General features: G+C 43.9%; 3 protein-coding genes, 1 long non-coding RNA gene, 1 other non-coding gene and 1 pseudogene across 13 annotated transcripts in view; 2 read left to right on the top strand and 4 right to left on the bottom strand.

The window, feature by feature from the left end:
- Positions 1-25,553, bottom strand: part of PLEKHA7 (pleckstrin homology domain containing A7) — a 262,522-nt gene extending 236,969 nt beyond the window's left edge. For 6 of the 7 annotated variants that reach the window (XM_060177086.1, XM_060177089.1, XM_060177091.1 and 3 more), the window contains exons 1-3: positions 21,323-21,672; positions 21,130-21,206; positions 20,979-21,036 (exon numbers count right to left, since the gene is read on the bottom strand). In XM_060177086.1, coding sequence (XP_060033069.1) covers positions 20,979-21,036; positions 21,130-21,206; positions 21,323-21,531 — 344 coding nt within the window. In that variant the 5' untranslated portion in view covers positions 21,532-21,672. Of the gene's footprint in view, positions 1-20,978; positions 21,037-21,129; positions 21,673-25,412 lie in introns of those variants that run through there. The other variant, XM_060177093.1, reaches the window with a different exon arrangement.
- Positions 21,665-24,546, top strand: LOC132533906 (uncharacterized). Of its 2 annotated transcripts, none has more exons than XR_009545668.1 (3): positions 21,665-21,802; positions 22,369-22,469; positions 24,440-24,546. It is a non-coding gene; the product is annotated as an uncharacterized LOC132533906 (long non-coding RNA). The 2 variants fall into 2 exon arrangements; XR_009545667.1 differs by having other exon boundaries at positions 21,677-21,802; positions 22,366-22,469.
- Positions 25,554-37,069: 11,516 nt separating the features above from the next.
- LOC103107113 (small ribosomal subunit protein uS15-like) lies at positions 37,070-37,941 on the bottom strand (annotated as a pseudogene).
- A 4,531-nt stretch (positions 37,942-42,472) lies between these two features.
- On the bottom strand, positions 42,473-45,123 carry RPS13 (ribosomal protein S13). The gene is made up of 6 exons (XM_007515845.3): positions 45,014-45,123; positions 44,816-44,864; positions 44,622-44,700; positions 43,629-43,798; positions 43,002-43,102; positions 42,473-42,541 (listed from the first exon to the last, which is right to left on the bottom strand). Exons 1-6 carry the CDS (start codon positions 45,034-45,036, stop codon positions 42,508-42,510), a joined length of 456 nt encoding a protein of 151 aa, XP_007515907.1. The 5' UTR covers positions 45,037-45,123; the 3' UTR covers positions 42,473-42,507.
- Positions 45,124-48,776: 3,653 nt separating this feature from the next.
- On the bottom strand, positions 48,777-136,762 carry PIK3C2A (phosphatidylinositol-4-phosphate 3-kinase catalytic subunit type 2 alpha). Of its 2 annotated transcripts, XM_007515846.3 has the most exons (33): positions 136,617-136,762; positions 113,057-114,191; positions 107,123-107,226; positions 104,047-104,204; positions 99,818-99,938; positions 98,736-98,847; positions 96,947-97,026; positions 96,752-96,815; positions 94,286-94,426; positions 92,754-92,799; positions 92,450-92,660; positions 89,663-89,785; positions 86,354-86,521; positions 85,552-85,651; positions 84,074-84,219; positions 81,740-81,928; positions 80,332-80,425; positions 77,563-77,657; positions 77,068-77,248; positions 76,657-76,761; positions 74,835-74,927; positions 70,722-70,851; positions 66,806-66,942; positions 65,417-65,586; positions 64,467-64,623; positions 63,510-63,619; positions 62,677-62,884; positions 56,808-56,932; positions 54,297-54,414; positions 54,128-54,200; positions 53,689-53,798; positions 53,481-53,606; positions 48,777-51,725 (listed from the first exon to the last, which is right to left on the bottom strand). In XM_007515846.3, exons 2-33 carry the CDS (start codon positions 114,125-114,127, stop codon positions 51,543-51,545), a joined length of 5,049 nt encoding a protein of 1,682 aa, XP_007515908.2. In that variant the 5' UTR covers positions 114,128-114,191; positions 136,617-136,762; the 3' UTR covers positions 48,777-51,542. The 2 variants fall into 2 exon arrangements, 1 of the variants encoding a protein (XP_007515908.2); XR_009545666.1 differs by lacking the exons at positions 48,777-51,725; positions 53,481-53,606; positions 56,808-56,932 and having other exon boundaries at positions 53,747-53,798.
- Positions 97,682-97,788, top strand: LOC132534139 (U6 spliceosomal RNA). The gene has a single exon (XR_009545815.1). It is a non-coding gene; the product is annotated as a U6 spliceosomal RNA (small nuclear RNA).
- Positions 136,763-143,878: the final 7,116 nt, after the last annotated feature.

Raw genomic sequence — 143,878 nt, 5'->3', positions numbered from 1 at the left:
TGGTGCTAATGCTCAGATGTAGTCAACAGAGCTGTCTTCTGGGAACTGAGCAGTACACAGAGTTTCCCCCTCAGCCACTGCACAAGCACCTTAGGGCAGACACCAACATTTGTGCCACCTTACAGTTGAGCTGCTAGGCCTGTGTGCTCACACATGACCCTAGCCTGCTTGTCTGAAAGATGGAGTGGGAACAGGCATTAGCCCACGCAGCAGGCAGGACTTCCCAACGGGAAGGAGCCACAGAGCATCCCAACTGCCTTGAGCAACAGGTGGGGGACTAGGACTGGGGTCACATCCAGCTCAGGAAAGGCTTTAGATGAGCAGGGAGGGTTGGGAAGGCAGGGAGGGCCAGGAAACTTATCAACCCTGGGTCTCCCATTCTCTCTCTCTCTCTCTCTCTCTTTCACTGCCTGGAACAGTGAAAACACACATATATGAGGCCCCTGTCCCACTCATAAATAATTAAAACCCACCAGTGATAATAATAAAAGGAGTCAAGTCCAAAGCAGAGACTTAGGCTAGAAGAGCTTGTTTAAAGCAAAAGACAATACAAGGGGAATCTTCAATGACTGCTATAGATCTGGGATTCAGAATGGGGAAGGGAGAAGCAGTAAAGGGGGGGGGCTAAGTTCCTGTGGTGGAAAAGGATAATGAAGGCCCAGTGGCAGTGCACTTGGTTGAGTTTGCATGCTAAAATGTGCAAGGACCCGGGTTCAAGCCCCCACCTACAAGGGAAAAGCTTCACAAGTTGTGAAGCAGGTCCGAAGATGTCTCTCCGCCTCCCTCTCTATTTCCCCCTTCTCTTTCAACTTCTGGCTGTCTCTATCTAATAAATAAAGACAAAATGAATAGGATAGGATAGAGTAGGATAGGGATTTGGTGGAGGGTAAAATGTACTGACACCCATCTTGGGGACATGTGGAAATGCACTCTGGTGATGACACAATCTTGTAAACCAACATCCCTTCAATAAAGTGACACAGAAGTTGAAAAAGGAGGAGAAGGAGGAAGACCTTGTTTCTTCTCCCAGACCCCAAGTTCTTCACAGGAACCTCTGGCGTCCAGACAGGGGTGGGGAGCAGTTCAGAGAGCAGGCGACGTGTCCATTCACCTGGCACTCTGGGCAAAGGGACGATGGCAGAGACTCTGGGTTTCTCAGCCAGAGTCTGAGCTCAGGGACAACCCTCCACACTGAGTCCAGACAGCGGTAACTGAGCAGTCCACACACCCTCCAAGGGGCTCGCTGCGAAGCCCCAGAAGGCAGGAGCTGACAATTCCCAGCCAACTGCCCCAGCTCCCTGCAGGAACTGACCCAGCAGAAGGCTCACAGGGCTCACTCTCAGGGAGTCATAAGTCAACAGCTCCACCAGGTCTCACCCTGCTCTCCAAGGGCCACAGCCCCTCGGTGCCTGGGGCAGCTTGAGTTTTGTCCCTGAACAGAAGGGACTCATCCCCCTGCATAGCACCACCGCCTCAAAGCAGGTGAAGACAGGCCAAACAGAGCACAGAGGGACCATGAGGACCTCTCAGCCCCAGCAACAGACATCTGTGCTTCATCCTCATCGCTGAACCCGGGTCATGAAAGGACCCACCTCAGAGAAAAAAGTTTGAAGATCAATGAGTCCGTGTGTACTAAGCCCTCAGAATGGTGCACATGGTGACCACTAAGCAAACATGTAAAATAAACAAACAAAAAAAGAAGCAACCGAATTTTCAGGGTGACAGTCCTTCTGTCCCAGAGCTCAGCTGACTGCACCACAAACTCTAAAACAGACCTTCGACAAAACATCCTCAAACGTCTCCACTGAAAGGCCAAGCAAGAGCATGGCACGGCACTGCACGGCACGGCACAGCTGCTGCATGCAGGTTGTCTGAATGGAGAAGAGTGCCCTTTGTGTTCTAACTTAAATATCTGTCTCTTCACAGAATGGGAAGCAGTCACACTCCTCTCCCCCAAAGAAACGACATCCCCTCTGAGTTGAGAAGCCAGCTGGTGCCTAACACAGAAATGCAGCTTTGTGTTCTCAGGTGAGACGGGCTGGGGTGGCTGAGCCCTCTCGGCTCCACCCACACTCTGGCGCTGAAAAGTAATCATCAAGGCCCGGAGACATGGATGTCATTTCAGGTGGCACCGAGGCCATTTAGAAATGCCTTACTGGGCACAGCGCTTGCAGGCAGCTTCACAGCACACGTCTCTCTAGCTCTTCTAAATCTCCAGGTCAAAATGTGTCAATAGAAAGCTTCTCAGGGACTTGGACTGGGTTTGGTGTAGTACTGCACCCAAGTAAAGGCTATGAGGCGGGAGGATGGTTCAGGTCCTGGAACATGATGGAGAGGAGGACCTAGGTGGGGGTTAGAGCGCTATGTGGAAAACTGAGAAATGTGTCACATGTCACTGTAAACCATTAATCCCCCAATAAAGGAAATTTCCTGCAAGGGGCATTGAAATAGCCCAGTTGGATAGTGTATTGCTTTGTCATGTGCACAACGCAGGTTCGAGCCCAGCCCCCACCACAGTGAAGGAAGTTTCAGTGTTATCCCCGTCCCTGTCTCTCCGTCTCTCTCTCTCTGCTTCTGTCTAGAAATAGTGGGCCAGAGAAATGGCTCACTTGTATAGTGTGCTTTTTGTTCCTATCTAAAAATACAAAGAAATTAACAAATAACAGAGGGTAGGGAGAAAGGGGAAGGGAAGGGAAGGGAAGGGAAGGGAAGGGAAGGGAAGGGAAGGGAAAGAGAAGGGAAGGGAAAGAGAAGGGAAGGGAAAGAGAAGGGAAGGGAAAGAGAAGGGAAGGGAAAGAGAAGGGAAGGGAAAGAGAAGAGTGGAGGAGAGGAGGAGAAAAGGAAGGGGGAGGGAGAGAGGTGGAACAGAAAGGAGGGAAGGGGAGAGGAGGAGAGGGAAAGAGAAAGGAGAGGAGAGGAGAGGAGAGGAGAGGAGAGGAGAGGAGAGGAGAGGAGAGGAGAGGAGAGGAGAGGAGGAAAGGGAAAAGGAGAAGAGAGAAGGAGGAAGAAGAGGAAGAAGATAACCACTTTCCATTCCTCCCCTGGGCCCTGCCACTGACTCTGTGCACTCTGTGTCCCTCCTCACCTCAAGTTAACCACCCCCCCACCAGCCCTCTCTCCTTGCAGGCCTGGCAGTGCCAAGGGGGCACACGCAGTGTCAGCTCCACCAGCCCACACCAACTGGCTCAGCAGCAGCTCTGGCCTGACAGGCCCAGGGAGCTGGGGAGCCACTGTTCAGAGCTGCAATCCTGTCCCCCTCCACACTGCAAGGCCAGTCACCTCCACAATGATCTCTTCGTCACCACCGTTCACGGGCCACGTTTCTTCTCCCCGACAGAGAGAGCACTGACACTCCTCAGTCCATCTGTGAGGCGTCTGGCTGCTAGGGTGTCAGTGGCGGTCACTCACAACAACCCGGCTGTGCCCTCAGGAGGGAAGACGCAGAGGCGTGAGCCGGCCAGCCTCCTCCCCACCCCCAGGCGGGCGCGGTCCCCACTCACAGGTCACCCACAAGATCGGCCCCACCACAAGCAGTAGGACTGACAGCACCCTCTGAGCAGACGGGAGGCGAGGCACACCCAGCATCCCCGGAGGGTGCTCAGAACCAGAAGCTCCCCAGGCAGGAGGTCCTCTGGGTAAACATGGCAGCCATGATGGCTGGCAGGACCACACTGACACCAGGCCACTCACAACTCCAGCCAACCCGCTCAGACCTGTGTCCCACTGGAGGTGAGGGGCTCACCATGCCTGAGCTCTGCGACGAGAGGAAGGGCAGCTAGGAGACTCATACAGGCACCACCCTTTATTCTTAATTATCACCAGGGAGAAAAGTAGCATTTTGGGCTGTGCACAGGAGAGGAAACTAAAGCCCTGAGACACTCTGCACTTTCAGTGTTGACAGAATCACCCTGGAACTTGCAATCATGCTGAGCCCCTAGCCAACAGGGCTAGGTGGTTCAGTGGCTAGAGCACTGAACTTAAAAGCACAAAGTCCTGAGATTAATCTCTGGTATTGCATGTGCCTCTTACAACTACAACTTCTTTTTTAAATTAATTAACTACTTTATTTACTTATTTATTATTGGCTAGAGACAGAGAGAAATTGAAAGGGGACGGGGAGATAGAGAGAGAGACAGAGAGACACCTGCAGGGACTGGATGCTGGCACACCTGGTTGAGCACACATCTTACAAAGGGGGATCAAACCATGTGCAAAGATATGGGTTTCAGCCCCCAGTCCCCCACACGCAGAGGGAAAGTTCTGCTAGTGGTGAAGCAGTGTTGCGGGTATCTCTCTCTCTCCCTATCACCCCTTTCCCTCTCGATTTCTGGCTGTCTCTATCCAATAAATAAACAAATAATTAAAGAGAGAGATATCTGCATCTCTTCTTCACCACATGTGAAGCTTCCCCCCTGCAGGTGGGAGCCAAGGGCTTGAACCCAGGATCTTGTGCACTGTAATGCGTGTGCCTAACCAGGTGCGCCACCGCCTGGCCCCTAAATACAATTTCTTAAACATAAAATATAAACACGTGAAAACAGTAAGGCCGAGGCCCTAGAGGTCCTGAACTGCCTCTACCTCCTTCCCCCTCACTGCTCTCTCAGCTAGTACACAAAAGCTAGGGCTCTTGTTTCCCTGGTGAAAGAGGTAGTGACCCTGCCAGGCAGAGCAAACGCTAACATCTGGCGACCCTCCCACTTGGGGGTGAGGGTGGCTGGTAAAAACATCAAAACCAACCAGAGGGGAAAAGCGCCCACTACCAGGAGAGAAGAAAATTTTTTTTCACTTTTTTTTTAATTGGGGAATTAATGTTTTACATTCAACAGTAAATACAATAGTTTCTACATGCATAACATTCCCCAGTTTCCCATATAACAATACAACCCCCACTAGGTCCTCTGAATCCTTCCTGGACCTGTATTTTCCCCACCCACCCACCCCTGAGTCTTTTAGTTTGGTGTGATACACCAATTCCATTTCAGGTCCTACTTCTGTTTTCTTTTCTGATCTTGTTTTTCAACTTCTGCCTGAAAGTGAGATCATCCCATATTCATCCTTCTGTTTCTGACTTATTTCACTCAACATGATTTTTTTCAAGGTCCATCCAAGATCGACTGAAAACGGTGAAGTCACCTTTTTTTTACAGCTGAGTAGTATTCCATTGTGTATATAGACCACAACTTGCTCAGCCACTCATCTGTTGTTGGACACCTGGGTTGTTTCCAGATTTTGGCTATAACAAATTGTGCTGCCAAGAACATATGTGTACACAGATCTTTTTGGATGGATGTGTTGGGTTCCTTAGGATATATCCCCAGGAGAGAAATTGCAGGATCATAGGGTAGGTCCATTTCTAGCCTTCTGAGAATTCTCCAGACTGTTCTCCACAGAGGTTGGACCAATTGACATTCCCACCAGCAGTGTAGGAGGGTTCCTTTGACCCCACACCCTCACCAGCATTTGCTGCTGTTACCTTTTCTGATGTATGACATTCTCACAGGAGTGAAGTGGTATCTCATTGTTGTCTTGATTTGCATTTCTCTGATAATCAGAGACTTGGAGCATTTTTCATGTGTTTCTCGGCCTTTTGGATCTCTTCTGTGGTGAATATTCTGTCCATGTCCTCCCCCCATTTTTGGATGGGGTTATTTGTTATCTTGTTGTTGAGTTTGGCAAGCTTTTTATATATGTTGGTTATTAAACTCTTGTCTGATGTATGGCATGTAAAGATCTTTTCCCATTCTGTGAGGGGTCTCTTGGTTTAGGTAGTGGATTCTTTTGCTGTAAAGAAGTTTTTTAATTTGATGTAGTCCTATAGGTTTATACTTGCCTTAGTCTTCTTTGTAATTGTATTCATTTCATTGAAGATGTCTTTAAAATGTATGCAGAAAAGAGTTCTGCCAATATTTTCTTCTAAGTATCTGATAGTTTGTGGTCTAACATCCAAGTTCTTGATCCACTTGGAATTTACTTTTGTATTTGGTGAAATGCAGTGGTTCAGTTTCATTCTTCATGTTTCAACCCATTGTTTCCAACACCATTTGTTGAAGAGACTCTGCTTTCCCCATTTAATAGTCTGAGCCCCTTTGTCAAAGATTAGATGTCCATAGGTGTGGGGGGGCTCACTAGAAGAAACTTTAACACAGCCAGTCATAACAGAACTTCAAAGAGGAGGGAGTTTATATATATATATATATATATATAATTAGTACAAACCGTCTAGAATCGCACTGCCTTTCAAAGGCAAGTCTGAGCCAGAAAGCTTGCTTCCCCCGCCTGCTAACCTGATCCCAGACAACCCCCGCCCTTAAAGAACCAACCACACTCCTCTCGTGGGCTGAGCATAGCTGGGAAGCAGAGCTGGTGGACTCTGTCTTAACAGCACAAGGTGCTTTACAAGACCCACATGGATGCTAAGCAGCTGGTGACTGAACGGACGGGTCCTGGAGCAAGAGCTGCCCAGGCTCTGATTGAAGGGCTCCTGTAATCTGAGCAAGGTGCTCAGCATGCTGCAGGGCGACCACTGCCCCCACCTGTGGACATGCACAGGCAAGCCCCTCTGCACATGGATTGGAAGTGATGGGTGCACAGGACACGGAGGAAGCTGAACACATCACTGTGGCTTCACTCCCCCAGCAGTGAAAGAGCACGGGAGGGAGGCTGTGCAGCCAGGGGCCTGGGCACCAAGCCCCTCCACACCCCATGCACTGCAGGCCTCCAGGAAAGTGCAGAGGGCGGCTGAGAGAGAGTGTGTGCTAACTGCCAGCTGCCAGGTCTGGAGAGGGTCAAGGCTCTGCCTTGGCAGGAAAAGCCCCTGGAAGCCCTGAGCACACCGGCTGTGACGCTGGGAACACTCTCCTGGCAGGACCTGAAAGACACAGCCTGGCCTTAAGCAGGCTTAAGTGCCTAAGCTGTGGTCAGCTGACTTCTGGAAAAACAGGGTGGGCAGGACAATGCCCCAGAGCACCAGGGCCACGCACTGCGCTGCCTGGGGAGCACCCACCCTGCCCCCCTCATCTGCCCTGTGAGGGGCTGTCTGAAAGGTGCAGAGGGCCAGTTTGGAGGTAACCCCACAGGAGTCGGAGGGGGTGACTCTCACCGTGTACTGTGATGGCTCAGCGCTCACACTGGGGGTTCAGAAGCCTCAGGCTCAAGTTCCAGCCTTTCTGATGCCTGGCCGGGGTGGGGGGGCGTCTTAGCACCCCCACCTTCCCACCAGGGCCAAAGTGCTCTGTGTATAAGACACAATCCAAGTATCTGCCTCTGTGGCCCTGCGGGCAGCACAGCGGTTAGAAGCTCTTGACTTGGGAGTCGGGCGGTAGTTGGACAGTGTCCTATCCAACAACAACGACATCAATAACACCAATAATGATAACCACAACCATGATAAAAAGTAACACAGCATGTGGCTTTTAGAAAGCCCCCTTGAGCCCACATTTCTGTACAAAAAAAAAAAAAAAAAACGATAATTTTGTGAGTTTACAATCAGATATTGTTCATGATATACTCCATAAATAATAAAACAGGAATTCCTAGACACATTTCATCTCAGAAAATTGGAAAGTAAATATTTTGACAGCCATTGGAAAACAACAGGCAAACAAAACCATATTCTTCTGTTTTTCTCTCTGCCAATATTTACTCAAGACACCATGCCAGTTTACCAAGATGTTTGCTGCCTTAGACTGAGCAGAAGAAAGATTCAAGTGTGTGCTCTTTGCTGAAGAGACAGGAAACTGGAACAGACACCTCATAAAATCACCGAACAGCACACATAACAAAGTGCTTTCTGAAATCATCTTCTTTGCCCAAGTCAACACACACACACACACACACACACACACACACACACACACACACACACACACACACGTGGGAATCACTTCTCCCAGACTGTCCAGTCCTTCCTCTGAATCACACACCTCTTCTGGGAGGCCAGAGCCTGGAGAGAAGAGGCTTGTGGCTGGTTTGAAAGAAGTCTCCCCAACCTATCCTAGGGTGGTTTTATACTGTGGTACAAGCCTGGCTCATAATCCTTCCTGCACACCACCACCAGTTGCTTTTGCGCACAACCTAATATTTCAATCTGTGAACCTGTCTCAGTCTTTTTTTTTTTAATTCGTTTCAGTCTTGATAAAACAGCCAGGAAGTGAAATGTAAAAATGGGAGATTATGTCAAAACTTGCCAAACTGGGAGGACTTTTCCTCCCCCTCCCCCCAGATTTATTTTATTTATTATATGAATGTTTCCCATGAGACAGAGAGAGAGGCACCTATCCTCAACTCTAGAGCACACGGTGCCAGGGGCTGAGCTGAGAACCTCAGGCAATGAAGTTTAAAGCTACCAGCAGGGCCATCTCTCTTGCCACTGGAAGTCTTAATCTTCAACAAACCGTCTCAGAATCTTCATTTTAATGTAAGCTGCCAGTTTCCCCAGGAATTCCTTACGGAATTGTTGCCTTCTGATTGGAAATAAAGTTTCTGTAACTGCTTTTCCTAGCAGCACTTCAATTAAAAAGGAAAAGACCATAAAGGGAACACCTCTACAGGCTGACGCCTACACATTTCACTAGCACGAAGTTCCTGAGAAGGGCTGGGGAGACGGGAAAATGTGATGCAAATGCCTTTCCTGAGCGAGGTTCCCAACTCCCAGGTTCAGTAGCTAAGACATCACAAGCCAGAGGTGAGTAGGTGCTCTCGTGTTAAAGAGAAAGACACGGGAGGTGGTGCAACAGAGTGTGAGGTGTTGGATTCTCAAGTATAAGGTCCCAAACTTGGTCCCAGCATCACATATGCAGGAGTAATACTCTGGTCCTCTTCCACAGCCTGTCTCTTTCTTTCTCATCAAAAAATCTAAAAAGAGAAGTCAGGTGGTGGTGCACCTGATAAAGCACAGTAACCAGGCACAAGGGCCTTGGTTCGAGCCCCTGCTCTCCACCTGCAGGGGGGAAGCTTCATGAGCAGTGAAGCAAGTACTGCAGGTCTCCCTCTGTCTCTTTTTCTCTCTCCTCCTCCTCTCTCAATTTCTTTTTTTTCTTCAAGATTTTTTATTTTATTTATTATTGGATAGAGACAGAGAAATTAAGAGGAGAGGGGGACATACAGAGGGAAAGGGAGACATAAAGACACCTGCAGCCATGCTTCACCACTTGTGAAACTTTCTCCCTGCAGGTGGGGACCAGGGGCTTGAACCTAGATCTTTATGCACTGTAGCGTGTGTGCTTAACCAGGTGTGCCATCACCTGGCTCCATTTTATTTATGTATTTAGTTATTTGTATTATCTTTATTTTATTTATTGGATAAAGACAGCCAGAAATTGAGGGAAGGGGGAGATAGAGAGGGAGATATACAGAGAGACACCTGCAGCCCTGTTTCACCACTTGCAAAGCTTCCCTTGCAGGTGGGGACCGGGCGCTTGAAGCCGAGTCCTTGCACATTGTAATATGTGCACTCAACCAGGTGCGCCATTACCTGTCCCCCTCAATTTCTCTCTTTACTCTATCAAATAAAGGGGGGGAACCTATGAAAAAAAAAGAAGGATTGCTGGGAGGAAAATATGACAGACAAAACAGGCTAGTTTGTCCTAAAACAGACCTGGAGGACTATCCCTTGTTTGACGGGTGAACTAAGCCTCAGGAGGGCAGTTTCCTGGGCTGCCCAGTGTCAACAGGCTTTGTGAAAGGGCCTCCTGCAAAGAGTCCAGCTGGGTTCCCATCTGGCCATCCTGTCCCACCTACTTCACCCTTCAGCCTCGACTGAAAGATGTGCTCACTGAATACAAAAACACCCTGGACGTTTCACATCACTTTCTGAAGGGCAGGCAGAAAGGCTTGAAGCTGGCACAGGTTAGTAAGTGCCCAGTGCTGGTCTCCAGGGCCTCTGGCTGCACTCAGCCTTTCCCCTGCACATGCTGTCCAAGGGCTGAATACACAGGCTCTTGCTCTGTACTGTCTCAGAGCTGGGCACAGTGGTGGTGACTCAGGTGATGAGGACAATGCCCTGGTGCTTACATTAAAGTTTTTTATAATCGGGGGACAGGCGGTGGCTCAGCAGGTTAAGCACACATGGCACAAAGCATAAGGACCGAGTAAAGATCCCGGTTTGAGCCCCTGGCTCCCCACCTGCAGGGGGGGTCGCTTCACAAGAGGTGAAGGAGGTCTGCAGATGTCTATCCTTCTCTCCCCCTCTGTCTTCCCCTCCTCTCTCCATTTCTCAACAACAGTAATAACAACAACAATGGCAGCAAAACGAGAAAAATGGCCTCCAGGAGCAGTGGATTCATAGTGCAGGCACCAAGCCCCAGCAATAACCCTGAAGGAAAAAAAAAAAAAAAAAGATTGATGTTAGCAGCCCAACAGGTGGTGCAAGATGAAGCATCGGATTTGCAAGGATGACAGCCTTACCTCGATCTCGGCATCGCATGTGCCAAAGTGATGCTCTGATTCTCTCTCTCATAAATAAATAAATGTAAATGTTTCTTTACTTAGAATGACCTGCAAGTAACAAACAGAAAAGCACCATGGGGGGCCAGGCAGTGGCTCACATTACAACTCACAAGGAACCAGGTTCAAGCCCCTGGTCCCCACCTGCAGGGGGAAAGCTTCATAAGTCATGAAGCAGGGCTTCAGGTGTCTCTCTATATCCTCCTCCCCTCTCAATTTTTCTCTGTCTCTAAGCAATAATAAAATAAAATAAAGAAAAACACCACGACAAAGTGGCCCCAGCAGTGGCCCAGTGGATGACACATCAGACCTTGAAGCCTGAGGTGCTGTGCTTGATCCCTGGCATTGCCGTACACCAGAGTGATGTTCTGGATCTCTCTGCTGGGGATTGAACCTGGGACTTTGGAGCCTCAGGTGTAAGAGTCTCTTTGCATAACCCCTATGCTATCTCCCTTGCCTGCCACGCCTCACTCAACTCCAGAACGATGTGTCTGACAGGGTCAGCACCCAGGAAAACTCTCTTCAAGGAAGAAGAATTCTGGGAGTGGGTCTTGGCATCCTGAGCAGATCTAAATTGGAAACTCTGATTATTGTTTTCATTATGTACATGGTAATGATGCCGTGTAATCGGGACAAACAGCCCCTGTTCCCAGATTAGATTCAGATGAACAGGAAATGAGGTGGACAAAGTTATGGGTCATCAAATACATAAAGTTTTAGGAAAAATTCTTAATAATACTTACTCACCTCCTCTTATGAAATATGTTAAAACTCTACGCAAAATACTATCTGCTAAGCCTGTTACTCAGAAATACATCACCCCATGAAGTACAACATTACTGTGTAAAACTGCAAGGCCATCTAATCAAGAAATGAGCTTTGTTCCAGATATTGTTTATGTAAGACTGAAGGCTATATAAACTCTCACTTGCTACATAAAAACAGAGTTCAGATTCCCCCTCCAACAGAGTGTGGTATATTCTGTTCTCCTCCTGACCCACCCTGGTGGTCACCTTCAGAGTTCCCTGATCCTTCCTGCTGCATCTCCGCCTGAGCGGTCCATCGCACTTGCCCAAGTAAATGAATTTAAAAAACCCTATGACAAGGGGCTGGGAGATCACTCAGTGAATAGCATGCACGCCTTACCAGGGTTCAATGCTTCAAAGCACCTTGGACAGCACCAAGGGAACTCCCTGGATGTCAGATGGACACTTTGGTCTCCCTCTCTCCCCACCCCCAAATATTAATAAAAATTGGGCCAGGAAGCAGCTCAGAGACAGTGTGCGTGTGTGCGGCCCACCCACGTTCCTCAGCATCACATTTTTTAAATGACAAGATGAGAGACTACAGAAGGAATGGGAAAGTACATACTTTAATGGCCTTTTTTTCCACTTATTTTTTTTTCCATTTTGTTGCCCTTATTGTTACCCTAGTTGTTGTCATTATTATTATTGCCATTGCTGTTGTTGTTGGGTAGGACAGAGAGAAATGGAGAGAGGAGGGGAAGACGGAGAGGGGGAGCGAAAGACACACACCTGCAGATCTGCTTTACCTTGTGAAGCGACTCCCCTGCAGGTGGGGAGCCAGGGGCTCAAGCCGGGATCCTTACGCCAGATCCTTACGCTTCTTGCCACGTGCACTTAACCCTCTGCGCTACCACCTGACCCCTTTTCACTGATTTTTCTTTTTAAAGGAGTTTCTCAAACAACACTTTTTTAAAAAAGTATTTATTTATTTATGTATTTATCTATTTATTTATTCTCTTTCGTTGCCCTTGTTTTATCGTTGTAGTTATTATTGTTGTTGTTATTGATGTCGTTGTTAGATAGGACAGAGAGAAATGGAGAGAGGAGGGGAAGACAGAGAAGGGGAGAGAAAGATAGACACCTGCAGACCTGTTTCACCACCTGTGAAATGACTCCCCTGCAGGTGGGGAGCCAGGGGCTCAAACCGGATCCTTATGCCGGTCCTTGTGGTTTTGCGCCATAGGCGCTCAACCCGCTGCACTACCGACCAACTCCCTTTCCACTGATTTTTAAACAAGTAATTCATCACTTGCAATGCACCTGCTCCTGCCACCTGCTGTGGTACAAAGGGCTGAGGAGAAAGGGGTAAGGCAGTCCAATCCAGCTTCACGAATGCCTCTGCCAAGAGACTCAGTGCCCTCATATAGGACTAGGAACCCAGGAAGTCGGCTGGCCCTGCAAGCCCCCAAGCTAGAGCTAAGGAGCCCAAGGACCATGTGTGATCAGCTGTTTCCCACCAGACACCTGAAGCCAAGTCACAGCACACGCCAGTGCCCCACAGACACCACCTCCTCAGATGCAGAGCTTCAGGCTGTGAGGTCAAGATGCCAGAGGCCTGAACACCTGCTTTGAGCAATATTCCTGGCAGCAAACAAGTATATATAGAGAAGTCTGGGATTTGGGCACCAGACCAGACAGGCCAGGTTCCTACTTGCTTAGCCTCCTTTCCCTCTCACCTTTCCCTAACTGCCTCCCCACCCTACCCTCCAATCTCCGCCCAACAAGAAGTGTTCTAACCTGGAACATCTGGTGAACTCACTGGATCTCTTCAAACTCCACTGCTTCAATAAATACCAAGATCCATTCTACTATAACATGCAAGAAAAGAGCTACTTGTGCTTTGGGGTTTTGTTTTTTTTCCTCCAGGGTTATCGCTAAGGCTTGGTGCGGCACTATGAATCCACTGCCCCTGGATGCCACTTTTTCCATTTTTTTGTATAGGTCAGAGAGAAACTGAGAGGGGGAGATAAAAAAAAAAAGAGAGAGAGACACTGCCAGCTGAGCAGTGGTGCACCTAGTTAAGTGCACACACCATAGTGTGCAAGGACCTGGGTTCAAGCCCCCAGTCCCCACCTGCAGGGGCAAAGCTTCACAAGTGGTGAAGCAGGGCTGCAGGTGTCTCTCTATCTCCCTCTCCATCTCCCTTTCCTCTAAATTTCTCTGTATCAAATGAAAGTTAAAAAAAAAAAAAAAAACTGGAGGCCAGGCAGTAGTGCAGCGGGCTAAGTGCATATGGCACGAAGCGCAAGGATCTCGGTTCGAACCCCCAGGCTCCCCACCTGCAGGGGAGTCACTTCACAGGTAGTGAAGCAGGACTGCAGGTGTCTGTCTTTCTCTCTCCCTCTCCGTCTTCCCCTCCTCTCTCCATTTCTCTCTGTCCTATCCAACAACAATAACAGCTATAACAACAATAACAACTACAACAAGGGCAACAAAATGGGGAAAATGGCTTCCAAGAGCAGTGGGTTCATGGCGCAGGCACCGAGCCCCAACAATAACCCTGGAAGCAAAAGAAAACAATAACAATTTTTAAAAACCTGAAATTTACTACAATAGCACAAAATTTTCTAATTCAAAAAATGGATTCTGGGAAGAAGGGGCTGCTGAAGTGCTTTCCTGATCCTTGGTGACAGGGGCCAAGGAGCTGACTTTGAATCTGACTCTGCTTTGAACATGTGAAGCCCTTGGGCACTTCCCCAGCACCAAATGGAAGAAGCAACAAGGACAAAGGAGTAGAATGACAAGATGGCAGAGCAGTACTTTGCTCTCCCTCTCCCCTCTCTCTCTCTCTCACACACACACACTCTCTCTCTCTCTCTCTCTCTCTCTCTCTCTCTCTCTCTCTCTCATAAAACCAAGTGAACTCTGGAAGAGTTTTCAAGCAAATGCTTGAAACTGTTTCATCAAGAATAACTGAAAACTCACATGACCTTCCAGTCCATAGTCACTGGGGAAAATGAAATCAGCTACACTGAGGCTCTGTCCTTCAGTCTGAATCACATTAAAGAAAGACATCCCCCCACCACCAAGAAATCACAAGAAATCTAAAATTAAGAAAGCAGACTGAAGGACTGGGTGGTGGCGCACCTGGTTAAGCACACGTTACAATATGCAAGGACCCGGTAAAGCTTCACAAGTGGTGAAGTAGGGCTGCAGGTGTCTCTCTGTCTCTTTCCCTCTCTATCACCCCCTTCCCCTCTAGATTTCTGGCTGTCTCTGTCCAACAAATAAAGATAATAAAAATTAAATAAATTAAATGACAAACAGACTTAAGAAAGGAAGAATGGAAGGAAGCTGACACTAAAGAAAGATAGAAACTGGCTGGGGGTGTGGATTGAACTGCCAATGCCGTCCCACAGAGAAGCAATTATAGAAGCCAGACCTTCTATCTTCTGCACCCCAAAAACTATTTTGGTTCATATTCCCAGCGGGGGAGAAGTAACAGGAGGAAGAGGACCAGAGGGTTCTGAACTCCAACTCCATCAGGACCTAGAGAGAGAAAAGGAAAAAAGGAAAGATATCCGGAAGTAGTAATAAGTGTAGCTGTGACTTAAAATGGATGAGAAAGCAGGACCATAGAAAAAAATGGTGAAAAAATTATAGAGAAATATAGGCAGTTATAGAAATAATAGTCAGCCATATCTGTGCTCTTGGGAGAACCACTGCAGTTTCCAATGGAGGGAATAGGGACACAGAACTCTGGTGGTGGGAACGGTGTGCAATTGTACCCGTTATTTTGTAAATCACTAATAAAAATAAAATTTAAAAAAAGAAAGCAAACTGAAGCAAACAGTTTCCTTAGTGTTTGGGGGGAGGGGGCAGAAGGAGAAGAATTACTCCCAAACATCAATGACCTCAAGAACTTTCACAGGACCCAAAAAATAGAATCAAGGTCCACACTTGGCTTATCCTTCAGGATCAGGGGCATCATCACACACTGTTTTCCCACAGGTCTGGGAGGAATCAGCCAAAAGTCTGGGGCAGGGGAGGGACAGGAGCACCATCCACGCAGACTCAGGCCCCAAGGGGTCCTGACTGACATTTCTCTTTTCTCTCTGACTGCATCCCAGTCAAGTCTGAACTAACCACTTCTCTTCTCTTCCTCTCTAACGTTACGGCTCGTACTCAAGCCATGCGCAGCTCTGCTGTGGACTATAGCAACAGCTTCTGCCTGGAGCCTTCTTGCTTTCTTTTTAATATTTATTTATGTATGAAAGAAATGGGAACAGCAGAGTGTCACTTTGGCACTTGTGATGCCAGAAATTGAACTCGGGACCCCATACTTGAGACCCACTGTGCCACCTTCAGGGCCTCGAGAGTGAACTTTCTAAAAAAAAATGGAAACCAAGTCCCACTGTTTCTCTGCTTAAAAACCCTCCACAATCCCAGTTTTGGGAGCTACTCTCTTCTCTGATCCAGCTTTCCAGTCTCATTCCCATCTCTGACACCATCTCCCCAGACAATACCTTTAGCCCACCTGCATGTTAGCTGTTGGGTTCAAACAAGAATTAATAGACATGGGCCTCTTGTCTTATACCTAAAATAGACTACTTAGCTTTTCCCAAAATGGAGACTCCAAATCTCATCTGCTCTATTCTCACCTTTAGGTTCCTGATTACTAAACAATCTTTCTGCTTTATATCGTAATGTTTTTCAGCCACCAAGCTGAGCATGTTACCGTGATGCCAACATGACTTCCCTGGGCAGACAGCATCACCAAAGTGTCCTGGAACCCCACCTCTCCAGATCCCTGCCCCACTAGGGAAAGATTGAAACAGAAACTGGCTGGGGGGATGAATCCACCTGCCAACACCAATGTCCAGCGGAGACGCAATTATATAAGACAGACCTTCTGCCTTCTGCAACCCATAAAGAATTTTGGTCCTGGGGGCCAGACGGTAGCGCACCTGGTTGAACACACATGTTACAGTGTGCAAGGGTTCGAGCCCCCAGTCCCCACCTGCAGGGGGAAAGCTTCATAAGCGGTAAAGCAGGGCTGCAGGTGTCTCTCTGTCTCTCTCACTCTCTATCTCCCCCTTCCTTCTTGATTTCTGGGTGTCTCTATCCAGTAAATAAATAAATAAATATATAAATAAAAATTTAAAAATCTTTAAAAAAAAAAAAAAAAGAAGAAGAATTTGGGTCCATACTCCCAGGGGGATAAAGAATAGGAAAGTTTCCAATGAAGGGGGTGGAATGGAAACTCTGTGGTGGTGGGAATTGTGTGGAATTGTACCCCTCTTATCCACCAGACTTGTCATTCATTATTAAATAAAATAAAACCCTCCACAGGCTTCTTGCTGAGCTTAAGGGGCAGTTTAAAAATACCTTACCATGGCCTGGGAGGTGTGCAGTAGATAAAGCATTGGGCTCTCACGCATGAGGTCCTGAGTTTAATCCCTGGTAGCACATACACCAGAGTGATGTCTGATTCTTTCTCTCCTCCTATCTACTTCATGAATAAATACATAAAATCTTTTAAAAAAAAATAAATAACATCTTACAAAAATAAATAAAATAGGGGCTGGGTGGTGGCACACCCGGTTGAGTGCACGTTACAGTGAGCAAGGACCCAGGTTCAAGCCCTTGGTTCCCTATCTGCAGGGGAAAGCTTCACAAGTGGTGAAGCAGGGCTGCAGGTCTCTCTCTGTCTCCTTCTCTATCTGTCTCCTTCTCTATCTGTCTCCCCCTTCTTCTCAATTTATGGATGTCTCTATCAAATAAATAAAGATTTTTTTTAAAAGTGAAAAATAAATAAATAAAATAAAAATACCTTATCTTAGGGGGCAGGTGGTGCACCTGGTTGAGCGCATGTGTTATGGTGCACAAGGACCCAGGTACGAGCCCCGGTCCCCACCTGTAAGGGGGAAAGCTTTGCAAACAGTGAAGTAGTGCTGCAGGTATCTCTCTCTCTCACACCCCCTTTCCTCTGGATTTCTGGCTCTCCCTATCCAATAATTACAGACTTTAAATTTTTTAAATACGCCAATTCCATTTCAGGTTCTACTTGTGTTTTCTTTTCTGATCTTGTTTTTCAACATCTGCCTGAGAGTGAGATCATCCCATATTCATCCTTCTGTTTCTGACTTATTTCACTCAACATGATTTTTTTCAAGGTCCATCCAAGATCGGCTGAAAACGGTGAAGTCACCATTTTTTACAGCTGAGTAGTATTCCATTGTGTATATATACCACAACTTGCTCAGCCACTGAAATGGAATTGGCGTATTGCACCAAAGTAAAAGACTCTGGGGTGGGTGGGAGGGGAGAATACAGGTCCGTGAAGGATGATAAATGACATAGTGAGGGTTGTATTGTTAAATGGGAAACTGGGGAATGTTATGCATGTACAAACTTGTATTTACTGCTGAATGTAAAACATTAATTCCCCAATAAAGAAATACATTTAAAAAAAAGAAAAAAATTTAAATAAACTAACAAAAATAAATAAATACCTTAAAATCAAAAAATAAACTAACAAAAAATAAATGAAATAAAAATACCTTATGTTGGTGCATGAAGCTCCGGATTACCTAGCTCTCTCACATGTGTAATCTCCCCTTACTTCCTCCTTTGTTCACAACATCTCACACACTCTGGGCTTCCTGCTCCTCAAGTCTGAACCTCATTCATTCCCTAAAGTCCTTCATAGTGGCCGTTCCTTCATCCTGAAATCCCCACATTGTGGCCATCATCATGTACATGGACAGAAACACCACCACTGGGCTCCCAGCCCAACAAAGCCTTTCTGTTTCTTATATTACATCACACACATTCACTGTCACCTTACTTTACTTGCCACATAGTAATTACTACTATCTGACATTATTACTAGTTGTTTATTTATTTTACCAGAACACTGCTCTGCTCTGGCTTATGGTGGTGCAGGGAATTGAACCTAGAACTTTGAAGCCTCAGGTATGAGTCTCTTTGCATAACCATTATGCTGTCTACCTCCACCCTTACTCTTCCTTTAATATTTATTCATGTATTAAGTCGGGAGGGGGGGAGGGAGGGAAAGAAAGAGGAACAGTGTATCTACTATTCTTGCACATGTGATGCCAAGGACTGAACTCTGGAACTAGAGTTGGAGAATCTAATGTTTTTACCCACTAAGCCACCTCCTGGGCTGCTGACAGGACTTGTATGTGCTTGGTTCCTTGTTTGCTACTTCCTCTCCTCCTCCACCAGGTAATAAACTCCTTAAGCAACAGAATCTGCCTCACTGGCTCCTGTAGTCTCAATGTCTAGAATCGCCAATAAATACCAATAGAGGCAACTACGAGGAAAGGCACACTGGCCAAGAGGTGCTAATGTCTCACACCAGCTCCCCAAGTTCTCTCCCCCCCACACACACTCAAGATAAGTTGGTGGGACAGGATGGGGAGGGGGTAGCAGCAATGCCACACCTGGTAGAACACAGGCATTACAGTGTGCAAGCACCTGGGTTTAAGTCCCTGGTCCCCACCTGCAGAGGCAGGGAAGCTTCACAAGCTATGGGACAGTGTTACAGGTGTCTCTCTCTATCCCCTCTACTTCCCTTTCCCCACTCAGTTTCTGTCAATATTCAAATAAATTAATTAACATTTTAAAAGTATAAGAAACTCTGTTTCGTTTTTAACAAAAAGATAAGTCGGCAGAACTACAGTGAAAGTCCTGGGATTTCAGCCTTCCTGAAAGAGTACAAACCAGGGTACAGAGCTCCAGGACTTTCTGAAACCATCCAAGTTTCAAAGATGCGGCTCCTCTACTGACTGGCAGGGTTTCAGGCTAGTGAAGAAGAGATTCTGACTCACAGTCGCCATAGCACACCTAGCACTAGTCAGATCAAACATTTACCATGTGTCCGCTCCATGCCTGGCACTGGGGCCAACGACCAAAAGCGGCTTCTGGGCCACCTGGAACTCACAACAAAATGCCCGCCTGGGGTGGGAAAGTAAAGAGAATGATGTGGCAGGGTCTGACGGATGGATGCTCTGGCTTGCTGCTCCTCCACGGCCTGCCTGAAGGAAGGCCTGGGTCTAGTGGGACAACATCCTGGACTTTTCCGGGAAAAGTCCCTGTGGGCTTAGAGTGTGCAGGAGTGAATCTCGCAGATCAATATGAACTAAAGAAACTCTGGAGGAGGCCAGGAGGTGGTGCACCTAGTAGAGCACACCTGTTCCAATGTACAAGGACCGGAGTTCAAGACCCAGGGTGGACTGCAGGGTGGAAGCTTCAAGAGCACTGAAGCAATGCTGCAGGTTCTCTCTCGCTCTCCCCCACCGGTCTGAACTATATCTCTATATCTAAGAGAAATACTCCCCCCTACCTCTGCCCTGCAAGGATCCCTCTAGGAATGGACAAAGTGGGGGGAGGGGATGAGCTCCAGACCATCCCAGAGACCCAGATGGACAAAGAGAAAGTCCAGGTGGTGGCACACCTGGTTGAGCTCACAGGTTACAATGCGCAAGGATCCAGGTTCTAGGCCCTGCTCTTCACCTGGGGGTGGGGGGTGAAGCTCTGCTAGTAGTGAAGCAGTGTTGCAGCGCTCCCCATCTCTCTCTCTTTCTACCCTCTTGATTTCCGGCTGTCTCTATATCCAGTAAAGAAAAATCATAATAAAAAAACATTTTTTTTTGTCTCCAGGTTATTGCTGGGGCTTGGTGCCTGCACTACAAATCTACTTCTCCTGGAGGCCATTTTTCCCATTTTGTTGGCCTTGTTGTTGTTGTTATTGTTGCCATTGCTGTTGTTGGATAGGACAGAGAGAAATGGAGAGAGGGCGGGGGAGACTGAGAGGAGAAGATTAAGACACACACCTGCTTCACCGCTTGTGAAGCGACCCTCCTGCAGGTGGGGAGCCGGAGGCTGGAACCGGGATCCTTACTCGGGTCCTTGCACTTTGCTGCCATGTGCGCTTAACCCGCAGCGCTACCTCACAACCACCTCAAAAAAAAAATTTTTTTTTAATATTTATTTATTTACTTATTCCCTTTTGTTGCCCTTGTTGCTTTTTTATTGTTATTGTTACCGATGTCGTCATTGTTGGATAGGACAGAGAGAAATGGAGAGGGGAGGGGAAGACAGACAAGAGAGAAAGACAGACACCTGCAGACCTGCTTCACCGCCTGGGAAGCGACTCCCCTGCAGGTGGGGAGCCGGGGGCTGGAACCGGGATCCTTATGCCAGTCCTTGCACTTTGTGCCATGTGCGCTTAACCCGCTGCGCTACCTCCCAACAGATCCCCCCCAAAAAACTTTTAATGAAGGAGAGAGAGAGAGAGAAATGCCTCCCCAAGAGTCCTGTAGATTCTAGGCTCTCACTCTCTCAACTAGAGCACTGCTCAGCATTGTTTACGGTGGGGTGGGGGACTGAACCTGGGACTTCAAAGTCCCCGGCATGAGAGTCTCTTTGCATAACCTTTGTGCCATACCTCTCCCCCACTCCCCACCTCAGCACCCCGCCGACCCGGGCCCCCGCTTCCCCCCGGGCGGGGAGGCGTGTCCAGGGCCCCGGCGCGGTGTTGAGACCCCGGGGCGCGGAGTTGGGACCCCGGGGCGCGGAGTTGAGACCCCGGGGCGCGGAGTTGGGACCCCGGGGCGCGGAGTTGGGACCCCGGGGCGCGGAGTTGGGAACCCCGACCCCTCGGCGCACAGCCCGGCCCCGCGCCCCGCGTCCCGCCCGCCGCCCGCTCAGCGCGCAGAGCCCGGGGCCGCGGCGGGAGGACGGCGGGAAGCCCGCACTCACTCGATGAAGTAGCTGGCGCCCTCCTCGGTGAAGCCCTCCTCCCAGCCGCGGGGCAGGTCTGCGGAGAGGCCGGAAAAGTCGAGTCAAACTCGAGGGCGGCGGCGGGGGGCGCCCCCCGCCCGTCCGCCCGCCCTGCCCTCCCCGCGCCCACCTGAGCGGATCATGTGCCCGGAGTTGACGGGCTCGCCGGTGCGCGGGTGCAGCCAGGTCGTGCGGCGGAGCTGGTCGCTGCGGGCAGAGGTGCACCTGTTAGCCCGCACGCCCGCCGCGGGCGCCCCGCCCGGCCCCGACCCCGGCCCCGGCCCCGGCCCCGACCCCGACCCCGACCCCGACCCCGGCCTCACTCGATGAAGAAGACGCGGCCGTCGCGGCACACGCCGTAGGTCCAGTGCTCAGGTAGGGTGTCCCGCCCGCCCGCCGCCGCCATGTTCGCGGAGCCGGGCGCCGCCGCGGGGCTGGGGAGAGGGGGCGGGGGCAGGGGGGGAGGGGAGGGGGGAGGCGGAGCGGGCGGGGGGCCCGAGGGCTGGTCCCGAGCGCGCCCCGGGTGCTGCATGGCGGCGGCTGCACCGGCTGCGCGGGGCGCACGGGGCGCGCGGCCAGGTCCGGGGTCCCGGGTCCCCGAGCGCGCGGCGCACGGCCGGTCCCGCCCGCCTCCCGCGGCCTTTGTCCCCGCGCGTCCCCGCCCCCAGCCCGCCGGCGCCCCTTGGCCCCCGAGCCCCCGCAGACTCGGGTGGGGTGGGGGAGCGCCCGGAAAGCCCGCGCAGCCCGCGACCGGACCTCGCTCTCTGCAGACTGCGCCTTTCTGCACCGGGAACGCTCAACAGGTAGCCTCCATGTTTCCAGCCTGCGGTTCTTCCTCTCTGGGAAGAAAAGTTTTTTTGTTTTGTTTTGCCTCCAGGGTTATTGCTGGGCTCGGTGCCTGCACCATGAATCCACCGCTCCTGGAGGCCATTTTTCCCCCTTTTGTCGCCCTTGTTGTTGTAGCCTCGTTGTGGTTATTATTGTTGTTATTGATGTCGTTGTAGTTGGATAGGACAGGGAGAAATGGAGAGGGGATGGGAAGACAGAGAGGGGGAGAGAAAGACAGACACCTGCAGACCTGCCTCACCGCCTGTGAAGCGACGCCCCTGCAGGTGGGGAGCCGGGGCTCGAACCGGGATCCCTACGCCGGTCCCTGCGCTTTGCGACGTGTGCGCTTAACTTGCTGCGCTACCGCCTGACCCCCGGGAAGAAAAGTTTAAAAACAAATTAAAAGTTCCTCTTGGATGGTTATGTGGACTCGGGGAAGCGACAGTGGTGAGGAGAGCTTCACTGCACCTTGGCACGTAGTAGGTGTTGTGTTCGTTCGTGCCAAGACAAGCCCAGTTTCATTTGCCCAAATTTTCAGCAGAGAAGCAGCAGGAGGCTGCGGGGCTGAACACACACACACACACACACACACACACGCCTATGAAGTTGCAGGTGTCACAAGTTTCTGCCTCTCCAGTGGTAGTATGTCCATCTTTATTTATTTATGGAGGAGACCAGATGGTGGCGCACTTGGCTAAGCACACACATTACAGTGAGCAAGGACCCAGGTTCAAGCCCCTGGTCCCCACTTACAGGGAGAACGCTCCATGAGTGATGAAGTAGGGCTGCAGGTCTCTCTCTCTCTCTCTCTTCATTTTTATTGGATAGGGCAGACAAATTGAGACGGGAGGGCGAGGGAGAGAGATACCTGCAGACCTACTGCACCACCTGTGAAGCGTCCCCCCTGCGGGTGGGGATCCAGAGGCTGGAACTGGGATTCTTGAGTGGGTCCTTAACGCTTCCTACTATGTGCGCTTGACCCGGTGCACCACCGCCCAGCCCCCATCTCCCTCTTTGTTTCCCCCTCCCCTCTCAGTTTCTCTGTGCCTCTATCTAGTAATAAAAATTAAAAATTAGGATTTATTTGTGACCAAGGAGGTGGTGCAGTGGATAAACTGTTGGACTCGGAAGCGTAGACGTCTGAGTTTGGTCCCTATATCGAATGTGCTAGAGTGTTGCTCAGGTTTGTGCGTGCTTGTTCTCATCCATCTCTCTCCCCCCATATATATATGTGTGTGTGTGTGTGTGTGTGTGTGTGTGTGTGTGTGTGTGTGTGTGTATATGTATATGCGTGCACACATAGAGTGCACTATCCATCGCTGGCTTATGTTGGTGTGGGGTACTGAGTCTGTGACTTCACAGCCTCAAACATGAAAGTCCCTTGCATAACCATTATGCTATCTTCCCCACCCATGTAAGTATGTGTGTATATATATATATACACATACATATATATGTGTATATACATATATATAATATGTATATAATATATATTTATAAATATATATTTATAAAATATAATATAAATATAAAATAATGTAATTTTTTTTTTCTTCACACTCCAGGGTTATCTCTGGGGCTTGGTCCCTGCACTACAAATCTATGGCTCCTGGTGGCCATTTTTTCGATTTTTTTGGATAAGACAGAAATTGAGAGAGGAGAGGAGACATGGAGGAAGAGGAAGATAAAAACCTCCAGACCTGCGTCACCGTCTGTGAAGCATCCTCCCTACATGTGGGAGGCTGGAGGCTCAAACCCGCATCCTTCAACAGGTCTTTGTACTCAGTACTATGTGCACTTAGCCGGGTGCCCCACTGCCCAGCCCCCTTAATATTTTTTCTAAAAGATTTGCTTCTTGAAAATCAGATCAATGTTCTGGCATTTGCGATATTGGGAACCAGCTCAGGACCCCATGTTTGCAAGAACTGCCTCTTCCCAGCCACTGTGCCACCACCCAGGGGCACTTCAGTCTTTGAAAGAGCAGCCCTTCCAGGCTGGACCTGTAGTGAGGGCTCTGGAAGGTTCTTTATTGGACAGACAGGGCCTTCTCACACTAAGGCCTCTGCTCTCATCTCAGCTCTGGAGGAGCCCTCCCCTGACCTTTCTGTCCATACTTCATTCTTGTGTGCAGAGTTGACTTTTTTTTTCTTTCATTTAAATCAGAGCATTGCTCAGCTCTGGCTTACAGTGATGCCAGGGATTAAGCTTGGGATCTCTGTGGTCTCAGGCATAAAAGGGGGCAATGGATAAAATATTGGACTCTTTCAAGCATCAGGTCTGGACTCCAGCATCCCATCTGCCAGAGTGGTACAAATAAATAAATCACACTCTTTTTATTATATTTATTTATTGGATAGAGAGTCATAAACCAAGAAAGAAAGGGGTGATAGACATAACACTGCTTCACCGCTTGCAAAGCTTTAACCCCTGCAGGTGGGACTGGGGGCTCGAACCCATTGTAATGTGTGCTCAACCAGGCATGCCACACCTGGCCCCAATAAATCACAGTTTTCTTTCTTTCTCTCTTCTTTTTTTAAAAAAATATTTTTATTCCCTTTTGTTGCCCTTGTTGTTTTATTATTGTAATTATTATTGTTGTCATTGTTGGATAGGACAGAGAGAGATGCAGAGAAGAGGAGAAGACAGAGAGGGGGAGAGAAAGACAGACACCTGCAGACCTGCTTCACCGCCTGTGAAGTGACTCCCCTGCAGGTGGGGAGCCGGGGGCTTGAACCGGGATCCTTATGCCAGTCCTTGCGCTTTGCGCCACCTGCGCTTAACCTGCTGAGCTACTGCCCGACTCCCTTCTTTTTTTAAGTTTTCTTATTCTCTTATTTATTTTCCCTTTTGTTGCCCTTGTTGTTTTGTTGTTGATGATGATGATATTGAAGTTGTTGGATAGGACAGAGAGAAATGAAGAGAGGAGGTAAAGACAGAGATGGGGAAAGATAGACACCTGTACACCTGCTTCACTGCCTGGGAAGAGACACACACCTCCGCCGCCGCAGGTGGGAGCCGGGAGCTCAAACCAGGTTGCTTACACTGGTCCTTGGGCTGCACTGCCACCCAACCCCTTCTTCTTTCTTTTTAATAAAGAGAGAGAGAGAAAGAGATAGAAGGAGACGGGGGGGCAGAGAGATACCTGCATCTCTGCTCTGTCACTCGTGAAGCATCTCCTTTGCAGGTGGGAGCCACAGTCTTGAACCTGCGTCTTTGCTTACGGTGATGTATGCCCCCACCGGACCCCATAAGTAAATCTATATATATTTTAAAAGTCTGTTGTGTAAACCTCAGTGCTAGGTCCTCCAGCCCTTAAATTCACATTCTTTGATTGTTTGGAATTTTTTATTTTATTATCTTTATTTATTGGATAGAGACAGCCAGAAATTGAGAGGGAAGGTGGTAATAGAGAGGGAGAGATGCCTGCAGCCCTGCCTCACCACTCACAAAGCATTCCCCCTGCAGGTGCTTGAACCCAGGTCCTTGAGCTGTGTAACATGTGCACTCAACTGGGTACACCACCACCCAGCCCCTCCTTAAATTCACATTCTTATTTATGTTTCTTTATTGTCTTGGTTTTTATACATTAAGCCATCTCCACTGCCGTGTCTTCAGCACCTGGGACAGTGCCTGCTTCACTGGTGTGCGTTCAGTAAGTGCCAAATGATTGCATGGAAGACTCTCCACACTGCACCCCTGCAAGCTGAACGTGGGCAGAAGAAGCTGCACTCTGGGAGATGTGGACCAGCGTCAGTGGGACACGGGCTGTAAGTGGTGGAGTGAGACTCCCGAGAGAGTCACTGTAGGGCTAGTGAGAGAGCTTGACTGGATTGTGGGCAGAAGAAGCTGCACTCTGGGAGATGTGGACCAGCGTCAGTGGGACACGGGCTGTAAGTGGTGGAATGAGACTCCCGAGAGAGTCATTGTAGGGCTAGTGAGAGAGCTTGACTGGATTCTGTGCTGCTCTGCCGTGAGTGTGACCCTGGTTCGAGCCTGGCCCCAACCAAGCTGAAGGAACCTCCAGTGCTGTGGTCTCTTTCACTCTCTGAAAAAAGTCAACCCAGAGCAACGAAACACTGGTGATGACTGGGGGCCAGGTAGTAGTGCACCCGGTTAAGCGTGCATAGTACTAAGCACAAGGACCCACCCAAGGATCGGGGTTTGAGTGCCTGCTTCACGAGCAGTGAAACAGATCTGCAGGTGTCTATCTTTCTCTCTCTCCCTCTCTCTCTCTCTTTTTAATGTTTAATTACATTTATTTATTGGATAGCGACAGCCAGAAATCAAGGGGAAAGAAGGGAGAGAGACAGAGAGACACCTGCAGCCCTGCTTTACCACTCACAAAGCTTTCCCCCTGCAGGTGAGAACCAAGGACTTGAACTGGGTCCTTTTGCATTGTAATGTGCGCTCAACCAGGTGCGCCACCACTTGGCCCCTCACTCTCTCCCTCTCTGTCTCCCCCTCCTCTCTTAGTTTCTCACTGTCCTGTTCAATAAAATGGGCAAAATGGCCACCGGGAGCAGTGGATTCATAGTGCCGGCACTGAGCACCAGCAATGACTGGGGACAAAAGTAAAAAAGGTATGACTGTGTAATTTTGCTCCAGTTATGCAGGCAGGAGGGCTTCAACTGGGCCCTGACGGGGGTGGGGGGCACATGAAGCTAGAAGAAGCATCCACAGGTTGGGACTGAAGAGCAGCACCTGGCTGTGGGAGGGCAGTGGCGTGTGGAGGAGGCCTTAGGGATGCCCTTCCAGGGGGACAGGAAGGCCTTGGGAAAGGAGGCTGCCGTGAGCCAAAAAGGAGAAGCGTCTGTGTGACTGTCACCATCTCTCTGAGGGAGCGTCCTGCTCTGAGCAGGTTCTTGAAGAAAGGACAGTGGGATGTGCTGTTTTTATTGTCTAGTGTGAATTTAAAATGATGCATTCAGTGCACAAGGACATGAGCATAGTTCAGAGAAAAGCAGGACACGTAGCCTGGAAACAACAGGAATAAATACTCGGGGCTGTGGTGCACCTGGTTGAGCACACGTGTTACAGTGCAAAAGGACCCAGGTTCAAGTCACCCGACCCCACTTGCAGGGGAGAAAGTTCACAGTAGTGAAGCAGTACTGAGGTATTTATCTCTCCCTCCCTTCTCAATTTTTGTCTATCCAGAATAAATAAGGTCAAATATTTAAAATGAATAAGCAAACGTTACTCTCTAATTGGAGGAATGTAAATTAAAATTAAGAGAAAGTGCTTTTTTTTTTTTTAAAGATACCACATTGGCAAAAATGCACCTTGTAGGGGAGTCAGGTGGTAGCGCAGAGGGTTAAGCACATGTGGCACAAAGCCCAAGGACCGGCGTAAGGATCCTGGTTCAAGCCCCCGGCTCCCCACCTGCAGGGGAGTCACTTAACAAGCAGTGAAGCAGGTCTGCAGGTGTCTATCTTTCTCTCCCCCTCTCTGTCTTCCCCTTCTCTCCATTTCTTTCTGTCCTATCCAACCACAACAACATCAATAACAACAATAATAATTACAACAATAAAATAACAAGGGCAACAAAAGGGAAAATAAATATTTTTTTAAAAAAATTAAAAGGGAGCCGGGCGGTGGCACAGCAGGTTAAACACACGTGGTGCAAAGCGCAAGGACTGGCGTAAGGATCCCGGTTTGAGCCCCCAGCTCCCCACCTCCAGGGGAGTCATTTCACAAGTGGTGAAGCAGGTCTGCAGGTGTCTATCTTTCTCTCCCCTTCTCTGTCTCCCCTCCTCTCTCCATTTCTCTCTGTCCTATCCAACAACAATGACATCAATAACAACAACAATAATAACTACAACAATAAAACAAGGGCAACGAAAGAGAAAATAAATATTTTAAAAAAATAAGTAAAAAAAAATTTTTAAGTTAAAAAAAAAAAGAAAGAAAAAAATGCACCTTGCAGAAGCAGACACTATAAAATGGTTCTGCCTCTTTGAAGACAGTGAGACACAGCTCTTGCAGTCTGAATGAACAGACTTTTCAGCCTAGAAAGTCTACGGAAATTTATCCTACACTGTCCAAAATAAACAAAAGAAATTGAAGCAAGATGAGAGTACTTCCATGCCAGACTTGGAACACATGACCTGGGTCATGCAAGTCCATTACTCTGTCCTGAGCCACCTGCCCAGCAGCTATCCAGCACATCTGTACTATCTGTCCTAGGAGGACACCTGCCACCTGGAGAAAATCCACAGAGATAGGGAGTCGGGCGGTAGCACAGTGGATTAAGCGTAGATGGCGCAAAACGTAAGGATCAGGGTTCAAGCCCCCCGCCTCCCCCACCTGCAGGGGAGTCACTTTACAGGCCGTGAAGCAGCTTTCAGGTGTCTATCTTTCTCTCCCCCTCTCTATCCTTCCCTCCTCTCTCCATTTCTCTCTGTCCTACCAACAACGATGACATAAATAACAACAACAATAATAACTACTGTTATGCCCAGAAGTTCAAGTCCCGATCTCACGCAAAGAAGACCAGAATCACATGCAGTGGCAAGAGCCTTTATTAGCAAGCTTAAGCTTGGGCCACCGACACCCTTCTACACAAGGGGAGAGTCTGCGACCCCGATCATTTTTCATCCCACCTTTTTATAGTTATCACAGAGTGGGTACAGGTGGAAATATTTACACAATGAATAGTTGGTTTCGGGTTAATGGCTGTTCTCAATATTCGGAGTTTTTCTCGAAACCTCCACAACTACAACAATAAAACAACAAGGGCAACAAAAGGGAATAAATAAAAATATTAAAAAATTAATAATTATTATTTTTTTAAAAATCCACAGAGACATGGGGAGACCAAGCTAACTCCATAGCAACGGCCCCAGTTGAGAGAGAGAGGCAGTTCTTGCCCCTCTGTGTCTACACTCTGATGCTGACCAGACTGGCTTCTTAGAAGACGAGCTGCCGTTGAAAATGGCTGCGAGTAACGTTTTCAAGTTTTCTCACCCAACATACACACCAAACGCTACATACACCAAATTACGTGGGGTAAGACAACCGTGGTATATGTTTCATGATACGTATCAAAGATATATGTTCAACTTACACAGTGCTCTATACTGACTGATTTCAAGAGTTGAAGATATATGTAAATGTAGTCTGTAGATGGAGACAAGAGACAAATACAGATATTATTTTTCTAATTTTTTATATTTATTTATTTTCCCTTTTGTTGCCTTGTTTTATTGTTGTAGTTATTATTGTTGTTCTCGTTGTTGGATAGGACAGAGAGAAATGGAGAGAGAAGGGGAAGACAGAGAGGGGGAGAGAAAGACAGACACCTGCAGAGCTGCTTCACCGCAGAAGTGACCCCCTGCAGTTGGGGAGTCGGGGGCTTGAACCGGGATCCTTCCGCAGGTCCCTGCACTTTGCACCACGTGCGCTTAATCCTCTGCGCTACTGCCCGACTCCCCAAATACAGTTACTGTATCCGTAACAGTGAAAGAATTTTTTCCATCCTGTTTCTTTGAACTGTTTGATATTTTTGCCATTTAAAACATACATGTAAGGGGCCAGGTGGTGGCACACTTGGTTGAGCGCAGGTTACAATATGCAAGGGCCTGGGTTCAAGCCCCTGGTCCCCACCTGCAGGGGGAAAGCTTTCCGAGTGGTGAAGCCGTGTTGCAGGTGTCTCTCTGTCTCTCCCTCTCTATCATCCCCTTCTCTCTCAATTTCTGGCTGTTTCTAATTAATAAATAAATAAAGGTAAAAAAACATATTTAAAAAAATAAGCAGAGGGCAGAGGGTAGATAGCCTAATGGTTATGCAAAAGTAGACTTTCATGCCTGAGGCTCCAAAGTCTCAGATTCAAGCCCCTTCTTCTTCTAGCGTTTGCCCTTCTTCCGTAGCCAGTCAACAGCGTCAGGTTGAGCCTGATGTAAAGTTTCGAGACCTCCTTTGAATCTGGAGAGGTGGCAGTCGTTGACTATGTGGGTCATAGTCTGTCTGTAGCCGCAGGGGCAGTTCGGGTCGTCTCTGGCTCCCCAGCGATGGAACATAGCGGCGCACCGGCCATGGCCTGTTTGATAGCGATTACCGTAAGTCAGAACTGAACAATGCTCTGCTAAAAAAAAAAAAAAAAAGGTAAGCAGAAATATGAAAAAAGTAGTAAAAATCCACACACAAAAGAACAACAAAATTTAAAAAAATAAAGTTTATAAAGTCTTAAAAAAAAAAAAAAAAAAAAACCTTGGTGGGGGAGACAGCACAGTGGTTATGCAAACAGACTGTCATGCCTGAGGCTCCTAAGTCCCAGGTTCAATCCCCCGCACCACCACAAACCAGAGCTGAGCAGTGCTCTGGTGTTTCTCTCTCTGCGTCTCTCTCAAAAAAATTAGATTAAAAAAAAAAAAAAAACACCTTCTGTGTAGTGCTGGGGAGATAGCATACTGCTTCTGCTTGAGGTCCCGAGGTCCCAGAGTCAGTCCCCAGCACCACCGTAAGGCAGAGCTGAGCAGGGCTCTGACAGACCAGCAGACAGGGCAGCAGCCTGCAAGGTGGCGGAGTACATAAAGCTCTGGGTTCTCAAGCACGAGGTCCGGAGTTCAGTCCCCATCATCACATGTGCCAGAGTGATGCTCTAGTTTGTCCCCCCCCCCCCCCCCCGTCTCTCTCCCTTTTCCTCTTTCATTAGTAAATAATTTATTTTTTATCAGAGCACTGCTCAGCTCAGGCTTATGATGGTGCTAGGGATTGAATATGGAAACTCAGAGCCTCAGGCATTTTTTACATAGCCATTGTGTTATCTCCCCAGCCCGTAAATAAATCTTTCAAAAAGAAAAATTGACACACATTACAGTGCACAAGGACCCAGGTTCAAGCCCCTGATCCCCACCTGTAGGGGGAAAGCTTCATGAGTGAAGCAGGGCTGCAGGTGTTTCTCTGTCTCTTTCCCCTCTATCTCCCACTCCCCCTCTCAATTTCTCTCTGTCTCTGTCCAATAATAAAGTAAATTAAAAAATGTAAAAAAAAAAAAGTATTAAAAAATTGCTTTTAATGCAGGGGTCCAGGAGGTAGCTCCGTAAGGCATTGGACTGTCAAGCATGAGGCCCTGAGTTAAATCCCAGTATCTTCTGTGCTGTAGTGATGCTTTGGTCCTCCTGGTTCCCCCTCTCCTTCCTTTCCTCCCTCCCTCCCAAGTAAATAAATCTTTATAAAAAGTAAATAAAGGGGCAGAGGCTAGATAGCATAATGGTTATGCAAACAGACTCTCATGCCTGAGGCTCCAAACTCCCAGGTTCAATCCCCCGAACCACCATAAGCCAGAGCTGAGCAGTGCTCTGGTAAAAAAAAAAAAAAAAGGAAATAAAGGGACCAGATGGTGGCACACCCAGTTGAGCACATGTCACCATGCATAAGGATCCAGGTTCAAGTCCCTGGTTACCACCAGCAGGGGTGAAATTTCACCAGTGGTAAAACAGTGCTGGCAGTTGTCTTTTTTTTTTTTTCCACCAGAATTATTGCTGGGAACACTCCTGGTGGCCATTTTTTTCCTTTTTCTTAATATTTTTTATTTGACAGAACAGAGAGGAATTGAGACAGGTGGGAGATATAAAGGGAGAGAGAAAGACAGACACAGACACCTGCAGACCTACTTCACTTGTGAAGCGTACCCTCTGCAGGTGGGGAACAGGGGCTCGAACCTAGATCTTTGCACATGGTGATATGTATGCACCACTGCCCGGCCCCTTATCTATCTACCCATCCATCTATCTCTCTGTCTTCCCACTTCCTCTCAATTTCTCTTTTTATACCCAATAAATAAATACAAAATAAAAATAAGACATATATAGAGTTGGCAGTTGAGCAGAGGCCCCAAGCCCTGCTGGAGGGACCTTGCCAGAGAGAGACAACTGGGTCCTGTGAGGCCAGCTTCCTGCCTGCCTGTGAGAACCTCAGCATGGGTCGCTCTACATGGGAGGGAAGCCCATGAGACTATCACCATGAGTTGACCCACTTTCTCCCCGGCTTCACACTGATGCAGCCCCCTGGAGTTCAGCTGGGTCTAATTAATGTCTAAGGAGGAAAGGCCTCATAGCCAGGCCTCTTCTAGAAGGAGATTCCTGACTCTGCTGTACATTGCAGGGGCCAGAGTGGAAATGATGTGGGTTCCACTGTGGGGTCTCAGTCCAGTAAAGGTGCTGAGACCCCACAGAATGCCCACAAAAGCACTGAGTGGATTTTTAGGAGGGAAGGAGGGGGTTTTAAGAGTTCCCTCTTCTTGGGCAGGGGTAGATAGCGTAATGGTTATGCAGAGACTCTCATGCCTGAGGCTCCAATGTCCCAGGTTTGATCCCCTGCACCACTATAAACCAGAGCTGATCAGTGCTCTAGTAAAAAGAAAAAGAAAATAATAATAAACAAGGGCAACAAAAGGGGAAAAAATGGCCTCCGGGAGCAGTGGATTCGTAGTGCAGGCACTGAGCCCCAGGAATAACCCTGGAGGCAAAAAAAGGAAGGAAGGAAGGGAGGGAGGGAGGGAGGGAGGGAGGGAGGGAGGGAGGGAGGAAGGGAGGAAGGGAGGAAGGAAGGAAGGAAGGAAGGAAGGAAGGAAGGAAGGGGTCCGGGAGGTGGCGCAGTGATAAGGCTTTGGACTCTCAAGCCTGAGGTCCTGGGTTCGATCCCCGGCAGCACATATGCCAGAGTGATGTCTGGTTCTTTTTCCTCCTATCTTTCTCATTAATAAATAAAATATTTTTAAAAAGAAAAAGAAAAGAAAAAAAGTTTCTCTTCTTCACTGGTCAGCTTGTATTTTTAATTACTTCTGACTAAGTATTTGTTTGCAATTTTATCTTATTTATTATTGTATAGAGACAGAAAGAAATTGAGAAGGGGAGGAGGAAAAAAGAGACACACCGGCAGCCCTGCTTCACCACTCATGAGGCTTCCCCCTGCAGGTGGGGCCCAGGGGCTCGAACCCAGTACCTTGCGCACTGTAATGTGAGCACTCAGCCAGGTGCGCCACCATCTGTCCCTCTGACTGGTCAGTTGTCATCGCGCGCACCCACATTACCACATCACCAGCCAGCCTCGATGAAGATTCCAGGCTCACAGGGGTATCCACATATGGCACCTACAGATCTGCGTCAGACACGGGCAGCACTGCAGCACCGCACAGCTCAGGGCTGACGCCGCACACGCTGCAGCAGCTGCTCTGGCAACTGCGGACGCCAGCAGCTGGCTCTCTTGCAGGGTGCTAGAGACTCACCTCATCCCGTGTCCCTGAGGGCCCCCAAGCCACACTCAGGATGCAGGCTATGTGCCCCTGGGATTGACTTTCAGTATATACAGAGCACGTTACATTTCACAATAAAGAGAGCTTGGGAACACTTCATAGCATTTTAAAAAAGGTCCCCAAACACCTCTTCTCATAAAAACACCCGGTTTAGAAATAGGTTTCCACGCAAAGCACAAGGACCGGCATAAGGATACTGGTTCGAACCCCGGCTCCCCACCTGCAGGGGAGTCGCTTCACAGGCGGTGAAGCAGGTCTGCAGGTGTCTATCTTTCTCTCTCCCTCTCTGTCTTCCCCTCCTCTCTCCGTTTCTCTCTGTCCTATCCAACAACGAAGACAACAACAATAAAACAACAAGGGCAACAAAAAGGAATAAATAAATAAAATAAAAAAAAAAAAGAAATAGGTTTCCAACACAAAGGAATTGGCACATCATTCAAGTCACTTCAAACTGACTCCGCTATAGTGTGTCTTGCATGTTTTCCACTTAACCACAGCCTACTGAAGTCAGAGGAGCCAAGACGTATATTCTTAGTCCTTACTTCATCACGTATTAACTCTGGGCCTAGCCACAAACGTCTATGAAATCAGAGTCCCACAGGGAATTCTGTCGGAGCACTCTGGAAAGGCTTTCCGCTAAGGGCTGTTTTGTAAAACTGCGGTGGAGGAAGGACCAGCACAAGCTATGCAACTTAGCCAAGATTCTACTATGTGGGGGGCTTTCCCTTTCTTTGTAAAGATGTACTTATGAGAGAGAGGGAGAGGGAGGAGGAGGGAGAGGGAGAGAACCAGAGCTTTGCTCTGGCACATGCACTACTGGGGACTGAACCCTTGACCTCATGCTTGAGGACCCAAAGCTTTATGTACTGTGTGCTTTCAAGATTATGTGTTAGGCAGTTTCTTCTTTTTTCTTTCTTTTCCTCTCTTTTTAAAAAAAATTATTTTAATGAGAGAGAAAGACACAGTAAAGACCAGAGCACTGCTCAGCTCTGGCTGATGGTGGTGCTGGGGATTGAACCTGGGACCTCAGAGCCTCAAGTATGAAAGTCTTTTGCAGAACCATTATGCTGTCTGTCTCCCTAGCCCGGTTAGGTATTTTCTATCCATTCATGCGCCTAAGAATACTGTAGAGGTTGTGGTCTTGAACCCCACTCTTCTTTTTTTAAATATTTGTGTATATATGAAAGAAATAGAGAGAACGAGACCATCACTCTGACACAGGCGATTCCAGGGCTCAAACTTGAGGCTTCATTCTGGAAAGTCCAGTGTTTTATCCACTGCACCACCTGCCTGGTTGCTTGACTCGACTCCTTCCCTTTGATGATAGGGAAACAGACCAGAGGGGCGACCTGGCTTTTCTGTTTCCTGGCCAACTCTCAATCACACTCAGGAGCAGCAGAGCACCCATCTGCTCTCAGTGGGGTTTAGAAGGGGCCCCAGATGCTCTGGGGCAGACTAGAGCCGGAGTAAGAAGGGACCAGCGATGCATAAAATTTTAAAGCTGAAAAAGTCCTTCCTTAGAGATAACTGTCGGTCTTGTGTTTCTCCCTTTACATATAGGAGGACTGGAGTGTTCACTCACAGACCCAAGGAGACCTTGTGATCAAGGCAGGACTTGAATTCTGAGCACTTCAAACTTCAGATACTCAGAGAAAGGGCAGGACTTGCACTATCTTCTTCAGAGGAAAGGTCAGCAGGAGATAGGAAATAGTATCCAGTGTCACTGATTACAAGAGGTGTGTCAATTAAGATTACTGTGCAATACAGCCTCACACCCGTAAGAATTTTCAGCTGAAGTTAAAAAAAAAAGATCATTAACACCAAATGCTGGCAAGGATGTGGGTATCTGGAATTCTCAAAAGTCCAAACTACTGTAGCACCTTTGGAGAACTTTTCTGTGACTTCTTACAAAGCTGAACAGAACTGAAGAGAAAGCTCACCAGGTAGGGCACCCTCCTTGCCCTGAGTGCCGCCCAGGCCCGAGCCGCTCCAGTGCTGTGGCATCTCTTCTCATCTGTTTTACTTTCTCTGTCTGACTGAAAAGTCTGACCTGGGAGAAGCGAAATAGTGTGTGCATAGGGACACCAGCTCAACAGTGAAATGCGCACACACAAACGCAGTGCCTCATTCTCCAGCAGGTATTTATCCAAGAGAAATAAAACATGACCAGAGCTGAGGAGACAGCATGACTCTGCAAGACTTTCATCTCTGAGGCTCTGAAGCCCCAGGTTCAATCCTCAGCACCACCACAGGCTAAAGCTGAGCAGTGTTCTGGTCTCTCCTCTCTCCACCTCTCTCTCTCTCTCCTCTAATTAAATAAAAATTTAAATAAATAAAAACACAACCACAGAGGATTGTATGAAAATATTCTTAATAGCTAAAAATTAGAAGCAACTCAACTATCATCAAGAAAATAACTAAAATATGTTAATATAAGAAATACTGTGGTCTGGGAGGTGGTGCAGGGATGAAGCTTTGGATGCCTTTTTCAACTAAAACACCAACTTGTAGCAGAAAAATGAGGGGAGGTTGGATAGCATAATGGTTATGCAAAGAAATCCTCACTCCTGAGTCTGCAAAGTCCCAGGTTCAGTCCCCTGCACCACCATAAGTCAGAGCTGAGCAGGCCCAACAAATGATAGCTGCTAAGTCAAATTCCTTCCCATTTCTGTCTGGGTGTCTTCTCCCGAGACATGCCTCCCCTCTGCCGTCTGCCAGCAGTCGCCCTGTCTGACCAGCAGTATTAAATGCTGGCTGCTGTGCTCTGCACAGTCATGTCAGGATAGCTGTCCACATACAGCACCTCGGCCTGCCTCCCCCAGCCCAGCCTACTTCTAGTCTCCCATCCTCACCACTGATAACTTCTAGTTTCTTTTTTTTTCCTCTAGTTATTGCTAGGGCTTGATGCCTGCACTACGAATCCACTGCTCCTGGTGGCCATTTTTTCCATTTTATTGGATAGGGCAGAGAGAAAGAGAGAGAAAGGAAGGAGAGAGAAAGAGAGACACCTGCAGACCTGCTTCACCAACTGTGAAGCGACCCCTCTGCAGGTGGGGACCTGGGGTTGGAACCCGGATTTTGCGTCAGTCTTTGTGCTACATACTATGTGTGCTTAACCCAGTGCACCACCGCCGGCCCTACAACTTTTGAATTTTCAGCTTCTGCCTCACAGGCATTAGATAGCACACAGGTGGCGCACACAGACCCCCAGCACCTCACCTAAATGCTCAGTGGCACCAGTTTGCAGCAGAGGCTCACAGGAGCGCCAGCGGCTCCCTGCTGCCCTCTGGTGGTGCTCGTGGACTGGTGTCCTGTGCCCTTGTCCAGGACCTGCCTTCTCTCCCCTCCTGGCATGCTTTTTTGTTTTTTATTGACTATATTTACATATTAGAGACGGCCAGAAATCAGGAAGGAAGGGGGTGATATAGAGACATCTGCAGCCCTGCTTCACCACTTGTAAAGTTTTCGCCCTGCAAGTTGGGATGGGGGGTTCAAACCTGGGGCCTTGCATATTGTAACATGTGCGCTCAACCAGGTACACCACCACCCGGCCCCAATTTTAATAATCGACATACAGAGAGAAAGGGAGAGGGGGAGACCAGAGCCCTGCTCACTTATGCCTGATGGGCCCTTAGAGCCCCAAGCATGAAAGTTGTTTTTTTTGCAGAGCCATTATGCTGTCTCCCCAGCCCGCAAAATAGCCTATTTTATTTTTTTATTATCTTAATGTATTTATTGGATAGAAATAGCCAGAAGTTGAGAGGAAGGGGGAGATACAGAGGGAAAGAGACAGGCACCTGCAGTCCTGCTTCACCACTCACAAAGCTTTCCCCCTGCAGGTGGGGACGGGAGGCTTGAACCTGGATCCTTTCCTTTCTCATTATAATGTGTGCACTCAACCAGGTGTGCCACCATCCAGCTTCTAAAATACCGTAAAAATAAAAAGGACTTATTTTGGGGCCAGGTGGTGGCATACCTGGTTGAGTGCACACATTATAGTATCCTCGCCACTGCTTCACCTCGTGGGTCATGAAGTGAAATGCCTTTAATAGAATTATTTTATTCTTTCTTTTAACCGTATTAAATGGTGTGCAAGAGAAATTCATACTGTTGCAGAAACATCAGAATACAAAGATATGCAAATAAGAAAGGTTTAAAGTTTTCCCATAATCTGCTCAATTCTGGCTTATGGTGGTGCTGGGGATTAGACCTGGAACACAGGAGCCTCAGGCATGAAAGTCTTTTTGCATAACCACTATGCTACCACCCCAGCCCTGCAGTGTTATTATTATTACATTATTAAAGATCTGATTTTATTTTATCTTTTGCCTCCATGGTTATCACTGGGGCTTGGTGCCTGCACCATGAACCCACTGCTCCTGGCAGCTGTTTTTTTTTTTCTAGTTACAGACCTTTGTTTGGGTCCACCCACATTTAAGCAACCAAGGCGGAGGCTGTGGATGATTCATATTTCCAGCTGGGGGAGGACTCGCTTGGTCTTGTAATAGCGAGCCAACCAATGAACACGGCTCTCGATCAGAATCAGATGAAATTTGGCATCCTTATCCTTTCTGTTCCTCTCCAGATGCTTCTTGACGTCAACAGCTTTCTTAATTAGATGGTAGAGGTCCTCAGGCAGGTCAGGCGCATGTCCCTTGGACTTCAGGTTTCTCAGCATCTTACTGCCCGTCACAGCGCACTTGAGCGACACCATGGGAGTCCCGCAGGATCACTCCGACTGGGAGGGCAGGAGACCTTTCTTGGCCAGTTTGTAGATCATCAGAAGTCAGCTTCAGCCAGGTGGGGACGGTGGGGCGGCGCCGACTGGGACAGGCCCTTCCCGGGAGCGCGCATGCGACCCATGACCGCCGCAGACAGGCAGCAGAAAAGAGGAAGAGCGGGAGATCGTCCGCAGCTGTCTTCTTTTCCATTGTTGTTGGACAGAACTGAGAGAAACTGAGCAAGGTGGGGAAGGCAAGGAAGAGGGAGAGAGAAAGGCACCTGCAGACCTGCTTCACTACTGGTGAAGCGACCCCCTTGCAGGTGGGAAACGAGGGGCTCAAACCACCGGGATCCTTGCGCTACCACCCAGCCCCCTTTATTTTATTATTATCTTTATTTATTATTGGATAGAGACAAATTGAGAGGGGGACAGAGAGACATCTGCAGCCCTACTTCACCACTCATGAAGCTTTCCTTCCATCCTGGTAGAGGCCAGGGGCTTGAACCTGGGTCTTTGCCCACGGTAATGTGTGCATTTAACCAGGTGCACCAGTGCTGGCCCTTCCCTTGCTCCACCAGGGTTGTCACTGGGGCTCAGTGCCTATGTGAGGACTCCACTATTCCTTGCCAACTACTCCTTTCTCTTTTTTCTATTTGATAGAGACAGATAAGACTGCAGCACTGTCCCACTGGCTGACAGTATGTGCATTCTGTCAGTGGCACTGCCTAGCACCAGACCCTGTGCTTTTTTCCCCCTTTTGTTGCCCTTGTAGTCTTATTGTTGTTGTTATTGATGTTGTCATTGTTGGATAGGATAGAAATGGAGAGGAGGGGAAGACAGAGAAGGGGAAAGACAGTCACCTGCAGACTTGCTTCACCGCCTGTGAAGCAACTCCCCTAAAGGTGGGGAGCTGCGGGCTCGAGCCAGGATCCTTACAGAGGTCCTTGCACTTCGCGCCACCTGCGCTTAACCCGCTGTGCCACCGCCCGACCCCCAGATCCCATGGTTTTAATTCCAACACTTCAGTCACTGCATGACTTCCTGGGCCACTGTGGCCATGTTCAGTGCAGAGAACCCACCAACCCTAAGACGGTTGCAGGAACCCCATGCGCTGCCCAGGGTGACAGCCACTGTGTGGACAGCTAGCGTGAGGCAGAGGAGCAGAGGGGAGAGGCTGGGTGCTTCTCTTTCAGGGCATTTTCAGGTGTCCGGTGCTGTTTGTTTCATCCTCCCCTGCTGACCTTATGTCTTGAGCCCAGACCCAAACCAGGGTGTTTAACTGCCTGCCTGTTTATCTGAACACATATCATAATGTACATAATACATAATGTAGATGCTGATACTATAATGGAATAATAAACTAAAAATTAAAAAAGCTCTTTTTAAAAAAGTATTTATGTATGAGAGGGAGGAGAGAGAAGAAAGGGGAAGAGAGGGGAGGGGAGAGGGAGATGAGAACCAGAGCATCACTGGCATATGAGGTGCTGGGGATCCAAGTTAAGAACTCAGGCTTCAGGGATCAATGCTTAATCCAGTGCACCACCTCCAGGCTGCAAGTGTTAGTAATTATTTTAATTTTTATTTATTTATTCCCTTTTGTTGCCCTTGTTTATTGTTGTAGTTAGTATTGTTGTTGTCGTTGTTGGATAGGACAGAGAGAAATTGAGAGAGGAGGAGAGAAAGATAGACATCTGCAGACCTGCTTTACCGCCTGTGAAGCGACTCCCCTGTAGGTGGGGAGCCGGGGTTCGAACCGGGATCCTTATGCCGGTCCTTGTGCTTTGCGCCACCTGCGCTTAACCCGCTGCGCTACAGCCTGACTCCCCGTGTTAGTATTATTTTAGTCATTGCTTTATTTATTTTTGGATAAATGTATGAGGCTCTAGTTTTGATCCCTGGCAAACCCACCTTCCACCAGACCAGTAAAAGGTCTAAAGTCTTGTGGGTCTGGGACTGGATGGTGGTGCACCTGGTTGAGCACACACGTTATAGTGCACAAGGACCTGGGTTTGAGCCCCTCGTCCCCACCTGCAGAAGGAAAGCCTTGCAAGTGGTGAAGCAGGACTGCAGGTGTCTCTCTCTGCCTATCTCCCCTGCCCTCTTGATTTCTGACTCTCTATCCAATAAACAAAAAATTAAAAAAAAAATTTTTTTTTAAGTCTTGTGGGTCTGAATCTGCCTCCCGACTCCCAACACTCTCCACCCTCCTGCAGTCACAAGGCCTCATTCCCCCACTTCAGATAACAGCCTTGATTTGATGAGGGAGAGATAAACTAGTGACTCCGCAAGACTCAGGCTTTGAGACTTGAGTTCTCGGCCTCAGTCAGTCCCCAGCACTACCATAAAAGCCAGAACTGAGCAGTGCTCTGGTCTCTGCAGCTCCCTCACTGAAGTAAACAAATTAAAATCACTCCATAGGGAAGCGCAGAACCTGTCCCTGCTGATAAGCTCCCTCAAGACCCGGAACTGCCCCTGCCCCTGCGGCTACAATGACCCACAGTCAACGACTGCCACCTCTCCAGATTCAAAGGAGGTCTCGAAACTTTACATCAGGCTCAACCTGACGCTGTTGACTGGCTACCGAAGAAGGGCAAACGCTAGAAGCTTCCTCAAGCAGCACAGGTGCACCCTTAGCTGTTCATTACAGCAGGCGCCGTTAGCTGTGTCAGTCTGGTTAACCCCGCCTCCAAAACCCAGTAGAGCCTGGCTTTTGCTCACGGTGTATTAAAAACCCCACCTGATGGGAGGGTGGGGACATACAACTTTGGTGGAAGAAGCAGTGTGGAGCTACAGACTGTAACAGACTGTAACCCACTCTTAATCACAAACTAAAAAATGGAGAAAAAGGAAAGCATCTATTCATTCCAGTGCAGAAAAATATTTATTTTCCTTTTTGTTGCCCTTGTTTTTTATTGTAGTTATTATTATTGGTGTGGTTGTTGTTGGATAGGATAGAGAGAAATGGAGGAGGGGAAGACAGAGAGGGGGAGAGAAAGACAGACACCTGCAGACCTGCTTCACCGCCTGTGATGTGACTCCCCTGCAGGTGGGCTCAAACCGGGATCCTTATGCCAATCCTTGCACTTCCGCGCTATGTGCACTTAACCTACTGCGCTACCACCCGATTCCCTGATACAACTTTTTAATAAAGACATTTATAAATACAAATACTTGACATATAATGCAGCAAATAGTCGATGGTTGGATGGATGTATGGTGAGAGAAGTCAGAGTGAGGGCTGCTCAGAAGGTATTATAGACGGAAGAGCTGGGCAGGCTTAGCGCGGCCCAGAGTCCCCCTCCAGAGGACTTGGAGCTGCACCTGATTTGCCCACTTTTGGGGAGGCACAAGCTCAACAAAGATTTTCTTCTCCCCCAGAGAACTGCTCAACTCTGGCTTATGAAAGTGCTGGAGATTGAATCTGGGATCTCGAAGCTTCTTTGCATAGCCATTATCCTATCTCCCCAGCCCAGAAAAAGAACATTTTATGTATTTAATTAAAATTTTATTTTTATTTTCCCTTCTGTTGCCCTTTTTTTTAAAATTGTTGTTGTAGTTATTATTGCTGTTGTTACTGATGTTGTCGTTGTTGGCTAGGACAGAGAGAGATGGAGAGAGGAGGGGAAGACAGAGGGGGAGAGAAAGACAGACACCTGGCGCACCAGGCTGGGCACATATTATAGAGTGTGCAAGGACCCAGGTTCGAGCCCTGGTCCCCACCTGCAGGGGGAAGTTTTGCGAGTGGTGAAGCAGGGTACAGGTGTCTCTCCCTATCTCCCCCTCTCCCTCTCCATTTCTGCTGCGCCTGTCCAATAAACTAAGATAATGAAAAGGGTTGGTTTGGTAGATGGAAACTCAGGGGAAGTTATTCTGGAAATTTAATGAACTGGGTGCTAAGTGGTTAAGTGCTGCTCACCACTTACACCTGTAGGTGGGGAGTGGAAGCGAAGTCCCAGGTCCCTGCGCATTCTAACACGTGCACTCAACCGGTGTGCCACCGCCTGGCCCCCAAACCAGACCTGAAGGCTCAATCTTGAGTTCTTGTAGTGTGGGTACTCAATCTGGGGTGCCACTGACTGGCCCACTGCTTTGCATCTTTTGGCATTAAGAATGTCTAGCCTGCAGCCACACTTCACAGGAATTCTACTTGATAACTGGGTAAAATGCTGACCATGCCTGCTTCCTAGCCTGGAAGCCCAAGAGGGACAGAAGCGAGTCGCCCTGCATGCCCACCAGGAGCACACAGGGCCGCCAGCCGAAAAGCAAGGCCAATGATTCACTTGTCAACCCCAGGGGCCCATCAGCACCCAGCACTAATTATACTATTCTCAGAAAAAATTCTGCCCACTAGAGATTTCGACTCCAACTTTTATAACCCTTATTAAATTTACTCAAATGGCTTGTATGAAGCTTTTCTTAGTGCACAAGAACGCAGGTTCAAGACCCTGGTCCTCACCTGCAGGGGGAAGCTTCACAAATGGTGAGGCAGGGCTGTAGTGCCTCTATCTCTCTACTTACCTCCCCCCAAGATTTCTCCCGGTTTCCCCATCCTCGGGGGACACAGCCCAACCCCAGGCCGTGACTGCTCAGCCAGCTGTGGGGGATGTCGTGGCAGGCGCCCAAACACTTGCCGATGTGTAAGAAACAGCATTTAAGGAAAAGACAAAACCCTTCTAGTTAAAGGCTTTTATTGTTTGGGTGCACAGTTAAGCAACCAAGGCGGAGGCTGTGGATGATTCACTGAAAAGGAGAGAAAGGGGGAGAACTGGGTTAATGCAGGCCCGCCAGTCCCACTCAGCCACTGTCTCCAAACTAAAATAAACCCAAAATCTGAACTGGTTCGCGGCACCATGTGTAAGGCTGCTCACTCAGACACCCAAGGAAGAACGACCAACATCAGCCAACTTTCTGGTGGAAACTGCGAATGTTGGAAATCGATCATCACAGTGAGCAGTGTCAGCTCCTGGGGCCGAGGCGCCAACCCAAACGTTACCCACAATCTAATTTACAACAGAGGACCTCAACAGAACAGCCACGTATGCTTACTTTTATCTGCTGCCGGGTTCCTGCTACAGTGGCAGAGTTCAAAGAGAAACTGACCCAAACTGCTTGTAAGGTCAAAAAATGCCATCAAGAATTTTACGTTACTGCCTTCACCACCCAACTTGTCCTTTGTGTTGGTATAAAGACGAATACTTACTATTTCCAGTTGGGAGGGAGGACTCGTTTGGTCTTGTAATAGCGAGCTAACCGGTGAATACGGCTCTCAATCAGAATCAGACGAAATTTGGCATCCTTATCCTAACAAACAGAAGTTGATGGAATTAAAAACCAAATCAGCTCAAAAACTTTTAAAAAATGATCTATGGTGGTCTGAGTTCGATCCCCGACAGCACATGTGCCAGAGTGATGTCTGGTTCTTTCTCTCTCCTCCCATCTTCTCATGAATAAAATCTTAAAAAAAAAAAAAAAAGCAAGCCCTATGAACGCCTTCTAATGAAAACAGCACCTAACTTCCTTGAAATACACGGCTTCTGGGAAACATAACAAAACTGATGTGCAGAATCATACAGATGTGACACTGAATGGGGTGGGTGTCTCTAAATATCCAAGTTTATCCACTGATAAAAATAAACATTTTTACTATGGATAAGACGGACATTTAGAGGGCAAGGACAGACAGGCGGGGAACATTTTCAACCAACCGTGCTTCATCTGAGGAAGCCCACGGCCACCCAGCCCCAAGAAATTGGGATACTCACTGGTCTGCCCTAAGCCACCTGCACAATTCAGGTCAGATGCTTTGCACGCTCAGCCCTGATCTCACCTTTCTGTTCCTCTCCAGATGCTTCCTGACGGCAACAGCTTTCTTAATTAGATGGTAGAGGTCCTCAGGCAGGTCAGGTGCAAGTCCCTTGGACTTCAGGATTCTCAGGATCTTATTGCCCGTCACAAAGCGCACTTGGGCGACACCATGGGAGTCCCGCAGGATCACACCTGAAAGGGACCAGAGTCGGGCAGACGCAGCGAGGAGCCCACCCCGGCACCCACACTAAGGGCGGCATCGCCTGGAGAACAGACCAGAGGCCACAGGGAGCAGGTTTTTGCTGTGCCCATCAGCACGGCGATCGCCACCTAACGTCTACTTAAAAACATCCCCTGCTTATGAAAAACTGGGAAATGTTATGCACGTACCAACTATCATATTTGCTGTAGGATGGGAGACATTAATTCCCCAATAAAGAAAAAAAAAAAACCCTGCATTCTTTCTCTACCATTTTCTTTTAAACTTTATTTTCCCTTTTATCACCCGTTCTTTTAATTATTGTAGTTACTGTTGTTGTTATCGATGTCGTCATTGTTGGATAGGACAGAGAGAAATAGAGAGAGATGGGGGAGAGACAGACAGACAGACACCTGCAGACCTGCTTCACCGCCTGTGAAGCGACTCCCCTGCAGGTGGGGAGCCGGGGGCTCGAACCGGGATCCTGATGCCGGTCCTTGCTGGCCCGCCCGACCCCCATGCTGGAATATTTGTTTGAGCGCTGGGTACTCGGCCTCACACGGCCAGGCAGGCTAAACCCTCGGCGGGCGCAGCCATCTGCACAGCCACAGTGGCGGCGGGGAGACCCGGGGTCCCGCCACGCCGCACGGTCGTTATGCAGAGACTCTCCTCCACCATAACCCGAGCCGAGCGGCGCTCCGGCTTAAAATAAAAATAAATGAAAACGGCCCCTTCCGTTTGAGAACTGCAAAATCTAACCCATGCAGACGGGTCTCGCTCGTCAGCACGGCAGCCAGGAAGGCCGGACAGACATACCGATCTGGGAGGGCGTGAGACCCTTCTTGGCCAGTTTGTAGATCTGCTCCTTGACGTCGTCAGAAGTCAGCTTCAGCCACTGCGGACGGGGCAGAAAACCCTCTTAGCTCCGACACGCGGCGATGGCGCCCCGCACCCCCGCGAGCACGTGGCGTGGCCCGGGGCCGCCCTCCCCCCGCGGGCTCGGTACTCACGGTGGGGACGCTGCGGCGGTAGGGCAGCGCCGACTGGGACAGGCCCTTCCTGGGGGAAGAAACAGGCCCGAGTCAGGGGGAGGCCGCCGCCACGGCAGCCCGGGACACTTGTCCTTCCCGCTGCTCACTCCCTCGTCCGCCCGCCCGCCCCTCATTCTTCTTCTCCGCCCCGTAACCCCCTCGCCAGCCCCAACTCACCCGGGAGCGTGCATGCGACCCATGATGGCGGCGGACAGGCAGCGGAAAAGAGAAAGAGCGTGAGCTCGCCGCAGGAAGCCACCAAGCAGGCAGGAAGTGAGCTCATACGTCCCGGCATCCTCCTGCTGGGCGGGGCTACGTCGCGCGCAGGACCCGGCGTCGGCGTGCCTACATATCCCGAAATGCACTTCACCGTCCTCGGCGGCCGCTAGGAACAGGACTACATATCCCGAAATGCATTGCAGCATCGTAAGCGCCCACTTAGGAAGAGGACTACATGTCCCAAAATGCACTTCAACGTCCTCAGCGTCCACTAGGAGCAGGACTACATATCCCATCTGCCTCCGACCGGAACAGGAAGTTGATTGGGCTAGCGTAGATTCTGCTCGCTTTGGGTCGGTGCTGTTCTAAGAGATGGTGAAGTCTCTCATCACAGTCAGGTTGTAGTTGTAATGATCGTTAAACCCAAAGGCTTAATGGTGTGCTTCCTACCCAAGGAAAATGCCCTTATTCTCGTCTGCAGCACATTGTGGCTACCTGGTGCTCGGCCATGTGCAAATGTTCACGCAGCACTTCGGGCGTTAGATGTCCCTGCCCTGAATAGTTTGGCAGGTTGATCGTGATCGGGGCAACGCCGGGGAAGTGGCAGCTCCCGCCCAGCAAGCACCACTGTCTTAGCATCGCGCAGGTCCCGACATGTTTGACCGGCCAGCACTATCCACTCCCCAGACCACTGTTGACTCTGGGCTCTGATTGTGCTGAGACTGAAGCTGAGATTCTGGAGCCCCAGGCCTAACCATTAGGCTCCCTCTCATCACTTTTTGCAGAGCTGAGAACCGGCCCGGGGAACTGCGCGCCCAGGGGAGAGAGAGAGACAGTTGGTGGCAGGGAAGTTTGGGGACAAGATGGCACAGGCAGAATTTGGAGGGAGGTGGGAGTGTGGAGGATAAAGGGGGGAAGTGAGGCTTTTGAACTGTCTGGCAAAAAGAACAGAAAACACACCATTGCTCCGGGGGAGCCAATAAAATGTGCGCACAAGTAGGATGAAGCGGCGAGGGGCCGGGAGGTGGCGCACCTAGTTGCGTGCAGACGTTAGGGTGCACGAGGACCTGGGTTCAAGTCCCGCCACCCCAAGCCTACAGTGCTGCTGCAGGTCTCTGTCTCTCTCCGTATTCTCCCCCCTCTTGTCTCAACTTCTATCCCCCCTCCCGGAAAAAAAAAAAAAAAAAAGGATGTCTTAAAAAATATAAACTGGGGCAGAGGGTAGATAGCATAATGGTTATGCAAAGAGACTCTCATGCCTAAGGCTCCAAAGTCCCAGGTTCCGGCCCCCGCACCACTGTAAGCCAGAGCTGAACAGTGCTCTGGTAAAATAAATTAATTAAATAAATAAATAATACATATAAAGCGGCGAGACTTTGAAGGTAACAGAACAATTGAAAGGAACGTCTCAATTCTTCCAGCCTATCATTATCTGACAGTAACTTGTCCAAAACACCAGGGATTTCTTTCCGGTTGAGTAACCTGTTTCTCCCCAGCTAAGATGTACTGTCTCATTTCATGGTTGGTTGTACCTTTTGACTCCGTCACTCTGCCTACATGTCTTTAGCTCAGATATGGAATAGCTTATCTCGAATTGACATGGCTCCAGTTTTTCACCTCCACCCTGCAGACTTAAGACCTCTTAATTTTACTTAAAAACAAAACAGAACTATCCATTTACTCAAACCACAAACCTTGGAGTCTCATTTTTTCCTCTTTATTTCAACTAGCTATCGAAGCTCTACAATATATCACGACTACCACCCCCCCCCCTTTTTTTTTTCCTATCAGATCACTGGTAAACTTTGGTTTATGGTGGTGCTTAGGATTGGATTTGAAACCTTTGGTTCTTCAGGCATAAAAGACATGTTTCATCACCACTACACAACCTCACCCCAGCTCGTTATTTTTACCACCACCCTTATTCACTTGGGGATTTTTTTAAATTTATTTTTTTATTGTTTTTGTAGTTATTGTTGTTGATGTCGTCATTGTTAGGACCCAGAGAAATGGAGAGAGGAGGGGAAGACAGAGGGGGAGAGAGATAGAAACCTGCAGACCTGCTTCACCGCCTGTGAAATGACTCCCCTAAAGGTGGGGACCCGGCGGCTTGAACCGGGATTCTTACACTGGTCCTTGTGCTTTGCGCCACGTGCACTTAACCCGGTGTACTACTGCCCAACTCCCTTTTTTTTTTTTTTTTTTAAGTAGAACTGCTCAACTCTGGTTTATGGCGGTGCTGGGGTTGAACCTGTGACCTTTGGTGCCTCAGGTATTGGAAATCGTCTCTCAGCCATAATGCAATCTTCTCAGTCCCTGGGCAACTCTTGTATGTCAGCTGTATGCTTTTACTTATGTCTCCAGACCAAACAAATATAACTCAATCCTCATCTTGCAGTTAGGCAAATCAATGCATTGGGTTGTCAGAAAGGTCACGACACACTTTTACATAGAAAAGCAGAAAAATCTGTATGACTTCCGACAGCCCAAGAAGCTGGCTTTTAGTTATCACTCTTTCGTGGTCTTTGGGCCTTGTTGCCTGTCCTTAGGGTTGAAAGAAACTACAGAGGGAGTCGGGCGGCAGCGCAGTAGGTTAAGCGCACATGGCCCGAAAAGCAAGGACCATCGTTAAGAATCCGGGTTCGAGCCCCCGGCTCCCCACCTGCAGGGAAGTTGCATCACAGGCGGTGAAGCAGGTCTGCAGGTGTCTGTTTCTCTGCCCGTCTTCCCCTCCTCTCTCCATTTCTCTCTGTCCTATCTAAGAACAACGACATCAGTAACAATAACTACAACGAAAAAAAAAGCAAGGGCAACAAAAAGGGAAAATAGATAAAGAAAGAAACCACAGGATACATCTCAAAGTGGAACCGCAGGCAAGAGCCTCTGACCTGTGTGTGGGCTGGAAGTTCCAAGTTTGACCCGTAGCACTGCACATGCCAGAGTGATGCTCTGGTTCTCTCTAGTAATTTTTTTTTAATTTTTATATTTCTTTTCCCTTTTGTTGCCCTTATTATTGTTGTAGTTACTATTGTTGTTGTTGATGTCACTGTTGTTGTCTAGGTAGGACAGAGAGAAATGGAGAGGGGAGGGGAGGACAGAGAGAAATGGAGAAGGGAGGGGAAGACAGAGAGGGGGAGAGAAAGATAGACACCTGCAGATCTGCTTCACCGCCTGTGAAGCGACTCCTCTGCAGGTGGGGAGCCGGGGGCTCGAACCGGGATCTTTCCGCCAGTCCTTACATTTTGCAGCACGTGTGCTTAACCCACTAAGCTAACGCCCAACTCCCCCTCTAGTAATTTTTAATAACAGTAATAAACACAGAATCACAGTGGTATCCCAGAATGGAGGTACAGTATTAGAAGACCTCCATTTCTCTAATCTGTGTGTCAGAAACATGCTTATTACAATTCTATATATTTAAGGTGGGGGGACAGCATAATGGTTATGCAAACATACTATCCCAGGCCCCAGGTTCAATCCCCCTGTACCATCATAAGCCAGAGCTGAGCAGTGCTCTGGCAAATATATAGAGTTTTTATTAAGGTAAAATACCAAAGTAGCAATCCAGATCTCCAAAGGACCACACTTTGGGGTGTCTTGACAGGCCAGTTCTGAACTTGGAGATTATTTCGACCCATTAAGCCCCTGGATGAGATGTAAGCAACAGCAACAGCGAATGGACACCAGGGCTGGAGCCAAAGTGGTAACAGACTGACAAGGAAAAGAAACAACAGCAGACTTTATTCCAGAAAGATGTGAACAGAATGGCAGTACAGTTATGACGCTTCACATTCAATCCTCTGAATATATTCAAGGTATTAATAAAAATATAGTAAGATACTATACATCTTTAGTTATACCTTAATCATTAAAGTATTTGGTTCTTAGAAATGAGACTAATTGCCATATTTGTTAATATTTGCACTACTAGTCAAACAGCATGTAAGTCTATGGATTGTGGTAGTGTGGCTTTAGTCCCTTTTAATCCGGCCTAAGTATCAAAAGTGAATATTTTCGGATTTAAACGCCACAGTCCTTGAGTCCTAGAAAGAATAACTAAGTTAAGGCATTACAATTTTTATCCAACTCTGGTTTGAAAAGATGTTTTCTCAGAGGCCACGTGTGCCCTGATGTTGAGATACCTGTCGGTTCATATAAAGGCATCCATAAAAATGTCAGTGCAAGGGTGACAGTTTCTTTAGTAGAGAGAATACAGTTTTTAGAATAAACAATTATTATAAAATCTCAAAATTACCAATGAATGGAAAGAATTCTTCTGGTGCAGGACTTTTATGCAGCATATTATTTTTACCTGGTAAAAAATACTGTGATTACACATAATAATTAGTGTCAGTTTGTTTAAGCTCCTATTTTTGGATATATTTTAATTATCAATTTTAAGAAAATGTTCTTAAAACAGCTGATTTAAAACACATTGATCATAATAGTGCAAAAAAGGCTCTCCCCCCCCTTTGGGGGGGAGTAAGGGATAAAGATTTCACAAAGAAATAACTTATATTATTAAAATACATGTAAAATGTATACACAAGTTTTTAATGACTGAAGACACAACATGAGTTAAATTAAGAGAACATTACCACTTGTTATGATCTCTAGTGAACTGTACAATATTAATCATAATATACACTTTTAAAAAGAATTCAGATTTCTTGTAATGGACAAGTGGCATCACAGTTTCTAGCTCTATTAACTGTGCTAAGACACACTGTTGCAACAGGCGGCAAAGTGCCAATGATCTTTCACTGGACAGTATCGTTTTTTACAGTGACAAAGTGACAACTCATGGAATGGATCCAAATTATTATGGGATAGTAATTAGTACTTCTCTAAGCTACTTACACTATTGATGGAAATGTGAACTGGAAAAAACAAACAAATGAAGTACTTGATCTGTATTTTAAGTAACTTATTAAACCGACAACAAATCTTAACATTATAAATACATTCATATATCATACTCACAGGGCTTCCCACAAACAGACCATTAGTGTTAGGCACCACCAAAGTTCAAGTTTGGTTTTTGGTTTTTGTATTTCGTATCCTGTCCCACAAATACCTCTTCACCTAGACTATTTCTGCTCCGCAGGTGTCACCATTTTCATGAGACACACACGTAAATGTTCCGCTCCAGGCTAAACGGAGTTAGGGACTCTCTTTCCTCTCTTGGTTCTCTCCATTCCATCAGCTGTCTCACGGCAGCTAGACCATTAGGGTCTCTTATGACTTAAGTGTGCCTGACTTTCTCTTTTAACTGTGAGAACTATACAGCATAACAAAAACTATTAAATTGACTGACTAAGAAAAATGGATCTTAGTAGTTCCTATAAAACCAGTCTGAATCATGTTCTTTATGATTGTGATCCCCCTACACTGGACAGTAATTCATACACACGTACAATGTTTACAAGTGCAAGTAAGGCGGCTTCCCAGACAAACTTTGCCTTAATATCTACATTACATTCAGTCTGGACCCTAGAATTATTGTCCAAGGACTATTGTGAAGGTTTGCCCTACTGAGAGATCTTCCTGGGAACAGCAATGGTACATGAATGGACATACTTTACTGGTTTAACAAGGGAAAGGAGTACAAATAAAAGGAGATAAATTCACCATTTTTAACTCACTCCTAGAAATAAATAGAATCATAATGGAATGATGGGGTTTAGTGGACCTCATTGAGTTATGGCCATAAAAACAGAAATGACTGTTTACAACAGAAGTAATGGAAAGCTCCAGCATGAAAAGCAGAGTACATAGTTTCTTGTCTGTATTACGTTGAAATTAGTGAAAACTCCTTATATTTACTTATCAAGTCAGGAACAAAATCAGAATGCAGTGCCAGGGAAGCATAAGAAGTTAAGGCACCAGTATTTACAACTTCAGTGATCGGCACTTACTCTGAAAGAGATTTTAAAGACTTGATATAAAGCGATATTGTTTTTCCCTACTTCGATAAACTACTTAGTAGTTCTTAACACATTCTCGGAGTAGTTGTGCTTTGCGTTTCAGCCTTGTGAATTAGTAGCTACATTTTCTGGTAAGATCCTGCACCTCTGCCTTCCTTTGGTGTCTGCAAACATATACTAGCGGTGAAGAGTGAAAGAAAAACAACAGGGAAACATGCTGTGGCTGTGCCAGAAACTATGACAAATGGGTGGCTGAGCTACACACCACACTCAGACCAAGCTAAAGCTATTACTCTGAATCCTTCAAGATGATTGACCCTTCACCAACTCAGTCATCCCCAAGCTTAGGGTTTCTGGCATTCTATTTAATGATTTTAAAAACAGCAAAGGCTTCAACAAATTCATAAATGTCAGTTATAGAACTATGGGTCCAATAGTCATGTTGAAATGCAGCCAGTACAGTTACTTTACAATTTGTGTCCAAGGACAAAAAGTTCACAGGCATCTGTGTGTGCACATTGATGACGGTTCTTGCTTACAAAGCGCAGAGGTCCACTCCCTTACAAATAGGTTGCTGCAGCCAGCTGATACCACTTAACTGTTTCTTTGCTCAAGTTGAAATCTTTCAAAGGAAGAGTGATTCCGCCCAAGAAAAAATTTTCCCGCAGAGATTCAGCACTGAGCACGCTTAGTTGAAGCTCCCTCTGTCTTAGTGTTTCTTTACTATAGCCACTGTACACAAGCTACAGCAAAAAGAAAACCTTAAGTTAGAAGTTATTTGGCTTCTTGTGTCAAGTAAAAACAAACAGCAGAGTCAAAGAGCGACTATGATGAAGGAGACCCACGATGACATCTGGTAGAATCTGCCTCATATTTCAAGGCACATTTTATAGTTTATATTTCAGGAAGTCTAGATTGTATAATCACAACTCTGAAAGAAGAAAATGTTCATTGACTAAGAATTGGAAACAGCTTTTCTGAGCAGGACATATGAAGAAAATTTTTCCTCTTGCTTTTTTTTTCTTTTCTTTTTCCCTGTGGTATTTTTTAAAATTATTTATTTATTCCCTTTTGTTGCCCTTGTTGCTTTATTGTTGTAGTTATTATTGTTGTTATGGATGTTGTCATTGTTGGATAGGACAGAGAGAAATGGAGAGAGAAGACAGAGGGGGAGAGAAAGACAGACATCTGCAGACCTGCTTCACCACCTGTGAAGCGACTCCCCTGCAGGTGGGGATCCTTAGGCCGGTCCTTTCACTTTGCACCACATGTGCTTAACCTGCTGCACTACTGCCCGACTCCCAGCTCTCTCCTTTTCTTTCCCTCTGCTTCTCTACAAATTAAAGAAGAAAAAAAAGTCCACCTGGGCAGGGTAACTGTAAAGGCAGGAAGCACCGGAGCACCACCAAGAACAAACTAACAACAAAGCAAAAAGGACTACAGCATAATTTGTCAGCACAATAGTTACAGCTGCAAACAATGCCTGAATCTTTAAGAATGGACGTGCCTGCTGCAGGGCTAACAGAGAGTTCACAGGTCGGGCACATGCTTTGCCGTGTGCACAGCCCAGGTCGGGGCCTCAGCCCCACATGGAGGTGCTATGGCACTGAGGAAACTTTGGCACTATGGTGTGTCTCCCTGTCTGTCTCTACGTGAATGTGAAAGCAGCCCTGTAGTGTAACTGTGCATGTGTGAGGTCCAGGCTCCACTAAACAGAGCATCGAATGCAGCAGATTGTGCGAGGGAAATACTGGTGCTTGGTGATAAGTGTGGTGTGAAACTGTACCCCTAAACATGTAGCCTTGATGAACTGTACCCCTAAACGTGTAGCCTTGATGAACTGTACCCCTACACATGAAGCCTTGATGAATTGTACCCCTAAACATGTAGCCTTGATGAACTGTACCCCTAATCATGAAGCCTTGATGAACTGTACCCCTAAACATGTAGCCTTGATGAACTGTACCCCTAAACATGAAGCCTTGATGAACTGTACCCCTAAACATGAAGCCTTGATGAACTGTACCCCTAAACATGAAGCCTTGATGAACTATACCCCTAAACATGAAGCCTTGTAAAACAGTGTCAGATATTTGAAGTCTCACACCTATGAAATTTTAGGCGCAAGGACTGGCGTAAGGATCCCAGTTCGAGCCCCTGGTTCCCCATCTGCAGGGGAGTCGCTTCACAGGTAAAGCAGGTCTGCAGGTATCTTTCTCTCCCCTTCTCTGTCTACCCCTCCTCTCTCCATTTCTCTCTATCCTAGCCAACAACAATAATAACCACAACAACAATAAAACAACAAGGGCAACAAAAGGGGAAAAAAATAGCCTCTAGGAGCAGTGGATTCGTGGTGGAGGCACTGAGGATCCCTGCAAAGGAAAAAGAAAGGAAGAAAGAGAGAGAGAGAGAGAGAGAGAGAGAGAGAGAAAGAAAGGAAGGAAGGAAGAAAGAAAGGAAGAAAGAAAAAAGAAATTTTACGTAGAATTTGATCTTACCATTTCATTGAATGTCGGATTCCTAGTTTTTCGTGAAATTTTCGTTTTACGCTTGGATGCCTTATGAGTATCTGGAAGTAGGTATGTCTTGACATATGGATTTGGGTCGGCCCCATCGTCAGTAACCTATAAAGAAAAGCAGTCTCTTAACAGCGATGCTTTCTATCAAGGCACAGTCTCCTTGCAATCACTATTTGGAATCACTCACAAGATCTTTGATGTGCATCACCATGATGAAAAGAGTACCATTTCGGTACGACACCGATAATTTCACTGCTCCTCCTATCTGGCCTGGAGTAGGACTGAAGGAACCTGCATCTGAAAGTATAAATAAGTTACCTTTGGTTTACCTTGCTTGCCTCGGTTCAGACTACAACCCATGGATTCTGCTTCAGTTCCAGAACCATGACATACAAGGGAAAGAAGCTAAAGAACGCAGTTGTCACCGATACATCCTTCTCTACTAGACAGACTCTAAGTAGAAAGAACTGAGTTTGTCAGTAAATCAGCTCAACAAGAACACTGTCTTCTTACTATTTTTATTATCTCAGCAACTACACTGTCACGCTTGCATGACCATTCAGAAGTGAGGTTTGCAGATCACAAGGAAGCTGTGAGTCATCAAGGAGGAGAAAGAAAAGTCTCACCTGCAGACCTTGCTACTCCTTCTGCCTTCTCATCACGAAGTAAAGGGTGGAAAAAAGTACAGACAAGATCACACTAAAGAGAAAGAAAGGGTTCATGAAGTTAACTCCATTAAGTCAACAACTACGCAGGAAGAAAGACAGTCTGTTATTTTCCAGGTAGGACGGTTACCTCTGCTACATCGGTTGAAGCACTCATCAAATTCTGTAAGTAACTATTCAGCTCAATTTTTCTTTTGGCTGCTACATCTTTTATATGTGTTCTTCCTAAAACCATCCTGTTGGGAAAACTGAAGAAGAAAAGCAGAGACAATTAAAGTTTAATTTATTTCATCTGAAAGCCTTTATAGACTTGAGCACAGAGCCTACTCAGTAGAATCAGATGCCATGCAAACCACTGCCACCTGGTCAGAGGCAAAGCCAGAGTGCACCTTGGTGCACACAAGAATCAATACAATCTAGCAAGAGGCCAGTAGGCCTGTAATTCCACTGAACAGATATAACATGAAGGAAAAAAAATGACCAGTACACTCCTCCAAAAGAAGATGGCTAAATGTGTTGACTGTCATGTGTGGACCAACATGGCTTCAAGGAAGTCTTTCCAGCATGCAGACACGAGCTGGGAACGTCCTTGACCAGCGGGACTGACGACGTTAGTTACTGGATGCCTCAGTGGATAATCTGTCAGCTGACATCCATGAGAACTTTTGGCCTTTTTATTTTGCTCATTTTAGGTATCTTGAGCTGAGAAATGGGACCTTTACCAACTCTGCTCTGGTCAATACATAAATTGGCCACTTCTGGTCATTTCTTCTTAGAAAGTGAGATCTGAAAGGTAACTGAAGCTGCAGCATTAAGAAAACGTTCCTATACTAAACTTCTGCATTCCAAGAACTTGAGTATGTTGGTCTGTTCAGAACCAATTTGACATTTAAAAATATAAGTATAGTATTTGTGTAGAATACACATTTTAGATACTAAAATCCAAAGTGGAGCCATAATCCACTATGAAACAAATACTGTTGGTTTCTCATCAAAGGATTGGGAGGAGAATCGTTCAAGCCTCCATTGGTAAACTAGTACACAAGTTTATGGATTTACTAACTTGTTGCATTTATTATTTGTTTTCTCCTTATTTCATATCAACATTATTTGCAAATATTTTATGCAGGTATGATCTCCCAAAAAACACATCTTCAATAGCTATGCTGTCGTCAACTTATGTACAAATAACACAGGGCAAAGTTGGTTAAAGAACTATCTTTTGGGAGTCCGGCGGTAACACAGCGGGTTAAGCGCACGTGGCGCGAAATGCAAGGACTCGTGTAATGATCCCAGTTCGAGGCCCTGGCTCCCCACCTGTGGGGGAATCCCTTCGCAGGTGGTGAAGCAGGTCTGCAGGTGTCTATCTTTCTCTCTCTCTGTCTTCCCCTCTTCTCTCCATTTCTCTTTGTCCTATCTAACAACGACGACATCAATAACAATGACATCAATAACAACAATAATAACTACAACAAGGGCAACAAAAGGGAAAATAAATAAAAGTTTTAAAAAAGAACTATCTTTTGTTAAAGACATTAAGACTGTGAGCACAGGAATCCTTTTTTTTTAATATTTTATTTATTTACTTATTTACTGGATAGAGACAAAGAGAAGTTGACATGGAAGGGGAAGATGAAAAGGAGACAGACACAGAATTTATTATTATTATTATTATTTATTTATTTATTTTTAACCAGATCACTGCTCAGCTCTGGTTTATGGTGGTGCTGGGGAATGAACCTGGGACTTTGGAGCCCCAGGCATTAGAGTCTCTTAGTATAACCTTTAAGCTATCTTCCCCAGCCCATTCATAATATTCCTATATGATGCTAGGGACTAGGTACACACACTACCAGGTGAGCTAGCTTCCAATCCCTCATTTATTACTTTTCAAAGGAGTTCAGTATTGCCTTAATATACTGTTTATGAAAATAGCTTTTGATTGTCTGTCTTTATCTTTCTCTTTCTTTCTCTTTCCTTCCTTTCTCTTTTCTCCTTTCCCTTTCTTTCTCTCTTTCTTTCTTTCTTTCTTTCTTTTTCCTCCTATTAGGTCTTGAAATTTCATTGCTCCAAACAAGAGTTTTGTATTTTTTCCAGAGAGAGGATGAAGGAGAGGAGGGGAGGGGGAGAGAAAGAGGGAGAGGGAGAGGGAGTAGAGATCAGACAGAGGGGGAGGAGGGAAGGGAGAAAGAAACACAGGTCAGGAAGAGGAGGTGGGGGAGAAGGAAAGATATCACAGCACTGTTCCATCACTAACACAGCTTCCCCTTTCATGGTGCTCTCCTGAGGTGGTCTAGAGCTGAACCCATGCATGGGAAAGTGTGCATTCCAGAAGGAGAGCTATCTCCTGGCCTCTGAGTTATTCGATTTTGATCATTTAGTCATTGTATTCTTCTGATCCATGTGCATTCAATAATGTGCCTCTAGTCCTTGTCTGTGTTAGTATCATATTAGGTCCATGTTACATGATACATGAGGTCCATGATACATGTTAGTATCATATTAGGTCATAGAGAACAAACGAAAGTAACGATTATTCTATAATATCCTAACAAATGTTTCAACAAAGCTTTTGACCTACACACTTGATAATAAAGAAAGAATTCCCTATAAAGAACATCATACAAGGTCAGGAACATACCCTGGTAACTTCCAAAGTGGAAAAATAATACTGAGCTTATTGTGAAGTTCCTGAAACTCGTCAAATGTCCGGAAAACAAATGATGGTTCAAGCTGTCCTTCCCTCAAAATTCGAATCACGTAAATCTGAAAAAAAAAACCATACCTCCAACCATTAGATCTACAGTAAAACCTTTCCTGACAGAAATGTTCTCTCACCAGTAGCAATAACAAAAACAAAGTTATTTTAGGTATAGTCATTTCATTCATTCAGAGGCGTATCATGCAGATAATTAGAGTGGTCATCATCACTGCCGGCTATGTAAGAACTGTAAAGAGAAAGTATCAGGTGGGTGAAGGAAAACATAAAACTACTACTGTCTACTAATAATACCATTTTCTTCCCTCTGGTTGTTGCTTCATCACTGTCTTGGGTCATCATTTTCAGACAGACAGACAGACAGACAGACAGACACCACAGCACTGAAGCATTTTCCAATGCAGTGGGGGCCAGACTCAAACTTGTACTGTGCACATGGTAAAGCAAGTCACTATCCAAGCGGACTATTTCACCCACCCAAGACATAACTTTAAAGAATAAAATACTGGGGGTGGGAGTAGGTAGCATAATAGCTATACAAAGTGACTCTCATGCCAGAGGCTCTAAAGTCCCAGGTTCAATCCACAAACCACCATAGCCAGAGCCGAGTAGTGCTCTGGTAAAAATAAAAATAAAGTAAAATAAAATAAAATAAAATAAAATAAAATACTGGTACAAATGGAAGCATCTACAAAACATCAGAACTGAAATTCAGGAGTGTATTTAAATAGCATATTTTGGGGCTGGGTAGTGGCTCACCTGGTTGAGGCACATGTTACAGTACATAAGGACCCAGGTTCGAGCCCCCAGACCCCACCTGCAGGGCAGTAGCTTCACAAGTGGTGAAGCAGTGCTGCAGCTGTCTCTCTGACTCTCATCCTCTCTCCCCCTTCCCTCTCGATTTCTGACTGTCTCTATGCAATAAATAAATAAAGTTAATAAATAAAACAAAAGAACCAAGAAACAGAAAATTTTACTAATAATAGAAAAAGTGGGATCGCTTTCTCTCCTCTCCTCTCCTCTCCCGGATCAACTAGGAATACCAAAGGAGACCACCCGGACCGAAAACAAGACAGGACTATAATGACCACAGGAACCCAGTAAATCACCCGTGAGTACAAACACGCGTGGCTGGTGATAGAGAGGAGAGAGGTGCCTAAGGAGAGATTAAGTGACTGCTAACAGTTCAACAGTTTGTCAGTGGAGACACCACCTCCAGTCTGCTCCACCAACAAGGGGACAGCTGAAGGGAGGAAAGGACTCCCCAGAGACTCACCAAGTACAACTCTGAGTCTCCATTGCTACTACCCTCAGAATCTGGAGCAGCAACAGGGAGGGACACCAGGGCACAGAGATCTAACCAGGAAACTCAGGAGAAGACCTATACCTCGGTGGCATAGCTGAAGGGCTGTGAAAGTCTCTTTGCATAACCACTGGATTATCTCTGCCACACCCTGCTTTATCTCTTGGTCAGGAGTCATTGATTAAGCCAAGAAGCCTATTGATAGTTTAAAAGCCCTCAGGCTACCATAGCCTACAGGGGAAAAAAAAAAAGGCTTTTACACCACTGAACTCCAACTCAGGGATTGAAAAAACTGTTAACTTATATAAAATGGTTAAAACAACAAGAAAAAATAATGGAGACTCGAACCAGGACAAGAGTCCAGCTAAAAGTCCTCCAGAGGGCGAAGCACAAAACAACGAGTTCAACATCCAAACATTAGCTAAGGAAATAATAACAGGAGTGAGTAAAGAATTTGAAAAAATTGTAATCAGAACTGCAGGAACAACAAATGAGAATATGGAAGAAAATTCTAATAATCTCATGGTTATTAGAGAGCTGAAAGCTGAAATTGCTGAGCTAAGAAGGCAACTAGCTGAACAAGCTAAAACAGTATCAGAGCAGGGCAACAAAATAGATGAACTCCAGAAAGCAGTAGAGGGCAGAGAGAATAGAATCAATGAGGCTGAAGACAGAATTAGCAAGATTGAGGATGAATTAGAGACAACTAAAGAAGAAGTAAGAGATCTCAAAAAGAGATTAAGAGATGCTGAAAACAACAACAGAGTCCTATGGGATGACTTCAAAAGAAACAATATACGCATTATTGGCTTACCAGAGGAAGAAAGAGAAGGGGAGGAAGAAAGCATTCTCCAGGCCATAATAGCTGAAAATTTATCTAGTTTAGACAACACCAAAGACATAAAGATTCAAGAAGCCCAAAGGGTCCCAAACAGAATTAACCCAGACCTAAAGACACCAAGACATGTCATACTTAGATTGGAAAGGAATAAGGATAAAGAAAGGATCCTCAAGGCTGCAAGAGAAAAACAAAGAGTCACCTACAAAGGAAAACCCATAAGATTAGCAGCAGACTTCTCCATACAAACACTACAGGCCAGAAGAGAATGGCAAGATATCTATCGAGTGCTCAATGAGAAAGGCTTTCAGCCAAGAATACTATATCCTGCTAGATTGTCATTCAGACTAGATGGAAGCATCAAAACCTTCTCAGACAAGCAACAGTTGAAGGAAGCAACCATCACCAAGCCTGCCTTGAAAGAAGTTCTGAAAGGTTTCCTATAAACAACCAGACCACCACAAATAGAACATATATCAAAACACTCTAAAACTCTACAAGAATGGCGTTAAAATATCTTCAATCTTTGATATCAATAAATGTCAATGGCCTGAATTCACCTATTAAAAGACACAGAGTAGGAAGATGGATCAGAAAACACACCCAACAATATGTTGTCTACAGGAAACTCACCTAACGCAACAAGACAAACACAGACTTAAAGTGAAAGGATGGAAAACTATCATTCAAGCCAATGGCCCACAAAAAAGGGCAGGAACAGCTATTCTCATATCTGACATGATAGACTTTAAAATACATAAGATTAAAAAAGATAGGAATGGACACTACTTACTGCTCAGAGGATCAGTCAATCAAGAGGACTTAACAATTATTAATATCTATGCACCCAATGAGAAGCCATCTAAATACATCAAACTTCTACTGAAAGAGCTACAGCAATATATTAACAGTAACACAATCATAGTAGGGGACTTCAACACCCCACTATCTCAACTTGACAGATCATCCAGGCAGAAAATCAGTAAAGACATAAGGGAGCTAAATGAAGAGATAGATAAACTAGAACTATTGGACATTTTCAGAGACATTCATCCCAAGAAACTGGAATACACATTTTACTCAAATCCACATGGATCATTCTCAAGGATAGACCATATGTTAGGCCACAAAGACAGCATCAGCCTATTCAAGAGCACTGAAATCATCCCAAGCATCTTCTCAGACCACAGTGGAATTAAACTAACACTTAACAATCAACAAAAGATTAGTAACAGTGCCAAAATGTGGAAGCTCAACAGTACACTTCTTAACAACTTCTGGGTCAAAGAGGAAATCAAAGAAGAAATCAAAATGTTTCGAGAGTTCAATGAAAATGAAGACACAAGCTATCAAAATATTTGGGACACAGCTAAAGCAGTCCTAAGAGGGAAGTTCATAGCTATACAAGCACACATTAGGAAACAAGAAAAGGCACAAATAAACAGCCTGATTGCACATCTTAAAGACCTAGAAGAAGAACAAAAAAAAAAATAGTCATATAAACATCTCGGGCCCTTTAACTTGGACTCTTCCAGCTAATAATTCAAGCTATGTGCCAAAGAAATAATGTAACCACGATTAAACATTAACTACACAGCCTGGCTTAGTGACCTTTGGCTTGAGTCATATACAAAACCACTTTTCAGCGTGGAGGAGAGAGCATAATGGTTATGCAAACAGACTCTCCTGCCTGAGGCTCCAAAGTCCCAGGTTCAATCCTCCCACACCACCATAAGCCAGAGCTGAGCAGTGTTTTGGTGTTTTTCTGTGTGTGTCTCTCTCAAAAATAAAATAAATAAAAATATTAAAAAAAAAAAAAAAAAAACACTTTTCAGATAATCAGACTCAGACAATAACTCCTAGCTCCAATTTCAAATCTTTTTGGAATGTCTAAAACACTAAAGTGTGCTTTATTGCACATTTTCTTTCCCTTTTTTTAAGTATTTCATTTACTTATGTATTTATTTAATAGCTAGAGTCCATGAGAAATTGAGAGAGGAGGAGACAGAGAGGGAGGAAGGGAAAAAAAAAAAAAAAAAAAAAAAGTGAAAATTAACACAATACTAAAGTCACTTGAAGTTTCTTTCAATTTGGGGGGCCGGGAGGTGGTTAAGTGCACATAGTACAAAGCATAAGGCAAGGATCCCATAAGCATAAGTGCACATAGTACAAAGCATAAGGCAAGGATCCCAGTTCAAGACCCTGGCTCCCCACCTGCAGGGGGGTCGCTTACAAGTGGCGAAGCAAGTCTGCAAGTGTCTATCTTTCTTTCTCCTTCCCTTCTCAATTTTTGTCTTATCCAAAAAAAAATTTTTTTAAAGCCACAGGAGCAGTAGATTCATGGTACACCGAGCCCCAGTGATAACCTTGGAAGTAAAAAAAAAACTTTCACAATTTGTCAAACAGCACAAAATAATGCTACACATCTGGAGGGGAAAGCACACTAGAGGCGAGCTTGTTCTTGTTTAAAAATAACCTTCATGTCTGTGTTTATAAGAATATTTCATCTCTAGAGAGTGGGATGAGAAGGGAAGCTTTACTTTATGTGCTTACCTCTGAAATTAAGAGCCAGCTGGAAAAGTGAAGATAAGGAAAGAGATGAGAATAGTAATCCCAGGAATGATGATCAGGAAAGGATTATCTGCACTTGATAGCTTTAGAGCAAACTTACCCCCCCCCAAATTACAATGCTAATCTATTAACTATCACTGTAAAGATTTATTTTAACATTTATACTGGGAGTCAGGTGGTAGTGTGGCGTGTTAAGCACACGTGGCAAAAAGTGCAAGGACCGGCGTTAAGGAACCCAGTTTCAGCCCCTGACTCCCCACCTGCAGGAAGGTCGCTTCACAAGTCGTGAAGCAGGTCTGCAGGTTTCTGTCTTTCTCTCTCCCTTTCCATTTCTCTCTGTCCTATCCAACAACGACGACATCAACAACAACTACAACAATAAAACAACAAGGGCAACAAAAGGGAATAAATATTTAAAAAAAAAAAAAAAAACCATTTATACTATTTTTATGAGAACAAGTGAAAGTTTAACTAGAACCCTGCTAAGCTTTCAGACATGTGGTGCCAAAGACTGAACCTGGACATCATGTACGCAAGCCCTGACCTCTACTGCAAAGTTTCCCTCCCAGCCTATTGCTCATTAACATTCATTTCTTGGAGTACTCTTTATGAAAAAGAGAAAGGAAAAAAGAGAGAGAGAGAGAAAGAATGGAAGGATGGAGGAAGCCTGAAGAAGAAATATTTGCTGGTTTTTTTTTTTTTTTGCCCCGAGGGTTATCACAGGGGCTCAATGCCTACACTGGGAATCCACTGCTCCTGAAGGCCACTTTTTCCATTTTTTGTCGTTGGGTAGGACAGAGGAAATTGAGAGAGGAGGGCAAGATAAAGAGGGAGAGAAAACAGGTAAGACACCTGCAGACCTGCTTCACCGCTTGTGAAGCAACCCCGCCCCTGTAGGTGATAAGATGGCAGCTTGAAACGGGATCCTTGCGTGGGTCCTTGTGCTATGTGCACTTAACCAGTGCACTACTGCCTAGTCCCCAAGAAGAAATATTTGTAACTTCAGCAGACTCAATGAAGAAGGCAGGTGAGGGTGACAATAACAGATGTATAAGTGTAAATACTGAACTCCAACTTACATAATGTTTGTCTGGATTATATTTCTTATGGTAAGTGAAAACAGAGGCATCCTTGATTCGACCATCTTGTCTAAAGGAGTATGTTTTGGGTGAAAAGGAAAGGATGGGCTCATCGTTGGAGGGAAGACCAGAAAAGCGCAACTGAGCAAGGTTGTGAATGAAGAAGTTAAACTTTGTGGCAATGCTTCCCAAACTTGACTCAATCAGCCTAAAAAATAAAAATCAGAAAATGAGTTAACAGTGAACACTCAGATGAACACATGCTAAGTTCTTTTAACACAACAAAAGGCAATACTTTTGCAGCTCTAAAACTATCAAGTAGTATTGGGTAGGTAACCTAACGGTTATGCAAAGAGACTCTCATGCCTGAGGCTCCAGAGTCCCAGGTTCAATCCCTTGCACCATGATAAGGCAGAGCTGAGCAGTGCTCTGGTAAAAAGAAAAGGAAAAGGAATAAAGAAAGAATGTCCTACCTCTTCTCCACAGAGAGGAAGAAAGCACCAGAAAGAGAAGGGCGTGAGCTTTTGTGTTCTGACTGTGGCATTATAATGATGTGGTACCAACAGTCAGGATCAACTCAGCCACCAGAAGCTCGGGTCATACTTGTGTTAAGATGTGTTTTTAAAGCAATTAACGATATTCTGGGGGCAGAGCAGTGGGGCACCTGGCTAAGCAATTATGTTACTATGCACAAGGAGCCGAGTTCAAGCCCCCATGCCCCAACTGTAGGTGTAGGGAGGGAGCTTCATGACCAGTGGAGTAGGTCTGCAGGGGACTAAGCTAAGGAAAGCTGGCCTGTCTGAACCTTCTCAAATATACTTAAAATGCCTTACCTAGTAAAAAAAATGGTAGCTTCTGCATCTGTAGTTTGTGGTTGCAGGGCATCTCTAACGTACTTCAAATCCTGGGTACTTGTAAGTTCTGGCAATCCTGAAGGAATCATCTATGAAAGGGAGAGAGAGTCTAAGGTAAAACCTGCTAAGAGGTAGCGCTACGTAAATGGGCACCAAACTTTGGTGAAGGGCATGATGACTCTCACACACCGAAGTGCAAGTGTGAAGTACTCCTGGAAGTCAATATTTCTGTAAAACACTATTAAAGCACGAATATAAAATAAATTGAAGACTGTCTCATATGAGTGGAGTCTGGCATATTTCACATAGCAGCAATCTAAAAGAAGTTCAGGAATAATGGCTCTGACAAATTTTTAAAAAAATTTTAATATTCCCTTTTGTTGCTCTTGTTTTATTGTTGTAGTTACTGTTGTTGGATAGGACAGAGAGAAATGGAGAGAGGAGAGGAAGACAGAGAAGGGGAGAGAAAGACAGACAACTGCAGACCTGCTTCACTGCGTGTAAAGCGATTCCCCTGCAGGTGGGGAGCCTGGGGCTCGAACTGGGATCCTTATACTGGTCTTTGCGCCTTGTGCCACATGTGCTTAACCCACTGTGCTACCGTTTAACTCCCAGATCTGACAACTTTTACTCCCATATCACAAATAGCACTTAAGAAATACTTGCGGTGGGCAGGCAGTGGCGTACCTGGTTAAGTGCACATACTACAGTGCACAAGGACCTGGGTTCAAGATCCTGGTCCCACTCGCAGGGGGAAAGCTTCATAAGTGGTGAAGCAGTGCTGCAGGTGTCTCTCTCTCTCCCTCTCTTTCTCCCCTTCTTTGTCAATTTCTCTCTGTCTCTATCCAATAATAAATAAATAAATGAAATAAATATTGAAACACAGAAGCACTAATACAATACTAATTACACTTATAAAGAACAGAGCTAACTTACCAGTGAAAGGAGGTTAAGAAATAGATTTGCTTGTTTCCTTATCAAGTTGTAGGCCTGACAGCAGAGGTCCACAAACAGCTGGAAACGAATAGTGGGCTTTTCACCCCCATTGATGACATAGGCCATGTCAGAGGTCAGCACAAAAGGAGCGCGGTCCCTAGGTAAACAGAAAGTACACACAAGGTATGAGTCACACAAGGGATAGAAATACTGTTGCTGGGAGTCGAGCAGTAGCGCAGCAGGTTAAGCGCACGTGGCGCAAAGCACAAGGACCATATAAGGATCCCAGTTCAAGCCCCCGGCTCTCCACCTACAGGGGAGTCACTTCACAGGCGGTAAAGCAGGTCTGCAGGTGTCTATTTTTCTCTCCCCTCTCTGTCTTCCCCTCCTCTCTCCATTTCTCTCTGTCCTATTTAACAACGACGACATCAATAACAACAATAACTACAACAACAAAAAAAAAGGGCAACAAAAGGGAAAATAAATATAAAAAAAGAAAAGAAATACTATTGCTATTATATGGTTATGTAACTAAGCTGCTTAGAGTCAACTTCAATTGGGAGACTTAGTATCAGACAATTCTGAATTTGCATAATTTTTTAAAGTAATTTTTTCAGAAAAGCTATCATTACTGAATGTATATACAAAATTTCCCCAAGATAGTAGTTATAAACCCACACACCCAGAGATCCAAATGTATACAAACAGGAAAATTTCTAATAGGTGCCAGTTAGACTAAATACACTTTAGTTTATTTCAACAAAAGGTAAGCATATGATCATTCTTGTCTATTACACGGGAAGGTCATCTCTCATGGTTTTTTGATCCCCAGTTAAGCTCAAAGGGAACCAGAAGGCAAACAGTAATAAGAGACAGGTAAGGCTTGGGATGTTAATTTGTGAAACAGAAAATGCCTTTTTCTTCAGCAACAGCAATAAGAATATTAGTACCTTTTGAAGCTACCAAACATCTGTGCATGGCCCAAAAACTTGCCAAAGTCAATGTGAAACATGTGTCCTGTACTTCGAAGCATGATATTGTCATTGTGTCGGTCACAGATGCCTAAAACATAAGTGGCTACACAGCATCCAGCACAAGAATAGATGAAATTCTCAGAAGCCTGTAATAAAAATATAAAATTTTAGAAAGGCTTATTTCAAGAGGCAGAGCCCCCGGTCCCCACCTGCAGGGAGAAAGCTTTGCAAGTGGTAAAGCAGTGTTGCAGGTGTCTCTCTGTCTCTCTCCCTTCTCTATCATCCACTTCCCTCTCGATTTCTCGCTGTCTCTATGCAATAAATAAATAAAGATTCAAAAAATGTATATAAATAAATAAAAAGAAAAGAAAAGAAGAAGAAGAAAGTGTCTTTGAGTTTTCTGTAGATCAATCTGGGATCATTCAAAGTACTGTCTATATTTCCTTTCTCTTAACATGATTCAGATAGATATACACTGAACCAAAAAGCTGATACCTCCCATGATAGCAACAATGGTTATCATGTATGCAACTCTATTGCAGCACCATAATCCTCACAATAATCTTGAAGCACTACTATTTCAATATCCACCATACAGAACAAGCAGCACAAGTCACTCCAGCAAAAAAGAGATTAAAGAACTTCTCCAAGTCCTTTAGTTGATGAGTGACTGAAAGCCTGAATTCAAGCCAAGAGAATGTCCCAAAGTTAAAACTACCCAAATTCATTTTCATTTCATGCCTGAGGCACCAGAACTCCCAGATCCAATGCCCATCACAAGTCACAGTTGAGCTGTGCTCTCTATATAGAAAAAAAAAATTTTTTTAAATCATTTTTACAATTTTCCCCATGATTTTTGAAAATTTAACATTCTGGACTAAAAAATAATAACCTGTTTTATTGGCATCTAAATACATGTGTTTTTGCTTTGTTTTATTTTGTTTTTGTAGAAAGGATGACTTTCACTCAAGTTATTGTCATTAAGTATGTCCCATTTGAATATTATCTTTTGTTTACATAGAGAATGGAGAAAGACAGTTTTTTAATTTTTAAGTTATATGCTTTCATTATTAATTTATTTATTGGATAAAAACAACTATCAAGAGAGAAGGAGGAGATAGAGAGGGAGAGACAAAGAGAGACATCTGCAGTACTACTGCTTCACCACCCATGAAGCCTCCCCCTGCAGGTGGGGACCCAGGGCTTGACCTGAGTCCCTGCACACTGTAGCATGTGCACTCAGCTGGTGCACTGCCACCCAGCTCCAAGACAAACAGCGTTTTCACACAGTCACCAGAATTGGAAATGAAAGCCTTCAAAACCCCTATTTTATAGCAGTTTAGATTAAAGAGATATGCTACTCACCTTCTCATATTCCTCTTCAGAGGGATTATACTTTCTCAGCCACTCTGCAAGTGGCTTGTCTTTGAAGGATCCTGTCACACCATATTCCACCTGGATTTTCCGGAGCGTGTCTGAAGCAGGGACTAACTCCACCATACCTTTAATAACAAATGATGAAGTTATGTGAAGACATCTCTCAAAGGTGAGTCTTTAAAAGTTTTTGCTTTCAATTGACATATGATACTCATTACCAGTGATCAATTTTCAAAATGAAACTTAGCAGCCCATACTATGAAAATGCAAGATATTAAAATTCTTTTCTATTTTCAGAAGTACCAAGATATAAAAGTTGAATTTGACTATCTGCTATTTCCCATATCCAGGATGACCATTTTGACTGTAAACCAGATATTGACTTCCCTTGTAAAATTACTTGTACGATACAGACTACCCCATTTAAACACTCTCTTCCTCTCGCTCTCTCTTGCTCTAAATACTCATTTAGGCTAGATAAAAGTATATTATACCCCTTCAAAGAGAAAAACAAATTAAAACTGTCCTTTTGATATAAAATTCCATTACAGAATTTTATTTTCACAACTGAAATGTAAATATATGAGGCTGGGAAAATCATTTTTGTTTGCCATTGCATCTCTTAAAAAAAAAAAAAAGAATAAGTATTCATTCATGAGAAAGAGAAAACCAGGGCTTCTTTCTGGCATACACAGTAGCAGGAAATGAACTCAGGGCCTCATGTTTACAAGTCCAACACTTTGTCACTTACCAGCTTGCTCTGCAACATTTTTCATCAACTAGTTTATTTACTGGATAGTGACAGAGAAATTGAGGGAGACCTGCAGCACTGCTCTGCCAACTGCGAAGCTTCCCACCTGCAGGTGGCGAATGAAGGCTTGAACCCTGGCCCTTGCACATTGTAACATGTGCGTCACTTCCAGGTCCTGCTCTGTAACTCTTATAAAATAACTATCAGACAGGGAGTCGGGTGGTAGTGCAGTGGGTTAAGCGCAGGTGGCGAAAAGCACAAGGACCGGCCTAAGGATCCCAGTTCAAGCCCCTGGCTCCCCACCTGCAGGGGAGTCACTTCACAAGCCTTGAAGCAGGTCTGCAGGTGTCTATCTTTCTCTCCCCGTCTTCCCCTCCCCTCTGCGTTTCTCTCTGTCCTATCCAACAATGACGACACCAATGATAACTACAACAATAAAATAACAAGGGCAACAAAAGGAAATAAATAAAATTTTTTTTTAAAAAACCTATCAGACATCAAAGTACCGGACTGTTTTATGAAGACAAATGTAGGTGGAGGGCCAGGGGAGATATTAAAATTCTGATGCAAAAGACTTTCCTGCCACCATGAACCAGAGCTGTGCATGTAATGCTCTAGTTAAAAATAAATTAAATGGGAGTCGGGCGGTGGCGCAGTGGGTTAAGCGCACGTGGCACAAAGCACAGGGACCGGCGTAAGGATCCCGGTTCGAGCCCCCAGCTCCCCACCTGCAGGGGAGTCGCTTCACAGGCAGTGAAGCAAGTCTGCAGGTGTCTATCTTTCTCTCCCCTTTCTCTCTGTCTTCCCCTCCTCTCTCCATTTCTCTCTGTCCTATCCAACAACAAAGCAACGTCAACAATGGCAATAATAACCGCAACGAGGCTGCAACAACTAGGGCAACAAAAAGGGGGGAAAATGGCCTCCAAGAGCGGTGGATTCATGGTGCAGGCACCGAGCCCAGCAATAACCCTGGAGGGGAAAAAAAAAATTAAATTTCAGATGGATAACTGTACCTGTAATATTAAAAAGAGAGAAGACTACAATGTGTGTGCAAATACATACTGAATATTCCCAGCAGGCTAAGCATGTGTCTGTATTTTGGGAGCATAATATCTAGAATGAAGACTAAGTATGGGAAGAACAAAGATTTGCATTTCAATTAACTCTGTTACATGCTATTTAAACGTTCCACTGCATGCGTACATTGCTGATATAATTAAAAGGTAGATTTTGAGGCGGGGAGACAGCATAATGCTTATCACAAACACCACACCAAAATACTGTGGTTCAGCACTGGGGTAGCTCCATGATGATGGAGCACAGCTATGTGGTGTCTCTCCTCTCTGTGTCTTTTTTTCTTCTCTCCAAAAAATAATTCATTTCCCGTCGTACAACTAACATTTGTTCATAGGAACAATCACAGGGCTGGGAGACCTCTCACCCGGTAGAGCTCAGTCTGCCATGCACGGGGAGACCCTGGGTCAAGCCTCCCACCATCACACAGGAGCACCCTGGAAAGCAGACGTTTCAGTAGGAATGGAGTGGTACTTTTCTCTATCCCTCTCTGCCTCTCACTTTCCTTCTGAAAGAAAAAAAATGTCTGCTGGGGGCAGTGAAATCATACAGGCCCAGGTGCTGGTGAAGCCCAGGTGGAAAGAAACAAAAAAAGACCAGAGAGAATTATGGGCATCAGATACTGGCATTTTATACTTATTAATCTCATTTAATTCTCCTCCTTTCTGTCCTCCACCCCCATCTTTACTGGGGTTTCATTAATCTGGGCTGACTTTTTTGGGTAAAAAGAAGACAGGGAAAGATACCACTGCTGGACCCAAGTTTTCCCTAGTGGGATGGAGGCCAGGCTAAGGCCTGGTGGAGTGTGGTAGAGTGGGGAGCACTCGAGGAGTTATGATGCGGATCCTCTCACAGTATCTCTGTGAGTAGTAAGCTATCATTAACTACACTTAACAAGTGTATGAAGAAAAATAAAGTCTGTTCTTAGTAGTAAAGAACTTTATATACATTATTTTAGTTTGCAGAAATGAAATCAAATTTGATTTAGCTATGACCTTCATTTTAAGTTAAAAATACCATAAGGTCCTTGTCGGGTCAATGAACAGGTATTACTAGTTACTGTAGCAAATCATTTATTAGTGTGAGCACCTGAATTAGTAATGCAACACAAAGTCAAGTAACAAAACAGCCAATCCACTGGGGAGATGGGCCTTGCACTTGAAGTCCCAGAGGCCAGGTGCACATCCTGGTACCACCATATGCCAAAGCTGACCAATGCACCTGGTATTTGTCTGTCTGTCTCTTTCTCTCATGAAACTAAGTAAACCCTGTCTTGGGAGGTGATGTAGTGCCTAAGGCGCAGGACTCTCAAGCACAAAGTTCGAAGTTCGATCCATCATTGCACCTGCCAGAGTGATGCTCTGACTTTCTCTCTCATCAACCAATAAATCTCCCCTCAACCCCCTCAGAGCACTGCTCAACTCTAGCTTATTATGGTGGTATGGGGGATTAAACCTGAAACTTTGAAACCTCGAGCATGAAAGTCTCTTTTGCATAACCGTTATGCTATCTAGCCCCCCCATAAATAAATCTTAACAAAATGAAAGTAGGAGATAACATGATGGTTATGCAAAAAGACTCTCATGCCTGAGGCTCCAACATCCCAGGCTCAGTGCTCTGCACCACTGTGATCCAGAGCTGAGTAGTCCTCTAGTATATTGGTGTATGTTTGTCTCTCTCATTAAAGTAAGTAAAATCTATTTTTTTTAAAAAAGTAAACACTCTTTCTTATATTTTTAATGCCACTAAGGTAAATGCTGGGGCTTGGTGCCTATCCAATGAACCCACCACTCCTGGAGGCCATTTTTTCCCATTTGTCTTCCTTTTTAAGGGAAGAGAGAGAGGGAGACAGAAAGACACCTGCTGACGTGCTTCATGCTCCTTCAGGTGGGGAGGGGCAGCCTGAACCCTGATCTGTGAGTATGGTGATGTGTGTGCCCAACCAGATGGGCCAGATCCTACTCAATAATCTTCAAGCCAACAATAACTAAACCAGAGTGTTATCGGCATCCCCTTAGGAAAGGTACTCTGAATTAAATTTTCAAAGACAAAACACTTGGACACAGTTAACATGCATACCTCGATCTCTACCAGTTGAAAGACATTTGAAAATGACCATCCTCAGGTCTAGTCCCTCTTTAAGCCAGATTTTGTCCATAATCTTGATCATCTGTAATGCTAACATATCTTGTCGGAGATCTTCACCAACCTTGGTGGGGGGGGGAACAAAACAAAACAAAAAACTTGGTTCTTTTCCAAAGACTTATAAACTGCATACTGTACAGAGGGCAAGTACAAAGACTGAGATGAATAGAACTGTTTTTGTTTTTTTTGTTTTGTTTTTTGTCTCCAGGGTTATCGCTAGGGCTCAGTGCCTGCACCACAAATCCACTGCTCCTGAGGCCATTTTTTCCCCATTTTGTTGCTCCTTATTGTTGTTGTCATTATTGTTGCCATTGCTGCTGTTGTTGTTGGATAGGACAGAGAGAAATTGAAAGAGGAAGGGAGACAGAGAGGGAGAAAGAAAGACAGACACCTGCAGACCTGCTTCACCCCTTGTGAGGCAACCCCCCTGGCACAGGCGCCATCATATGAGCTGCTTGACATGGTACCAGCTTTGCAGGAAGTTCAACACGGCTGGACTCTTCAGGCCAAACTGAAACTATCTTGCCTTTTGCCATGTATAAGGCTTGGGATTAAGCTCTGTGTGGTCTTAATAATCTTTACCTCTGGCCAGGCCCAGAGCCTAATCAATAACAAAAATAATGACAAAAATTCTGCACTACACTCTGTAAGACTGATTATAATGGAACAAGCAGTATCAGTGAGGCAGAATTTTTTAGGAAACTCCTAGAGCAAGAATTGTTTCCCCCTTTATCTATGCCACTTCCTTTAGTATTCCCACTAAAATATAGAAAAAGATTGGTGCTTCCCACAGTAGAGGGGCCACCTTATATAGCATAATTAATAAATGGAAAGTTATGATACCTGCCTAGATATAATGGGCCTTTTAATCTACCACCCACCACTATGCTCCCACTTCCTTATGCAGGAATAGTACACGAGAGCCTAGTGAGCACACACAGAAGATGGATTCCAGCTAGAGAGCTTAACTTTATGGAGAGGGTGGCCAGGTCAGCACCACCTTGGTGCCTTCTCAGTAAAGAACAGAACAAAACTCCTTGATCAAACAATGGAACAGATTTTATGAAAAATGGGTTGTTCAATTTGTTTAAGGCCCCTAGAAACATAACAAACTTGAATTTTCTTTTTAAATATTTATTTTTTTTATTTATTCCCTTTTGTTGCCCTTGTTGTTTTATTGTTGTAGTTATTATTGTTGTCGTTGTTGGATAGGACAGAGAGAAATGGAGAGAGGAGGGGAAGACAGAGAGGAGGAGAGAAAGATAGACACCTGCAGACCAGCTTCACCGCCTGTGAAGCGACTCCCCTGCAGGTGGGGAGCCGGGGTTCGAACCGGGATCCTTATGCCGGTCCTTGTGCTTTGCGCCACCTGCGCTTAACCCGTTGCGCTACAGCCCGACTCCCAAACTTGAATTTTCTATGAGCCAGGGCTTCTGATGCATAGGGACAAGAGGATGGCATAAACATATGGGTAGAATATTAATCTTAATCAATAGGACATTTGCCTAGCACACAGGTACAGGAATAATAAAAGACATAGAAACTGTGATGTGATCTCTAGGGAGAAAAGCGCCCCGGAATGTGAATGTTCCACAAAGCAGGTGTTCCCTACCTGTGCTGTTCTTACTTGGTGATTTTTGTTTTAATAATCAAACCCTTGGTGATTTTTGTATTAATAAACAAAGCCTTGGTGATTTATGTATTAGTGACCAAAGCCTTGGTGACTTTTGTTTTAATGATCTAAGCCTTGTGAGACTATAAAAATAAAGTTCTGCTTGAGTCTGACAGAGATGTCTGCTGGAGTTTGACTCAGCATCAACTCACTCGTCTCTCATTCTTCCTCATTCCGCTCCGATGCCCCTCCTCTTTCAGGGACCCCTGAGACCTGCCAGGGCTGGCCCCCGGCATTCCTCCTGCAGGTGGGGAGCCAGGGGCTCGAACCAGGATCATTACACTTCACACCATGTGCGCTTAACCCCGCTGTGCTACTACCCGACCCCCCAATAGAACTGGTTTTATTCTCCTGTGATGTTCTAGGAAAAGTTACTCAAGACCTTCATGTCTTGGTTTCTAGAATTGTACACTTTTAAAAATGGTGATTTTTTGCAGCATGTGAAAAGTTTGTAACAGTCAAAATATTCTAGTTCTTGGGGCTGTATAAATGCCAATATTCTTTTTCTTTTTTTCTTTTTTCTTTTATTGCCCCCACCAGGGCTGTTGCTGGGCCTCATTGCTGACACTGGGAATCCACAGCTCCCAGCAACCATTTTTTTTCTTTCGATTTTATTTGAAAGGACAAAGAGAAATTGAGAGGGGAGGGAGAAAGAGAGGGAAAGAGAAAGACACCAGATCTGCTTCACTGCTTGTGAAGCCTTCCCCCCCCGCAGGCGGGGAGTGGGAGCTTAAAGCTGGGTTCTTGTACTTGGTGATACGTGCACTTAACTGGATGCACCACTGCTTGGCCTCCCAATATTCTTATACTACACAACAGTTTTATAGGATGTTACTACTGAAGGAAACTGAGCAAATGCTACAGAGAACCCCTGCTTAATTTTTTACAACAGAGTATTTACATCTATCTCAAAATAAAAAAGCTTAAATTCGTGAACCAACCAGCAGGATCAAGAGAGTGAACACATCTTTCACTCCCTAAAGTAAGCACTAAACCCTTTACTATTCCTGGTTTACACACACACACACACACCACCACCACCACCACCACCACCACCACCACCACCCTCCTTTGCTACAGTCTTCTCCAATCTTCGGGTGTCACTCATTTGTTTTTAGACACTATAGATTTTCTCACATTCCCAAAAACGTTTTAGAAATAGGAATGATAGAACAGGCAAGCTTTTTGTCTGGCTTCTTTAATCAGCATGCTACACTGAGATCTGTTTGTGTTGTTGCATAAGCATTAAGCTTCATATACAACAGCTCCAGAGCAGAAGAGGCACTGAGATCCTCGTGTATGATGGTAGGAAGGGCCTAACTGGGGTATATTTTGCACATACTCATACTGGGGAGATGAGCAACTCTACCCATGGATCATCAACTGTACTCTAGACCATTAATCACCAATAAGTGGTAATAATATGCTAAAAACAAACAATATACAAAATTTCTATGAGCAAAGAACTTGTACTGTTTTAGAGAAAGTCAGGATTTAGCATTTGGGAAACTTAATATATTGGGTTGTCAGAAAAGTTATGGCCCATTTTGGCACAAAGAGAAAAAACGAATCATGACTTTTCTGACAACCCAACATGTAAAAAATGATTCAAGAGAAGCCATCTTTATGAACCTCCACCACTAACCAAACCCAGTGAATTAAAACTCTAATCTTCCTCCAAAACATCATTATTATAATAAGGATGGGTAGACAGCATAATGGTCATACAAGAAAACTTTCATGACTGAGGTTCCAAAGTCCAGGTTCAGTCTCTAGCACCACTAGAAACCAGAGCTCAGCAGTGATTTGGCGCGCGTGCGCGCACACACACAAATTATAATCATAACACAGTGAACTGTCAACAGATGATTCTGTAGTATTCCACTTCTAATGCTTCCTGCAGCTAAGTTACATGACTAAAAAAACAGTGTCATCACACATGACTACAGTTTTAGACTACACAGTTCTAGGGGACGATGCACTTCACAGTCAGAGTGAAAGGCACTAGCCAGGATTATGGTGTGCTTAACAAACATGGCCATATGTAATAAATAATTCCAGCCAAGTAGTAGCTATTCCCAAATTTGATAATTTTCCAAATAATTATTCTTTTTTTAAAGAATTTATTTATTTATGAGAAAGATAAGCAGAGAGAGAAAAAACCAGCCATCACTTTGGGACATGTGCTGCTGGGGATTAAACTCAGGACCTCATGGCTGAGATCCAGTGCTTTATCCACTGAAACACCTCCCAGACACCCCAAATAATTATTCTATTTGATTAAAATTAAATAGACAAATTAGAAAAGCAATTATGGAATTTAAGGGAAAAATTTTAACCATCACTTAAAACCAAAGTAACCTTATTTTGCTCACCTTAAACATGACATTAATTTCTTCCCCCATCGGATCAGCATTCACCATTGTGACTTTGAGGGGAACAGCATTAGAACTAAAGAAGGAACAAGACTACAAACACAACACCATAAGCATTAGAAAGATAACAGTGAAATAAAAGTGGATCTAAGATTTTCGTATCACAGATATTTCTCTTTGCATTAGTTCACTTTCTTCTTCTTTTTAACTATAGCAAATAAAGTAGCACATGTAAACTGCTTTTCAGATTACCTGGCACATAATATATATAAGAAATACTTTATATGAAACTTAAATATAGCAGATATGTGGTGCTGGGCTCCGAACAGAACTATAACCGTGTAAGCTTACAACCTAGGAAGCCATTATCAAATTACTAGCAAAACTTTGAAATATATGTAATATATACAAATAAAATATCAATGAGTACTCTCTAGAGAGAGAAGCAAAAATACGAGACAAAAACTATTAAAAGTTTAAACTCTAGAGCCAGGTGGTGGTACACCTGGTTGAGCACACATGTTATAATGCACAAGGACCCATGTTCGAGCCCCTGATCCCCACCTGCAGGGGGAAAGCTTCACAAGTGGTGAAGCAGGGTGGCAGGTGTCTCTCTGTCTCTATCCCTCTCAATTTCTGGCTGTTTCTATCCATTAAGTAAATAAAGATAATTAAATTTAAAAATTAAAAAATAATTTTAAAAAGTTTAAACTCTAAATGGTGTCATAATTCCTCAACAGGACACACAATTTTTATTATTTCTCCTTTAAACTTCATTTTTTTTACACAGCACTGCTCAAGATGTAGCTTATGATGGTGCTGAGGATTGATCCTGGGACCTCTGGTGCCTCAGGTATGAGTCATTTAGCATAACCATTATGCTATCTCCCCAGGTCTTAATAACCAAAGGTTAATGACTATCAACTATTTTTTGATGGTTCTAAAAAGGGCCAGAAAGGGCTGCCCACATGGGAGATGCTATGGCACCACCAGAGCAACTCTGGTACTGTGGTGTCTCTTGCGGATTCTCTGAATGACAATGCAGCCACAGAGCTGCAAAATTGCTGAGGCCTGGATCTAAGAAAAATAAATAAAGTGTCAAAAAAGTGGCAAGTGTCTATCACAAGAGAATGAGCAGAAGTGGCTACCTGTGAGTAGTTTTACCACCGGAACTGTGAAATATGTGTGTCTCTTTCCCTCATGTAAGTACTGTTATGTATAAAAAAAAAAAACTCGGGGGTCGGGCGGTGGCACAGTGGGTTAAGCGCATGTGGCGCAAAGCTCAAGGACCGGCGTAAGGATCCCGGTTTGAGCCCCCGGTTCCCCACCTACAGGGGGGTCCCTTCACAGGCAGTAAAGCAGGTCTGCAGGTGTCTATCTTTCTCTCCCCCTCTCTGTCTTCCCCTCCTCCATTTCCCTCTGTCCTATCCAACAACAAACGACATCAACAATGGCAATAATGATAGCCACAGTGAGGCTACAACAACAAGGGCAACAAAAGGGGAAAAAAATGGCCTCCAGAAGCGGTGGATTCATGATGCAGGCACCGAGCCCAGCAATAACCCTGGAGGAAAGAAAAAAAAAAAAAACTCATACATTTTGAGATGATGAATAATTTTACAGTTTCTTCTCTCAGATCTAGTGATTAACTACAAATAAGCGGAGACAGGCATGGCTCTTACTACACAAAAACACCCATGAATACAACCCACTGACACAGGTTTTATTTCTATCTGGCTTAAGTGTATCGTTGGCCCATTTGCAGGATTTCTGCACATTAGTTTGAAATGTAACATGAAACTACAAGTATTCTATGTGTCACCTTAATATTCAAGTCTTTTGCCACAAGACTTGGATTGAGAGGGAGATGGCATTTGCTTCTTAGGAGAAAAGACTGTACTGGTTCCATACTCCTTTGGAGAACAACCTAGATGAGATGGATACTTTAAGTACATAATGAAAATTGAAATCTAGTTTTAAAACAATAAATTTTCTATGAGGACCCAATATATCCAACAGTAAACTATTAAATAATAAAAAAAAAAAATGGAGATACAGAGTTGATTTCTATTATGAAAACAAAAGCTATGCTATAGATGTTTATCTCCCTCTCTCTTCCTCTCTCCTTCCCCTATTTCTACCCAATAAATTAAAAGGAATAACAACAACAACAACAAACTTGTCAAAATGGTAAAGATTCTTTAAAATCAAAATCGTTCTTAGGGATACATACCTGTCTGGTTGATCCGCTGGCCTGTCTTACTTTTTCTGCTGCTGCTCCTAACAGCTGTACAAGTTTTGTCTGCCTCAAAAGTTCTCCTCGGAGCCCTTTTCCTCCGACTGAGAGGAGAGCACCCAAGATGTGTTCATACCGGGTACCAAAGTGTGCATCATACAAGGCATCTTTGAGGAGCCTAATACAGCAACATATATCCATTAGCTACTGCTGAAAATTCAAGATGTGGCTTTCAAAAAGCAATTTAGTAAGTCTAATTTTTTACACTGAGGAACTTATTTTAAGCAAGTAGAAACTTGTTCAAGTTTCTAATAGATGGATTTTTAAAAGTTTATAACTGATTTTTTAAGTTAGCTTATTTATAAAAATTCTTTCAACATAACTTCTAGAATCCACAGTAAGTAATGTGAGCATACCATTTAGACTTTGAGTATGTCATCTCTGAATAAACTAGAAATTGAAATAAAGAACTTAAGAAAATTTAAGTCTTACCAATATAAATTGTGTGCTATACGTATGTTTCCCAATGCCCTGGACAGAAGAAAGTGCACTAAAGAACTGTCCAAGTAAATTTCATATTTCAAAGCCTACATGTAAAGGAAAATAAGAATTACTCGTAGTTAAGCCCACACTGCATTGTTAGATAATATCAAAAAAAGAAAGCAGATGAAGCAAGCATTACTCTTGTTGATCAAAGATGATGCTAAAAATAAAATGGTAACATACAGGTGACCTTGGGAGAACTAATGCAGTTTCCAATGGAGGAGATGGGACACAGATTCTGGTGGTGGGGACTATATAGAACTATATCCATATTATCTTACAATTCTGTAAATCAACATTAAATCACTAATAAAATATACATCTTAATATATATATTGCTCTCCTATATATTTATACCCTTTGCCAATAATATCTGAGACATATGGTAATGTATCAATTTCAACACAGAGTCTACTAATTTAAAGCAAAGTAAACTTCTGTATTTGCAAATGCTCTCTATATAACTTGAACCAAGCATGGACTTTTGAAAACTGTTGCATTGACTTCTTATCAGTGAAGCAGAAACTCGGAAAAAATCCTGGAGCCCTAGTAAGTGGGAGGAAACAGAAAACAGCAACTGTCAGGTTCACAGGTGGTATGTACTGCTTTGTAACCGTCGGAACTTGGGCGGGGGCAACAGCATCACGGTTATGCAAAGAGACTCTCATGCCTGAGGCTTCAAGGTTCCAAATACAATCCCCTGCACCCCCATAAGAAAAAGCTAAGAAGGTGCGGTTCGAGAGATGGCACAGTGGATAAGACACTGGACTCTAAGCATGAAGTCCTGAGTTCAATCCCCAGCAGCACATGTATCAAAATGATATCTGGTTCTTTCTCTCTCGCCTATCATTTCTCATGAATAAATAAATAAAATCTTTAAAAAAAGAGAGAAAGAAAAAGTTGAGAAGTACTCTGGTAAAATAAATAAACAAACATCCGTAACTCAAGCTCAGCCAGGAATGAAGTTCAGGTGTGGTGACTAGCCACAGCTTCAGCAAATTTAAATAATTTTCTATCTACATTATAAATCTGGTCACTTCTTTCAGAAGCAAGAACCAAGTAAATTCAGAATTAATGTGCTAAATCTACATTCAGAAATCCAATTTCTTACAGATACCTTTGATTTTATACCTTTAACATATATATAATAAATAAAATAGCATGGGGTAAACCAATAGGCAAAACTACTGCAATCAAGCACTGAAAGAGCTTCCATTCACTGCTATGTCTAAAGAGAAAGGCAAAGACAGCATCCTGGTTATGCAGAAAGACCTGCAAGCCTGAGGGCAGGACCTCAGATTCAATCCCTAGCATCACCACAAACTGGAGGTGAGCAATGGGAAGAAAGGGGGGGATGGAAGGACGGAAGGACGGAAGGAAGGAGGAAGGAAGAAAGAAACAGGGAGGGAGGGAGAGAGAGAAAGAGAGAGAGAGAAAGTGGGGCCGGGCGGTGGCGCACCTGGTTGAGTGCACCTTACAGTGTGCAAGGACGCCAGTTTGAGGCCCCGGTCCCCACCTGCAGTGCGAAAGCTTCACGAATGGGGAAGCAGGACTGCAGGTGTCTCTCTCTCTCTCCCTCTCTGCCACTCCCTTCCCTCTAAATTTCTTCTTTTTTTAAATATTTTATTTATTTTCCCTTTTTTTGCCCTTGTTTTTCATTGTTGTTGTAGTTCTTATTGTTGTTGTTATTGATGTCGTCATTGTTGGATAGGACAGAGAGAAATGGAGAGAGGAGGGGAAGACAGAGATGGGGAGAGAAAGACAGACACCTGCAGACCTGCTTCACCGCCTGTGAAGCGACTCCCCCACAGGTGGGGAGCTGGGGGCTCTAACTGGGACCCTTATGCCAATCCTTGCGTTTCACACCATCTGTGCTTAACCCTCTGCGCTACCACCTGACTCCCTCTAAATTTCTGACTGCCTCTATTCAGTAAATAAATAAAGATAATAAAAAAAGGAAAATCACCAAAAAAAACAGAAAGAAAGAAAGAAAGGGAGAGAGAAAGAGAAGGGTCAGGCAGGGAGGCGGTTCATCAGGTAAAGCACATGCCTGACACACAAACCTCCAGGGATTGTGGAGCATAGCTCTGGTGTCTCCCTCACATTCCCTTCTCTCTCTCTTAAAAAAGGGGGGGAGATGGGATGTCGGGATCTGGTGGTGGGAATTGTGTGGAGTTGTGCCCCTCCTATCCTACAGTTTTATTAATGTCTCCTTTTTTAAATAAATAAATAATTTTTTTTTAAAAAGTTGGGTTGGGGTGGTCACTAAGCAAAAGCATGCACATACAAGATCCTCAACAGGTTGAGGGTTTAATCCTCAACACTATAGCAAAAGAAGGTCCAGATACACAGATACGAAATATTCCAGTGAGACATCTGAAAACAGCAGTGGGGTAAGATTCACACTCAATCAAAATGTTTCTGTTACCATACTATAAATATGTTTTTATTCAAAACTAAACAAGGATCCCTTAGCAAGTTCCTTAATCATAGAAACTGAAGGAAGAGGGAGGCTGTCTCTCTCTCACTTGAATAGTGTGCTGCTATGCCCTGTCCCGGTCAGCCCTGGCTCCCACTGCACGGAAAGCTTTGGTCCTTTGGAAGCTTTTCTCACTGTCTCTGCCTGTATTCTCTGCTTCAGTCTAAATAGATAAAATTAAAAACAAAACAAACCTGAAGGCACAAGAAGGATCGGTGACCTAGTTTAAGAAAACTCACCTGCACAAACTGTGGAAGAAGATCTGTTAGCTCATCGTCACTAATTGCTTCAATCCACGACACGGCCAGAGATCTCACTTCCTGGTCAGCAAATCTAAAAGAAGGCCACCAGGTGAAGATTCTACAGTGATTTCTCCTCCTAATAAGGTCTGTTTCCTCAGAACACAATCTCAATCTACTCTTGACAGAGCACATTCAAAATACTCTCTCGAGCTTTTTTTTTTTTTTTTTTTTTTTTTGCCTCCAGAGTTATACTATAAATCCACTGCTCCTGGGTGCCAATTTTAATTTTTTCCTTCTCTTTCTTTCTTCCTTTTTTTTTTTTTAACGGACAGGACAGAGATAGAGACACCTGCTTCACCATTCGTAAAGTAAGCCCCACTGCAGGTGGGGAGCAGGGGGCTGGAAATGGGGTCCTTGCACCCTCATACTATGTGCGCTTAACCAGGTGCACCACTGCCCAGCCTCCAGCAAAAATTTAAGGTAAAAAAATCCTATTCTGCTATACAAATTCAATATTGGAACTATTCATAAACTATAACCTTATGAAAATTAGTTCTGTTCTATATATCACCATAAAACTAATTAATTAAAGTTAAAATGGGGCAGTGGCACAACAGGCTAAGTGCACATGGTGTGACTCGCAAGGACTGGCCTAAGAATCCTGCAGGGGGGTCACTTTGCAAGCCATGAAACAGGTCTGCAGGTGTCTTTCTCTCCTCCTCTCTGTCCTCCCCATCTCTCTCAATTTCTCTCTGTTCTACCCAACAACAACAGTCACAACAAAGGCAACAAAATACTAAAGATAGTCTCTAGGAGCAGTGGATTCATAGTTCAGGCACCAAGTCCCAATGATAACCCTATAGGTATCATCATCATCATCATTATCAGCAGCAGCAGCATCATAACTACAACCTAGAGCTGGGCAGTGGAACACCCAGTTGAGCACACACATCACCATGCACAAGGACCCTGGTTCATGTCCCCAGCCCCCACCTGAGGGGGAGTAGCTTTATGAGCAGTGACGCAGGGCTACAAGTGTCTCTCTCTCCCACTCTGTCTCCCTCACCTTTCCCAGTTTCTTCATGTACTATCAAGTGAAAAGACAAAAGGGAAAAAGGGGCTGCTGGTAGCAGTAAAATCATCATGCAGGTACCAAGACCCAGCAATAAAAAAAAAAAAAAAAAGAAAGAAAAAACAAATGACAACCTAACTATCTCTTTAGGTTAATTTTAATGGAATGACATGTCTTTTTAATGATCTCAAGGCAAGAGATACGTTTATACATTTAGACTGTATTGAGTTGCTTTCAAATTAAAACAAAGGAAGTAGTCCTGCAATATAATACTTTACTGGAAAAACGGACAATGATAAAACAGAGAAATCAGTTTATTCACAGTTGCCTTACTTTGAATCGAGAAGTTCCAGTGCTGTCAGTGGGTGCAATGCAGGCCACTGCTGAAGCAGTGAGTAGGTCTTGGCGAGATTAAGCCATTTCCAGCTTGGGGCACTTGCCAGCACTTTAGGAAGACAATTTGGGTGTTTCAGGCAATAATAACGTTTCTCCCATAAAAAGGCTTTATCTTCTTTAGAAAGTCTGCGTAATAAAATTTAATTACTTCTCAATGACATAGAGTTATTTTCAAAAATAAGTATACAAATAAAAAATTTTTTCATTTTGAGTAGCCATTCTTGATAAAACAATACTTCATTTGGAATAGAAGAATGCAGTGTAAAGCAAACACCACTAATGTACCCCAATTTGGAAGCAGTAAGGAAACACTGTGACTTGATGAGAGTCTCAGTCATGAACATTAAGATCACTGCTGCTCTGTCACGTGTGTGGCCCAGGTCTCAAGACAGTTCCCAGGACACTGAAGGAAGCTTACGTGCTGTGTGCTTTTTATACCCCACCACTCTGACAAAGTTGGCTTGGAGCACAGAGAAAGCCCAGAAAGGACAAAAAGAAAAAGGGGAAAGAACAAGGAAGAGAGAAAGGAAGGAAGAAAGGAAGGAAGAGAGAAAGGAAGGAAGGAAGGAAGGAAGGAAGGAAGGAAGGAAGGGAGGGAGGGAGGGAGGGAGGGAGGGAGGGAGGAAGGGAGAAAGGGAGGGAGGGAGAAAGGGAGGGAGGGAGAAAGGGAGGGAGGGAGGGAAGGAGGAAAAGAGAGGAGAAAGAGGAGAGAGGAAATAGAGAAAGAGAAGGAAATGGAAGGAAAAGGAAGAGGGATGAAGAGAATGAAGATAACAGTTGAGTAGAATAAGGAAATTATGGTACTACTCACCCATCTACTGTGTGTATATGTAATACATGCATTCCTCTTGTATAGACTTTATATATGCAAGACATATATATATATATATATATATATATATATATATATATATATATTTAAACTCATGTATTTTGTTTGCATTTATTATGTACATATAATGATATACTATAATGTATTCATTTTATGTGGAATACTAAAAATTTTCAACTATTGTAAAAAGGGACACAGTGAAATCTGTCTTTTCTTGCAGCTGCCTACTTTATTCCCGTGGAAGCACACAGGTCAATGCAAATTCCATTTTTCCTTTGTGTGAACGCCACACACTATAAATCTGCTCCTGGCTCTCTTCACTAGTCTGTTTCTCTAGCATAGCTGCGACTTCAGTATTAACAGTTACACAGTACTTTTGTTATATGAACCCCTACTACTGGACACTTCCTGTCAGTTTTATAATAATCCAAGTAAATTCTACAATGAATATTCTTGTCTCCAGAAACAAATATAAAAGAGTTTTCCTCTAAAATAGATGGCTGAGGTGGTCTGGGAGGTGGTGCAGTGGCTAAAAGCACTGGATTCTCAAGCATGAGGTCCAAAGTTCAATCCCCAGCAGCACATGTACCAGAGTGATGTCTGGTTCTTTCTCTCTCCTCCTATCTTTCTCATGAATAAATAAATAAATTCTTAAAAGAAAACTATAAAAAAGTAAGATGGCTAGGGATAGGAAGATGGCACCAGCGGATCACAAGAGATTTCATGTCTCAGGTACCCCAGAACTAAGAAGTGCTCTGACAAAATAAATATAAAAATCATAACTAGTGGCAGAATTAGGAGGTCACAAGATGACAGAGTGTAGCCTTTTACATGTTTCATCAAACTACTCAAAGGCTTAGATTGCTACCAACAGTGTGATTCCTATTTTCTTTGTTCTCAGCAACACTTTTTCACGTGACACTTAAATTTCTACCAATCCGCGATATGTGAAATGACATCTTTTATTAGTTTATATTCCCTTGTCTACTAAAAGGTTGACTATTTCAAATGTTTAAAAGGTACTGTATTTCTTTCTTTTTTTTTTACCAGAGCACTACTCACCTCTGGCTTATGGCAATGCTAGTGATGGAGCTCGGGACCTTGGAGTCTCAGGCATGAGAAGCCTTTTTGTGTAACCATTATGCTATCTCCCAGCCCCGAAGGCACTAGCTTTCTTCTTCAGAGCACAACCTACTCATATTCTTTGTCTAACTGTCTATTACTATGAAAGCCTCTTTATGTACTAAGGAAATCAATCTATTGCTATCTATTATAAAACGTTTCCAATCTATTATTTATCTTTAACCATGTAAAATGTTTGCACTGTACAAATTTATAAACTTTATTTCCTCTCTCTCTCTCTCTCTCTCTCTCTCCTACCTCTCGCTCTATCTCGGGATTTCCATTCTAAGTGGCAAAACCGAATCAAAGGAGCATACCCGAGTGATGAGGGTTTGTGAAGGATGTCAAGAAGCTTCCCTTCTATATCGTCCTCCAGGGTTTCTAAGCTATGTTGCTGTATGACGCTTCTGTCAACTTGTGGAGTGGTATAAATGATGTCAAATGAAGGAGAAGGAAAATCAACCTTAAAAATTTTAACAGAAATTGATCAAACTTACAGTTGAATAGTGTCCATATTACATTAACCTCTTTTTTTATTTTTCAAAAATATTTATTTATTCCCTTTTGTTTCCCTTGTTGTTTCTTATAGTTGTACTTATTATTGTTGTTGTTGTTGTTGATGTCGTCGTTGTTGGATAGGACAGAGAGAAATGGAGAGAGGAGGGGAAGACAGGGGGAGAGAAAGACAGACACCTGCAGACCTGCTTCACTGCCTGTGAAGCGACTCCCCTGCAGGTGGTTTGAGCCCAGAGGCTCAAACCACGATCCTCAGGCTGGTCCTTGCGCTTTGCGCCATGTGCGCTTAACCCGCTGCACTACTGCCCAAAACCCACATTAACTTCTTTTAAAAATATTTTTACAAAAGAGAAGAGAGAGGGAAGGTGGAAGGAGGAAGGAAGAGAAAGGAAGACAAGACCATCACTCTGGCATACGTGATGCCAAGGATCAAACTCAGGAACTCACACATATTAATTCACAGATCCAACTATTGCCCCACCTTCCAAGCCATACACTTCTTTTGTTCTAAAGAGGGTGATAATGATGTCATCACTGGAGTTTCACTACTCCAGGTCTGCATTTTTGGAGAGAGGGGAAGCAGAGGAAAGAGACTACAGCACCAAAGATTCCTCCACTGTGTATAGAGGGCTTGACACGGGCACAGCAAAGCGGGCACCCTGGGATAAAATATCTCACTGGCTAGGGTGACTTAAGAGTCAATATTCCATCAGTGTTTCTTGCCTATTTGCCAAAAGCACTACTACTGTTGGTTTGTTGGTTTTTTTGTTTTTTTTTTGCCTCCAGGGTTATCACTGAGCTTGGTGCCTGCACTACGAATACACTGCTCCTAGAGGCCATCTCTTCCATTTATTGCTGTTGTTGGATAGAACAGAGAGAAAGTGAGAGAGGAGGGGAAGACAGAGAGGGGGAGAGAAAGATAGACACCTGCAGACCTGCTTCATGGCTTATGAAGTGACTCCCCTGCAGGTGGGGAGCTGGGGGCTCGAACTCGTACCCTTGCGTGAGTCCCTGCACTTCATACTATTTGCGCTTAACCCAGTACGCCACCACGCCCCCCCCCCATTTGTAATTTTTAACAGTAAACAGGTTGGTTGTGTACAAGTACATTTTTTATTGTTTCTCATAAGTAGAAATTGGCTTACTGACAGTAAATTACATACTAACATTGAAGAAATAAGGTCAATTAAGCTCTTTAACAACCCCAATCAAGGTTTACAAGTTATTTCTCAAGAGAAATTAAATTCCAACCTACCCACATGTCAAGAAGTACCATTACCTGTAACACTATTCTCTCCATCACATGTCCTTTTTTGGGGAGTGTTCCAGGAACAGGATTTATCCAAAGATACAGAAGTCTAGTTCCACATGTTAAAAACCTTATCAAATATAAAAAGAAAAATACTGTGATCTTTATTTTAAAAGTTAATTCAAAACACATAACACTATATAATGAATTTGAAATTAAAATAGTAAGCATCAAACACAAGTAGAACCTGAACTGGAATTGGCCTATCGCACCAAAGTAAAAGACTCTGCGGTGGGTGGGTGGGTAGATTACAGGTCCAAGAAGGATTCAGAGGACCTAGTGGGGGTTGTATTGTTATATGGGAAACTGGGGAATGTTATGCATGTACAAACTATTGTACTTACTGTTGAATGCAAAACATTAATTCCCCAGTAAAAAAAAAAAAATAGTAAGCATCTTCTATCTAAAAATAGGGTCATCTTTAAGAACGTAACAGAAGGAACAAGCCTCTATAATGTGTGGAGACTTGAGTGATTTGTCCTCAAAACAACTTTACAAATTGAGAAGATGAAGGATAATCTTTGATTATATATTTCCACAAGGGAACATATCACCACTCGTGAAGCTTCCCTCTTGCAGGTGGGGAGTAGGGGCTCGAACCCAGGTCTTTCCCCATGGTAATGTGCATCACCCAAGCACCCCCTGCCCTAGTAATTCTGATGCTATAAAAGCCTTCACTATAATTAGCCATTACAACACAGTAACGCCTGTTCTTTCTTTATTCATCTTATTGGACTATGTTTATTTAGTTTGGACAGCTACCAACACTTACCTTTTAAAGTCAAAAAGTGGTAAAGAAACTTTGCCCAAAGCTTCTGGCCCCTTTCTCTGCTTATTAGAATCAGGGGAGCTTCCACTGCTCTGATTTAAAATTCCAAAAAGAGTAAGGTGAAGAAGTGATTCTAGTGGTAATTGGGATATCTGAATGGGGAAAATGATTCTACAATTGAAAAAAGAAAAAGAAAAATTAGATAATAAAGTTTAGCCCTTTTGACGAGGTATTTTAGGGCCTTTTTTGTGACATACGATAATTTTCAATTCTGAACAACCTTTACCTAAGTACACGTTTGGCTATCCTATAATGTAAAGATATTAAATTTCTCTCAAATGTCAAACGCACAACACTTCTTTCTTCAAAAATGTGTCGCAGGGCTAGAGTGACGGCCTGTTATGCAAGTGACTTTAAGCTTCAGGTGCCAAACTCTCAGGTTCAATCCCCAGCACAAACCAGACCACAGCAGTGCTCCAGTGTGAAATGAAATGAAATGAGATGAAATGAAATGGAAATGAAATGAAATGAAATGAAATAAAAAGTGTTACTGCCTTAGAGCAATAGTCATTTTTATCTTCTTAAGGAAAAAGAATAGAAGAACACTTACAGAGATTTTCTAACTCAAGATGTACACACATCTACAGACATATGCTCACTAATGATTCTTTTTATCACATGGGCTAATGAAGGCCCGTCTCTCTCTTCTGTTGGTAAATGTTTAAAGTGACACTTTCTCTTTAACCTGAATAGCACTTACATTTGATTTGATAGTTTCCACAAACACGCACTATTTTTGTTTGTTTGCCTGCTTGCTTTGGTCATCACTGGGGTTTCACCACCCCAGGCTGAGCTTAAACCTGGGTCACAGGTCTAGGACAAAGCAACCGCACTATCCAAGTGAGCTATCTTATCAAGCCTTTAAAAACACTTTTTTAAGTAGCCTGGGAGGTGGGCCACAACGGCTGCAGTGCTTAGACTTTAGCCAGGAAGTGGCTCCGAAGACAAAGCACAAAACTTACATGTGCGAGGCCGGCTTGATCCCTGACGCACACATATGCTAGAGCTCCTAGTCTGGCCTCTGTCTCATAAAACAAGTATATAAAGCTTTAACTCAATTTTAGAATAAACACTAGACTATATAATATTCACAGAGTAAATGTTAAAAGTTTGCAATGGCCTAGCTGAACAAAAACTGAAAGCATTCCTTTATTGTAAAAACAGAATTTTAGAAATATGGACGTTATACCCACAACTGTATTTATTACAAACCATTAATCACCCAATAAAAAGTACGGAAAAGTGTAAAATATCACCTGACATATGGATTTAAGATAATTTTATCTTTTTAAATTTTTTTAAATTACCCTTATTTTTTTATTGTATATAGACAGCCAAAACTGAAAGGGGTGGTCCGGGAGGTGACGCAGTGGTTGTACTTTCAAGCATGAGGTCCTGAGTTCGATCCCCAGCAGCACATGTGCCAGAATGATGTGTGGTTCTTTCTCTCTCCTCCTATCTTTCTCATTAATAATTAAATAAAATCTTTTTAAAAAAATGAAAGGGAAGGGAGAGAGGCAGAGAGTCACCTGCAGCACTGCTTCACCACTGCAGGTAGGGACTGAGGGCTTGAACCTGGGTCCTTGGACACTGTAATATGTGCACCCAACCAGGTGAGCCATCACCCAGCCCCTAATTTTTTTTTAAATACTTATTTATTTATTAATTAGAGGGCTAGGAGGAGAGAGAAAGAACCAGACATCACTCTGATACATGTGCTGCCAGGGACTGAACTCAGGACCCCATGCTTGAGAGTCCAACCCTTTATCCACTGCACCACTTCCCGGACCATGACCCAGGCCCTAATTTTATCTCTTAATAAAGAGCTGGTAGCGCAATGAGGTAAGGCAGAAAGTGCAAGACTGGAATAAGGTTCCCATTTCAAGTCCCCAGCTCCCCACCTGCAGGGGGGAGTCGCTTCTCAAGCTGTGAAGAAGGTCTGCAGGTGTCTGTCTTTCTCTACCCTCTCTGTCTTCAACTCCTCTCTCAATTTCTCTCTGTCCTATCCAACAACAACAACAGCAATAACAACAATAAACAGGGGCAACAAAAGAGAAAAAAAAAAGAGCTAGAATTTATAATAAATACTAAACTGAAAGTTGATAAAATATCTTTCCAGAATTACATGAAAATCTATTATCTTTAAATCAACAAATTCTAGGGTGGGGGGTAGATAACATAATGGTTATGCAAAGAAACCCTCATGCCTGAGGCTCCAAAGTCCCAGGTTCAATCCCCTGTACCACCCACCATAAACCAGAGCTATGCAGTGATCTGGTTTAAAAAAAAAAAAAAAAAAAAAAACGAAGTCTAAGAATTATTGGCATGCATGGTCCAGGAGGTGGCGCAGTGGATAAAGCATTGGACTCTCAAGCATGAGGTTCTGAGTTCAATCCCCAGCAACACACATACCAGAGTGATGTCTGGTTCTTTCTCGTATCTTTCTCAGGAATAAATAAATTCTTTAAAAAATAATAAAAAAGAATTATTGGCATGCTTCTGCAATTTAACAGTAGATTTAAAAGATCTGAGTTTTATTTTATTTATTTTTTTAAAGATTCTGTTCATCCTTTTTTTATTTTTTTAATTTTTTTAAAATATTTTTATTTATTAGAGATGGAGAGAAATTGGGGGGGAGATAGAGGGAGACAGAGAGATACCTGCAGCCCTGCTTCACCACTCGTGAAGCTTTCCCCCTGCAGGTGGGGACCAGTGGTTCAAACCCGGGTCCTTGTGATTTGTAATGTGAGTGCTTAACCAGGTGCACCACCACCCGGGCCCCATGAGTTTTATTTTTTAAATATTTATTTATTTATTCCCTTCTGTTGCCCTTACTGTTTTACTATTGTAGTTATTATTGTTGTTATTGATGTCATTGTGTTGGATAAGACAGAGAGAAATGGAGAGAGATGAGGAAGACAGAGAGGGAGAGAGAAAGACACCTGCAGACAGGCTTCACCTCCTGTGAAGCGATTCCCCTGCAGGTGAGGAGCTGGGGGCTCAAACCGGGATCCTTACACTAGTCCTTGCACTTATACACCATCTGCACTTAGCCCACTGCGCTACCGCCCAACTCCCAAGATCTCAGGGTTTTAAAAGGAGAATTTCAATCTATTCTACAAAATTATATCTTGATGAAACGGTACAGTTGATAATAATTATAGATTGTGGTGAAATTTATAAATAAAATGTTAAGTTGGGATTCATACATGGAAAACAGTAGAAAATGAAGCATTAGTAAATATTACTTACAGTTCATCCCACTTAATCAGATAGAAGAAGTTCTTATAAGTGCCAACCTTCTTTGACTGAATAGGTTTAAAAAGATCCTTTCCATTGTGAGACAGGGAACATATCAAGTAGTATTTTTCATAACTGGAAAAATAAAGTTTAATTTGATAATTAAACAAATCAGCTTACTGATACAAATACATATAACTAGCTCTTCTTTCCTAAAAATGCCTAATAATGGGAACAGTCTGGTAACAATTAGTTTTAAGTTAAAAAAAAAACCTGATATTTAACCATTTGTATATTTAACCTATAAAGAGAGGACCAGGGACAAAGCAGGCACACTAACCAGGTGAGCTATTTTGCCAGCCTAGGCTTTATCTTATTTTATGGCATTAAGCTATTTTGAAATATTCACCTCAAACTCTTATGTTAATGTTAGCCAACTTTATGGCATTAGCAAAACATTTATTATTATTATTATTATTATTATTACTATTACTTACCAGAGCACTGCTCAGCTCTGGCTTATGTTGGTGCAGAAGATTGAATCTGGGGCTTTGGAGCTTTAGGCACAAGTTTCTTTCCATAGCCGTTATGCTATCTCCCCTCCAACAAACACTTAAAGGGAAAATCCAAGGGGCCGGGTGGTGGTGCACTGGTTGCGCTGTCATGTTTAAACAGCACAGAGCACAAGGGGCGGGTGGCGGTGCACTGGTTGCGCTGTCATGTTTAAACAGCACAGAGCACAAGGGGCCGGGTGGCGGTGCACTGGTTGCGCTGTCATTTTTAAACAGCACAGAGCACAAGGGGCGGGTGGCGGTGCACTGGTTGCGCTGTCATGTTTAAACAGCACAGAGCACAAGGGGCCGGGTGGCGGTGCACTGGTTGCGCTGTCATGTTTAAACAGCACAGAGCACAAGGGGCCGGGTGGCGGTGCACTGGTTGCGCTGTCATGTTTAAACAGCACAGAGCACAAGGACCCAGGTTAAGCCCCCAGGCCCCATCTGCAGGGAGGGAGCATCATAAATGGTGAAGTAGGGCTGCATGTGTCTCTCTGCCTCTTTTCCTCTTCCCTCTTGATTTCTCTCATCTCTATGGAAGGAAGGAAGGAAGGAAGGAAGGAAGGAAGGAAGGAAGGAAGGAAGGAAGGAAGGAAGGCCAGCCCAGCCCATACTAAAAATTCAATAGGCAGCTTGGGAGATGGTATAGTGGATAAGGTGCTGAACTATTTTTTTGTCTTTGCCTCCAGGGTTATTGCTGGGGCTGGTGCCTGCAACACGAATGCACTGCTCCTGGAAGCCATTTTTCCCATTTTTGTAGCCCTTGTTGTTACTGGTTATTGCTATTGTTGTTGTTGAGGTGCTGGACTTTTAAGCAAGAGGTTCTGAGTTTAACTCTCAGCACTGCATGTTGGCACAGTGGTTTCCTAGTTATTTCTCATAAATAAATAAACTTTTTTTTTAATTAAATAAAAGAATGTAGGGGAAGACCAGGAACAAGAGACTCACCCTTGGGAGAATCTACTGCCTGAAATCTTTCATACTGCACACACCTAAAACTAAAAGTCAATTCAAAAATAAAGTCTTGGGGCCAGGTGGTGGCGCACCTGGTTGAGCACACATTATAATGTGCAAGGACCCAGGTTTGAGTCCCCAGTCCCCACCTGCAGGGGGAAAGCTTCACGAGTAGTAAAGCAGTGCTGCAGGTGTCTCTCTGTCTCTCTTCCTCTCTATCCTCCCCCACTTCCCTCTTGATTTCTGGCTGTCTCTATCCAATAAATAAAGATAATAAAAAAATTTTTTTTAAATAATAAAGTCTTAGTTGGTTCTATCAACAACACTCATGAAAGTCAATGAATAAGTATGTTCTTGTGGACTTCAAAGAGAAGCAATCAGTAAAATATAAACTACTGAAGAAGAAATTAAAAGTTCTAAAGTCTAATACTCTTACAGGGCATCAAATTAGGCAGGTTCTAAAGAAAAGGCAGATGGCCTGGGCGGCAGGACAATGGATAGTGTTGAATCCTCCAGCATGAGACTCTGAACTTGACCCCCAACAACATACATGCCGAAGTGACGCATGCTCTGGCTCTCTCTAGTGTTGGTAACAAATATGTTTAATTCTTTATTTTTAAATTGTATTATTTGGGGTCTAGCAGCTAAAAAATAAATAAACAAATAAATAAACTGTATTTATTGATCTGACAGAGAGAGACAGAGAGAAACTGAGAGGAAAAGGGGGAGAGCACACAGCTGCAGCACTGCTTCACCACTTGTGACGCTTTCCACCTGGAGACGGGTACTAGGGGCTTGAAGCTAGGTCCTCACATGTTGTAGCATGTGCACTCAACCGGATGTGCCACCACCTGGCCCTGTAAATAAATCGCTAAAGAAAAAAAAAAAGCAGAAACAACAGTAGTCTTAAACTGATTTATTAATTTACATTTGCCCTTATATAAGTCTAAATGTGTATTTCAATGTGTAATTTTTTTAATTAAATTTTTTTAATCATCTTTATTTATTTATTGGATAGAGATAGCCAGAAATGGAGAGAGGAAGGGGGAGATAGAGAGAAAGACAGAGACACCTGCAGCCTTGCTTCACCACTTGCAAAGCTTTTCCCCCACAGGTGGGGGCCGGGGGTTTTAACCTGGGTCCCTATGCATTGTAACATGTGTGCTTAACCAGGTGCACCACCACCCGGCCCTTCCATGTGTAATTTTTATGAAAACTACACAGGTGTTGGTGAATAATATACTACCCATTATCCAAGGTAGCAGTGGCTAATGAAGATGTCAATACTTACTTTGATACCCAGTTACTAGAAATGCCATGTGCAGCAAAAACAGTAAACTGAAGTTGTTCTGTTGTGGTCCACGCTTCCTTAGTGTTCTTGCTACCGTGGGCACAGTCTGTAGGAGTCCTACCAGAATTTGCACGGAGTCTAAGAAGATCATAAATTGCTTCCGTTAATTGGCCAATGCTTACTTGAACAGAATTTTCGGGATTCAGTGAGCCTAGAATGAAAGAAATGAATAACTGGTTTCGAAAACCAGTTATCATCTAGAAAAGCAAACTATTACTAAAATGCAAAGGACTGAGAGACATACCTCTTGATGAGCACTTGCTAGTGTCTCCTCCAGACAGTGAAGTCACCTAAACACACAGACAAATCAGTCCAAAGTCTGCCTGCGATGGAGCATAAAATGTTCACCTTTGATTTCAGTACATTTGGCAAGATGCTGTATTGAGGAAACAACGTGAGGTGGAGAGACAGCCCAGCTGGGACTCCAGTTAGTGGAGTGAACTTTCCCACGCACGAGGACCCCTGTTCAAGCACGAGGCACAACATGGGAGCACCACGTACAGCAGCAGGAAAGGCTCCAGGAGTGGTGGGCAGTGCTACTGTGGTCGCTTTCCTCTGTCTCTTTACCTCTGCCTCTAGCTGAAATTAAAAGGGCAGGTGAGAATGTCTGAACGCCATAAGGATGTATCTCTCCGAGAGTGAATGCATAGAGCTATCTTCTAGATCTCTGTTGATATGTCATATATATGACTTTCCCTCCCTTCAAACATAGTGTCTCAGGCTTAAGAGACAGCTCACACGGGGTAGGGTACTTGTCTTGCCATGCGTGGGGCCCAGGTAGAAGTGGGACTGCAGAGACTCGAGCCCGATCCCCACCCTAGGTGTGTGTGTGTGTGTGGGGGGGGGTGTCACAGGGACACCTTCCATGTGTCTGCAGTTTAAACTATAGAGAATCCAGGAAGAAAGTAAAAACCAAAACCAAACAAGCAGGTGAGTTTCAGAATAACTGACTGTAATTTAAAGAAACACAATAAAACTTGCTCCATCGATTTAGTTATTGAAACCCAAAGGGAAAGAAGGCTTATGTAAAGAGACTCTCACGCCTGCCTGAGACTCCAAAGGCCCATGTTCAATACCCCACACCACCATATACCAGAGCTGAGAATTGCTCTGGTAAAATGAAAAAAGGGAGGGGTGGGAAGGGAGAGAGAAGGAGTGCACTAACCCAGAATCCTGTTTGCCGTGAGCTGACTCACTAGCAGCATTGTAAAGAGCACTGCTAAAGAGACAAAAACTAAATTGGTTGGAGGTGGGGGAGAGGGTAGAAGACAGCTCATGTGGGGGGCACACATCTTACTCTGCATGAGGACCAGTTGGCAAAAAATAGAAAAAAACGGGCCGGGTGGTGGCACACTTGGTTGAGGTACATGTTACAATGCTCAAGGACCCAGGTTCAAGTCCCCGGTTCCCACCTGCAGGGGGAAAGCTTCACAAGTGGTGAAGCAGTGCTGCAGGTGTCACTCTGTCTTCTCCCTTTCTGTCAGCCCTTACCCTCTCGATTTCTGGCTGTCTCTATCCAATAAATAAATAAAGATAATAAGTCATATATATATGAAAACAACTCTATTTGTTTCCCGCTAGTAACTCAAAGGTTCACTTGCTACTCAGCATGAACTCTCCTCTTGCTGTGTGCTCTCTTCCCTTTAGCTACTAAATGAGACAATGAACAGGAACTTCAGACGCTCTACCCAGGTCATTTCACATATGTGACTTGATGAAGATCACTTAAGAATATACTTGCATGTAGTAACATGCTAATTGCGAAGAAAGACTCACATCAGAACTTTTACTCCTGGGAAGATTCACGGCTCTCTTTAGCTTCTTCACTGCTTCAGTAATAGCAAGCGTCTCTACACCGTCTAAGGCATTGCAGATTTTTCTTACTGCTTTAATTACTTGATCTGCTTGATGCTGACTCTTTAAAAATAAAAAGGAAAGTAAACATGAGTGTGTGCAACTTTAAGTATCATTTTCAAAGATGACATTAAATCACACATTTTAGATATGTCTAGAGCAAACATCTTTTTTTGTGACAAGAAGAAATGAAACGAGAGTTTTTTCATATAGTTTACTTTGAAGTAGGAAAAAAAAGCAGATGTGGTTAATTTTCACTTTCTTATTATAAAAATGACAATTACTTCTGATTAGAATAAATCATCAGTGGTGTCAGGATGGCCACGCGGTCTAGGGCACTGCGTTCAAAATAAAACATCAAAGCAATAAATTACTAACAATGTCCTTAATCATTAAAAACAAACAAAAAGAGCAGTCAGGGAGGTGAACAGTGGCTAGGGCACAGCACAAGAAGCATGAAATCCTGAGTTCAATCCCTGGCATCACATGTGCCAGAATACTGCTTTCCCCCTCATAAATACAATCCTTTAAAATGTACTTATTTAGGGAGTCGGGCTGTAGTGCAGCAGGCTAAGCGCAGGTGGCGCAAAGCACAAGGACCAGCATAAGGATCCCGGTTCGAACTCCGGCTCCCCACCTGCAGGGGAGTCGCTTCACAGTCGGTGAAGCAGGTCTGCAGGTGTCTATCTTTCTCTCCTCCTCTCTGTCTTCCCCTCCCTCTCTCCATTTCTCTCTGTCCTATCCAACAACGACAACAACAATAATAATTACAACAATAAAACAACAAGGGCAACAAAAGGGAATAAATAAATAAAATATTAAAAATTTTTTTTTTAATATTTAAAAAAAAATTGTACTTATTTAAAAAATAAATTTAAGAAACTGGAGCTCCCTTAAATTCTCACTAGGGAATAGTTTGGATGGAAGCAAGTTAGGTGTTCAAGAACAGACGAGTGCTGAGAAAGCTGTGGTCTATATACACAGTGGAATACTACTCAGCTGTTAAGAAAGATAAAATCACCTTCTAAACCTCATCTTAGATGGAGCTTGAAGGAATTACGTGAAGTGAGATATGCCAAAGAGGAGGAATATGGGATGATCTCACTCATGGACAGAAGTTGAAAAACAAGAACAGAAAAGAGAAACACTAAGTAGAACTTGGGACTACTTTGGTGCACTACCCCAAAGTAAAGGACTGAGGGGTGGGGGTGGAAGAGAAGGTTCAGGTCCTGCTGCATGATGGTGGAGGAGGATCTAGCCTAGGGTTAACAGTGTTTTGAGAAGTTTTACGCATGCGCCAACAACTATATTTACTGTAAAAACCATTACTCGCCCAACTAAAAGAAAAAGAACATTGGGAAAGTTAAAAGAAACGAGGCATGGAAAGTGGGAGAGAGTTCACACAGCAGAGACTGCAGTTTGCCATGCATGAGGACCCAAGTTCAAGTCCCTGGTTACTACATAAGGCATCATGCAAAGGGGAAGTCTTGACAGCTGCAGAGCAGTACTGTGGGATCTCTTCCGTTTCTTGTGCTTTTATCTTTTTTTTTTTTTTAATTGCCACAAAGGTTACTGCTAGAGCTCAGTTCCTTTATGATGAATCCACCACTCCCAGTGGACATTTTTTTTTCTTCCTTTCTTCTTCTCCCCACCCTCTTTCTTTTTGCTAGAACAGAGGGAAACAGAGGGGGAGGAAGGACAGAGACAGAGAAAGAGACACCTACAGCCCTGCTTCACCACTTGTGAAGTTTCCTCCCTGCTGATGGGAACCGGGGGCTTGAACCCAGGTTTTTGTGCATGGAAACCTGAGAGCTCAATTGACTGTGCCACTGCCCAGACCCCTTGCACTCTATCTTTTTTTTTTTTTCCCTCCAGGGTTATTGCTGGGCTCAGTGCCTGCACCATGAATCCACCGCTCCTGGAGGCCATTTATCCCCCTTTTGTTGCCCTTGTTGTTGTAGCCTCGTTGTGGTTATTATTATTGTTGCCACTGTTGATGTTGTTCGTTGTTGGATAGGACAGAGAGAAATGGAGAGAGGAGGGGAAGACACAGAGGGGGAGAGAAAGATAGACACCTGCAGACCTGCTTCATTGCTTGTGAAGTGACCACCCCCTGCAGGTGGGGTGTCAGGGGCTTGAACCGGGATCCTTATATGCTGGTCCTTGTACTTCTCACCATGTGCACTCACCTACTGCGCTACCGCCTGACCACAGCCCTAAATTTTGAATACAGTTCCAATGCTAGCATTTAAGAGAGAACAGAGATGGGACTAGGAGATAGCTCACTTGACAGAATGCACTTGGCAAGCCCGAGGACACGGGCAGGAACCACGTGGGGACACCTTGCATGGCACCAAGGAGAAGCTCCCCAAGTGTGGGAACACTCACCTCACTCTTCAGAGCCAGGTCCGCTTGGCTGTGATAAGAATCTAAAAGTTCTTCTACAGGGCGTCTGAAACAACAAACGGTGAAGACCGCAAAAGAACATTACATACAATGACTGGTTTTGTCACCAGAGAAAACACATTGACAGCCAAGAGCGAAGTTGGAAACTGGTAATTAACGCTGTGTTAGCTCCCATACCTTGTCATGACTTCTTTAAAAGGTTTTTCTATTTGATGGAGGTGTTTGTTTAAATCCACAGGCATTTCATCATCTTCTGCCTAAAGAAATGCATGAAAATGTTTGAAAAAAAATCAATTTTATGCTACTGTAAGTATAGTTGAATAAGACATTAAAGTACGTTTTCCAGAACTGAATAAAATACCAAAGTTAAGTGTTATTTATAACTGACTCCAGAAAAGTGAAATATCTGAAACAAATATTTTAATTTATTTATTTTATTGAGGAGGTGTTGTTTTATAAGCTGTTTTGGTAAGAGTACAGCTTCCTACCTCTCTGAAACAGGTATCTTCTCCCTCCAGCAGGCACACTAAACCCTTATCTCACTTTTAACTTTCTCTTCCTCCCTAGTGTCTCACTCTATATTTTCCTTTGCTTTGTGAAAAAAGATTCTTAGTGGGAAAACCGAGATGCTTTTATAAGTCTAGTTTGATATATAAATAACTCCAAAGCAAAAACCACTTCTGTTCTATATATAGTGAACAGAGAGCTAAAAACATTTTTAAAGATGGTCAACAGCCAACTGAACACAGGGCGGGAACCAGATGGAAAAGAGATAATCTGAATTTCTGCATAATTATTCTAATGAGAATTAAGTTTCCTCTTGCTCCCAATTTACAATAAACTAGTCTCCTAGTTAAGTTCTTATTATGAAACTGTACTCAAGATTACCATTCTTTAAGCAACTGAAGAGAATTGCTCACTTCATCAGCACATATACTAAAATTAGAATGATACTGAGAAGATTAGCATTGGCCCTGTGTAAGAATAACAAGCAAATTTGTGGAAAAAGAAAGAAACTGAGAATTTATCAATGACTTCTAAAATGTACTGAATACTGTGCAAATTTCCACCCAATTGAAATAAATTTTACCAGGAGCAAAACTTAGAGGAGTTGTAGAAATGATTTATATTTTTCTATGCAAAAATTTACCAATTAAAGAATAAGTCTTTCCCAGGTTCAATCCCCAGCACCGCCATAATCCAGAGTTGAGCGGTGCTCTGGTCTCTCTTTCTCTCTCTCTCATTAACTCCCTCAATAAATAAAAATTATATTAAAAAAAAAAAAGACTAAGTCTCTAAAAATAAAACTGAGCAAGGGCTTATATAGTACTATAAAGTCTTCATTCTCTACATTCTATTTTACTTTTATCTCAAAGGAAAATATTATACTTTTGAAACAGAATTACTTTTCATTTGGGTTTTTTCCCCAAATACCATATTTGGTATTCAACTCCTTCCCTTCTTTTTTTCTCCTTGACTAACCCTTGTGTTTTCACTCTTGTGCAAAACTACTGCAAATCAACTTTCAATTCCTTGAACACTCTGACTTTCAAATATGCCTCCAGTTCTGCTACATAAATCTTCATGATTAGATTCCCCCATTCTGCAGAGAAGACTCGGGTTGAGGATAAAGGGTTCATTATTGGGGGCCAAGTGCTGGTGCACTCAGTTGAGCGCACATGTTACAGTGCTCAAGGACCCAGGTTTGAGCCCCCAGTCCCCACCTGCAAGGGGAAAGCTTCACAAGTGATGAAGCAGGGCTGCAGGTGTCTGTCTGCCTCTCTCCCTCTCTCTATTCCTCTTCCCTCTAGATTTCTGGCTGTCTATGCAATAAATAAAGATGATTTAAAAAAATTTTTTTAAAGTTCATCATTCACAGTTCAACCCAGAAGTCTTGGAGAATATACCAATTCAATTGACTAGTTAACAGGATCATTCAGATTCAATAGATAATGCACACACTTACAGTTCGGGCCAAATTTTGGCACATTGCACTGAAGGTTAAGAGTTGTAGTTTAATCTCTGTGTCCCATTTTCGACAGTTCTGAATATGTTCATGACTTCCAAGGCAATGATTACTGTTGAAATATATTAATTGTCAATCAATGTTACCTTACTTAAGCTAGAAATTGTATTGCATCTGCATAGCAAATGAAGAGAATGGTAAAAAATATAGACACAATTCTGTTGGAAATTGTGTGTGAATATCCAAATGCAAGCATAACATGACATATGAAGAGAAAAAGCCAGACAGGAAGACAACTTATGCAAAAGACTTTCATGCCCAGGTTCAGTTCCCAGCACTACCATATATGCCAGAGAGCTGAGAATGCTCTGGCTACTCTATATCTGTATCCTTCTCTTTCATTAAAATAAGTATTTTTAAAAAATATTTATTTATTTATTCCCTTTTGTTGCCCTTGTTGAAAATAAGTATTTTTTTAAGAAGAGTCAAGGGGTCAGGTGGTGGAGCACCTGATTAAACATACACATTACAGTGCACAAGAACTAACAGTCCTATCCAACAACGATGACATCAGTAACAACAATAACTACAGCAATAAAAAAAACAAGGGCAACAAAAGGGAATCAATAAAGAAAAAAAAAAAGAAAGAAAGAAATGGTTTCAGGGAGTCAGGCGGGTAGCACAGCGGGTTAAGCACACATGGCGCAAAGCTCAAGGACAGGCTTAAGGATACCGGTTCGAGCCCCCGGCTCCCCACCTGCAGGGGAGTCGCTTCACAGGTGGTGAAGCAGGTCTGCAGGTGTCTATCTTTCTCTCCTTTCTGTCTTCCCCTCCTCTCTCCATTTCTCTCTGTCCTATCTAACAATGACGACATCAACTACAACAACAACAATAAAAAAAGACAACAAAAGGGAAAAATAAATATAAAAAAAGAAATGGTTTCAATAAATCTCAATATAAGTTAATTAACCTTATCATTCAGTTAGATGTAACAGTCATACAATTCAGCTGAAATTCCTTTAACTTAAAACAATTGCAAATGAAATTTTCAAAGACGCTGCTCAACAGTTAAATAAACTTACTTTTGCAAGACTTCTTCTTGACCACAAACTTTCAGAGCATACCTGCCAACATCTACTTGATTTAAGTCATCATGGACCCAGCAGAGGGCTTGCATTATAATTATTTCTACAGTAGAACTCACTGTAAGAAAGTTAGGCATCATTTTTTGTTTTGCTTATTTAATTCAAACCACAAACATATATAATCTAAGGCAGAACTAAACAATAGAAATAGTACAAGTAAAAAAAAATGCGAGCCACGTGTCATTAAAAATTTTCTCATACACACTTTGGAAAAAATTAACAGGGTAGCCAGATGGTGGTGCACCTGGTTGAGCACACATATTACAATGCGCAAGGACCTGGGTTCGAGCCCCCAGTCCCTACCTGCAGGGGGAAAGCTTCACAAGTGGTGAAGCAGGGCTGCAGGTGTATCTCTGTCTCTCACCCTCTCTATCCCTCCCTTCCCTCTGATTTTGGCTGTATCTATGCAATCAATAAATAAAAGATAATAAATTTTTAAAAAAATTTTTAAAAAGTTATAATGCTCAAGGGCACAGGTTCAAGTCCCCAGTCCCGACCTGCAGGAGGCAAGCTTCATGAGTGGTGAAGCAGGGCTGCAGGTGTCTCTCTGTCTCTCTCCCTCTCTATCACCCCCTTCCCTCTCCATTTCTAGTTGTCTCTATCCAATAAATAAATAAAGATAATTAAAAAAAAAACAGGTGATGTTAATTTCAATGTTTTGTTATATTTGGATAATATCTGTTTTATCCAAATATCATTTCAACATAGTCAGTAGTTTAAAATTACTCATAGATATCTCTTTTTGAATCTTTTAAGTTCAGTGCGCACTTTAAACTCAAGAGTACATCTCAATAGAAATTATTCACATTGTAGATATTCAATAGTCACCTGTACCTAGTTATTATGTGTTGAACATGGCAGGTCTAAGTTAAGAAAGCTGCCTCACTATTACAGACTCTTTTCAAAAGGGAAAACACGAAGTGTAGAGCAAACAGTGATTTAAAACATACCATACAGGGAGAAAAAAAATCACCATTGAATAGCTGATATTTGCCAGGCAAATTTTCCAATGAAGAATAAAAGTGAGGTGTGTAGGAAAGGACTGTGTAATTATCTTTCACTGGTAATAGCCATATACTAAAATTACAACATATTAAAAACTTACGCTTTTAAAATGCCTTATTTCTTTTTTTTCTTTTTTTTTTAATTTTTATTTATTTTAATGAGGGAGAGAGAGAGAGAGAGAGAGAAAGCGTGAGATACAGAGAGAAAGACCAGAGCACTGCTCAGCTCTGGCTTATGGTGGTGCTGGGGATTGAACCTGGGACCTCAGAGCCTCAGGCATGAGAGTCTTTTACAGAACCATTATGCTGTCTCCCCAGCCCTGTTTTTTTTTTTTTTTTTTTTTAAATGCCCTATTTCTATACTTAGGGCTGCTATGTATAATTCAGAAGACAGTGGTGATAAGGGAAGTACCCAGGCAGATCTAAGTTAACAGGTCTCACTGGGACACAGAAGCCACTTGTACACCCTCATGGCTATATTCCTTAACAGAGATAGCTTAGAGATGTCCACATTCATGAAAAGCCACATAAGACATTTGAAATAACTTTCTAAACATGAAGTAGATCTTGGGGCAGCAAGTCAAAATTTGATACAAATTAAAACATTATTTGTCAAGGGTTTAGTCATGTTTACTTTGATGAAGGGACATATACGGTCTTTTTTCAATTTCATTATTCTTACTGCATACTTGAATTTATTTGGACTTTTTTTTTTTTTTTTTACATTGATGTATTTTCACTTTATTTATTTTACCAGAGCAGTCAGTGCTCAGCTCCGGCTTGTGGCAGATTGAACCTGGGACCTTTGGTATCTCAGGCATGAAAGTCTCTTTGCATAACCATGATACCATCTTCCCAGCCCTGCATAATCAGATATGTTGAAATAATAATAATACGTTTTATCTAGAAACTAAAAGAAAGATTGTGGGTAGTTGCTTAACATTTCTTTTTCAGATTTATATTTTTTAAAGGACTTTGAAAAGCACAAAGCCACAAAGAAAGTCTGAATTTTGAACTTATTTCTAGTTGATAGTTCTAGTTGAAAAGAAAAATGTGATTTTTTGGAAACTCATTGAATAAACATTATGAAAAGTAATAAATTCTGAAAAAATACAAGTCATTTTTAAAACTGAAAAAAAAACCCCTACAGACTTTCTGGATACATCTCTCTCTCTCTCTTATTTATGAGAGGGACAGAGAGAGAGAGAAAGAGAAAGAAACAGACATCATTCTGGTATATGTAATGCCAGAAATCAAACTCAGGACCTTATGCTTGAGAGTCCAACTTTTTTTTTTTTTTTTTTTAGTTATTTAATAATTATCAACAAGATTGTGGGATAAGAGGCTTACAATTCCATATAGTTCCCACCACCAGAGTTTCACATCCCATCCCCTCCATTGGAAACTTCCCTGTTCTTTATCCTCTGGGATCATGGATAAAAGTTTGTTTTGTTTTGTTTTGCCTCGAGGGTGCCTGCACTATGAATCCACTGCTCCTGGAGGCCATTTCCCTCACCCCAATTTTTGTTGCCCTTGTTGTTGCTATTATTGTTGTTGGATAGAACAGAGAGAAATCGAGAGATGAGGAAGACAGAGAGGGGGAGTGAAAGATAAGTCACCTGCAGACCTGCTTCACCACTTGTGAAGTGACCTCCCTGCAGGTGGGGAGCCGGGAGCTCTATCCGGGATCCTCACGCGGGTCCTTGTGTTATGCGCCATGCGCACCTAACCCTACTGCCTGGCCCCAGGACCAAAGATTTCATGGGGTGCAAAAGTGGGAGATCTGGCTTCTGTGATTGTTTCTCCACCAGACATGAGCATTGACAGGTCAACTTCCCAGATCAGCAGGACACATCTCTTAAATACCTATATTAAGTGATCCAGGAGGTGGCACAGTGGATAAAGCACTGAACTCTCAAGCATGAGGTCCCAAGTTTAACCCCTGGCAGCACATGTACCAGTGTGATGTCTGGTTCTTTCTCTCTCTCCTCCTATCATTCTCATTAATAAATAAATAAAATATTTTTTAAAGCGAATAGCTATATTAAGTTTGGAGGAAGCATTAGAACCAAAGGAAAATTATCTTTTCCTTAGAGGAACTTAGCAACTGAACTGGGATTTCAACCTCAATGACAGTTATTTATAAACAAGCATAGTTCTTGTTTTCATTTCATAAATACGAAAAAAGAAAGACCTATAATTGGTTTTTCTATCCAAAGTTTTGGAGTTTTCAGAGAAATGTGTAACCATAAAAGTAAATGTTTGGGAGTCGGGCAGTAGCGTAGTGGGTTAAACGCACGTGGTGCAAAGTGCAAAGACAGGCTTAAGGATCCCAGTTCGAGCCCCTGGCTCCCCACCTGCAGGGGAGTCGCTTCACAAGCAGTGAAGCAGGTCTGCAGGTGTCTGTCTTTAACTCCCCTTCTGTCTTCCTCTCCTCTCTCCATTTCTCTCTGTCCTATCTAACAACGACATCAATAATAACTACAACAATAAAACAAGGGCAACAAAAGGGAATAAATAAATAAATATTAAAAAAAAAAAAAAAAAAAAGAACTCATTTGGACAATGTGTTGCTTCCATGTGTGTAATCCATGTTTGAGCCCAGCCCCCAGGACACTGAAGGAAGCTTCAGTGCTGTGGTGGATCTATCTCTATCTTGTTTTCTTTTTTAAAAAATGTGCTTTATTTTTTTCCTCATGTTTGATAGGACAGAGAAATTGAGAGTGGTGGTAGAAATATAGAGACAAGAGAGAAACATCCAGCACTGTTTCTATGCTCTTGGAGCTTGTCCCCCCACCCCCACAGGGGGGGACAGGGGGTTTGAATCCCAGTCCTTGTGCATGACAATACGTGCACTTAACCAAGTGTGCCACCGCACAACCCCAGAAGTGTGGTCTTTTGTACTTTCTCTGCCTTTGCCTCTTTGTCTCTAGTGAATGTTCTTCACTAGTCCTAACTAGAAAACTACTGGTATGAATACCAGTTTTTGAAAAGAGCAACTAAAGAATGTTAAGTATTTTCTCTCTCTCATACATACACACACACACTTTTAAAGCATATCTAATGATAACAGTTAGCTTATTAAAATAACAATAACATTAGCAGTTTCTATTAATCAATTAGCAAATGCCAAGCAAGATAACAGGGGAACAAGAAACCCACCGTCACATGTAAAAGTAACTGGTAGCTGAGATCCTTCAATCTCAATGGAGACCTTCACACTAGCACTTTCTCCACATATATTTCTTTGCACTGTGACTGGACTTAACAAATAGCCGGGATTTGTACACTGACTGGTATATGGGAAGTTGGTCTTCAGTCTGTTGACAACAAAGAAAAAATTTAAGATGCATTTAAAAACAGTGAACAAGGTTTTGCATAGTCATTAAATTCTGTGTCTTTGTTCAATTCTAGAGTAGCTTCTGAGAACTGTGATGAATAAACTCCTGTTAAAATGCCAAATACTTCCAGTGTTTGCCTTTTAAATAAGAGGAACTCAAGAGATTAAGTACTGTCAGAATATCTTGGGGCTGGTTGGTGGCGCACCTAGTTGAGAGCATATGTTACAGTGCTCAAGGACCTGGGTTCGAGTCCCTGATCCCCACCTGCAGGGGGAAAGCAAATACACAAACTTCATGACAAAACTCAGTTTTGGGGCCAGCAGTGGTGCATTTGGTAGAATGCACATATTGTGGTGGGGAAGACCTGGGTTTAAACCCCAAGCCCCCACCTGCACGGGGGACGCTTCATAAGCAGTGCTGCCGGTATCTGTTTCCCTCTCTATTTGTTTATGTCCAGTAAATAAACAATGAGTTACTATAAACGGAGGCTATGGAAGCCTAAAACAAAATGCCAGAGGAATTAAAAGTTTGTTGCCTTTTTAAAATCTTTATTCTTTTCCTACATTGTTTTTGGGCAACAACAACAAAAAATATACATAACAGCTTTTTAGCATAAGACTTAACTTCCCTCAAAGTGGCCTATAAAACTTAGGAAATGTTAAAAAGATTGCGTGAGAAATTATCATTTATGGGAGTAACACAGTTTAAATTCAACACATGGCAGCAATAAAACTGGTGGTCAAATAAATGGGCAAGTACTTATAAATACAGCAGCACAGCACAGGACTCACGCCTAGACAGCACTTATGTTATCAGAGACAAAAGAGGTTTTGGCGCATTCTTTAAACTCTTGGGCTTCCTTTAACTGAAGACAAGTTGCTACCCTCCCTCCACCTTCTCTCGAAAGGGCTAAATGGAATGAATGCTGCAAGTATTGTCTGTTTGTGCAGAGATTAAAATAACCAGGTCACAGGAGTAGAATAAAGTAGGTTGACAGGAAGAAAGGTTCTGGAGAGCCAGCAAGCACTGACTGTGCAGTCTCTAAAGCTACACTATGTTAGTCTGGAACTTTCTTTCACTACCTATGGTGCTGGGAGAGCCTAGGCCGGTTACTGAAATGCTCCATTCTTCTAAAAGCTGGAGGCAATGCTACTACTTACTTCACAGTGTTGTAAAAATTATGTGAACTTGGTGTATTGCACCAAAGTAAAGGACTCTAGGGTGGGGGAGAGGACTCAGGTCCTGGAACAGGATGGCAGAGGAGGACCTAGTGGAGGCTGAACCGTTATGTGGAAAACTGAGAAATATTACACATGTACAAACTATTGCATCTTACTGTTGACTATAAACCATTAATCTCCCAATAAAGAAATTTTTAAAATTACATGAACTGAATTTCTAAAACACACAGAACGGTCAGTGCTATGAGCAAACCTGGTAGGTAAATGAACGAAGCTGGTTTCTGCACTGTGATTTTAAACGCCACAAAAGATCCAATAATAAAAAAGAAATATACTCAGAAAAAAAGACATTATAAATAATAAAACCTTAAATGACATAGGAAATGCACATCTAAATGTGGGCAAATCTGATCTGACTGGCTAAAGAAGCTATGGGATATATATTCCCTGGAATACTATTCCGCAATCAAAAAAGAAGACACTGTGTCCTCTGGTGGGCAAATTGCATATTTCTTACAGCACATACACTAATAATCGGCTCTGCATGTTATGGTGTTTGTTGCTTCAGGTATCTAGAAACCACATTCTGATACTAGATTGCTACCAAGCTTATTCTTCCTAAGAATAATCACAAGATCTTCATTAGGACCTAGCCTAAGGTCAGGCTTTCACAGAAGAAAATAAACAAGCAGGCATGAAGGAAGGGCAGGGGAGAAGAGGAAACGCAGGAGTTGGAAGGAAGATGGATGATGTGAATCCCAAGATCCTGCTTACACTAAGCTCCGTCCCTTGTTCCATTACATGTGTCTGTGAAATAATATTCAGCCTTCCTTCATTTAAACTAATTATCTAAGATGGGTTGAGTACTTGTAACAGGCGTCCTGACCAGTTGTCATACAGAGACACAGCAGAAAGAAAATAGTAAGTAAAGCAGAGGGCAAAGACAAGCTGGCTCTGTTACTCGCTAGGTTGATGAACTTGGGAGGATATTTCTTTGGGTCTCATTTCCTCCTCTATAAATTATAGAGTACTGACATGTTTAAATTAGAAAAAAAAAAAAGGGGAATGTTTCGAGTGGGACAGTGCCGTGCTCAGTTAAGCATACATGCTGCCATTCGTAGAGACCCACGCGGGAGCCCCCCTCCACACCTGCTGGCAGAACGCTTCATAAGCAGGGAAGCAGGTCGGCAGGCGTCGGTCTCTCTGTCTGTGCCCTCTTAATTTCTCTGTCCTATCAAATAATAATAAAAAAAAGGAAAAGGAGAAATGGCCACTAGGAGTGGCAGATCTGTAGTTCCAGCACAGAGCCCCAGTGATAACCCTGGTGGCAACAAACACATTTTTCTACCTTTGAGGAGAGAAACTTGTTTTACTCTTGCCTATTCTACCACCTCTTCAGTAAGGGGGCATTATTTTTGAAAGCTAGCAACATCTTTCTAAAACAGAAGCAGGTATTTTCAAATGGCACGCTATGTACAAGCCATATTTTCAGTGGTCAATAGAATTATCAGGAATCTGTGGTCTACATCAGTTTTTCTTCTAAATACTCAGAGACTAACAGGACAGGATGCAGACTAAACACCTGTTTCATGTTCTGATTAAAAGTCTGTCTCCAAATTTAAGACAATTACATAATTATATCCCCTAAAACTGATAAATCTTTTAAACAAATATTTAATAGGAACTAAGATTGAATTAGAAAAAAATGTTCCTTACTTTGTAATGGACTGACAAAAGGCTGCTACCTCCTCATTTTGTACTTCAATTCCTTGCAGGAGAGAACTTCCAGGTGGCAAACTATTGGTCCCTTTTGAGTCTTTCTGTGAGCAAAACAGTATTTTTATTTTAAAAGTGAAAGATCTCACAAATGCGCCATAGCAGCATACCACATTTAAACACACACGCGGAAATCAAAAATAAAGCATGATGTTACTCGTAATCAAATGATAGTTTTCTGTATAAAAGTAATATCAACTCAGCATTGTTATTATTTATTATTCTCAGCATTATTATTATTTTGTTATACTAGAGCACTACTCAACTCTGGTTTATGGTGGTGGTGGGGTGGTGGTGGTTTGAACTGGGACTCTGGAGCCTCAGACATGAGTCTCTTTGAATGACTATTATACTGGTGGTCCAGGAGGTGGCGCAGTGGATACAGCATTGGATTTTCAACCATGCGGTCCTGAGTTCAATCCCTGACAGCACATGTACCAGAGTGATGTCTGATTCTTTTTCTCCTCTTTCTCATGAATTTTAAATTCTTTTAAAATAATAATAACTTTGTACTGTCTCCCCCATACCCAACTCAGCGTTATTTGAAAAGATTATTTATTTGGGGGCTGGGCAGTGGCACACCCAGTTGAGTGCACACCATGCACAAAGACCTGGGACCAAGCCCCTGGCCCCCAGCTGGTGTGTGGGGGGGAGGGGCGACAAGGTTCTTCACAAGCAATGGAAAAGTGCAGGTGGCCTTCTTCCTCCCATCCCCCCTTAATTTCTCTCTGTCCTATCAAAGAAAAGAAAGAGTAGGGAGAAACGGGGCCGGGAGCACAGGCCCTCACGCCCTGAGAGCAAGCACTGGCTCTGAAGGAAATGGCAGTGCTTCCAGTGTCACCCTCTTTCCTCTTCTGTCTGTCAGTCTCTCTAGCTGAGAAAACTGACTCGAAGTTATCTTTACTGTCTGTCCGTGCCAATCAGCTGTTTATTTTGAGACATAATCACTATATATAACAGTAATCTTAGGTATACAGTAACAATGAATTTTATGTCTATGTATTGTGAAATGGTCAGCAGTAAAAGTTTAGCCAACAATTATCACAGCTACACTTTTTCTTTTTGTAATGTAATAATTTAAGATCTGTCTTCTTCATTTTCTGGAAATATAGGTAGCCTGTTAATTTTATTAGTTTGTTATTTTTTTTTTTACAAGACTCTAAGGTAAGAGGGGTACAATTCCATATAATTCCCACTACCAGTTCTGTGTCCTATCCCCTCGATTGGAAGCTTCCCTATTCTTTATCCTTCTGGGAGTATGGACCAAAATTCTTTATAGGGTACAGAAGGTAGGAGGTCTGGCTTCTGTAGTTGCTTCTCTGCTTCTCCTCTGAACATGGGCATTGGCAGGTGAATCCACACCCCAGCCTGTTTCTATCTTCCCCTAGTGGGGCAGGGCTCTGGGGAGGTGGGGTTCCAGGACACACTGGTGAGGCTATCTGCCCAGGGAAGTCAGAATGACATCATGGTAGCACCTGCAACTTGGTGGCTGAAAAGCATTAAGATATAAAGCAGAACAAGTTGTTTAACAATCAAGAACCTAAAGGTAAGAATATAGCAAATGAGATTTGGGGCCTTCATGCTGGAAGAAGCGGGGGAGGGGAGCTTCATAAGCTAGGAAGGGTGGGAGGTTCATGCACGGTGAAGCAGGTCTGCTTTTATTTTCTTGTACTTTTCATTATTTATCTATTTATAGGGACAGAGAGAAATTGAGAGGGAAGGGGAAGAGACACCTGCAGCACTACTTCAATCCTTGTGAAACTTTCCCCCCTGCAAGTGAGACCTGGGGGCTTGAACTTGGGTCCTCGCACACTAAATGTGTGTGCCAATCAGATATACCACTACTCCCCGCCCCCCATCTCCACCTTTCCTCTCAATTTTTCTCTGCCCTATCAAATAAAATAGGAAGAAAGAGAGAAAAGGAAAAGGTGGCCACTGGAAGTAGAGGATTTGTAGTGCCAGTACCAAACTCCACCAATAACTCTGGTGGCAAAAAAAAAAAAAGAAAGAAAGAAAGGAAAAAGAAGAAATAAATTCATTTATGTAATAATGAAAGCTGAGAAGTTCTCAGGCCAGCAGTTAGAGCTGGAGACTTGAAACAGCTGACTGCATAGTTGTACTTTGAGTATGACAGACTGAAGACCAAGGGAGGGTTGATGTTGCAGTGATTGTGAAGGCCGGAAAAACCCCATGGCCCAGCTCAAAGGTTCCTGCAGACAGTTTCCTATTACTGGCTGAAGCAAGAGGCCTTATTGTTCCTTAGCCATTCAACTGACTAAACTGGACCCACCCACATTAGGAAAGGTCTTTACTTAAGTCTACTGATTTAGTTCAGAATTCTCATTTGTAGACACGAGTAGAATATCATTTAACCAAATATCCAAGCATCTTCTGACCAAGTCAAAGACACATAAAATCAACCATGACATCACAGCAACCATGACAAGCTAAGAAGTCACATTGCTGCCAAGATCTAAACCAGCAGCATTTCTGAACTAACAGTTAACTAGGCGGTGGGAAACAAGCTTTAACTGTCACTGTCAGTATTAAAAATAAATCAGATTAATGTACCAGTGGGGATATGCTTACAATGTTCATACAACTAAATATTTTTTGTAGATTCTATGTTGGGTTGTCAGAAAAGTCATGACACATTTTTGCATAAAAAAGAAACAAAGGAAAATACTTTTGGAAAAGTACTTTAGAAAAGATTTTGAAAAATTTGAAAAAAAAATCTGAAAAAAAAATACCTGACTTTTCCAACAACCCAGTATTACTTTTGTTAACTTCAACTTCAATGTCACTTTATTGAGAGAATGCTGTTTTACAAGACAGCTATCACAGAATACAACTGACCTTGAGAAGCGGCAACACATACATAAGCTTTATAAAATCAATCCTGCAAATCAGTTTGACTCTCCACTAGAATCTTTCAAATCTGCTAAAAATAGCTACGTTGCAGTTATTTTTTTTATATTTTTATATTTTATTTACTTATTCCCTTTTGTTGCCCTTGTTTTATTGTTGTTGTTATTGATGTCATCATTGTTAGATAGGACAGAGAGAAACGGAGAGAGGAGGGGAAGATGGGGAGAGAAAGACAGACAGCTGCAGACCTGCTTCACCGCTTGTGAAGCGACTCCCCTGCAGGTGGGGAGCCGGGGGCTCGAACCGGGATCCTTATGCTTGTCCTTGTGCTCTGCGTCACTTGCGCTTAACCCACTGTGCTACCGCTCGACTCCCTATGTTGCAGTTATTAACTCAACATTTTATTTAAACTTCACTGCCCATTTTAAATACTGTGACTTTTTCTTATTCTGGTCAAGAAAAACAACTGAGCTGAAATATTTAGAATATTAACAAACAAAAGAGACTAGAAGGAAGCAGGAAGTAAGTTTGCTGAGTGAGAAAATAATTTTACAACAAAGCACAAAGTTCTCACTGAAAACAAATAAATATCAAGAGTAAGCAATGCAATTTGATTTCCAAACAAAAACTAGGACCCTCCCTCAGGAAAGCTTTTGGAACTGTACCTCATCTCTTCCTCCACAATGCTCTTGAACGCAAGAAACCCCAGCCTGAATCTCTGAATCACACAAGTTGGAAAGGGTCTCTGGCCAGTCTGTCTGTCTGCCTCTCTCTCTCTATCTTTCTTTCTCTCCGTAAGACAGAAACAGAGACAGGCAGACACACACACACACACACCAATACTAATAAATCTTACACAGAGACGGACAGTGTGAAAAATAAAAACTTCAGAGACCAGGCGGTGGTGCGAGCGACTAGTAGAGAGCTCATGTCACCAGGACCATGCATAAGGATCCAGGTTCAAGCCCCTGGCCCCTACCTACAAGGGAAGCTTCATGAGTGTTGAAGCAGTACTGCAGGTGTGTTGCTCTCTCCTCTTCTTCCCATTTCTCTGTCTGGGGGAGAGTGGAGGCACCGAGAGCACTGGAGTCATTGTGGAGACACCAGAATAATGCTCGTGGCAAAAACAAACAAAAACACCACCTTCCCAGCCAGCATTTCTGCCAGACTTGGCTATACCTGTCTGTAACGCCTACGACTGTCGGGGAGAGAGAGAGCTCACTTGGACACTGTGTTGTGGTGTCTCCTACTCCCTCTCTCTGATTCTAACAAAAAGAAAAAAAAAATGACTAGCAGTTTTATGTATGGAGTTCCACTTAGTGGTATTTTCCCTTTTTTGAGCTGCTTTCTCTGTGATGCCAGAGATTAAACACTGGGCTTCACATATGCAAAGCAGACACTATACACCGAGATCAGCCTCAGTACCTACCTCACTGCTGGAGACCCCAGGTGCAGTGCCTGCATCGCCAGGAAGCAAGAGCTGAGCAGTGCTCTGGTCTCTCTCTCTCTTTTTCTCATTAAATAAAAAATAATTTAAAAGATGATCATTTTGGCCTACCAGATGGTGAAGTTTGGTCTGATTCAGGTTACCATTTTAACCTAACCCATTTGAAGTAGACAGGTGTCTCACTTTGCCTCCTTAAGCACACTTAATACTTCACCACCACAGCCGAGGACTCACAGTACACTGAAGAGCAAAGAAAACACGGTTTAAAATGAAAACAATTCCTTTTGCTTGTTTGTGGAGGTGGGGACTCATGTGTATGTGATTTCACTGCTTTGGGTCACTTTATATATATATATATATATATATATATATATATATATATATATATATATATATATTTTTATTTTCCCTTTTGTTGCCCTTGTTGTTTTTTATTATTATTGTAGTTATTATTATTGTTGTTATTGATGTCATCGTTAGATAGGACAGAGAGAAATGGAGAGAGGAAGACAGAGAAGAGGAGAGAAAGATAGACACCTACAGATCTGCCTGACCGCCTGTGAAGCAACTCCCTTGCAGGTGGGGAGCCGGGGGTTCAAACTGGGATCCTTCTGCCGGTCCTTGAGCTTTGCACCATGTTCTCTTAACCCACTGCGCTACAGCCCAACTCCCCACCTTTTTTTTTTAATATTTCATATTTTTTAATCTTTATTCTTTTACTGGATAGAAACAGCCAGAAATTGAGAGGGATGGGGTGACAGAGAGGGAGAGAGACAGAGAGACATCTAGGGCCCTGCTTCACCACTTGTGAAGCTTTGCCCCTGCAGCTGGAGGCCAGGGACTCGAACCTGGGTCCTTGTGCACTGTAACATGCGTTCAACCGGGTGCACCACCACCTGGTCCCCTTTTTTTTCAAATTCATCTATAGAGATGGGAGAAAGATAGCAAAACACTGGAGCTTCTTCCACCGCTGCAACACTTCCAGCATGGCGCTAGACTTCCGAACCGGGGCTGCACACGGCAATGCAACGCCCTTTTCAGTGACCCTCTCTCCAGGCTTCCAGTGAAAAGCACGTCTTTTGCCGGATCAATTACATACATAAATAAGAATTCCATGTTTTGTTTTGTTTTTAAGATTTAATTTTTTTTTCCCTTTCCTCCCTCCAGGGTTATTGCTGGGCTCGGTGCCTGCACCATGAATCCACCGCTCCTGGAGGCCATTTTTTCCCCCTTTTGTTGCCCTTGTTGTTGTAGTCTCACTGTGGCTATCATTATTGCCATTGTCGATGTCGTTTGTTGTTGGATAGGACAGAGAGAAATGTAGAGAGGAGGGGAAGACAGAGAGGGGGAGAGAAAGATAGACACCTGCAGACCTGCTTCACCGCCTGTGAAGCGACCCCCCTGCAGGTGGGGAGCCGGGGGCTCGAACAGGGATCCTTACGCCGGTCCTTGCGCTTTGCGCCACATGCGCTTAACCCACTGCGCCACCGCCCGACCCCCTAAGAATTCCATGTTATACTACTAAATTGGAAGTTGTTCTAAAAAAATAAAGACTATACCTGAGATATTTGGCCCTGGAGTTTCGTGAGCTCGGTTGTTCGAATATTTAAAGACTGGCTTCTTGTTACGGTCACCCCAGAAGGAGACTTTCCATTCACCTTTCTCTCGTGGTGACAACTTGCCAGTGACCTCTCCTCAAGAAGCACAGCATCCCAAGGATCCTCTGCTAGCAAACTCGGGACAGCTTCCTCCTCCTCCCAGCCCAGCCCCTCTACATTGTCCACCTTCGGTTTATTCAGAGGATCCAAGTCTAACCAGTCGAACTTACTGATCCCTTCAGACTTTGGAGACACCTGCGGACTGTGTATCGAGGCTTTGGGATTTATCTCCAAATCAGTCCTCGCTTTCCCATTTTTTAAGAATTCAGATGTACTAGCTATCTTGTCAAACAGCTTTGTCATATCAGGACTGACCACTGGCCGGTAGACAGGGAGGCTTCCTTGTGGGTGGAATGAGGCGGCTGGTGCCAACGGGTAGGGGAAATACGGAGACTGTCCTGGAAGACTTAAGTACAGGGGTTCTGTAGCTGGGAAAGGGGGCATTCTGGGACTGAAGCCATTCTGGAATGCGGTCGGTTTGCTACAGTAGGTTGACTGATAAATAGAAGGCAAAGTGTAAGATGAAGTTCCAGACAACCCTGATGGCCACGCTCCTCGCTCAACAGCAGGTCTGAGACAGAGCTGTGCTGAAAATGAAGGGTTCAGAACGGGCACGACTGGCAATACAGGTGTCTTCCTAGTCTCGAAACTGTCATCCAGCAATAATTTCTCCAGTTCGGCTTGAGTGAGCTTTTCGACATCGATATCTACTGCTCTTTTTTTGGTATCAGATTCAGGAAATACCATGAGATCATAATCCTGTTTGCTATAAACTTGGGCCTTTTGTCTGGTGGTGGATGATGAATCAAAGCTTTTCTGGTTGCCAGTCACTCGCCTATCCTTTTGCAGTTTTGCTAAAGCCTCTGCTTCCATCTGTAATGCTTCTTCTTTATCCACATCTTTTGATCGTGCTTGTCCCACATGTGAAGATGAACACTGCTTAAATCCATTGCTGCTGGATAGCTGAGCCATGTCCACTTGAAAGACCAAACTTTCTCGTCTGGTTTTCACTTACACCTTCCAAAAATAGGAGGATCTATAAAAATAAGCACAACGTTATTTTCGTTTTTTCAAATGCAAATGCATTTATCTCATCTGCAACCTATCTTGGATGATTTAGGATTTACACTAGCAATACATTGCCAAATAAAATATAAGAAACTGAACAGCCTGGGTAAAGGGACACTTGCAAGGTTCTAACTATAAGCCCCTCCCCATGTAACTTTATTGCCCTTTTCATTAAAAATGTACAATCAGAAAGGTGGAAGCAATTTCCCTCCTTAACCTGAACTGGTCTTGTGACTTGCTTAGAACAATCAAGCATGAAAGAAGTGACTGCCTGGGAGTCCCAAGTGCAGGTCATGGGAGGCCTTACTTCTTCTGATTTTCTTGACTTGTAATGCAGTCACTACCGTGTGAATGTCCACAGACCATGAATGAGCACAAGGAAGAGACCCGGCCAGCTACCAAACATGTGAGTCACATGGCCACTGGCCAGCTGGCCACACTCTGATGGTCACAGCCGCCTAAGAGACTCAAGTCAAGATCAGCAAAGAAAACATCCAGACTAAATTCAAGCCAAATTGCTAATTCACAAGACTGCTGTGAAACTGTTTATTACAAAGCAACAAATAACCGATAAACCTTTTCTTCTCATTTTAAAAATGAAGTCAGTTAAAACGTAACAGTAGATTTCTGTGTTCTAACCACCAACAGCACCTTCTTTCCTTGCCCTCAGAAAACGAAAATTGCCTCTGATCTCCTATACCCTACTGGATCCCCATTTCTTAGCAATGACTGTCTCCTCTGCACTGTTAATTTTTCCTTTACTTTTCTTGCTGCTACTCCATGGGGAAAAAAAAAAGGAAAACAAAACAAAAACATGCAATGTTCAAGTTTTGCTCACACTGAACAGCAGGGAGGGAATCACAACAGTCTGTTTTAGATCCCATCAGCTTCCATTTCAGTTTTCTCTGTTCACTGCCAAACTTCTCAAATGAATGACCTAGAAAATCCTTTCTTTACTATTCTGCCTTGGAAAGATTCTATTTGTCCGTTAGTGCCCAGTTCAAATACAGGATACTTTCTGAAACTTTTCTTAAAGCAGTTCCCATCAGAATTCTATTTTTTTTTTGTCTTAATTAAAAAAATTTCTTAGTCTTTATTTCTGTAGAAATACTACTAGCACTGCCTGCTCAGCACCTCTCTATCCGGTAGAATCTACAAAAAAAAAAAAAAAAAAAACCTACCTATCTGATCAAAGGTATATATATTGGAAAGGAAAAACTCAAACTACCACTACTATTTTCTGGTGACATGATGATATCTCTAGAAAGCCCCAAGGGCTCCACCAAAAACTTATTAGAAATGACTAGTAGGGAATCTGGCGGTAGCGCTGCAGGTTAAACGCAGGTGGCGCAAAGCACAAGAACCGGCGTAAGGATCCCGGTTCGAGCCCCTGGCTCCCCACCTGCAGGGGAGTCGCTTCACAGGCAGTGAAGCAGGTCTGCAGGTGTCTATCTTTCTCTCCCCCTCTGTCTTCCCCTCCTCTCTCCATTTCTCTCTGTCCTATCCAACAATGACGACATCAATAACAATAATAGTAACTACAACAATAAAACAACAAGGGCAACAAAGGGAATAAGTAAAATAAAGAAAAAAGAAAAAAAGAAATGACTAATAAATTCAGCAAAGTAGCAGGATACAAAATCAACACACAGGAATCTGTGGTGTTTCTATATACAAACAAGAAGTCAGAGGAAATGGAAATAAAAGACTCAATCCCATTTACATTCAAACCCAAAAAGATAAAACACCTTGGGGTGACTCTCACGAAGGAGGTAAAGAACCTCTGTGGAGAAAACTCTAAGAGATTGTTGAAAGAAATAGAGAGGGACGTACAGAAGTGGAAGGACATCCCTTATTCCTAGACTGGAAGAATAAATATCATTAAAATGGCCATTACAATGCAGGTTCAAGCCTTGAACCCAGGTTCAAACCTGCAGAGGGAAAGTTTCATGAGGGGTGAAGCAGGAATTCAGGTGTCGCTCAGACTCCTTCCCTCTGAATAGCTCTCTGTCTCCATCAAAAATACAAAATAAATTTTTTTTTTAAATGGCCATTCGTGTTGCGGGAAATGGTGTAATGGTATAAGTGTTGGACACTCAAGCATGGGGTCCTGAGTTTAATCCTGACAGAATATGTACCAGAATGATGTCTGGTTCTTTCTCCCCCTATCCCTCTCAGTAATAAATAAATAATAAAAAAAAAAATTTAAATAACCATTCTACCAAAAGCAACCTACAATTTCAATGCAATCCCTTTAATTGAAGAACTTACCCAAAAACTTACATGGAAACACACACACAAAAAAAAACACAAATAGCCAAAACACTTCTGAGAAAAAAGGAAAAACTAGGAGGCATCACACTCTCCAACTTTAGTTTATACTACAAAGCAATAGTAGTCAAAACAACGTGGTGCTAGAAGACGAACTCTTGGATCAATACAGAAGAAGTGAAAGAAAGCTCAGAAATGAGTCCACACATACCTAATATACATGGCAAAGGAGCCCAAGTCGCTCAATGCGGTAGAGGAGGTCTGTTTAAAAAATAGTGCTGGAGGTGGGGGAGTAGATAGCATAATGGTTATGCAAACAGACTCTCATGCCTAAGGCTCCAAGTGCCAAGTTCAGTCCCCTGTACCACAATAAGCCAGAGCTGGGCAGTGTTCTGGTATTAAAAATGGATTATTAGACCACAAACTCTAAAAAAATTTTTAATTTATTTATAAAAAGGTAACATTGAAAAACTATAGGATAAGAGGGGTACAACTCCACACAATTCCCACCACCAGAACTCCGTATCCCATCCCCTCCCTGATAGCTTTCCTATTCTTTAGTCCTCTGGGAGTATGGACACAGGGTCATTGTGGGATGCAGAAGGTGGAAGGTCTGGCTTCCATAATTGCTTCCCCGCTGAACATGGGCGTTGACAGGTCGATCCATACTTCCAGTCTGCCTCTCTCTTTCCCTAGTGGGGCGGGGTTCTGGAGAATCAGAGCTCCAGGACACATTGGTGGGGTGAAACTCTAAAATTTATAGAAGAAGGAAGGCATTGGTAAAACTTTGCAAGAACTTCATGTCAAAGATGTATTTGGAGACTCAACACCATGGACATGGGAAATGAAAACAAAGTAAATAAATGGGATTGCATGAAACTAAAAAGCTTCTATACATTGAAAGCAAACTATAACAAAGATAACCAAGCAACCCAGTAAATGACAAGCAACTGATATCAAGCGTCTATACAGAATTGGTGCAGTTCTACTACAGAAGTAAAAGTAAACCAATAAAAAGCGGACCAAACAGACAGTTGTCTACAGAAGAGATACACATGGCTGACAGAGAGATAAAGAAATGCTCCACTTCAGGTTTAATTAGAGAAATGCAAATTAAAACTACGCTGAGATCCCATCTCACACCTGAGAGAATGGCTTATATCAACATACCACAAGTGACAGGTGTTGGAGAGGTTGTGGAAAAAAGGGAACTCTGCTTCACTGCTGATGGGAGTGGAAACAGGTGCAGCCTCTTTGGAAGACTGGAGTCCTTAAACATGTAAAAGTGGAATTATCTTATGATCCAGCAATACTACTCTTAGGCATTTATTCAAAGGACACCGAAACACTAATTCAAAGGGACATATGCACATTATGTTTATAGCTGCATTATTCACAAAAGCCAAAGAGCAGAAGCCTATAAACAGATTACTGACTGAAAAAAGTTATGGGACAGATATTCCATGAAATACTACTCTGCAGTAAAAAAAAAAAAAAAAAAAAAAAAAAGATATTGTGTCCTTTGAGACAAAATGGATGGAACTGGAGGTGATTTATGCTTAGTGAAATGACAGATCAAAGACAACTACCAGATGGTTTCATTCAGCTTCCACATGCCAGTCCTGCACTCTACTGCTCTGCCACTCACTGAAGCTGCTGAGTTGTTTTTTTTTTGTGTTTTTTTTTTTTAATGAGTCTGGGGGAAGTCGGGCAGTAGAGCAGCCGGTTAAGTGCACATTATGTGAAACACAAGGAGAAGACGGGGGGGGGGGGGGGGGGGGGGGAGGGGCACGGAAAGACACCTGCAGACCTGCTTCACCATCTGTGAAGCAACTCCCCTGCAGATGGGGAGCCAGGGTCTCGAACCGGGATCCTTATGCCAGCCCTTGCACTTCGAGCCATGTGCGCTTAACCCGCTGCGCCACTGCCTGGCTCCCAGAGATTATATATATATATATATATATTAGTTTTTTAAATACATATTTATTTATTCTCTTGCTGCCCTTGTTGTTTGATTGTTGTAGTTATTATTGTTGTTACTGATGTCATCATCGTTGGATAGGACAAAGAGAAATGGAGAGAGGAGGGGAAGACAGAGAGGGGGAGAGAAAGATAGACACCTGCAGACCTGCTTCATCACCTGAAGCGACTCTCCTGCAGGTGGGGATCCGAGGGGCTTGAACCAGGATTCTTATGCCAGTCCTCGCACTTTGCACCACGTGCGCATAACCCACTGCCCTATCGCCCAACTCCCCCCCCCTTTTTTTAAAGATTTATTTATTTATTAAAGAGAAAGATAGGAGGAGAGAGAAAGAACCAGACATCACTCTGGCACGAATGCCGCCAGGGATCAAACTCAGGACCTCATGCTTGAAAGTCCAAAGCTTTATCGCTGCGCCACCTCCCGGACCACCAGAAAGAATATTTTTACAGACTTGTTTGTTATATGAAGTAAACACAGACCTTCCTAAGCACTCCTCCGTTATATACAGTAATAAGGATGGGACTCAGGTAGTCACGTATATAAGGAATACACTCTTCCTGCTAGTCCTCTCTCCAGCCAGTTTTTCAAAGGCTAATTAACTGAGTGCGTTTGAGGGGAAGCATATTGTAATGGTGAATGCTGCTCTTGTTTCTAAGATCAATTCACTGCTATTCTCTTCCTGCCTAACACCAACCCAAAGCAACCTATGTCAAAGTCAATTCAACTCTTAGTAGTAGTGAGGTGCCCACTAATAGGGAAGTGACTAGATTTTACATCCAAAAGCCCCCCTTGTGGGTAATCCAAAGGCAATAAGGAGCTTAAAAGGATGTCCAAAAAGTAACCCTGTACTTCAGCTATTTCTGTAGGACTGCTGCAGTGACACACTCCATTCACTTTTTTTTTTTCCTACGGAAACACAGTCACTCTTCACTAGGGGTGGGAGCTTCCACTTTTTCTTTTTACTTCCTTGTTCCCATTTCCTTTTTAAAATAAAACTTTATCTGATGACAGTAGGAAATAATGTTCTAACTGCTATTCAAAAGAAAAACTTCAGAGCTAATGTTCTCCTAATTCAAACTGGAAAAAAGAAAACATGACTAGTTTTGAATATTATGCCACCATTAAAAATACAATCATGGGAGTCAGGTGGTAGTGCAGTAGGTTAAGTGCACGTGGCACAAAGCGCAAGGACCCCCGGCTCTCCACCTGCAGGGGAGTCGCTTTACAAGTGGTGAAGCAGGTCTGCAGGTGTCTGTCTTTCTCTCCCCTCTCTGTCTTCTTCCCTCCTCTCTCCATTTCTCTCTGTCCTATCCAACAAGGTCAACATCAATAACAATAATAACTATAACAATAAAAAAGGCAACAAAAGGGAATATATATATATATATATACATATATATAAAATAAAATCACGAGGACTGTAGTAAGGAGCCAGGCAGTGGTTTGCCCAGTTAGGTGCGACATTACCCAGATTTAAGCCCCCAACCCCCCAACTACAAAAGGAACACTTGCTCACCTCTGCCTTATGATAACAGGGGATTGAAGCCAGGACCTTGGAGCCTCAGGCATATATAAATACTACACTGCAGGAAAAAGACAGCTTCATGGAGAAGGAAAAAGGGAGAAAGCTTCCTGAGAGGCGAAGCAGTGCTGCGGCTGTCTCTCTTCCTCTTTATCCCTCCCTTTACTCTCAATTTCTTTTTTTATCCAATAAATAAATAATTAATTTTTTTTAAGACCGTAGTAATAGAAATATCACTTTAAGCTATACTCAACTAATCCTCACAGATGCTACTCAGTGGACACAATTACTGTTCCTGTTTACAGTGAGTACTTAAGCACAGGAGTTAGAGAATCTGCCCACCCTTACAGAGGCCAGTAAGAACTGAAATCAGGATTCAAAGCCAAATAGTGTAAACTCACTAAGGTATGTTTTTATCTTAACAGTTAATCTGAAATAAGTGAGCGTCAAAACATACTTTACCCAAGATAAAGCACGATCTTCTTGATGTTGTTTTTTTAAAAAACTATTTTATTTATTTTGATGAGAGAGACAGAGAGAAAGACCACTGCTTAGCTCTGGCTTACGATGATGTTGGGAATTGAACCTGGGAATTTGGGGGCTGTTTCTATAGCCATTATGCTGTTCCCTAGCCCAAAGCAGGATCTTTTCTATCCTAGATTGATTTCTTACTGCATTGATAAATTTTACCATTTAATTATAGCATGCGCTAGTTAAAACTATTTAAAGTATGTACCAATGGATCAGTTAATTAATTTTTAAAAGATTTTATTTATGTATTTTTTAAATATTTATTTCCTTTTGTTGCCCTTGTTGTTTTATTGTTGTAGTTATTATTGTTGTCGTTGTTGGATAGGACAGAGAGAAATGGAGAGAGGAGGGGAAGATGGAGAGGGGTAGAGAAAGATAAGACACCTGCAGACCTGCTTCACCACCTATGAAGCGACTCCCCTGCAGGTGAGGAGCCGGGGGTTCGAACCGGAATCTTACACCAGTCCTTGCACTTTGTGCCATGTGCACTACCGCCGAACTCCCTTATTTATTTATTAATGAGAAAGAGAGAAGAAAGAGAAATAACCAGACATCACTGTGGTACATGTGCTGCCAGGGACTGAATTCAAGACCTCATGCTTGAGAGTCCAAGGCTTTATCAACTGTGCAACCTCCCAGACCAAATCCGTTAATTACCAACAAATGACTAACAAATTTACAATTACACTAAAGGCATGGATTCTCTTTCTATTTTATTTACTTACTGGATAGAGACAGAAAGAAACTGGGTGGGAAGAAAGAGCTAGAGAGAGAGGTAAGAGAGAGACCTGCAGCCCTGTTTCACTGCCCATGAAGTCTGGTCTTACCTACCAGTGGGGACCTCAGGCCTGCACCTGGGTCCTTGCACATGGCAACATGTCTGCTCTACACAGAGCACCATTACCTGGCCTCAAGGGCATGGATTCTTATTTTACTCATCTTCTACCTCAAATTTCCACTGTACTTGTTGAATGAATGCTTCCGTGACTAAAAAATGTTGGAAATTATTACCTTTATCAAGGAAAATCTCAAATCCTGAAACAAACAAACAAAAAACAGCGTTAATGTCCTGTTACTACCTTTTTTTCTTTATTGGGGGATTCATGTTTTACAGTCGACTGTAAATTGTCCTGTTCCTACTTTAAAAGAAAAAGCCTCTGGTCTTTCACTGCTGAGAATATCAGCTGTGGGCTAATGGCTTAACAACTTTTTATACTCAAATATAACTTATATACTCATGAAATAAAACACACAGACACATATATGTTCCTTCTGTATGTTTTTATCATCAACAGACAATAAATCTTGTCAAATGCTTTCTTGGCGTCAGGGTATGGTTTCTGTTTTTTCTTTCACTGATGTCGTATATTACATTGGCTGGTTTAAGCTGAACTGTGCAAGCACGCCCTGAATAAACCCACTTTACCATACTGTGTGAACACTCTGATGTGTTTTAATTCAATTCGCTAATGTTGGTCTACAGCTGCATTCCTCCTTTTTGTTGCAGTGGCTGTGGTTGTGGTGTCAGGATTATGTCGGCTGGCCTCATAAAAACAGAAGAGTAAACTTTAGAAACGCAGTCTTCTTGCTTCAATTCCTTTTATGAAATGTGAGCTGTTTATAATGGTCTGCCAGGCAGTCTGGTGCCTGGTCTCTTTTTCACCCCTTTCCCAGAACCTTCCTCCTGTTACTGCCGCACAGACTGCCATGCCATCCCCCCAACAAATCATGCTTCTTCTCACTCAGTCTTTGCTGTCTCCGCAGACAGCGGCGTGACTCATACTCCACTTCCTCAAGTGTTCACTGGGATGATAACGTCTGAATAAATTTCACTCTGTGCCTTTCACGAACTCCCCTCTCTGTGCACTGTTTCTTCTCAGCATTTAAGGCCATCCAGTATGAACCCAAGCAAGTGTCTTGAGGCTCAGACAGAGCTCTGTCTGTGGTAGAGGCAAGGCAGAGTGGCATAAAGAGGTGGACTAGGAGTTGCTATAAGGATTCCAAGACACAAACCCAGGCTTTCGCGCTGTCATATGGGTACTCAATCAGGAGCACCACCACCCAGCCCCCAAATCTCTGGAATTAAGTCAGTGCTCAGACCCCAAATCCTGCTAAGAGAAAAAGTCATGATTCCATCCCCAAAGTATTTCAATTCAGTGATGAATTGAGTCAAATTAAAAGTGCAAAAAAACCATTTTACTTATAAATTAAACTCTCAATTTAACGGCTTAATAGAATTAAGAGAAATTCTGAAGATAAACAGCAAGGAGAAAGTAAACATCAACCTCTACCGTTCTTTGACATAAGGTGTCCGGCAAACAATCAAAGATTTGAGACAAAGCAGCGTGAACATGCAGACCAGGCTCACAAAACAGAATGTGCAGCAGACACAGAACCAGTCCAAGTGTCAGAAAGATCAGCTACCCTGTGTCTCTGGAGGTCTGAAGAGAGTGGGAAGAAAAAATATTGGAGGGAAAATGTCCAAGAACTTTCTACAAAGGAAGACAGACATCACTGAACAAGTTTAAGAAGCTCAGTGAATTCCAAGCAGGATAAAATAATACAGAGGCTGAACCTAGGGGAGTCAGAAGATTTCCCGAAATGAATGACTTGTGTTCTGACTAAAGATGGGGTCAAAGACCGTATCGTATGCTCCACCGTGGCACGCTGGTCACTTGACCAAGGATATTTTTCACCTACTTCTCTAAAAATAGGAAATAAATCTCTGTAGTGGTACTGAGGGGAAAAAAAAAACAGCCTTATCACCTGCAGACTACAAGGCCTGTTTTTAATGTCTTTGTAAATAAAACTTTCTCTCTCTCTCTCTCTCTTTTTTTTTGCCTCCAGGATTATTTCTGGGGCTCGGTGCCTGCACTACAAATCCACTGTTCCTGGAGACCATTTTTTCCCCTTTTGTTGCCCTTGTTGTTCTATCATTGCTGTGACTATTATTATTGTTATTGTTGTTACTGTTGTTGGATAGGACAGACAGAAATGGAGAGAGGAGGGGAAGACAGAGAGGGGGAGAGAAAGACAGACACCTGCAGACCTGCTTCACTGCCTGTGAAGCGACTCCCCTGCAGGTGGGGAGCCGGGGGCTCAAACTGGGATCCCTACGCCGGCCCTTGTCTTTTTGTCTTTTTAAAGATGGTTTGTTTATTATTTATTTTATGTGGGAACTGCTCAACCCTGGTTTATGGTAGTACCAGGGACTGAACAGGGGACCTCTGGCACCATGAAAGTCTGCTGAACGACTGATGGTGCATCTCCCAGGCCCAGGTATATTCATGTATTAACAAGATAGGGAATAAGAGAGGGAGGGAGAGAGGGAGGGAGAGAGGGAGGGAGAGAGGGGGGGAGAGAGAACCGACCATTACTCTGCCATATGCAGTGCCAGAGATCAAACTAGGGACCTCAGACTTGCAAATCCTGTGCTACACCTTCCCTTCCTACCATTCCTTTCCTTTACTGTTGTTGTTTTTTTTTTTAAAAAAAAAAAAAAAGCGAAAACAACAAGGGCAACAAAAGGGAATAAATAAATAAAATTAAATTAAATTTAAAAAATTAATTAATTAATTAAAAAATTTAAAAAAGCATATGGGGTTTTTCTAAATGTTTTACTTATTTATTATTGGCTAGAGACCAATTGAGAGAGAAGGGGAGAGGAAGAGAGGGAGAGAATGAGAGAGGGAGAGAGACACTGCAGCCCAGCTTCACCTCGCATGAAGCTTTCTCCCTGCAGGCGGAGACCAGGGGCTTGAACCTGGGTCTTTGAGCACTGCGATATGCACTTAACCAGGTGTGCCACCGCCTGCCCCCACCCCCATTCCTGGGTCTGTCTTTATGAACTTCTTGTTCCCTTTCAAGAAACAATGTAATTTAAATGGAATGACCACATGATCAGTCACATTACCCTTTGTATGTGCTTCCCTGGATATGTAATCAGTTTTTTTTTTTGTTTGTCAATTATTTTCTAGTCCTATAGAAGGGTAGACAGAAGTTAGTTTTCTCCCTAACACTAATATTTTATAAAGTTCAATGACAAATCAACCTAGTAGCTAGAGATCTGTATATAAATAGGGAGGTTCCTAGAAGCTGATTTGTAATAACGTTTAATCCTTGTCTTCAAACATGGATAAGTTAAATGTGTAGTTATAGTCCTAGGCAGAGGGTATGCTGCAACTTCCTCATTCCAGCCTAACTTAATTTTACTCTAGAATTTCTGATGAATTTTTTTTAAAAAAACAAGTAAGCTTAGTCACCAAGGTCAGTTATCAAAAATCTTTTTTGCTAGGTGGTGGCACACCCAGCTGAACATACATTACAATATGCAAAGACCAGGGTTCAAGCCCCCAGCACCCACCTGAAGGGGGAAAGCTTTCTCTCTCAGATCTCCCGAGATCCAGGAAGTGGCTCAATGGCTGAAGAGGTGGACTCTCAACTAGGAGGTCCTGAATTCTACCCTGGCATTACACGTGCCAGTGATGCTCTCATTCTCTCTTCCTCTTTCTCATAAATAAGCAAGCAAACACTGCGTCACAGAGGTGCTCAGAGGTTATCCCGAGGATGTATGAGGCTTTGGGTTCATAACTGCCAAATATTCTGACACTCAGAACAGAGTTTAGGGGTAAAGCAAAGGCATTTGAGGCACTGAGGTCAAACCCAGGCACGACAAAAAAAAAAAAAAAAAAGTAAGGAGGGAAACAATCTGGAGAACACCTGAGGAAGTCAGGCGTTGCTTCCTGTATCTGAGGGGGAAGAGTAAGAAGGAAGGACACCTGCAAGCCGTAACAGGTGTAGGTGCGGCTTAGAAAGGAAGTGAAGGGGAGTCGGGTGGTAGCGCAGCAGGTTAAGTGCACATGGCACCAAGCGCAAGGACCCACCACTTGTGGCGGGGATCGCTTCACAGGTGGTGAAGCAGGTCTGCAGGTGTCTTTCTCTCTCCCCCCCGTCTTCCCCTCCTCTCTCCATTTCTCTCTGTCCTATCCAACAACATCAATCACAACAATAAAAAAAAAGGGGGGCAACAAAAAGGGAAAATAAATATTTTTTAAATTACAAAAAAAAAAAAAGGAAGTGAAGGCAAGGACTTAGCAGGAAATAAAAATGAGTATCAGCTTCCACATGGAGTCAACCATCTTTGCCCAAGTGGACCATATACTTACTTCTCTGGTTTGCCTTTTCATGTTCCTGATTAAAAGTCTAAAATATGAGGGAGGAAAGTTCCATGAGTAGTAATTAGACTTAAGGGAAGAAAAAAAGCCTCTAACAATGGAAGAAAATCACTAATTAGATTCTTACTAAAAAAAAAAAAAAAAAGTGAGGGTGGGGGTGGTCCAGGAGGTGACAAAGTAGATAAAGCACTGGTCTCTGAAGCATGAGGTTCTGAATTCAGTCCCCAACAGCACATGTACCAGAGTGCTAGCTGGTTCTCTCTCTATCTTTCTCGTGAATAAATTCTTTAAAGGGGGGCATATACTCAGATAAGCAGTGTGTTGCTCTGCCATCTGCACAGCCCAGGTTTAAGCTTCAGTGCCATGGTCTCTTTCACTACCATCTCCGCCTCTGTCTCTGTCAAACACACACCCCACACCAGACCAGACAGATCTGAAATTCCCCATCTATCAATCTCCATTTATCTATATAATAATATACTTCCTAGTATGTAGTAACACTAGTATCTTTGATAATTAGATTATAGGAAACCACAGGCATGCCACAGGCATGAAAAGGTCAAGTTTAATTTAAACTGCTCAGATATCTATTTGTTCTGTGGAAAAACAGACATAAGGTTAAAAAAAAAAAAAACTAGAAAAAGCCAGAAATGACTTGAGTTAGGTGGTAATAATGGGAATGTAAAGAAATGGTGTGGTGGGGCCAGGCGGTGGGCACCTGGCTAAGTGCACACGTTACAGTGCGCAAGGCCCTGGGTTCAAGCCCCTGGTCCCCACCTGCAGGGGGAAAGCTTCACAAATGGTGAAGTAGAGTTGCAGGTATCTCTCTGTCTCTTTCCCTCACTCTCGCCCCTTTTCTCAATTTCTCTCTGTCTCAATCTAATATAAATAAATAAATTTTTTAAAAAAAGAAATGGTATGGTTTAAAGCATACAAAAGTGAAAATGTCAGACATTAAGTGAAACATGTAGTAGATGACAGAAAATGATTCAGTAGGAGGAGATTTTTTAGTATTTAATTAATTTTTTATTGTTGTTGTAGTCGTTAGATAGGACAGAGAGAAATGGAGAGAGGAGGGGAAGTCAGAGAAAGATAGATACCTGCAGACATGCTTCACCCCCTGTGAAGGGGCTCTCCTGCAGGAGGGGAGCCAGGGGCTCAAACCGGGATCCTTAAGCAGGTCCTTGCACTTCAAGACACATGCACTACCGCCTGACTCCCAGTATTTCATTTATTTTTATACAGAGAAATTGAGAGGGGAGGAGAACATGGGAGGGAGAGAAGGAGAGAAGGAGGGAGAGAAAGACCTGTAGCACTACTTCACCACTCCAGGAACTTGTGGGGACTGGGGGGCTTGAACCCAGAGCCTCACACACTGTTATGTGTGCATTTACTGGGTGTGCCACCACCCAATCCTGGGAGGGGCTACTATTCTTAATATGATAGTCAGGAGAAGAGGAAACTGGAGCTACAACCTGAACATTAAAAAAAAGAGTAAGTCCCCAACACATCCATCCAAAAAGATCTGTGTACACATATGTTCTTGGCAGCACAAGCTGTAATAGCCAAAACCTGGAAGCAACCCAGGTGTCCAACAACAGATGAGTGGCCGAGCAAGTTGTGGTCTATATACACAATGGAATACTACTCAGCTGTAAAAAATGGTGACTTCACCGTTTTCAGCCGATCTTGGACGGACCTTGAAAAAATCATGTTGAGTGAAATAAGTCAGAAACAGAAGGATGAATATGGGATGATCTCACTCTCAGGCTGAAGTTGAAAAACAAGATCAGAAAAGAAAACACAAGTAGAACCTGAACTGGAATTGGCGTATTGCACCAAAGTAAAAGACTCTGGGGGGCGGGGGTGGGGTGGGTAGATTACAGGTCCAAGAAGGATTCAGAGAACCTAGTGGGGGTTGTATTGTTATATGGGAAACTGGGGAATGTTATGCATGTACAAACTATTGTACTTACTGTTGAATGTAAAACATTAATTCCCCAATAAAAAAAAAAAGAAAAACATTGACCTTGGAGGAGCAGTGAAATCATACATGAGTAAGATCCCAGCTGTGTAGAAATAAATGAATAATTAAATTATACAGTAAAAAAAAAAAAAGTAAGTCATGGGAAAAACCTTGAGTGTTTTCACAAGTGAGCGGGGGGGGGGGGGGGGGGCAGGTGGTGGTGCACCTGGTTGAGCGCATGTATTACAATGCGTAAGGACCCAGGTTCGAGCCCCCACTTGCAGGGGGAAAGCTTTGCGAGTGGTGAAGCAGTGCTGCAAGTGTCTCTCTGTCTCTCTCCCTCTCTATCACCCTCTTCCCTCGTGAATTGTGGCTGTCTCTATCCAATAAGTAAAGCTTAAAAAATACAATAAAATAAAATAAAAAGATGAGCAAGCTGTGCCTGGCTCCTTTTCTGTTGTTGTTTTAACATAACTTTACTCAGCCTTGACTAATGGTGGTGCAGGGGACTGAACCCGGGACTTCAGAGCCTCAGACATGAGCTTTACTCTTTTTAAACCATTATTAAAAATGTTTTTTATTATTTTTATTTATTGAATAGAGTCAGACAGAAATTGAGACGGAGGGGGTGACAGAGAGGAACGGAGACAGAGAGACACCTGCAGCCCTGCTTCACCACTCGCAGAGCTTTCCCTCTGCAGGTGGGGACCAGAGGCTTAAACCCGGGTCCTTGAGTATTGTAACATGTGCGCTCAACGAGGTGCGCCACCACCCAACCCCCTTTTTGCATAACCATTAAGCTCTCTCCCCAATCTTCATTCTTTAACCTCCACACCACTCTTATCATTTTTAATATTTTTATTTATTTGTTACTGGATAGAGACAGAGAGAAACTGAGGGGGGAGGTAGAGAGAAAAAAAGAGACAGAGAGACACTTGCAGCCCTGCTTCACCACTCATGAAGCTTGCCCCCGGCAGGTGGGGACTGGGGCTTGAACCCAGGTCCTTGTGCATTGTAGTGTGTGCTCTTAACCAGGTGCACCACCGCCGGGCCCCATACCATTCTTCTAACAATCTACACAGAGCCAGGGCATTCATTCAGAACTACTTTTTGTGTATCACTTTATGTACTTGAGAAATGGACCAAAAAAAAAAAAGGAAGAAGGGGGGTCCAGTCAGTCACAGCAAAGCGTCCCGCTGAAGGCACTTTACTAACAAAGCAGTTTCCATCTAACTCAGGATCGCTACAGTAGTACTATTTTGTGGGGATAATTACTGAACTTTGGACTATTTTATTGTTCATTCATTGAACATGAATCATTCAACACAGTCTGACGGTACTACAATTCTAACATGACAAATAACAGTAAGTTACTGTGCACAACCCAGGTTTGAGCACAGGCCCCACCAAGCTAGAGATTCCCATGCTGTGACCTCTTCCCTCTCTCCAGCAGCCCCTCCCCAACCCCCATACACGATGTCAGCTTGGAGCAGTGAAATCACTGCAGCAATAACAAAATAATGTGACCCTGTTTGATTACTGGAGTAACCCAGTGCATGCTCCTGCCTTAAAGGGGCAGCATACTGCCCAAAAGCTGTAAAAAGTTATTCAACATCTTTAGTCATCACAGAAATGCAAATCAGAACCATAAAGAGATACTGCTTCACACCTACCAGAAAGGTCACACTTTTTTTTAAGTGGAAAATAACAAGTGCCAACAACAGCGGGGAAGAAACTGAAGTTCTCATACTTTGCTCACTAGAATGTACACTGGTGTGGTCAAGTTGGAAAACATTTTGGTGTAAAACCTCAAAGTACTGAGGCCAGGTGGTGGCACACCTGGTTGAGTGCATGTTACAACGCACACGGACTCGGGTTCAAGCCTCTGGTTCCCGCCTGCAGGGGGAAAGCTTCACAAATGGTAAAGCAGGGTTGCAGGTCTCTCTCTCTTTCTCTCTCTCTCTCTCTCTGCCCCCCTTCCTCTCAATTTCTGGCTGTCTAAATCCATTAAATAAATAAAGATAATAAAAGTAAAAATAAATACATAAAACCTCAAAATATTAAACAGAAGCACCCTATCACCCTGCAGTTCCATTCCTAGATATATATTAGGCCCAGGACAGGGAAGTTCAGCATTAGAGTGCTATTGGACCTGCATGCCTGCGGCCCAAGGCCCAGCAGCCCCAGGCACAAGCCATGGATGGCACTGCCACATGCCAGAGCTAAGCAGTACTCTCATCTCTCTTGCTCGCTCATCTAAATATGTAACTCTTCTTTTTAATTTTTTATTTACTTTATTATTTATTACTGGATAGACACAGAGAGAAATTGAGATGGGAGTGGGAGATAGAAAGGGAAAGAGACAGACAACTGTAGCCCTGCTTCAATACTCATGAAGCTTCCCCACTGCAGATGGGGACCAGGGGCTTGAACCTGGGTCCTTGCACACTATAGTGTGTGCCCTTAACCAGGTGCACCACCCTCTGGCCCCAAATATGTAACTCTTTAAAAGGAAAAATTTTAACAGCAACTTGAGGCCTAGAAGGTGGTTCGGCAGCAAAAGCACACGTATGAGGCCCAGTGCTCAGTCCCTGGCCCTGCATACACCAGAGCAGAGAGTCAGTTCTCTCTCTCAAGTGAATCTTTTTTAAACACAGAGAAGTAAGCTACTTGTACACAACTGCTCCCAAATACCAGACGGCACTCACCACTGGTGTCCACTGACAAATGGATAAGCACAAGGTGATATGTTACATGCATTAGAGTATTATCTGACCTTAAATAACGAAGCATGTGGCTCTGGAGGTGGGGCAGTGGGCAAAGTACTGGACTCTTAAGCATGAAGTCCCAAGTTTGATTCCTAGCACTGCATGTGCCAGGGTGATGCTCTGGTTCCTTTCTGCTCTCATAAATAAATTTTAAAATAATAATGATCAAATACTGACACATCTATAATACATACATACTTTGAAAACATACTAAGTTAAATAGAACAGACACAAAGGGCTAACCAAACTATTGCATGAATTCAATTATGCAAAATATCGAGAACAGGGGGCTGGAGGTGGCCCACACAGTACGGATTAAGCACACACAGTACGAGGTGCAAGGACCTGTGCAAGGATCCTGGTTCAAGCTCCCGCTCCCCACCTGCAGGGGGGAAGCTTCACAAGCCCTGAAGCACCAGGTTTGCAGGTGTCTATCTTTCTCTTCCCCTCCCCGCTCAAGTTTTCTCTGTTCTATCCAATAAAATGGAAAAAACGGCCACCATTGGATTCATAGTGCCGGCACTGAGCCCCACTGATAACCCTGGGGGCAATAAATAAATAAACAAGTAAATATAAGATATGTAAAATAGTTGGAAGGGCAATGGCAGAATGGTTGAGAGCACGTTACAATGCGCTTTACAATGTGCAAGCCCCCAGTCTCCACCGAAAAAGGGAAAGCTTTATAAATGGTGAGCAGTGATACAGGTGTCTCTCCCTCTCTATCACCCCCCCATCAATTGATATCTCTATCCAATAAGTAAAAATAATAATATTTAAAAATAAAATTTCTAGGCAATTTAGAGACATAAAGTGACTAGCAGTTCCTGGGGGCTGGGAAGCCAGGGACGGATAATTATTTCTCGGGAATGGAATTTGTTTACGATGAAAATGTTCCGCAACAGCAGTGAAGGGGCACAGCACTGCAATTACTGTCACCAACCTGTACATTTTCAAATGTCTGCTGGCACTGTATCTTTTTTACTGGAAGATTAGTGGTTTACAGTACAGCTGTTGGCACCTGGGTGCAATTTCTCACCTTGCCATGATAGGTGTCTGCAGAACACTCTCACCACAACTTGGGACCTCTTCCACCATCCAGCACCAGGACCTCAGGACGCACCCCCGCCCCCACCCCCAGACCTCTCCCCGCCCTCCTTCCCCAAAGCAAAGTCCTTGCTGTGGTGCAATTCCCCAAACCAGCCCAAGTACTTCGTGTTTTCCCTCTCTGTTTTTTTTAAGTTCTGCTCATGAATGAGGTCATCTCATATTCGTCCAATGGCTCGGCTTCTAATCCTTGCTTATAAGTCTTTAAAAGGACCACTGCCACTGCGGGGGAGCTGGGCAGTGGTAGCACAGTGGGTTAAGTGCACATAGTGCAAGCAGCAAGGGCCAGTGTAAGGATCCCGGTTCAAGCCCCCACCCTCATCACTCCTCAGGCAGTGAAGGAGGTCTGCAGGTGTCTTTCTCTCCCGTCTTCCCCTGCTCTCTCGATTTCTCTGTCCTATCCAACAACAACTATGACAATAATAACAACTACAACAAGCCCAACAACAAGTGCAACAAAATGGGAAAAAAGAAGATCAACGAAAGTAAATGTTGGTTCTTCGAAAGAGTGAACAAAATCGACAAACCTTTAGCCGGACTCACAAAACAAAACAGGGAGAAGACCCAAATAAATCGGATAGTAAATGAAAGAGGAGATATCACAGCAGACACCGCAGAAATTCAACATATCATGCGAGGCTTCTATGAACAACTCTATGCCACCAAGCTAGAGAATCTGGAAGAAATGGACGATTTCCTAGATACCTACCAATATCCAAAACTAAGTAAAGAGGAAGTGGATAACATGAACAGGCCCATCACAGCCAATGAAATTGAAACAGTTATCAAAAATCTCCCCAAAAATAAAAGTCCTGGACCAGATAGTTTTACAAATGAATTCTACAAAACCTTCAAAGAAGAACTAATACCTCTACTTTTAAAAGTCTTCCAGAAGATTGAAGACACTGGAATATTCCCTGCCAGCTTTTATGAAGCTAACATCACTCTGATACCAAAAGCAAACAGGGACACAACCAAAAAAGAAAACTACAGACCAATATCTCTGATGAACATAGATGCTAAAATACTGAACAAAATTCTAGCCAACCGGATACAGCAATATATTAAAAAGATTGTTCATCATGACCAAGTGGGGTTTATCCCAGGCATGCAAGGTTGGTTTAATATACCTCAATCAATCAATGTGATCCACCACATCAACAAAAGCAAGACCAAAAACCACATGGTCATATCAATAGATGCAGCGAAAGCCTTTGACAAAATACAACATCCCTTTATGATCAAAACACTACAAAAAATGGGAATAGATGGAAAATTCCGGAAGATAGTGGAGTCTATATATAGCAAACCTACAGCCAACATCATACTCAATGGTGAAAAACTGGAAGCATTTCCAATCACAGCAGGTACTAGACAGGGCTGCCCACTATCACCATTACTATTCAACATAGTGTTGGAAGTTCTTGCCATAGCAATCAGGCAGCAGGTGCAAGGAATTAAAGGCAAACAGATTGGAAGAGAAGAAGTCAAACTCTCCCTATTTGCAGATGACATGATAGCATACACAGAAAAATCTAAGGAATCCAGCAAGAAGCTTTTGGAAATCATCAGGAAATACAGTAAGGTGTCAGGCTACAAAATTAACATTCAAAAGTCAGTGGCATTCCTCTATGCAAACACTAAGTTAGAAGAAATTGAAATGCAGAAATCACTTCCTTTTACTATAGCAACAAAAACAATAAAATATCTAGGAGTAAACCTAACCAAAGAAGTGAAAGACTTGTATACTGAAAATTATGAGTCACTACTCAAAGAAATTGAAAAAGACACAAAGAAGTGGAAAGATATTCCATGTTCATGGGTTGGTAGAATTAATATCATCAAAATGAATATACTACCCAGAGCCATCTACAAATTTAATGCTATCCCCATCAAGATCCCAAGCACATTTTTTTAGGAGAATAAAACAAATGCTACAAATGTTTATCTGGAACCAGAAAAGACCTAGAATTGCCAAAACAATCTTGAGAGAAAAAAGAACAGAACCGGAGGCATCACACTCCCAGATCTCAAACTGTATTATAGGGCCATTGTCATCAAAACTGCTTGGTACTGGAACATGAATAGACACACTGACCAGTGGAATAGAATTGAGACCGCAGAAGTGAGCCCCCACACCTATGGACATCTCATCTTTGACAAAGGGGCCCAGACTATTACATGGGGAAAGCAGAGTCTCTTCAACAAATGGTGTTGGAAACAATGGGTTGAAACATGCAGAAGAATGAAACTGAATCACTGTATTTCACCAAATACAAAAGTAAATTCCAAGTGGATCAAGGTCTTGGATGTTAGACCACAAACTATCAGATACTTAGAAGAAAATATTGGCAGAACTCATTTCCGCATAAATTTTAAAGGCATCTTCAATGAAATGAATCCAATTACAAAGAAGACTAAGGCAAGTATAAACCTATGGGACTACATCAAATTAAAAAGCTTCTTCACAGCAAAAGAAACCACTACCCAAACCAAGAGACCCCTCACAGAATGGGAGAAGGTCTTTACATGCCATACATCAGACAAGAGTTTAATAACCAACATATATAAAGAGCTTGCCAAACTCAACAACAAGACAACAAATAACCCCATCCAAAAATGGGGGGAGGACATGGACAGAATATTCACCACAGAAGAGATCCAAAAGGCTGAGAAACACATGAAAAAAATGCTCCAAGTCTCTGATTGTCAGAGAAATGGAAATCAAGACAACAATGTGATACTACTTCACTCCTGTGAGAATGTCATGCATCAGAAAAGGGAACAGCAGCAAATGCTGGAGAAGTTGTGGGGTCAAAGGAACCCTCCTACACTGCTGGTGGGAATGTAAATTGGTCCAATCTCTGTGGAGAACAGTCTGGAGAACTCTCAGAAGGCTAGAAATGGACCTACCCTATGACCCTGCAATTCCCCTCCTGGGGATATATCCTAAGGAACCCAACACACCCATCCAAAAAGATCTGTGTACACATATGTTCTTGGCAGCACAAGTTGTAATAGCCAAAACCTGGAAGCAACCCAGGTGTCCAACAATAGATGAGTGGCTGAGCAAGTTGTGGTGTATATATACACAATGGAATACTACTCAGCTGTAAAAAATGGTGACTTCACCGTTTTCAGCTGATCTTGGATGGACCTTGAAAAAATCATGTTAAGTGAAATAAGTCAGAAACAGAAGGATGAGTATGGGATGATCTCACTCTCAGGCAGAAGTTGAAAAACAAGATCAGAAAAGAAAACACGATCAGAAAAGAAAACAGAAGTAGAACCTGAACTGGAATTGGCATATCACACCAAAGTAAAAGACTCTGGGGTGGGTGGGTGGGTAGATTACAGGTCCAAGAAGGATTCAGAGGACCTAGTGGGGGTTGTATTGTTATATGGGAAACTGGGGAATGTTATGCATGTACAAACTACTGTACTTACTGTTGAATGTAAAACATTAATTCCCCAATAAAAAAAAAAAGAGAAAAATAAAAATAAAATAAAATTTAGATGGAAAAAAAATGGGAAAAAAGGCCTCCAGGAGCAGTAGATTCGCAGTGCAGGCACAGAGTCCCAGCGATGACCCCGGAGGAAAAAAAGAACTGTATAGCCAGATGGGTGGGACAGCACAATGGTCACTGCAAAGGACGTTGATAGCACTGCATCACCTCCCAGGCTACACCTAGATGTATTCTTAAGGTCAGGATATAAATACTGAATTCAACGTCATCACACAACTTTCAGCAAGTGAACAGAAGAACGACTACAGTCTGTCTCCAGCTTTTCCCGGTTTAGTTTTCTCCTTCCTCAATTCCTGCTCCCTGACCCCGAAGGGTGAGGCGGACGGACAACAAAGCCTACAGCTGGAGAAGCCAGTTTCGGACACCGAGCCATAACACTCGAGAATAATACTGTCTGTGCCTTCGCCCCTCCAAGTCTTCATTGTTTCCCGTCACTCGGGAGAGAAAATTGGCAAATGTTTTCAATGGGACGGAGCTCCTGGAAAGATGCGCTAAATACACACTCCTGTAAGACTTTCCCCCCCCAAGCAAGTGGATTCTGAGAGGGAGGGAGGGAGGGACAGGAAGAGAGAGAGAGGGAGAGGGACGAGAAGGGGGACAGGGAGAAAGAAGGGGAGAAGGAAGGGGGGAAGAAAAGAGAAAAAGAAAAAGGAGGCGACGGAGGGGGTGTTGAGAAGGAAAAGAATGCCTGGGCTGGGAGTCAGCATAATGGTTCTGCATAAAGACTCTCCGGCCTGAGGCTGCGAGGTCCAAGGTTCAATCCCCAGCACCGCCACCCAGGTTGCTCTCCCGCACGCACCTTTCTCCGTGTCTGTGTGCCATTAAAAATGAGAAATTAAAAAAAAAGAGAGAGAGTAATTAGGGAGTCGGGCAGTAGCACAGCGGGCTAAGCGCAGGTGGCGCAAAGCACAAGGACCGGCATAAGGATCCCGGTTCGAGCCCCCGGCTCCCCACCTGCAGAGGAGTCGCTTCCCAGGCGGTGAAGCAGGTCTGCAGGTGTCTGTCTTTCTCTCTCCCTCTCTGTCTTCCCCTCCTCTCTCCATTTCTCTCTGTCCTGTCCAACAACAACGACATCAATAACTACAACAATAAAACAAGGGCAACAAAAGGGGATAAAAAATAAAAAATTTTAAAAATAAAAAAATGAGAAGAAGATATAGATGAAGATGAAGAAGAACAGAAGACGACTGTTGATCTTTTAAAAGAAAAAAAGGATGAACACCCCCCAGTCCCACTCGGAGGGGGAAGGGGGAGGAACGCGGCGCAGGCACCCGGGGGCAGGACGGGTCGCGGCGCTGCGGCGAGGCCCCCGGGGGAGGTCTCGGGGGTCCCTGGGGGTCCCTGGGGAGCTCCTGGGGGTCCCGGGGGGCCGGTCACACTTCGCGACCAAACTCACCGCACCGGGCGAGGCGGGGCGGGGGTCGCAGGCGGGGGGGGGGCCCCACGACCCGCGGGCCTCGCCTTCTCCGTCCTCCCGGGGTCCCCCGGGCTCCACCCCGCCCCGGCAGAGGGTGGGGGCGTCCCCGCCGTCGCGATCGCCGCTCACCTTACTCCTTCGGGCCCTCCGTCTCTGCCGAAAGCCGAGCCTCCGCGGCCGCCAAACTTCGAGACATTTTCCGCAACTCCCGCCCCCCCCAACCCCTCAGCCGCCTCAGCAGCTGCTGAGCTTCGGCGGACTCTGCGGCCAGCCGAGCACAGGCGTCACTTCCGGTCAGGGAAGCACCGCCCCCTCTGTGCTCAAGCTTCGAGCCGATTGGTTGGTGCCGGACGGCCTACCTGATGGGTGGGCGGGGCCTGGGCCAGTCGCGTGAGTCTCGCGCTGGGCTGGTGGGGTCAGGGGCCGCCGAGTCCCCGCACCCGAAAATGCTGAGCCCGGTCCACGCTGCTCCCTGGGGTGCGGCCACGGGTCAGGGGTGGGAGGTGGGAGGCCTCTGGGGACCCCAGGCGGCCACCGCTCGGAGCCGGCGTGCAAATCCTCGCCGAGGACTCACTCTGTTGTTCCCCGCGGTGTGGGCCCGGGGCTACTGGGGAATGACTTTGACTGCCAACTCAGAAGTGCAAACTCAGAAGCTCACTCCCACCAGCCTTCACCCAGCCTTGCCGTGGATCATGTGCTCCAGGGTGTGCAATTCTCAGCTCGTCGGTGGACGGGGTTTTCTCGTTTCAGTCCTCACACCAGCCAGGTACAGAGCAATCCCATAACTCAGCCAGAGGGCTCTGGTCTCCAGGATGGTACCTTCTTCAAGAGAACCGGATGAGATGATGTTTCTAAAAGCCTTTAAATGTTCGATTGAGAACAATTACATCAACCCAGCAAGCAGAAATATACATATATATCCCCAGTTACAGGATAGCACAAACACGATTCAAACTCAGCTCTTAGGCCAGTCCCCTGGTGGTTCCAGAGGTTCATAATTTAAGGTAGTAGACAGATTGCAACTGCAATTGTCACTTAAAGACTGAGCGAGAAGGATGACAGAGGGCCTAGTGGGGGTTGTAATGTTATGTGGGAAACTGAGGAATATTATGCATGTACAAACTGTTGTATTTACTGTTGAATGGAAAACATTAATTCCCCAATAAAGAAGAAAAAGAAAACAAGAAAAAAAAAAAAAAAAAAAGACTGAGCAAAGTGGAAACTTACCTCTGACAAATGATAGGAAAAATTTTTATTTGTTTTGTGGGGAGGGGTGCAAGGGAGGATGCAAAGTGTTTGAAGCTACTATAATAAATGTGCCTAACCTCCCACAGACTGGGGAAACAGCCTAAAGGTTCTATAAAACACCTTGTTGCCTGAGGCTCCCAGGTCCCAAGTTCAAAATCCCCAGCACCACCATAAACCAGAAGTGAACAGTGCTCTGTTCTTTGCTCTTTCACTAATATAAAATAAATGGTTTTTAAATACATTTGTTTATTTATTATTAATAGAACAGAGACAGAGAAATTGAGAGAGGAGGAGGGGAGACAGAGAGAGAGAGAGACCTGCAGCACTCCCTCACCTCTCATGTTTTCTCCCTGCAGGTGGGGACCAGGGGCTTGAACCTGGGTCCTTGCGCACTATAAATGTGTGTGCTTAACCAGGTGCACCACTGCCTGGCCTCTAAAATAAATGTGTGGGGTTTTTTTGTTTTGTTTTGTTTTGTTTTGTTTTGTTTTTGTAATGGGTGCAAAGCATTAGTAGCAAGATTGCTCAGCCTGCAGCTACCTATTTTTACCCACCAACATTTCCACCAACTGCCCCACATATACTCACTTCCAGGCAGGCTTTACACACCCTAGAGGAATGCTCCTTAGGAATTCACTAAGCTCCACAGCATTGTTCTGCTTTATCTTCTGATCAAAGAAGGAATTTCTAGAATTGGCAGCTCTTTCACAAAAGTAAAAGGGGAGAGGGAAATCTTTTATCTCCAGGCTGGCTTCCTAGCCTCTACTCCAGAACTGAGTGTACCTTTAGAGAGAAAGAAGAGGCCTTGAGAGAACACTGTCTTGAGACAAGATTAACTATTTGGTTCTGCATCTTTTGTAACTTTTCTAATGAGATATTTTCCCTGGGTTCCTTTGCTTGAGTGAGTCTCTTTTGGTGGTTCCAGCTTCTTCTTTTTTTAAATTGTGGTTCTCAAATGGTGAATATTTAGAAGCTCTGATAGATTAAAAGGGTCCCAGGTATCAAGAATGAATGGGTAGGCTTTCCTTAACATATCTTGTCTATCTGGATGGAAATGGTGGTTGTGATGAAGCATGCAAAAATAGTCGAAATGTGGGCTGGGAGGTGGCCCAGTGGATAAAGCACTGGACTCTGAAGCATGAGGTTCTGTGTTCAATCCCCAGCAGCACATGCACCAGAGTGATGTCTGGTTCTTTCTCTCTCTCTCTCTTTCCTCCTATCTTTCTCATAAATAAATAAATAAATAAGTAAATAAATAAAATTTTTAAAGATTTTATTTATTTATGAGAAAGACAGGAGGAGAGAGAAAGAACCAGACATCACTCTGGCACATGTCCTGCTGGGAATCGAACTCAGGACCTCATGCTTGAGAGTCCAAAGCTTTATCACTGCGCCACCTCCCAGACCACAAATATATATATATTTTTTAAAAGTTGAAACACAGACTTCTAGGAGAAAGTGCTATACTGCAGCTGCTGTCATTTCTGCTCTTACCCTTCTCCTACTGGCTTCAGTATTAAAATTTTAAAGGCGAGAAAAGAATTGAGGAGGAGGCATTATATTTCCAAATGTTCCAGGCCTCACCTCCCACAGTGAACTTCACATTATCACAAACACCCCTAAACTTCTGCTGTTACAAAACGAGAAATGGAGAGGCTTGTTTAACCAAAGGTGAAAGTGACTGTCATCTACAGAGCGTTTGCTAAAGGCCAGGTTCTATTTTCAGTGTTTTAGAAGTCACTGGATCTACCCAACAACCTTATAAAAAGATACCACTGGGGGGTCAGGCAAGTAGCGCAGTGGGTTAAGCACACATGATGGAGAAACTCAAGGACCCACATAAGAATCCCGGTTCGAGCCCCCAGTTCCCCACCTGCAGGGGATTCACTTCACAAGCAATGAAGCGGGTCTGCAGATGTCTTATCTTTCTCTCCCACTCTCTGCCTTCCCGTCCATCCTCTCTCAATTTCTTTCTGTCCTGTCCAACAACAACAACAATACTAATAACAACAATAATAAACAAGGACAACGAAAGGGAAAAAATAGCCTCCAGGAACAGTGGATTCATAGTGTAGGCATGAGCCCCAGCAATAACCATGGATGCAAAAAAAAAAAAAAAAGTGGCACTGCCCTCATTGTATAGCTGAGGAATTTGAGGAACACAGAGCATAAGTAACCTGTCCAGAGTCTCACTGTTATTACTTAATACTGTACCACTAGGACTCAAAACCTAGATCTGACTCAACAGCCTTTTAACTTCACATTGCTCCCAACAGGCCAAGGAGGTTTTAATAGCAATAAAGTAGCTATGAAAGACCATTAATAGGCAGGAGAGAGCTCGCCCAGAACTCTGTATCCCATCTCCTCCCCTGATAACTTTCTCATTCTTTAACCCTCTAGGAGTATGGACCCAGGGTCATTGTGGGAGGCAGAAGGTTGAAGCTCTGGCTTCTGTAATTGCTTCCCCGCTGAACATGGGTGTTGACAGGTCAATCCATATTCCCAGCCTGTCTCTCTCTTTCCCTAGTGGGGCAGCGTTCTGGGGAATTGGAGCTCCAGGACACATTGGTGGGTTGTCTGTCCAGGGAAGTCTGCTTGGCATCATGCTAGCATCTGGAACCTGGTGGTTGAAGAGAGAGTTAACATACAAAGCCAAACAATTTGTTGACCAATCATGAACCTGGAATAGTGCAGAGGAAGAGTTGGGGGGGTCTCCATTTTGTAGATAGCTAGTAGGCATATTTTAGTTATATTCCAAAGGGCCTGTGGCTATACTAGTGTTGTTTTGTTTTGTTTTCCCCTGAGCCTGAAATCTGATATGCAGGTGAATCTAAGTTATTGTCTGGGGAAAAAGGACCAGAAAGCTGGATCAGGGAAGAGAGTAGCTCCCTAATATGGGAAAGGGGTATAAATAGTGTTGACTGTAAAGCCCGTCGATTTGATGTGATCTGGGGCCCATATTCAGCTTAGGAGCCTATGTGACCTCTGCATCCCTGTAGATCTGAGCTCACATTCTGTGGTCATGAGTACAAACATTCCAGGCTGCCCCAATATCAGGACCCATCTTCCTCAGGTGTAGCATAGAGTATGTTGTCTAGCCTCCCTTCAGAGGATGGAACATTCTCTACTGTTGTTGATCCAAGTTGAGGGCAAGGTCCTATGGGGGCCCACAAAGGGGTCTATTGTGTTGGTCCTGTTAGAAATGACAGGTAACAATGGAAAGAGGGATTTATTCAAGGTCTAGGCCCATGATGTCTGTTTGGGAATCTCAGGACTCCCTGACTAGGGCCCCAGCTGATGGGGTGGCCTGATGGTGACTAAAGAGTCATCATTAAAGTATGCCAGTCTCTTCCCTTTACTCAGCTTTTGCAGTCCTTGCTTTGATAAGGTTAGCTTTGGAGTGAGTGAGAGAACTGTAATAGGAAGTAGGTGAGGAGGGTATCTAAGTCTAGGTGACACTATTTCATTATGAACTTTATACTGACTCACTACAGACTATTGTGTACTTTTGCTTTCAGGTATATATTTTGCCCTAGTTTATGTATACATGTGAACATATGCTCTATCTCACGGGACCTGGTCTATACCTAGGTTTTGGGACTTTGTTAGGAAGTGAACCTCCTGGAATGGAATTAGAGAATCCTATGAAAGGTTAGGTCTCACCCGAGTAATGAGGGTGAAGGGTTGACATTCCACGCCTGACATCTCTGGACACAGTCTGAAGTGAAGCATGCTGAGGTGGTACTTGTTGCATTGATTAGGTTGGGATTGGCAGATGCAATATCATTTGGTATGAATTGAGAGAAGCATGCAGGAAAGTAAGCCCCACCCTAGAGGTTCCAGGACTGGGGGAAATACAGACTCTAAAGAGGAAGTGGGAGGATCCTGCTGTCTTAGGGTTTAAGAAGGCAATGGATAGTTATTGCTATAATCACATTATTTGGCAATTGGGTTAACTTTGAAAAATCCTTTTGTTAGGATTTGCTGTATCATACACACCCTCTCACCATAATTTATGTCCGTTGACATTATTTGTATAGAGCTGTGCCACCGGTTGCTTCTGTTCTCCCTGGTCTAGGCTTTTTTTTTTTTTTTTTTTTTTTTCCTCCAGGGTTATTGCTGGGCTGGGTGCCTGCACCATGAATCCACCGCTCCTGGAGGCCATTTTCCCCCCTTTTTTGTTGCCCTAGTTGTTGCAGCCTCATTGCAGTTATTATTGCCATTGTTGACGTTGCTTTGTTGTTGGATAGGACAGAGAGAAATGGAGAGAGGAGGGGAAGACAGAGAGAGAGGGGAAAGAAAGATAGACACCTGCAGACCTGCTTCACCGCCCGTGAAGCAACTCCCCTGCAGGTGGGGAGCCGGGGGCTCAAACCAGGATTCTGACACTGGTCCCTGAACTTTGCACCACATGCGCTTAACCCACTGCACCACTGCCCGAACCCCCTGGTCTAAGCTTTTAAGAGAGTCAACATATCAAAGACTCAGCCTATGTATTAAAAATACTCAGTCTGTGTGGTCTGGGAGGTGGTGCAGTGGATAAAGCACTGGGTTCTCAACCATGAGGTCCTGAGTTCAATTCCCAGCAGCACATGTACCAGAGTGATGCCTGCTTCTTTCTCTCTCTCTGCCTATCTTTCTCATAAATAAATAAATTCTTTAAAAAAATAATAACTACAACAATAAAACAACAAGGGCAACAAAGGGGAATAAATAAATATTTTTTAAAAATACTCAGTCTGTGATTTAAAAAGTTTGAAACATTCAATCAATTTTCCCCTCCTATATTAATTAAATAGTGACTTATATGACTACAAATTGATAGGAGTGTACATAAACACCATTCCTGCTGGGAAATTGTGCCGATGCAGTCACATCTGCCATGTTGTCCCCTCAGGCTACTGCTAGTTCCCTCGAGAGTTGGGACATTCTTGGAGTGCCTGTTCCACCATGTTATGCCCTCAGGGCATTGTCTATATCCCCGCGATAGATATCCGGAGTGCTTTGGTCACTCCTCCCCCCTCCCATTCTCACAAGAGTTATTATCCTACCCTGGAGTGCTGTGGTTACTCCTCCCCCTTCCCATTCTCACGAAAGCTGCTCCTATAAAAGCCCTTCTTCTTCCGCACCTTGCTCTCTTGCCAGCACTTCACTCCAGTGTTCAGACGCAGGAAAGGTTGCTGCGTGAGGCAGCCATTTTCGCTACCTCCACGTGGCCCAACCTGCTTCTCTAGCACCCAACTCTGAGGTGCCAGCACAAATAAAGATTTGTGTTTCCTCTTCGCTCTGGACCCCCTCTCTCTTCTCCGCGGCCCGTGCACAACTGACATCTGGCTCAACAACACATTCCCACCACCAAAAGCCTGTGTCCCATCCCATCCCCCACCCCCACCCCGTGAAGCTGAACATCCATCCTCACCCTCAAACCATGGTTTTTACTTTGGTGCCCTACTCCAAACTCAGTCAGATTCTGTTTTGAGTTTCCCTTTCTGTTCTTCTTTCTCAACTTCTGTTTATGAGTGGGATCATCCCATACTCATCTTTAACTTTTTTTATATATATATTTATTTTATTTATTTATTCCCTTTTGTTGCCCTTGTTGTTTTATTGTTTTAGTTATTATTGTTGTTGTCGTTGTTGGATAGGACAGAGAGAAATGGAGAGAGGGAGGGGAAGACAGAGAGGAGGAGAGAAAGATAGACACCTGCAGACCTGCTTCACCGCCTGTGAAGCGAGTCCCCTGCAGGTGGGGAGCCGGGGTTCGAACCAGGATCCTTATGCCGGTCCTTGTGCTTTGCGCCACCTGCGCTTAGCCCGCTGCACTACAGCCCGACTCCCTCATCTTTATCTTTCTGACTTAGCTCACTTAACGTAATTCCTTCTAGGTCCATCCAAGATGACTCAGAGAAGGCAGGTTCATTGTTCTTAATAGCTGCATAGTATTCCATTGTGTATATGTATCGCAGTTTTCTCAGCCACTCATCTGTTGCTGGGCACCTGGGTTGCTTCCAGGTTTTAGCTATTATGAATTGTGCTGCTATGAACATAAGTGTACACATTTCTTTTTGGTTGGGTATTATGAACTGGAGGGTTCTTGAAGTCAACAGAGAAAGCAGAAAACCTTCTGTGGTGTAGAGACGGAC

Source organism: Erinaceus europaeus, chromosome 17, assembly GCF_950295315.1.
Source record: "Erinaceus europaeus chromosome 17, mEriEur2.1, whole genome shotgun sequence".
Taxonomy (NCBI): domain Eukaryota; kingdom Metazoa; phylum Chordata; class Mammalia; order Eulipotyphla; family Erinaceidae; genus Erinaceus; species Erinaceus europaeus.
This window is presented reverse-complemented; position numbering and strand designations above follow the sequence as displayed.

Coding starts and splice junctions, on each gene's coding strand:
- RPS13 (XM_007515845.3), bottom strand. CDS start 45,036: ATGGGTCGCATGCACGCTCCCGG. Junction 44,865..45,013: donor GGTCGCATGCACGCTCCCGG/GTGAGTTGGGGC, acceptor TTCTTCCCCCAG/GAAGGGCCTGTCCCAGTCGG. Junction 43,103..43,628: donor ATCTGGAGAGGAACAGAAAG/GTGAGATCAGGG, acceptor TCTGTTTGTTAG/GATAAGGATGCCAAATTTCG.
- PIK3C2A (XM_007515846.3), bottom strand. CDS start 114,127: ATGGCTCAGCTATCCAGCAGCAATGGATTTAAGCAGTGTTCATCTTCA. Junction 89,786..92,449: donor TCTAGTAACTGGGTATCAAA/GTAAGTATTGAC, acceptor TTATTTTTCCAG/TTATGAAAAATACTACTTGA. Junction 80,426..81,739: donor CTGGAACTTCTCGATTCAAA/GTAAGGCAACTG, acceptor GCCTTCTTTTAG/ATTTGCTGACCAGGAAGTGA.